The 136152-nt window shown below is 42.1% G+C and overlaps 1 protein-coding gene across 1 annotated transcript; it reads left to right on the top strand.

The window, feature by feature from the left end:
* The first annotated feature begins 14777 nt into the window (after positions 1-14777).
* LOC137334254 (RING1 and YY1-binding protein-like) lies at positions 14778-105827 on the top strand. Its single transcript, XM_067998905.1, has 5 exons — positions 14778-14926; positions 15339-15473; positions 83652-83816; positions 85369-85464; positions 101856-105827. The coding sequence occupies exons 1-5, from the start codon at positions 14901-14903 to the stop codon at positions 102106-102108; spliced, it is 675 nt and encodes a 224-aa protein (XP_067855006.1). The 5' UTR covers positions 14778-14900; the 3' UTR covers positions 102109-105827.
* The last annotated feature ends 30325 nt before the right edge of the window (positions 105828-136152 follow it).

Here is a 136152-nt window from a genome sequence, read left to right as displayed (position 1 = left end):
TTGAAGCCACCCTTTGTCTATTCACTGGTATGGGTCTACCCTCTTGACCAGTAATTGATGCACTGTCGGTGGATGTAAAGTGTACATGGTTAAGTTTTACTGTTCCCACACATTATTTTAAGTCCACGCACAGGCATGCATAGGACACAGTGGCAGGTGCTCAATGTGTGTGGCCAGTATAACCTGGCCAGTGTGATATAAGCTGACATTTATGGTGCTTCGCTCATACCATCAGGTCAGTATGACAATGGCATTGGTCCTGTTGCTACAGAACAAACTCGGATCTAATTAAAGGGAGACTTTAGGCTGCAAAACATCTGTTTCATGTACTAAAAACTCTCTCAGTATTCAGTTCCTGGTATTAATTCATTTTTATCATTTACATCTACACAGGAATAACAAGATTAAAAGTGAATGTTTTGCACTTTTGGAAAGTGACCATTTGTTGCTGTGGAAAGAGCATTAAAAGCCATTTGTCACCAATCTGTGATGTCACGGAAATCAAGAAGTCTGTGTGTTGAGTTCATTTGGTTCCTTTATTGACATTTATAGTTTCCCTCTGTATTGCAACAGTCTGTAAAAAAGTGTGGCATCATAACCTTCTGCCAACGGCTACTCAAGATATCTCTGGTGCAGTAAATGGCTGCTTTCAATGATTAGAAAAGATTCACAAGCTTGGTGTCAGCAGACAAAATTCTGAATTTGGAATAGTAAGAACTGCAGTGGAAGAGTATTCTGTGTATTAAATAAAACATTTTTAAAGCTTAAAACAGAATCTGGACAGAGAAGCTCATCTCATTGTGTAGATGGGGTCTTAGTGCATACTACACTCTACAGTAAACCTTTGCAGTTACATTTTAGTATGGTACACTAGGCTGAGTGAGTGAGTCTTTGAGAGAGCTTAACTGAAATTCTCAATTAATCCACATTACAAGATGACATTGCAAACACAATGCAATGCTCAGCCCAATGATAGAAATTCTTTATTGGGAACAATTAATGATATTTCCTGCTGCTGGAGACTGTGAATTAAATAGAAGTGGCAAGTATATGGGCAGAATAAAATTATGTCTCTTGAAGGGTTCTATGTTTCATAACCTACTGAAGATTATAAAGATCCATAGAACCATTATTGGAAACCTGGATTTAATCCAAGGTCTACCTACTGTAAACCAAGGCTGCTAAAGACATCCAGTCATAGTCTCAGGCCAATGCACCATTTCCCTTTATTACATTGGTCTGTGAATATGGTAAATGCTACATGTGAAGAGGCCTTTTCAAAGGTCTTATGACTATACTGAGCTATGTGCTGAGCTTGGCTTTCTTCTTGTGGAGCTATTACCATTAAGAACTACATTGAATTATTAGGACTGGTGACCCAAGAGGGATGTGCAGTTGTCAGAAGTAATGAAATGTGGAAAATTAGCTATTTTTACAAAGAGTGTAACCCTTGAGTGCAACATTTCCCTTCCAGCAACTTCTTGCTGTAAGGCATTTGGAAAAATATTTTAATTTAGATTGACATTTTTCTGCCTTGCACATTGTTCCCCAATGATGTGTTCTAGGTCACTATAAAAAAAATTGAATGCAAATTTTAATTTTCCATGTCAGCCAGCTGTGACTTTCCCAGTTATTGTGAATGAAACTAGAGACATCCCCCTTTCAGCATAATTTTGCAAAGATGCAGAAGTTTGAGATTTGTTTGGAAACAGCACTTCTGTAGATTTCAAAAACATATACAAATTATTTGGGTATGAGAAAGGAACTTAGTGTCTTTGTCACTTCTTATATTGACATAAATAGAGCATATACATGTTTTATAAAGATCTTCAGCAATATTTGATCTTATTACAGGTGTCAGCCTTGGCTCACTGGTCGCACCCTCGCCTCTGAGCCTGAAAGTTCTGGGTTGAAGTCCTACTTGCAGCACTCAGGCACTGACCCATGAAAGCCAAGTTCCAGATTAAACCACTAAACTTTAAGTTAATTTTCTGATATATCCATTGCAATTTCAGGCAAATGAATTCAAGGTTAGAAAGGCAATAGTTGGCCTAGTGGGCAAAGGAACCTCCCAGTGCAGATCATAAGATCCCAGGTTTGCTGATCTCAGCTGCAGCAGCAGTTAGGGGGCTACAATTGGAAGAGGGAGGAACCAATCAGGCAGTGTTCCCACCCCTAATCACTATTCATTAACCCCTGCTGGAAGGTGCCCATCTGTGCGTGTTGGGGGTGAGAACAGGATGTGGGTTACTTGTGATGTTCATCATTAAACAACCTGCTGGCATTCACACATTAAGAATGGCTGTTTGGGGGAGATATTGGAGGACTGTTAGTGCCTATGGAACTGTACCCTAATGTGAGTTGCAGATGAAAAAAGGGGTAAAAATTGAGGATGGGGAGGATAATATTTACAAAGTTATCAATTGTCTAACCATCCATAGTTGACATACTCAAATTCTGTTCTTGATCCTCAATCACCCTGCATATCATCAATTGACATCTAATTGTTTATTTCAAATATAAACAAATGGGAAATTATTACAGATGTGCACGGAGAGACTGAGCTTTCTCATATAAACTGAAAAAGTTGTAATGTTCCATAGTAATATTGAGGATATTGATAATCAAAATGCAACCACTTCTTTTTCAATTATGATTTCTTCATTGCAAAGCTTTTAAAAAAGAAATTGCTGAATTTTTCGAGGTAGGCTAATGGGGCTTTTGCATTATATAGTTTCCAGTGTTCAAGTTTAGGGAGAGTGACCTCGTGCTCCTTTTTAACTCTGGTGCTGGTCACATTAAGCCAAGTTGTGTCATGGGAGAGACAATTTTGTCGGTGTGTAAATGAGGGGATTTGTTCCCTACTCTTAATTTACTGAAACCATCTCTTTTAATTTGAAGGTATATTCATAAACCCACATTTTTTGTGGGGTTGGCAATTTTGTTGGTTCCCCTAGCATGAGGGGTTCATGTTGCAGCTAATGGAAGTGAATCCCGCACTTCTATAGTGCAAAAGCACCTTGGGTCTCTGCAATATCTACTAAAGGTGTGCTCTGTCGTGTTTGTGGTGGTATATGGATATGATGAGTTTTAAATTCCATGGGGGTTCTGACAATCATCTGCTGTAACTTTGGCAGGAGATTGTCGGAACCCCTTCGAAAAATGCGGAGACCGGGTTGTGCTGGGTCTTCGCAGTCTTTGGGAGTTTCCTGCCTGTCCTGTAACGAGCAGAACCTCCATCTGCTCCTTGCAGGGCAAATGCTCAACGAGGAGTTCCTGCTTCTAAGCCTGGAAGAGTTACCAGGTGTTTGTGGTGGCTGGTATGTCGGATGAGCGGAGCCATACCGGCCTCTATAAGTAGGGTCGAGGCTAGACTCCTGAGAGTTTAAACATTTTTATAAACAAGATTATTCCGGATCAGCACGCTTGCTCAGGATATGACGGATAGGTTTGGGGGAGGAGGAGCCTCGGTAACTCCCCCTCCTATACTTTGAATTGGTGTATTTCGAAGTCATGGGCAGGTGCCAGAGATGCGCCTGACCCCTGCTTTTCGACTGACCCTACAAACTCTAGTGGGGTTAAGTGCTGGAGGGCGCCATCCGACATGATCCTGATATAACTGCTGGGATCAATATAATCATGCTTAAGGCAATAGCTATTAAGAGGATTACATCTGGAGTATTTATCTGCAATTCATACGCAATTGCTAATGTGCAATTTACTGCTTTTTTATATTAATTTACCACCTGCAGCAAGTTAGTCATTGTGTAATTATGCACATTAAATGGCTCTATCGGGCAATTAACCTTTGATAATGAGTCTGACCTTATTTCTACTGGTCATAGCAGAAAGAAAAGGGCGATGTGACCGTTCCAATGCCGACCTCATTGAAGTGGAGATGCCGGTGATGGACTGGGGTTGACAATTGTAAACAATTTTACAACACCAAGACCTCATTGAAAGCTAACTCAGCACCTGATCAGGGATCAAACGTGAAACCTCCGGTAGGTTCTGCTTCTGAGTCACTTGCTGCATGCTCCATAGCTTTGCCCTGCGAAGGGGGCAACCCTTCGGGCCCGGGGGGGGGACAACAGATAGGTGAGGAAGAGAAAAGGCCACCAATCCTGTCGGTTGCCAGAGCTTTATGGCAGCAAATCATCCCCGCCCCGCCCCCTGCACCAACAGTCTCTCCCACCACCAGACACGATCCTTACACCGTTTAGATGAACAGCTTCAACTGCAACACTTATACGGGTATTACTTCACCAGGTATGGTCAAACGAACACCAATCCAAAGAAACAGTACCTGCTAAAACACTGAGGCTGGTAGTACACTGCCATAGGCTGAGCCATCTAAGTCAGCATCAGTGCCCACCGGCAAGCTAGTTCCCCCTGCGCATTTGTGCTCAGTGTACCCCAGTGCTGATCCCTATAACTGATCCTCTAAACTACATGGGTTGCTGAATTCTGAGCTGATGCCTGCAAGGGTAAGGTCAAGTGATGGTGTGTTTTCAGGATGGCTGTTCTCTTTGCCACCTGCAACTGAACTTGTTGCTTGTTATGGACCAGGAAAGAGAAGATAGAGACAAGAGTTAGCAGAGACAAGGGTTAGCAAAGACAAATGAGTGGCAGCTCAAAGCAGCACCATGTTGTCACGCTGAGTTTGTGAGCGAGAGAGTTGAGTGATATGAGAAAAGGAGAGTAAGATAGCTTGTTGCGATGTTCCTGACATGTCCTCTACCCATTAGTTGCAGTGCAGCCTCTTCCAATAGGCACAGGACTTGTAAGGGTGGCAATATTAGTCCTGTCCACGTTTGCTCTTATTGTGCTGCAAAATGAAAGGGAGTGTGTTAGTGTGTGGCCTGATGAAAGGTTGTGAAGATGTGCGTTTCAGGGTAGAATAGTGTCGATTATGAGTGAATGATTCCACAGATGTGCAGAAGTGAGGGAAGTGATTGTGAAGACAGTAGCAGGTGCAGAGTGTGCAAGTAACAGCAGAAGGATGTTCACTGATTGCAGGAGAAGGGAGGGAAGGCTTGTGAGTTCTGGGGCTACAGGTGGTGTAGGGCTAAGCAGAGAGTAAGAGAAATGTGAGTCGGAGAGATGATTCAGCTCTGGCCAGATCATTGAATTTCTTGCAGCATTGCAGCCAGGTCCTGAACACAGTGCTCCTCACATTAACCTGCTCTGCCACCTCTGACCACTACTGCTGGGCTATTTGCCTTGGCACTCTTCTCCTGGCGACTGGAAAGAGAAGCTCACTCCTCCAGGTCACCACCTCCACAAGGACCTCCAGAGAAGTGTCTGAAAGTCGGAGTGCCCTTGTAGAACTTTTTCTAGCTGCCATCTTCACTTTACAGCAATGACTGAAAGCAATGTTTCAAACAACCAAATTGCACCTCCTTTAAGAGGTGCAGGCAACCTTTAAATGGCATCACTGCTGCCCAATTTCCTGCCCCCCCAAAAAAATTGGTGACCTGCCAATAAACAGTGAGAGTAGCACTAGCACCTTGCCAATCATAACCAAAACCAATTTGGCTCGTGCCTCTCGCTGACTCATTAAATACACATAATGGTCGCTACATCCGTTTTCAGTGCAAATTGACTATTTCCCCAATTCTCTACTTTGATTCCAGGAAAACTTTCTCATACTCACAAGTGTGTAATTTTATTTGGAGGTGGTGTGTGAGGTGGACTGTATCCTATTTCTGTAAATATGCTATATGTAAAATGTGTTACAGACAGGAGTTGTTAGCTCCATGTTGAAAGTGGGAAAACTTCCTCCTTTGGGACAACTGGCATTGTCACCATCTGTTACAACTTCCATCTTTGATGCTTGCTCCCCATTACTTCTCAATTACACATTTCTATGTAACTTTTCCACACATAGCTGTCTGTCTCAGTCATTGATTACATATCACTATCATTCATTTACTGCCAGTCTCTCTGACTGGGTTTCTCCCACTGCATCTGACTTTGTGTGTGTGTATCTCTTTTTTTCTCATTCTGTCAGTGTGTCTCCTCCAGTCTTGCAGCCTCTATTTCTCATTCATATAATTTTGCACGTCCCTTCACTGTTGTCATCTCCTTGGTCTCCTCCACCTTCCTCATCTACATGCTACCTCTCAGTGACATCATCTGCAAGCACGGGGTGAACTTTCATACGTATGTCGATGATACCCAACTTTGCTTTCCACCCTTTCTAACTTCCTCCAGCTCAACATCGAAGCCATTGTCTTTGGGTCTAGCTGCAAACTCTGCTGCTTTGTCACTGATTCCATTTCCCTCCCTGGCCACTTTCAGCTTTAATCAGACTGTTTGTAACCTTAACATTCTATTTGATCCTGAACTGAGCTTCAAATGCTCTATCCTTTTGATCATCAAGCCTACTTACCTCGGCCTCTGCAATGTTGCCTATATCTACTCCTACCTCAGCCCCCCTACCATTGAAATCTTTATACATGCCTTTATCACCTCCAGCCTTGATTACTCAAACGCCCTCCTTGCTGGCCTCCCATCCTTCACCCTCCATAAACTTCAACTTGTCCAAAATTCAGTCCTCATCAAGTTCCGCTTGCTTGTCACCTCAGCTACCCATCCCACACTGCATTACATTTAAAATCCACATGGTGGTCTTTAAATCCTTCCATAACTTCCCCCTCACCCTTTTTCTGCAAACTCTCTCAGCCCGAAATTCCCCCCTGAACACTCCATTTCTCTGATTCCTTCCTCCCTTTGTGGCAGAGCCTTTAGCCACTGAACCCAACGAGCTGGAGTTCCCTCCCGAAAGCTCTTTCTCTCTCCACGTCTGACTCTCCTTTTAAAAACCTTCTGAACAAAAAAGCTATCTCTTTGACCAAGCTTTTTGGTCATCCATCTTAATATCTTCATTTCTGGAACCTGAACTGAGCACCGCTGAGCAGGTTATTGGTGAGTTGGCATTGTTTGATGGCACTATCGATGACTTCTCCCATCACTTTGCTATTGATTTTAGAAGGGGACATACCAGGGCAATTTTCCACATTGTCAGATAGATGCCTGTGTCATACCTGCACTGGAATAGTTTAGCTGGTGTTGAGGATTGGGATATTCATGGAGCTTCCTCCTTCAGTTAGTTAGCTGATTTGTCCATCATCATTCTCAGGTGCATCTGCTAGGGCTACAGAGCTTTGCTCTGATCCATTGGTTGTGAGTCTGCTGCTTTTGGTAGTTAGCATGCAGGTAACCCCATGTTGCAGCTTCACTAAGTTAGTACCTCATTCTAAGGTATGCCTGGTGCTGCTCATGTTACACCCTTTTACACTTCCCATTGAACCAGGGCTGATCTCCCAGCTTGATGGTTCTCTGAGGTATGTCTCTGGTTCATTGTATCTGTGTGTATCCCTCTATGTAATATTATATCCATAGAAAAGGCCTGGTGAAGATTCACTAGAATTATACTGGGAATGAGAGGTTATAGTTAGAGAACAATTGGTGTTTTCTTCACTGGGAATAGAAAGTTAAAAGGAATCAAACAGAAGTTTTCAAAATTATGAAAGTGTTGTGAAGGTAAACAAAGAAAGATGGTTTCCACTGGTGGCAAATCAGTAACAAAGGTAGTAGACTTAGAACTGTTTTTAGAAGAAGGATGGGGGGGTTAGAAGAAATATTTTCACGCAGAGGCTTAGTGGAACATGGAATGATTTTCCACAAGTGGCTATTGAGGTGAGACTACAACATACTTTAAATGAGAACTGGATAAGTGTTTGAAAAGGAAGAATATAAAAGGATGCAGAGAAATTGGATTATGGCAGTTAACTTCAGTTGAAGAGCAGCACCAGCACAGATACGATGGGCTGAAAGGCCTCATAGGGCTCTAAGTTCTATGATTATATAGTTTCTTGTTCTATGTTTGACTGTCAAGTTGTCAGATAGTTAGATATCCACAGAAACAGTCAATTTGTGGGTGTCTATTTTCTGGTTGTGTGCAGATGTCTGTCTCTGGTTACCTTTCTGTGTTTATGATTCTCGCTTTCTCTGTGGCACAGTGATTGTCTTTCTTTGGTTCCTTGACTGTGTTTGTCTCTGTGGTTGTCTGACTCTCTTTTTCTGCCTGACTCTCTCTGGTTGCATTTCTCTGTGTTTATCTCTCTCTGGTTCTTTGTCTGGTTGTCTCTCAGATCATCTCTCAGATTATCTGCCTCTCTCTCCCTCTCTAGTGTTGTCACTCCCTGGTTATCTCTCTCTCTTTCTGGGGTTTCACACACTCTGGTTTTATCTCTCTCTGGTTCTCACCCTCTTTGGGTTTTCTGTGTCTATCTTCCTACCTGGTTCGTTCTTACACTCTCTCTCTCGCTCGGAGGTTGACTTTCTCTCGCATACATGCTCTGGGTTGGTTGTATGTGTGTTTGTCTGCCAAACACTCATGCTCTGGGTGTTTCTTTCTCAACAATAACAGCAACAAATTGCATTTATATCGTGCCTTTAATGAGGATAAATATCCCAAGGTGCTTCACAAGAGATGTAATTAAAAAACTACTCTGGGTTTCTCCCTCTCATTCTGGAGTTGTCTCTCTCTATGGCTTTCTCTTTTGGATTGTGTGTGTACCTTTCCCAGGTTGTTTCTCTTTGTTTTTTGTCTCCTTCTGAGGTTGTCTCTCTCACATTATCTTTCTTTCTCTGGGCTTGTTTTTCTCTCTCACTTGCTGTTTCTCTCTACCTCACTCTTGAGGGTTTGATTTATTTTTATTTTTCTGTCTTTCTGGTTCTCTCGGGTTGACTATCTCTCCAGCTGAGCTTCTCTTTCTCTGGTCTTGACTATGTCTGGTTGTCTCTCTTTGCACTTGTCTTTCTCCAGTTGTATGTGTCTGTCTGCCTGCCTTCCTGCCTGCCCCTCTCTCTGCCTGGGCTTGTGTCCCTCTGGTTGTGTGCATGTTTCTTTCTCTGTCTGGGCTGTGTGTGTCTAATCTTTGTCTCTGTGTGTCTCTCTCTGGGCTTGTCTCACTGGTTCTCTCTTGGGCTAGACTACCTCTGGTTGTATTTGTCTGTCTGTCTCTCTTCTGGTTGTGTCTGTATCCTTCAATTATCTCCCTGGTTGTGTATATCTCTCTCAAAGCCTGTCTCCCTTTGCTTTAGTCTCTCTCCAAGCTTGTCTTTCTCTGGTTGTGTCTGTCTCTCTGAAAGCTTGTCTCCCATGGCTGTGCCTGTGTCTATCTGTCTGTCACCCTTTGGTTGTGTGTCTGCCTCCAAGCTTGTCTCCCGCTGGTTATGTCTGTCCCTCCAGTTGCGTCTGTCTGCCTCTGGTTGTGTCTGCCTCTCAGCCTGTCCTCCCTCTGGTTGTGTCTGCCTCTCAGCCTGTCCCCCCTCTGGTTGTGTCTGCCTCTCAGCCTGTCCCCCCTCTGGTTGTGTCTGCCTCTCAGCCTGTCCCCCCACCCCCCCAAACCGGGTTGTGTCTGCCTGTCTCTCCCCCCCCCCCCCCCCCCCCCAAACCGGGTTGTGTCTGCCTGCCCTCTTCCCCCCCACACCGACCGGGTTGTGTCTGCCTGCCCTCTGCCCCCCCCCACCCCCCCACCCCCACCCCCACCCCCACCGGGTTGTGTCTGCCTGCCCTCCGCCCCCCCCCCCCACCGGGTTGTGTCTGCCTGCCCTCTCTCCCCCACCCCCCACTGGGTTGTGTCTGCCTGCCCTCTCCCCACCCCCCCCACCCACCCACCGACCGGGTTGTGTCTGCCTGCCCTCTCCCCCCCCCCCCCCCCACCCACCGGGTTGTGTCTGCCTGCCCTCTCTCCCCAACCCCCACTGGGTTGTGTCTGCCTGCCCTCTCCCCACCCCCCCCACCCACCCACCGACCGGGTTGTGTCTGCCTGCCCTCTCCCCCCCCACCCACCGGGTTGTGTCTGCCTGTCCTCCCCCCCCCCCCCCCCCCCCCCGGGTTGTGTCAGCCTGCCCCCCCCCGGGTTGTGTCAGCCTGCCCCCCCCCCGGGTTGTGTCAGCCTGCCCCCCCCCGGGTTGTGTCAGCCTGCCCCCCCCCGGGTTGTGTCAGCCTGCCCCCCCCCGGGTTGTGTCAGCCTGCCCCCCCCCGGGTTGTGTCAGCCTGCCCCCCCACCCCCCGGTCGTGTCTGCCCCCCCCGGTCGTGTCTGCCCCCCCCCCCCCCCCCCCGCCCGGTCGTGTCTCCCCCGGTCGTGTCTGCCCCCCCCCCCCCCCCGCCCGGTCGTGTCTTCCCCCCCCCCCCCCCCCCCCCCCGGTCGTGTCTCCCCCCCCCCCCCGGTCGTGTCTCCTCCCCCCCCCCCCCCCCCCCCCCCCAGGTCGTGTCTCCCCCCCGCCCCCCCCCCCCCCCCGGTCGTGTCCCCCCCCCCCCCCCCCCCCCCCCCGGTCGTGTCTCCCCCCCCCCCCCCCCCCCGTCGTGTCTTTCCCCCCCCCCCCGGTCGTGTCCCCCCCCCCCCCCGCCCCCCTGGTCGTGTCTCCCCCCCCCCCCCCCCCCCCGGTCGTGTCTCCCCCCCCCCCCCCCCCCCCCCCGGTCGTGTCCCCCCCCCCCCCCCCCCCCCCCCCCCCGGTCGTGTCTCCTCCCCCCCCCCCCCCCGGTCGTGTCTCCTCCCCCCCCCCCCCTGTGTCGCCGTCCCCCCTCCTCCCCTGTGTCCCGTCCCCCCTCCCCCGTGGTCCCCCCCCCTCCTCTCCTCCCCTCCCCCTCCTCCCCTCCCCCTCCTCTCCTCCCCTCCCCCCCCCCCCCCCCCTCCCCCCCCCCCCTCCTCCCCTCCCCCTCCTCGCCCTCTCAGCCTGTGTCCCCCCGGGTTGTGTCTGCCTCTCAGCCTGTCCCCCCCCCCCCCCCCCCCCGGGTTGTGTCTGTCTCTCAGCCTGTCCCCCCACCGGGTTGTGTCTGTCTCTCAGCCTGTTCCCCCCCCCCGGGTTGTGTCTGTCTCTCAGCCTGTCCCCCCACCGGGTTGTGTCTGTCTCTCAGCCTGTTCCCCCCCCCCCCCCCCCCCCGGGTTGTGTCTGTCTCTCAGCCTGTTCCCCCCCCCGGGTTGTGTCTGTCTCTCAGCCTGTTCCCCCCCCCCCCCCCCGGGTTGTGTCTGCCTCTCAGCCTGTCCCCCCCCGGGTTGTGTCTGTCTCTCAGCCTGTGTCCCCCCCCCCCCGGGTTGTGTCTGTCTCTCAGCCTGTCTCCCCCCCCCCCCCCCCCCGGGTTGTGTCTGCCTCACAGCCTGTTCCCCCCCCCCCCACCCCCCGGGTTGTGTCTGCCTCTCAGCCTGTCCCCCCCCAGGTTGTGTCTGTCTCTCAGCCTGTCCCCCCCCAGGTTGTGTCTGTCTCTCAGCCTGTCTCCCCCCCCCCCCGGGTTGTGTCTGCCTCTCAGCCTGTCCCCCCCCCCGGGTTGTGTCTGTCTCTCAGCATGTCGTCCCCCCCCCCCCGGGTTGTGTCTGCCTCTCAGCCTGTCCCCCCCCGGGTTGTGTCTGCCTCTCAGCCTGTTCCCCCCCCCCCCCCCCCCGGGTTGTGTCTGTCTCTCAGCCTGTCCCCCCCCGGGTTGTGTCTGTCTCTCAGCCTGTCCCCCCACCCCCCCGGGTTGTGTCTGTCTCTCAGCCTGTCCCCCCACCCCCCCGGGTTGTGTCTGTCTCTCAGCCTGTTTCCCCCCCCCCCCCCCCCCGGGTTGTGTCTGTCTCTCAGCCTGTTCCCCCCACCCCCCCCCCCCGGGTTGTGTCTGCCTCTCAGCCTGTCCCCCCCCCCCCCCCCCCCCCCGGGTTGTGTCTGTCTCTCAGCCTGTCCCCCCCCCCCGGGTTGTGTCTGTCTCTCAGCCTGTTCCCCCCCCCCCCCCCGGGTTGTGTCTGTCTCTCAGCCTGTTCCCCCCCCCCCCCCCGGTTGTGTCTGTCTCTCAGCCTGTTCCCCCCCCCCCCCCCCCGGGTTGTGTCTGTCTCTCAGCCTGTTCCCCCCCCCCCCCCCCGGGTTGTGTCTGTCTCTCAGCCTGTTCCCCCCCCCCCCCCCCGGGTTGTGTCCGTCTCTCAGCCTGTTCCCCCCCCCCCGGGTTGTGTCTGTCTCTCAGCCTGTTCCCCCCCCCCGGGTTGTGTCTGTCTCTCAGCCTGTTCCCCCCCCCCCCCCCCGGGTTGTGTCTGTCCCTCAGCCTGTCCCCCCCCCCCGGGTTGTGTCTGTCTCTCAGCCTGTTCCCCCCCCCGGGTTGTGTCTGTCTCTCAGCCTGTCCCCCCCCGGGTTGTGTCTGCCTCCCCCCCCCCCCGGGTTGTGTCTGCCTCCCCCCCCCCCCCGGGTTGTGTCTGCCTCCCCCCCCCCCGGGTTGTGTCTGCCTCCCCCCCCCCCCGGGTTGTGTCTGCCTCCCCCCCCCCCCCCCCCCCCGGGTTGTGTCTGCCTCTCCCCCCCCCCCCCCCCCCCCGGGTTGTGTCTGCCTCTCTCCCCCCCCCCCCCCCCCCCCGGGTTGTGTCTGCCTCTCAGCCTGTCCCCCCCCGGGTTGTGTCTGCCTCTCAGCCTGTCCCCCCCCGGGTTGTGTCTGCCTCTCAGCCTGTCCCCCCCCGGGTTGTGTCTGCCTCTCAGCCTGTCCCCCCCCCGGGTTGTGTCTGCCTCTCAGCCTGTTCCCCCCCCCCCCCCCCCCGGGTTGTGTCTGTCTCTCAGCCTGTCCCCCCCCGGGTTGTGTCTGTCTCTCAGCCTGTCCCCCCACCCCCCCGGGTTGTGTCTGTCTCTCAGCCTGTCCCCCCACCCCCCCGGGTTGTGTCTGTCTCTCAGCCTGTTCCCCCCCCCCCCCCCCCCCCCCCGGGTTGTGTCTGCCTCTCAGCCTGTTCCCCCCCCCCCCCCCCCCCCCCGGGTTGTGTCTGCCTCTCAGCCTGTCCCCCCCCCCCCCCCGGGTTGTGTCTGTCTCTCAGCCTGTCCCCCCCCCCCCCCGGGTTGTGTCTGTCTCTCAGCCTGTCCCCCCCCCCCCCCCCCCCCCCGGGTTGTGTCTGTCTCTCAGCCTGTCCCCCCCCCCGGGTTGTGTCTGTCTCTCAGCCTGTTCCCCCCCCCCCCCGGGTTGTGTCTGTCTCTCAGCCTGTTCCCCCCCCCCCCCCCCCCCCGGGTTGTGTCTGTCTCTCAGCCTGTTCCCCCCCCCCCGGGTTGTGTCTGTCTCTCAGCCTGTTCCCCCCCCCCCCCGGGTTGTGTCTGTCTCTCAGCCTGTTCCCCCCCCCGGGTTGTGTCTGTCTCTCAGCCTGTCCCCCCCCGGGTTGTGTCTGCCTCTCAGCCTGTTCCCCCCCCCACCCCCCGGGTTGTGTCTGCCTCTCAGCCTGTCCCCCCCCGGGTTGTGTCTGTCTCTCAGCCTGTCCCCCCCCGGGTTGTGTCTGTCTCTCAGCCTGTCCCCCCCCGGGTTGTGTCTGTCTCTCAGCCTGTCCCCCCCCCGGGTTGTGTCTGTCTCTCAGCCTGTCCCCCCACCCCCCCGGGTTGTGTCTGTCTCTCAGCCCGTCCCCCCACACCCCCCGGGTTGTGTCTGTCTCTCAGCCTGTTCCCCCCCCCCCCCCCCCGGGTTGTGTCTGCCTCTCAGCCTGTTCCCCCCCCCCGGGTTGTGTCTGCCTCTCAGCCTGTTCCCCCCCCCCCCCCCCCGGGTTGTGTCTGCCTCTCAGCCTGTTCCCCCCCCCCCCCCCCCCGGGTTGTGTCTGCCTCTCAGCCTGTCCCCCCCCCCGGGTTGTGTCTGTCTCTCAGCCTGTCCCCCCCCCCCCCCGGGTTGTGTCTGCCTCTCAGCCTGTTCCCCCCCCCCCCCCCCGGGTTGTGTCTGCCTCTCAGCCTGTTCCCCCCGGGTTGTGTCTGCCTCTCAGCCTGTCCCCCCCCCCGGGTTGTGTCTGTCTCTCAGCCTGTCTCCTCCCCCCCCCCCCAGGTTGTGTCTGTCTCTCAGCCTGTCCCCCCCCCCCCCCCCGGGTTGTGTCTGTCTCTCAGCCTGTCTCCCCCCCCCCCCCCCCCGGGTTGTGTCTGTCTCTCAGCCTGTTCCCCCCCCCCCCCCCCCCCGAGTTGTGTCTGTCTCTCAGCCTGTCCCCCCACCCCCCCGGGTTGTGTCTGCCTCTCAGCCTGTCTCCCCCCCCCCCCCCCGGGTTGTGTCTGTCTCTCAGCCCGTCCCCCCCCCCCCCCCCCCCGGTTGTGTCTGCCTCTCAGCCCGTCCCCCCCCCCCCCCCGGGTTGTGTCTACCTCCTAGCCTGTCCCCCCCCGGGTTGTGTCTGTCTCTCAGCCTGTCTCCCCCCCCCGGGTTGTGTCTGTCTCTCAGCCTGTCCCCCCCGGGTTGTGTCTGTCTCTCAGCCTGTCCCCCCCCCCCGGGTTGTGTCTGTCTCTCAGCCTGTCCCCACCCCCCCGGGTTGTGTCTGTCTCTCAGCCTGTTCCCCCACCCCCCCGGGTTGTGTCTGTCTCTCAGCCTGTTCCCCCACCCCCCCCGGTTGTGTCTGTCTCTCAGCCTGTCCCCCCCCCCCCCCGGTTGTGTCTGTCTCTCAGCCTGTCCCCCCCCCCCGGGTTGTGTCTGCCTCTCAGCCTGTCCCCCCCCCCCCCCGGGTTGTGTCTGCCTCTCAGCCTGTCCCCCCCCCCCCCGGGTTGTGTCTGCCTCTCAGCCTGTCCCCCCCCCGGGTTGTGTCTGCCTCTCAGCCTGTCTCTCCCCCCCCCCCCCGGGTTGTGTCTGTCTCTCAGCCTGTCCTGTCCCCCCCCCCCCCGGGTTGTGTCTGTCCCACAGCCTGTCCCCCTCTAGTTCCTTGTCTGCCTGTCTGTATCTGTGGTTCTCCCTGTCTGGCCGGGTAATTTAAAATTCCTGTTCCGTTGATTGGCGGTTGGTGGGTCACGTGGCGCGCTCTCGCTCTCCGTGCGGAGGCTGGCGCTCGTGCCACAGACGGACCCGGCTGCACTTTACTCGGTTCCGCTCCGCTCCGTCCCGTCACTCGCTGCTTCGGGCTCAATTCCCATCTCCCCTCATTCTCAACCGACTCCTTGCGGCATGGGGGACAAGAAGAGCCCTAACAGGTAACGCACGCCGTCTGGCCGCGACGCGCGCCGCTCGAGCTCGAGCTCCGGCTCGGCGGGTGAGGAGGGAAGACCTTTAAATGGTGGTGATGGTGGTGTCTGTGGGGTTTTTTTTAAAAAAAAATGTGTTCGCCCGGTTTGCCCAAGTGGCCGTCTGTATCTCTCTCCTGTGCCAGGGCGAGCCGTGCAGCTATGGCGGACGGCGCTATGTACCCACAGGGAGGGAGGAGAGGAGAGGAGAGAGCCGCGGTGGGTGAAAGAAAAGACGGGAAAAAAAAAACAGGCGATGTTTTTTCTTACCGCGGTGACGGGAGCTGAGCGGCGCTGGTGTGTCCGGGGGCCGGCAATGTCGGAGTGTCTGTGAGTGTGTGTGTGTATAATGTTTTCCTCCTTCCCTTTGTTTTTATTGCAGTTTTTCAAGGCCAAAGAGGCAAGCCAAACCTGGCTCGGAGGACGGGTTCTGGGACTGTAGTGTCTGCACCTTTAGGAACAGTGCGGAAGCTTTCAAATGCAGCATTTGCGATGTACGGAAAGGGACGTCCACTCGGTGAGCGACGGGTTCTTCTCTCGATTTTTTTTCTTGTTGCCCTTTTTGATTTGTGTGTGTCGGGGGTGGAAGCGGGGGGGAGAGAAGAGATGTGTGCCTGGAAATAATTAAATACTGGTTGAATCCAAACTTGTTGATTTTGATACCGTGGATGTATTTACATGCAGACAATTCGATTGCTTTTTTTTTTGCTTTGTAATGGAATGGTTACATTGTGGTGCCCCCCCCCCCCGGTGTGTGTGTTGTGTATATTTGCTGGACGATCAGTGTTTATTTTAAATGCTAGGATTTGGGCTGCCATGACATTCTGTTCTAAATGGCAGGCGACTGGAGATGGGCATGATCTAGGGTGAGGGGGAGGTAACATAGAAGGGTGTGTGTGTGGGGGGGTGGAATGTGTTTAACTCTTTAGCCCCATACAGATAGCTGTTATCACCCACTTGGTTTATGAGAAATTTCACGTCGAGGTGAGTGCGCGTTTGTCCTTGGGCAGGTTTAAAATTGAATATGCCATTGCAGATGGTGTGCAGAGGTTGGTGTTTTTGTTAATGCATTTTTTTTTGCATAGCGACACACAGTGCATGGAGAAGTAATGTGAGGATTTATTTCTCTTTGTGTATCTTTCCAGTTTGATCGTACGTGACTCTTAGCTTAAAGTAAATCATTTACCAATGGTTTGAGTAAATCCACTTTCTTTAGTGGTTGACACTGCACGTCTGCAGTTAGTGATGAGTACGTGGAAGGGTTTCAGGAACTGCTTTTATAAACTTCGATGATTGTCGTCATTTATGAAAATATTTTTTCTTTTTTTTTTAAATGACGGCATTTCTGTACTTGCTTCCAGCTGTGAGTAATAATGGACTTTCTACAGAAATCCCTTTGTGGGTTGTTTATTGTGATGTGGCCGAGTTCTGACTATTTATCTGACGCAGCGATTGAAACTCATTGTGGGGAAACACTTTCAGAAAGTTATGTCTGTTTTCTGCGGAAACAACTGATGCATGATTTTAAAAAAATAGCCAGAATGTTGAGAACCGTAAGATTTCAGCATGTCACCCCAATCGCAAGCAAATACGTTTTCCTGTCCCTTTAAATTGTTCTGACGTGTTGGACGACTTGCTTTACAACGTCGGACAGTTTGGTCAACCTACGCCTTAATTTTTTAAAGACGTTTTTGTTTGCTAGAATTTATTGCTAGTTTTCTAAGTGTTGAATATCGAGGCAAAAGTCTTTGATGGGGGATGGGGTGGGGCAGCGCTTCCAGATTCAGTCAATCAACCGGCGTAACTTCTATCCCATGGGGCTAAGAGGATGAAGCATGTTATGTGTAGAGGCGTCACGGTGGAATACATCTTTCAGTTCATTCAGTGGCGCGATACTACACTGGTCACTGATTTAACTAGCTATTTCCCGGAATTAAATGAACATACGTAATGTTAGCGAAGGGCAGCATTGTTACTGCTGTTATGTCCACAGCATTATCGATTTGTGGGATTGAGTCCTGCTTTATAAACCGTTGTAACAGTTGCATTCCCAATCCCTTTGAGACCAAAACACCATTTAAGACAACTGCAAATTTGAAACACGCCGATTCGTTTTTTTAAATTGGGGAACACCATTGTCGTGAATTTGCATTTCTTTGTATCTTTATATCTTTTCATTGAATGCACCTTATGCAAGTTATTTGATTTAAAATCTACTACAAGCTTGGGCCAAAAATGACTGTGCAAATAGAATATATAGAATTTTTTTTTTGCTTGAACCATACCTTGTGTATGATGGGAATGAACAAGGTGCATTTCCATTTTGGAGTTCTTTGGTTGAATCAGTTACAGAAGCCACTTTGAAGTTGGTGGAAAATCCAAATGTTGAATGTGTTTTCAAAATGACAAACTATACCAAATTTACTACCATGTCACTGGGGCATGCAATGTAGGTTTGCTGTTCTTTGTTTTGCAGTTTTGGAATTTTGATTGCAGACAAAACTAACAAGCACTTTGTATCAGTTTTCACAGTGGAGGAAGAGGACAAAATATCAACAGCACAAGGGAACTTAAAAATAAGTAATGTGGAGTAGCTGAGTGAAATTAATATGTTTTAACAAATAGTAACTCAGAAATAAATGGGATTTAAGATCGACCAATTTCCAGGACCTGATGGTTTCCACCCCAGAGTATTAAAAGAAATAGATGAGGAAATTGCAGAAGCATTAGTTATAATTTTCCAAAACTCTCTAGATTCAGGAATTGTGCCTTGTGGATTGGAAAATTGCAAATGTCACTCCATTATTTAGGGGTATCAGTTGTGGGGAAATTTCTGGAATCTAATTTTGGAGACAGTGAATGGGCACTTGAACAAGTCGGAGCTGATCAGAGAGTCAGCAATATTCAATCTCAATATTCACTATCAGGAAGATTAAAGCCATTGTTTTCGGCCCTTGCCATAAACTCTGTTCCCTTACCGGTGACTCCGTCCCCTTCCCCATAGACACCATCCTCCCTCCTTGGCCACTCGCTCAGGCTGAACCAGACCATACAACATCTTGGTGTTCCGTTCAACCCACAGCTGAGCTTCAAAGCCCACAGCCTATCTCCCAAGACCATTTACTTCCACCTCAGCTCCGTTGAAACCCTCATCAATGTTTTCAGTCACCTGGACTCTCTCCGAAGTCTGTCTTACTGGCTTTCCATTTGCTACCCGACCTAAACTCCAAATTCTCTAAATCTTAGGTGCCTTGGCATGTTTCCAAGGTTAAATGAGCTATATAAATGTAAGTTCAATCTCCAGCCTGTGATTTCGGCTGAAGGTGCGACAGTTGGCCTTGGTGCCCTTGAGTTGAAGAGGGGGAAATCAGTCAGAAATTTCTGTTCTTACTCCTTATTCGGCGATCCCCTGTTAAAAAGCATGAGCATTGGATAAGAATGAGATTGGGTTTAGCAGCGATTCCCTCCTATCCCCTGGATTGGATATCCTGTCAAGATTCACTGAGCTCACATGGATAGACACACCACTGGGTGACTTATCAGAAGGATGTGGCACTTATGCATTTGTACTCCAATGTGTTCAGGAGAGGAGTGGAGAAATTTGATTTGCTCCTTTTGTAGAATAGTGACTATAACAAGCACTTTGTAATGCAAAGTTTTGCAGTTTTAATGGAGAAGGTTGTGAGGGACATTGTGGCTAAATGTCAGGGTTTACACCACCTCTAGTTTGATATCCATATGTTCAAAATTAATACTGAAGAGGATGAAGAGACATTACCTCTTGAATGCTAATAATTCAGGATAGCATTGTTTGGTGTTTTTTTATAGAAATTAGTTGTTGAGCTTTTTTATTTTGGGTAAAGGCTGGAAAGTGAAGTGTGGCTCAGAGGGGTGGTTTGTTTCTGCCCTTTTTTGTTTATAATTTTGGACTTAAAAACTGACTAGATCAACACAATTGCCCAGAATCGTTGGAGTTGCTGGCACAATTGTTTAATAAGCTGTTCGATATACTGGCTTGCATACTGTGATGTGTGCTCAGTTTGTTTACACAGTGTACATATCTTTGAATTTAGTGCAAATGTTGGTTTATGTTATGTTTGGAACCATTTAAAGTTATTAAACTTCATTTTTCTGTAAATTGTTATATAATTAAAATACTTTGGGATTTACAGGGAATATAGCAATACATTGTCCCCTTTTTTCTGTTTTCTTTTTTTCTTTTGCTCTTTTTTTCTGGCGTGGGATATTATTTGCAGTGTTAAGAGCGTCTGTACTGCTTTTCTGAAAATGTTTAAATGAGTCACTGAAATTCTTTTTTCGCTGTCATTGTTGAAAATGTGATCGGGTAACAGAGAAAGTTGAGGCTACCAACTTCACTGCAAAACTAGAATAGTGTGGTTGATGTGTCAAACTGAGATTTCAGATATCTGCCTTGAGTACACATGCACACCTTTTCAATACATTAACCCTCTAGGGAAATTTTATCTTTTAACAAGTTTTTGTACCATGTGACTACAAATTTTACTACTTTTGGATGGCACAACAATGAAACCAAACCGTGTTCTGCACTTAGAAGACTTGTGAAAACATGCGAGCGAAGACACATTAGTTTGTACCTTCATAAGTGCATTTAATTAAAACAAAAGCATGATGATCAGGAAAAACTTGTATTCTCTGATACCTGCTGTATAAATCTTTTGAATTCTCAAAACTGTATGCATTGAATGGCCTACTGAATGTAGAATAACAATTTCTTGCATGAGGAACATTCAGTACACATTTTGAGGGAACACCATTGCATACCATTCAAGGAAAATGTTTCCCTGTAGAGTCAAGTGAGCTCACTTTCTCCTGTATCTTCCATATGCTATATTGCTTCTACCCAAAGTTCTTTACTCCTTTCTGAACTGTTGCATCTTAATCTGCATTTCATTCCTATTCTGAAACCTTTTTCTTCGATTAAAATTTAAAAATTTTTTTTGCTGTATTATGTTTCTCTTCCTCTAACCTTTACTATCCTTCAGTTGATAATTAAATCTATTTTGGAGTTAAATGTGCACCTGGTTGTAGATCAAATAATGGGACCATTGGGATTAGTTTAAGCAAATTATCAGCTAACTTTAGTATGCAAGAGAACATTGAGGAAAAAATTGGAAATTTGAAGTAACAAAATGTTGGAAATGAACAGATCTGTCAGCATCTGAAAAGAGCAAGGATGGGTTGATTTTTTTTTGCATGTATTCCCTTCATTTAAAGGAGATGAGCTGAAACTTGCTGGAAAAATAATGTCGCGTTAACAACACACGCCCGTGATGCATCGTGAATTGCAGATCTCCAGAACTTGCCGGTCGATTGATGCCGCTGCGCTGTTTGCTTCGCACAAACGGCATCTCGCCTTTAGCCTCGTTTTAAGAACTTTTTGGATTTACGCATTAATTGTCCATTTAAACTCGCCGTAGAAAGTTGGAACTGCTGATTAAGAGCGTGAGTAAGTACCCTTTTAACAATGCAGTGCCAATGAACTTCTTCAGCCCAGAAAGGTAACAGTTTAAACTGTTCGATCTCATTCCTGCATATAGCAAATTCTTCTTAGAGATTAAAACAATTTCAGTTTAAATTTTTTTGTGTCTCAATCCAATCTTTCTCTCTCTATCTCTGTACCTGATGTGAATCTAAATTGCCCTCCTTCTCCATTGTTTCTCTCTCAATCCTTAAATCTCATTGGGTAAGGAGATAGGCTATTGGTCCAGCCTTTCACTAAGATCGCCGATGCCCATTGCCCTTGCTGCGCCATTATCAGCTTGCACTTTCAGCAAGTTATGGCGCAAAGCATCTTCTGCCCTGAAGGGTGCAGGAAGAAAATCTGTCTAACAGCGTATGCTGCGTACTCCATCAAGATTTGGCCCTGCATTAGCTGGCTTGAACTTTATTACAGTGATATGATATTGTTCTGATCTTGTAAAAACCACAAGAGTGAAGCTTGGGCAGTTAACATGGTCATTGAACCCTGTGATCATTGGAACTTGCACTCCTAACTTCTTATAACTTCCATAGCTGTCTAAATTTTGTGGTTGAACGTTGCCATTTGAGTATGTATTTTCTATATTTTCATATTGGGGGACGAGAATAGCATACTATTTATTTACAAGAATATTTCCTACTCAAGTTTGACATGATCTATGTAACGGGTTGTATTTTTCCTACCACCATACTGAAATTACTATGAGGCTGCAATATTGCTGTAGTTACCAATCTTGTAACTTATTTTCTTCATGTCTGCCAACTGTCAGCATTTTACAAGAAAAATCTGCTTTTTTTTCATGGGATTGCAGGTTGATGTGAACAGATCAGTCAGCAGGCACAACTGGTGGCTTAGAATTTAATTTTTTCTCCCACTATTGGTTGTGGAGAAAATTGAGGTAGAAAAGTTTGAATCGAGCTGATTTTTTTTGAGTTGCAGTTACAGGTGCTTTTGTTTAGTGCTTGTCTTTGAAGGGGTTGTGTAAATAAAAAGTTGCTGTAACTTAGCTTTTCAATTTTTAAATTGTGCACATGCGGTTGAGGGTCCTTTGTTCCTGTGGAGTAACTGCGTGTCATCTCTTTAGTGTACTAATGAAGAGGGACATCAACAATCAATATTTGACCTCAGACTGGAGGCAGTGGGGTGCAAATGATAGCACAAGATTCAACCTCCTATCCTTGTTCATGGAAACCACCTTTTTGTGTACTTCTTGCTTTTTTTTTTAGTGATTGTAGTGCGTAATTATTTTGTCCAGCAGAAGAAAATAAATCTTTCTGATCACTTCAAAAAACAACCTCGGATAGAAATAAATTTCTGTTGGCGGTGACAGCTGGCAGACACTTAATGTTTTTTTTTGGGCATGTCTCTGTGCATTATTTTAATAGGTTTTAAACTAGTTATTTTAAACTTGCGAAGTTTTATTGAAATCCATATAATTTGTACTCGATTACCTCTAACCCTTCCAGGAGAAAACCTAGTTGTCGCCTCAAAAACAGCATTATAGAAGGCTGGAAAATGCACAAAGTCAGGTGTCAAAAATCTAAATCTACAGAGAAGACACGTTCACAGATCTATAGAAAATAAATCTGACTTTCAGCACTCGTTCTAGTAACTTCAGGCAGCTTTCCTGGGACTGTGTCTGCTTTTGTTGTTTTTGTAGATTGCCATTTGTATTTTGCACCTCTTTGCACATAAAAGGCTTATTATATTAGCTGTGCAGACCTGGAGTGCATTTACTCTACACCTGTAGTTTTGGTCTCAAGCAAAATGACTTTGCACTGATGCCACAGGTCTAGTGTAAATGCAGCCTGATAGTGGAGTCCAGCAGAGTGAGATTCCCTGGATTTCATTAAGCTGTAATGCTAAATGTTGAGATTTTCATACAATACTTGTATGAAAGTGCATCACAACATTGAAGGGTATCGGCTTAGATGATATTCCAATTTCCTACATTGTTACCAATGCATTAAGGAGCCTAATGACAAACTTATAAGGTGTTAATTGCAGAGATGAGTGCTTTCTATAGAATAAAATGGGAGGTTAGCAGTAGTATTAAAATGGCGGGTTTTCAAGAATAGGCTTTGATTGAAACATGTTATTCATAAATTTCAAGTTCCAGTTTTGGCAGAACGATAAAGTTGTGAAAAGGTGATACCTACAGGTTTGTTCTTTAGTCTACCCTCCCCCCCCCCCCCCCCCCGCCCCCCCCCCCCCCAACACACCCCAACTTGAGTGTACCAATGGAGGAAAGAGCACAACAATGGTGTACGAATGGGAATGTTGTGCTAGTTTAGACAAAAAATGTATTAACAAAATTATTATAGCTCTCTTGTGAAGAAATGATTTTGCAAACTAAATTTAGAAATGTGCAAAATGTTTTAGTCTTGTAAGTTTTATATACAAACATTGTGAGAAAATTATTGTGGCTATGGTACTTTTATTTACGAGGGATAATTTTAAAGAAGCTAAGAGGCAATTTGTTTTCTATTTTCAGTTGTTTATTCTTGAAAATCATGACCTCCTTATCGAGTTAGTTTTGTTGTATATAAGCTGTGATACTTCCCTGTCTCAGATAATAAAATTCCAGTATTTTAAGTGGTACAGAAGTCGGAGCTGACACTTCCACCATGATGTCTCTGCTGGTAAACTGAGCATATAAGATAATTCACACATAATGTACAGTTGGATGGTTAGGATGATGTTGTAAATGTCACTTGATGTTGATGGGCTGCTCAAATTTCATTGCAGTCGCTTGACATGATCCCAACCCCTCTTAATTTTGTCACATGTTTCAGATTTTATTTAAAACAAGATAATTTGCATTGGATGTCATATTTGGATTAATGCGGAATGTTCAAATGCAATTGCATTAGGTCTCTTGCATAAATCTGGAGGTTTATTTAGAATGCCAGTAACTCTTCTGCTCATCTAAGAGGGCTGAGTGACCATTGTTGCGGTGGATCAAGAAAGAGAAAGAACTTGGATTTATATTGCATCCTTCATGACCTCAGGACGTCCCAAAGTGTTTTGTGGCTAATGAAGTAGTTTTTGAAGTGTAGTCTCTGTTGTAATGTAGGTAAACATGGCTGCCAATTTGTATTTGGAACGGTTTCACAAACATCAATGTGATAAATGATCAGATCATCTGTTTAAGTGATGTTGGTTGTGGGATAAATGTTGGCCAGGTCACTGGCCAGTGACCCACACTGCCACCTGTCAGTGTAGGTCACCTTTTCTATCCATTCTGGGGTTAGTTTGGTGCTTGTGAGATTGAAATGATTGGCTGGCTCAATGATCTGACTTAGTCATCATTTCTTGGCCAAGCAACTGTGCCCTTAAATTGTTTGCTCGATCTTCCAGAAAATAATCTTTTAACATTAACTCATGCACTTCATAAGGCTTTACATTTGCTCACTCCAAATGCAATTTCCGCACGTTTTTCATTTTCTATTGACAGTTCTCTAACTACGATCCTGACATTTCTGTAACATTTTAAATGTATGCTTATCCATTTCTGGTATGAATTCAAAAGCAACGTGAATCGCTCGTTGGACTGCATCATGATCCACACTGTCCATCGAATGTGATGACACCAGCCTTTCTCTTTACGCTTCTTCTCTGCCCCTCCCCCCTCCCCCCCCCCCCCCCCCCCCCACAAAATAAAACACGTGTCTTATAATTAGAACCCCATAAGAAATTGTTTGTTATCCCCTTCCTTAAAATCTAGAATAGCATTCGCTTTAAGCTATTTTTAATTAATTTATGGCCTGCATTAACTGGGCACTCACTTCGGTCTCGGTCACTAAATGTCTCTGTACCAGTTCAACTGCATGCTGGTGCTGCTGCTTCTTTTTCTCTGCTTCATGTCTGCACTGCTTAGTCTCATGTTTGTGGTATGCCTCCTTGTACTGTTGCTCCTTTTCTTTAGATTTGTCTCTACCATTCCTTTCTGGCCTCCAAGAACTTTTAATTGGCACTCATGAGCCTCCTGTTTGTGCTCCAGTGCCAAGTATTCATGCTGGCACTTTTTTGCTGCTCGACAAGATGATTTCTAACTTGATATTTTGTGCTCACATTAAGTGTTGTTTGCTTCTAGCTTTCTTTAAGTCTTTATAGTCTTCAAATGATATTTATCCCACTTCAGCTATCGTCAGTTGTAAGGGTTTGGAGAGTCCCCCAACACTTGTTAACGGCAAAAGTAAATTTCCATAAGCAGACTGACTCTTGCACAAGTAACATCTTTTGCCATTGTACAGGTGTATGTGCTAGTTGGGCCAGGTTTAACAATTAACCCTGAATTCTTGTTCATAGTTCATTGTAAATAATGTCTGATGCCTGTCACATTCTGTTGTCTCTCTTGAAAGGTGGAAAATACTACACTGACAGATCAAATGCATTTCGGCTAAAACTAATTAGATTATTTGTAGATTAAAGCGTACATAGAAGCCAATTACATAAGATACTGAATCAGCATGATAATTTGCATCAATCCACGAAGGATAAAAACTCCACTTCGGCATATGCTTCGTTAGTATGGCTGTTGGTGAAACTTTCAGCCGCAGTACAAATTTCAGTTGATCTGAAGAGCTAAGTATTATGCTGATTTGCTGTCTTGCTATTTTTCTTCTGTGCATTTGACCTTTTTTAAAAAGTAATGGTTTTAGCCTCTCTGCATTGGTTTGATGGCATGCATTGGTGAAGTTCTTAAGTTAGTTTTTCATTCAGTATTTCTTGGCATTGTCACACTTCAGCTTGTATTCTAGGTAAAAATTCTGTTTGGTCAATGTTTTACTTGACATTCCACCATCTAAACCTAGGTATTGTTTCTTGACTTTTCCATGCCTGTAAAGTAATTCCTTATTCTAAATTTCATTGTCCACATTTACAATGGAAATTGCTTGTATAACTTATTAAGCTGTAACTACACCCTCCTGACAATGATGGGAGTTCTGACAAAAGGCAGTTTTGATTGTAAATGTGGACATTGGAATTTATAATGAAAATAAGGGCCGAATGTATGTATTTAAAATGTGACTGAATTAAGCATCTGTGGCCTGGTCCAATTATCCCTTGGCCTTGACTCCCCATGAACTAAACCATGGGAGATTATCCAAGTATTTGTAATGTATATGTTAAACTATGTTCACAAATTGACTGGTCATAATGTTACTCCACTCTTATTCACATCTGATTGTATTCTGGGTCAGTTATATTTGCTGTACTAAAATTTTCAATTTATTGGGTTATTGTGCAACAATGCAATGATATATGACCATGCAATTCAGAAATCAAAGTGGCTTGTAGTTACACTATGGCTAGACTTTGTCATATATTAACTGAAATTTAAATAAAGTTTAAAATATGAAAGAAGGAGCTGATATTGTGAAAAGAGAAATAAATACTCTCAAACAATTTTTGTTTTTCTCCAAATTAAATTGCAAGTCACATTGGGCTGGAGTAGTTTGTTTTGTGATCTGAGTGACGCCCCAACCCCCTCTGTTTTATCCCAGTAGTTAATTCCTGTAGTGGAGTATAGTTCTGCAGACCTGTTGGCAGTCCTTCAGTACCATACTCAAATAGCCCTTCACGTGTCAGCCTTGGAAATGTTAGCTGGCTAACTGACTGTGGAACACACTACAACTGAATCTGCCGATCCTCTCGCATATTTTCTAGCAAGGGTGCTGGATAGTGGTGAGTGGGAATCCTGGGTTTTTTCACTTCTTTTGCTCTTTTCTTCCTTCTCAAAAAAATAAAATAAAATGCATAAGGCTGCTGAGGCTGTTGGAGCACCCCAGCTGCTATTACGGCTTAGATGGCTCACTCTACACACACCGGGAATTGATCCGTGGATATGCCTGGTTGCTATGGCTTAGCATCCCATTGAGTAGTGCATTTACCCATTGAGTCACTGAAGTGTGACTGACTCTTATTTTCTACCCTCGCTTCCTGTAAGGAATAACTATCCTCAGCTTGACATTTTTCTGTGGTGGCAGGTTTGAGTTTGGAAACTTGTAATATTGGCTGCAGTTTGGAATTGTTGACTTATTACATGTGGAGTAGTACATCAAAGCTCTACTGGGCAATTGCATATAAAATTACTACTTACAATTGGTGCTGGCTGGATGTTGCTTTAAGATTTGTGGGGGGTGGTAATCGATTGAGTGAAGTTATGGTATATGAATGAAATACAGTCCAATTGCCTTGGGGCTAGTGCATGTGACACATTGGGACAGACTTTGCTGTGAGCGGCAAACAAACAGCATCAACCGTTCATTAAACTTGCACTTGCCCATAGACTTTCAATGGGGTTTAGCCTCACAGTTTATTTTCACAGCAAAATCCGGCCCAATGAATTTGATGTGGTTGCAGAATGCAAGTATAATGGAGAGGAATGGCAGTAGCAGTGATGGGGATTATTCTGCACCTGATCTCTGTTGTTACTCTTGGACTTTTTGTTCTTGCAGTGAAATTGCCTTTGGGGTTTGAATGAATCAGTAACTGCATCCAAGAATTTATCATTGTTCCCACACAAATGCTATAGCCCAATCTCTATACTAACATTAATTAATTTCTTGCTTGAGTGAGCATAAGGAAAATTAATGTACTAGTTTCCCAAAGTTTTACAGATTCTATTGTATAAGATGAAGTGCAGTTGAATTCTAATCAATGTATGCCTAGTATGCCAACTTTTATTCTTGGCTCTCTTTTTAAAAAAAAAAGCAAGATTGTGATCTTTGCACCTTTTCCCGTTTAATCACTCAACCTATATGAGTCTAAATTGGAATGCTGCATTCTACAAAACTAATCTTTTACAGCAAGCTGTTAATGAAAGAAGACAGGTACTGGATTGACAGGATTCTGTATATCAATAAACGTACATGTGAATAATTGGGATATTTTAAGCTTCTCAAAACTCTTGAACAAATGAAGTGATTTTATTTAGTAGTTGTGTGCAGAGGTTTCCCACCCCCAAAAATAAAGGCTTTTTTTGAAGGGGAGAGAGAGATGAGACAGTGTTTCGTAATGACAGATCGTTTACTTTTTGATTCTTCGAAAATGGGTATATGCTCCCTCTGTACAATCTTTTCCTGGAGAGGGCTAGGCAAACATCTAATGTTAGTGAGAGCCATAGCCCAGATCTTCCCCAATTATAACCAGTCATGCGCAATTGTATTTCATTTCCTTTTAAATAACACTGATTTTAAAAACTAATTTCATGTAGTGTCAGTATCCCAATTTAAACTTGGGAAAATATTCCTTGTTCCATTTCTTTTCCTTCACCACCCCCACCCCCTGCAAACTACATATTACAGTGTGGCAATCTTGCTAGAATAAGTACATTTTCAAAGTTATTACATTGCACTCTGCTCATGGATAACACTTGTAGATTTTAAATGGAAAGGGCTAGTGGAGCATGGGCTCAGTACATATTTCAAAACTGGGTCCTTGGACTCTTGAGGGTTCATAAGGCCATCAGATTTCTATACTTAACTATATTTGAGTTACTAGCACATTATTTTTGTTGCTGCACACTAGTATCACTGCAATGACATCCCTCTTTTCATTTGGATAGCTCACACTGTCTTCTGTAAGTTAGAATGCCGATCTTTGGGATTGTGTGAATATTTGCAGGGGTACTTATACCTGTTTGAAAAACATTGATCTAATTGGCTTTTGTCATTTATTGGTGTTTTTGCCACCAAAATACAGGACATTTGTGAGTTATGTGCACTATGATGATGTAACATCATTGCTTCGAGTCTGGAGCGCTGATTTGAACTTGGCATGGAAGAGGTGGTATAAATAAGGTGGGAGAACTCTGCTATGCTTCATGTGACGTTTATAGTTCAGAACTGCTTTTGAAAGTGACTTTGTAAATTGTAGCTTTGCTCTCCTGCTGGCAAAAGGGTTGGGCTGTTTGACTAGCGGGAAGGATAGTGACCAAAAATGGCAGTTCTCAGCTTGCCTCCAGCCTTGACTTTTTGATCTATTTCACAATTAAAATGGCCTTTGGAACTTTAAATGGTGCCACTTTTCTTCTACCAGAAGGAAACTGATGCAGTGTTGCTGGACATGCATGGAACAATATATGCAGTTAATTTTAAAAAAAACTTCAAGTGCTTTTTAAAAAAAACATTTCAGAATAGTACAATACAGCTTTGGTAGGAGTGGAAGAGTTGAAATGTGCAATTTTTTGGGTCCTTACAACTTGATGCCACACTTTTTGGTAGGAAAGCAGAGACTAAGTTATATCTGGCCACTGCCTGTTGCAAAGACACCAAAACATTGTGTTATGTTTAGGTTTATTAGAATCCTATAATGACAAATAGCCTAATTGTTTCTTTTGGCTTTTGGTTGCTCCTGAAAATGTTTAACTAAGTTGAACAGGTTGCATTGCAAGCAAAGCATTGACCGTTTTAATGTAGGTGATGGACTTTGAGAGAATAATGGCATTTGAGACCCACTTTTCATGGGTTTTGTGAGCAGTTGTGTGGCTTCCACTTAAAATTAAACCAGTGCAGCCAGATTATCCCCCCTCCCCCCCCCCGCCCCTGCTCAGATATGGGAACTGCAGACTTCTGGCTTTTAAAGAGCCTCAATTTTGAGCTGCAAGAGCAGCTGAAGTAAACACTGCAGAGCATGGAGGTTGCAGGTTTCTATTTGAGCATCATTGCCTCCATGGTGCCTTATGAAAATACAAGTGTTTTAATTCTCTAGTCCATTAGAGTTTAGTTTGGTCTTTCTTTGACTAGGAGATTGATCAATTCCAAATAAGATTCTCTTGTTTCAATCCGTGCCCCATTGTACTCTCTTCAGTGAGTTAACTCCACTTCTCAAGCCATTCTTGTTTTGAGATTCCGAAGACAAGGGAGAAGAGAATGTTTTTATTTTCACTCGTTTATACTGCAGACCAAGTTAGAATGAGTTTTAGAATTTGGAGGCATCATCGGTTGGGAAAGCTTATGGTGCACAATTGGAAAGATGATGAACATAGTCAGTACCCAAATGGGGATTCCCTTCAGTGGTATCTCCAATTCTTCTGCCTTTCTCTCCTGGTGCTGAGTGGTACCCATAGAGCCAGCATGCTCTCTTTACACACAAGGGACCATTTTTATGAGGTTAGACAGTGGAATCTGGCAAGTTATTTGACTGACAGAGGGTTTTCATTTGAGTCTGATCTGGTCTTTGTTCAATGTTGGATTGTTCTTTTCATGTAGCAGGGATATGTACTAACGAGATTCACTTGGTGTGATATAATGTTATCTTAGGGGTTTTAAACTCTTAATTATTTTTCAAAGATAAATTGACAGATTTACTGTGGTTTGCTGGGGCCTGACCTTCATTTGACCCTAAACCAGGACTAATCTGCCTGAGCAAACAGGGTATGCCTGTAATGGGTGAACACATTGGCCCTTGAAATAACTCTTTTCAAGGTTTCCTACGTATGCTTTGACAAGTTAAAAATTGCTCTGAAGACCTTAAGTTGCTTTACAATAAGTGTTTTGCCATTTGTGAAATAAAACTCTGCAGACCTGACTTGTTTGGACTTGCTTTGGTCACTTAATTGGAAGCGCTGAAACATTTTCATGGATGTACAGTTTTGCAGCTGAGATAAGAGAGCTGAATTTAGCAACATGAATGTGCGGAGCTGGCACATGGATATTGCTGTCCTCTGATCTGAATTAAGCGAGTGCCAAATGGATTCCTAAATGCATGGTTTGGGGAAATGAAGTAGAAGAAATACAGCTAGAAGTGAAGTGGCAGTCAGATGCCATGAAATAGCACCTTTCACATCAGAACATCTCAAGGTGCTTTTCACAGTGGTTTGCTGTTTGATCCGACACAGGTATTGCACAACCAATGGTAGCATCAAAATAAAAAGGTAAAACTGCAAATGTTGGAAATCTAAAATAAATACAGCAGATCACAACTCATGAAGAGTACGCACCTGAAACATCATAACTTGTCTTCTCTTTACAGATGTTGACCCGTGTATTTCCAACATTCTCCAGTTTAACAAAGTAAACCTGCCAGATTTGCTAAGGCTAGCTGGTGGGCAGACCCCTTTGGCACTCTGGTGGGAGACTGGGACCTTTTTTTCTTAGCACTTCTGTTGTAGGCTCATTGTGCTGTACTAGTGTAGGGTGTTTCCGATCATGTGAGGGTCGTTCAGCCTTGGTCACAACCAAACTCACTTATTTACGGTCGAAGGTCTGGGCTTACCCGTATGAATCACACTGAAGGATGATGAATAATGCACCTGACACAGGTTTCAGATTTTTGAATAGTAAAGGTATGTTTAATATGCACAGCAAATCTCGATTATGGCAAAACCGATGCTAACGTTCCGATGTGACTACGAACAAATAGATTACTTCCCCTTGAACTTCTTGCACCAAGCCCCTCCGTGTTCCCTTACGCACGGCTGTTAACTTCTAACACTACACTTCTAAGGTTTGGTCGGGACACGCTGAGGTAACTTTCCACACGACTGTGAGTTGAGTATTCTGCAGGCTGCGGTTGAAATGCTCAGCCTGCTGACTTTGGCTGCTGGGTCGTGACTTCTATGATCGAAGTCCTTGGGGCCGTACCCGTTCCTTGGGGCATGTGACTCCCTTTGGTCCTGGTTGTAGAAAGAGCGGCCTGCTCTGCTCTTATGTTGTAGAGCTGTGTGGCTGGTGTCCCTTTGACATCCACTGTTCCCTTACTGTTCGACTTCCTCCTGTTCGAACCCTCACTGTTCGACCCCTCCTTCCTGAGGCTGCAACAGTTGGACTTTTTTTTCTGATGTGGAGATGCCGGTGATGGACTGGGGTTGACAATTGTAAACAATTTTACAACACCAAGTTATAGTCCAGCAATTTTATTTTAAATTCACAAGCTTTCGGAGGCTACCTCCTTCCTCAGATGAACGATGTGGAAACTTTTTTTTCTGGTTGATCTCGTCAGATGGTGCAAAATGCTATGATTGGTCCCTGGAGAGAAAGCTTTGTTTGAATGTATTATTCCCGCCTCTCTCCTAGCTGGTGTTGGAGGACAATGGGAACTGTTGACTATATGAGGTGTGAACTGTTCTCAGATGGGTTCTGTTGTCCCGACCGATTGACTTAATTATATCAACCGGCGGGGGTTGGGGGGGGGATTTCATTGTCTCCTTAGCCAACTCGGAGCTGGTGATGATGTGAGGCACTGTCTCAGTTGGGTGGGGTGGGCTTTAGTTCAAAAGCTTATCTGGGAACTGTGTTTTAAACAGGGTCCTTTTCGCAGCCATTTTCCCAAAACTGGGGTTTTCTCCTGGCGAATAAAATCTTGGATTAAAATGATAATCTTACACTAGGTAGGATGCTGCAGGCCTTCATATTTGCGAACAGCGCATTATGTACTGGGGAAACAACTTTGTAAGAATTTGGACTATAAATAAAAACATGGTTTAAAAATTGAATATTTGTGGCATAAGAGGTTAGCACACTAGGACTATTGCCGAGTGTTCTATGTAACAAGTCACGTTCTGCAGCACAGAATACTGCTTTCAATGAATCCCTGCCTACAATGCACATATTTGCTCTAGATTGTGTGTAATGTAACAAGGCAAATAAGGCATACAGAGGACAAACAAATCATTCCGGTTACAATTAAACTAGCACCTTTTGGGATGCCGGTCGTCTTTTCCTTCCCTCCCCGACCCCTTACTGAGCACAAATGTTGGCTATGGGTTGAAATGACAAGACCTATGATTTTCACATTTATCATGGAACACGCCAGCAGCAGTGATGGTGCTTTGATCCACTTTTTTTGCAGTCAGAGCATTCAAACAGGAGAGATGGCAGTAGCAGCTATTCGCTTTGGGACAAGATGAATTTGGGTATTCTGTCGGGAAGGCTTTAGAATTGGGGGCTCATTTGGGGAAAGGTTAGTGTTGGCAAATTGTAGTTAACGTAGAAAAATTCCGTGTAGAGGGAACGCTGGCATGTAACATTCAGCATGATGCAATCATGTTCATATGAAAGGTTGACTCTTAACAAATCCTGCTGCAGTTATCATCTTTTTACATTTATTGGTTGCCTCAGAGATATAGCTGGTTGGGGAATAAGACATTTTTTCTTACCATACTTGGTTGGACAGCTCCCTGTAATTGAATCTTGAGCCATCTGTTTATGGAATGCTAGGCTGTATTATACGTCCTTTGCCCCTGCAGTGTATATGCTCAGATTGTGGGTGGACAGGACTGTTCGTTTGATTCTCAGGTGTGATTCTGTCTTCGCTGATAATTTGAGGGTTGGTCAAGAATAAAGGGGATCTTTACATTCATGTGTTTCTTTTGCCTGGTTAATGCGTATTTAACAATATTTAACTGCTCCGATACCTGCATGAATGAGATTACTTGGTGCCATCCCTGCGCCATCTAAGTGGATGTAGTTAACTTCAACTATGCATTTGGTTCATTTGTTTCGAGAAGTCACTTTTTCATAGATGCTCTGGTGAATTTCACAAGAAGCTATCACTTGCATTGGCATCCTTTTTAGGAACATAGGAGTAGGCTATTCAACCCCTTGAGCTAGCTCCGCCAATCAATTAGATCGCGCCTGATTTACCTATCTTAGCACCATATCCCTTAATAGTCTTAGCTAACACTAATCTATCGATCTCAGTGTTGAAAGCTCCAATTGTCCCAGCACCCACAGCCTTTGGTGGGGGAGAGAATTCCAGATTTTTAGATGTGATAAGTGCATAACTGCTACAGTGATAACTTCAGACTCTTGGCATGATGCCACCATGTTTCTTCTGTATCCTGTAATACCAGTCTCATAACTTGCATGTGATTACAGAATTTTTCCTCCAGTGTGACTGCGCTATTATTGTATGCTTATTTCACTTGGTAACATTCTTGTCTTGAGTCAGAAGTTATAGGTTTAAACCAGGACTTGAGAATATAAATTTAGGTTGACACTCCCATTGTTAGAAGTACCATCTTTCAGATGAGACGTGAAACTAAGGTCCAATTGCCTGATCCAGTGGTTCAGGTGAACTTTGATAATTTCATGGTACTATTTGAAAAATGGTGAGTTTTCCTAATGTCTTTACTAATGTTGCTGCTTCAGCCAACACCACTAAAAGTAGATGAATTTGTCATTCATCTCATTGCTGTTTGTGGGACATTGCTGTGCTCAAAAATGGCTGCTGTGTTATGAATTTGAACATAATTTATTGCATGTGAAGTGCTTTGGGACATTTCAGACCTGGCATTCTTTGTTCTGAATTGGTATAAACGGAACAGACTTCTTCCAGCACCTCCCATGGATAAACAATGTCAACCTTATTGTTATTTGGGTGGTTCAAGAGCCCCCTGATACATGCTCAGGATTTTCCTTAAAAATGGAACATAATTTCCCAAAGTTGATAGTCCTACCTCCCTGCATTAATAAAGCACCAATCTCTCAAGATTCATTATCTCAATAACCGGATTCATTGGGTAGGAGTATATACATGATTCCCTTCATTGCCACACAGAATAATGAGCTTCTTTGCTAGTAACTGATCCAGCAGAATTTCATTATCCAGATAGCTGCATCCTGGTCCTCTGGCATAGGGTTGCTAAGATACCACAAGCATCTGGTATGTTACATTCAGGAAGAAATCATATTCTTTTGATTTTGGAGAAATATCTCTCTGTTCTCCATTCCTGGCGTGCTGGTTCCAGTGACTTGCTTAGTGCTCATTGAGCAATTGAATCACTTTTATTCTGAGCATCAGTATGGTGGTCTTTCAATTTCTCTGGATTGTCTGTTTTTGTTAAAGAACAGGCTCCTAATTCACATCCTTGTGGTTTTGGATTGGCTTGGAGAAACTAATATTTTCCATTGTCACCTCTTATTTGGTGCTCGCAGTCTGCTATGCTTCCCTTCCCTTTATCGTTTTTCCTTGACATTGTTTTCCCTTGAAAATTCACATGAATTTGGATTTCCCTGACTTTTCTGCCCTTTTGTAGAAAACACTGGATCATATTTTTCTGCTGCTTAGGGGATCAGTGGATGGCCTGCTTCCCGGAGACTGCCTATACTGCTAATTTCCTGGTAACAAAGAGGTATAGAATGACAGTTTGGTTTTTTTTCTTCTCCTTATAGAAAGACCTTAATTTCAGTTTGGCATTTCCCTCAACACACTGCCATCCTACTTTTTCTCTAGTGGATTTCTATTATGTTAGCATAGCTAGTCTATTATTCCTAGCTTGTTAGCTGCTGTTATCTATGCAAGTTGTACCATGGGATTATCTGCTTGGTTTCTGTTTTAGTATGCTGCATGTGACCATTTTTTTCCAGATCTTATAAACCAAATGAATATTGTTTAAATCAAGACATAGATCATTTAAATACCAAATTTGAAATTCTTTGACTTAGAGGTGTCCTGTACCCCTTTTGGTGGTTTTAATATGTATAATTCTGACCTGTAGCTATTACCAAGCTCTTTATAGTATTGGCTCATGATTAGGCAGAAGTTCAAAAATTGCTGTGTGGGGAAGTATTTTGTGCTTTCTGCAGTAGGTTGACAATAGTGGGACTGGTTGGTATAGGCGTTATAGAACAAGACTTGTGCTGACTGACAGTGGCTTCACTTGAGATTGGAGCTAATCAAGTATCAACCCTGGACAACCATTTGGAGGTTTCCTGTTGCCACAAGTAGGAACAGGACTGCTTTGGAGTATTTATGCTGAACCATAGCAATTTCTCCCTCCTCTCAGTTTTTTCTTTCCTCGTTAAGTTTAAAAGGGTTACCTTTTTAAAAAAAAATTGCACTTGAGCAGTCAAAGGTTTACATTGATGGAGGAATAGAGTAGCAGTGTCCTTTTACTTCTTACACCTGATTCTCAATCTATTCCAGATTAATGTGATGGATGCAGTCATATACCAGTGTTTATCTACGTGGCAATTCCTATACTGCTTAACCATGGTATATGGATTCTACCATACTGCTGCTTTACAGATTGCCTTGAAGACCACCTTAGAACTAAACCATGTGTCGCTATAGAGCTCACAGAATCAGTTTTTCTGAGATTTACTTTAGGTGGGAGGTCTCAAAGATGGATAAGTCAATTTTTTATATCTCTGGCATTAAACTTTGTCAAGCCAAGGCTTCATTCATCTGTTACAGCAAAACTGTTAATTTATTTCACATGAAAGCATTATACACAAACTGAACTTCCATTACATCGGAAAGTGTTCCTTCGATGTTGGAAGTGCAGCCAGTATTCTGCACGACTTCCTATTGTCACTGCATTAACCCTTCCCTTGGTTGGGTGAGTTATTGGATGATTTGTGGAACTGTCTTCCAGTATGACTCATGACCTTCAGGAGTGATGGACTGTCAATGGAAATCCTGTCTTTTATTTCAGGTCAAAAGTGTTTAATGCCACACTTTTTTGTCAACTATATGAGTTCATTGAATTTTTACTTCACTGGTATGATTTTCTGCCTGTGCAGTGCACTGCATCAACATCTTGGGTTGCTTCCTGTAAATTGGTTTACTGTCATTTTTACAGTCCTGAGAAATCAATTGAAAAGTATTTGTTTGCAAGGAGGAGAGAGGCAAACCCCATCCAAATTTAACTTCTATAAAAATTTAATTTTTAACTTGGCAAATGTTTTTGTTAAGTATACAGTACTTGAAAGCAACTTCAGCCAGCTACAGTATTGTAGCTAACATTTTCAATGTGCTCAAGTCCTCAGTTTAAAATGCATATCGCTCCCGTCCACCTATTTTCTGTAATCTCGCAGGAAGGTTTATTGTTGACTTATCTATCTTTGAGACCTCCCACCTAAAGTAAATTATTATAGCAAGTCTCAAAAGTTGATTCTGTGAGCCCTATAGCGACACATGGTTTAGTTTTAAGGTGGTCTTCAAGGCAATCTGTAAAGCAGCAGTATGGTGGAATCCATATACCATGGTTAAGCAGTATAGGAACTGCAGTTTGTTGTGGTTATGTTGGCCTCTGCAGAATGCGTCAATATATAAGGAGCAAATGGAAGAGCAATATGAGGGCCTCATTCTAACAAGAATCTATAATGGCCATGTATTACTGCTCACATGCATTCTGTAATTTAGTGCTGTATCGTGTTTGTCCTGATGACAAAGTAACAAATTTAGCATTGGAAATCTGAATTTCGACATCTTTCAAATCTTGCTGGTAAGCTACATATTTCGTCAATCTGAAAGATAAAAGCACTGTCTTGAACAATTTGAAAAAAATGAAAAACTAATAGTTGGAAGGTTTGCACCAAGTTTTGAACTTGGGGATCTTTCATGTCAATTTGCTTGACCTAAAAAGTCAAGTTTGAGATTTAAAATAGCAGCTGTGGGACATTGGTACTTAACAAAAATGCAACCTTGCTGAATGTTCTCTTTGAAATTCAGTGGACTCAGATTTGCAAAAAGCTAAATTTGGTGAGAGTGGCCATTTAATCTATCCTCCTTGATGTGAAGATTAATTATATGGAGCCCAATTCAGGGTCACGTACTTATTTCAAGTGAAATATGCATCTTATGAGGAGTCAACTAACTTTCTATTTGCTTTTTATTAATCCTAGTTTTCTCTCATTCACTCATGAAAACACTGGCTTATAATTCCATGGGCAACAGTTGTCCCTAATTATCATTCATGTGGAAGCCTGGACCATAAATGTTGATTGAATACAGAATACAAAGCTGACTACAAGAATCTCTAGACAATCTGCTGTGGCACGTGGATAGTTGTTTCCTGCAGTCTGATCAACTGTTACATTTCTGTATACAGTTCTTGAGGGTTTCCTTTTCTGATGTGACAATTAGGAACATAGGACTAGAAGTAGGCCATTCAGCCCCTCGAGCCTGTTTTGCCCTTCAGTTAGAACATGGTTGATCTCTATCTTATCTCCATCTACCCGCCTTGGTTCCGTAATCATGAATAAATACCCTTGCCTAACAAAAATCTATTAATCTCAGTTTTGAAATTTACAGTTGACTTAGCCACAGCAGCTTTTTGGGGAGAATGTTGCAGATTTCCACTACCCTTTGTGTGAAGAAGTACTTCTTGACATCATCCCTGAATGGCCTGGCTCTAATTTTAAGGTTATTCTGGACTCCCCACGAGAGGAAACAGTTTCTACATACCCTATCATCTCCTTTGACCGTCTTATTCACCTCAATTGGATCACCCCTTAATCTTTTATATTCAAGGCAACACAAGTTTAGTCTATGCAACCTGTCGTTATAATTTAACCCCTTTTATCCCCGATATCATTCTGGTGAATCTGCACTGCACCTCCCTGCAAGGCCAATATATCCTTCCTGAGGTGCGGTGCCCAGGACTGAACGTAGTACTCTAAATGGCTTCTAACCAGAGCTCTGTACAGCTGTAACATTACATCCACCCCTTTGTATTCCAGCCCTCATGAGATAAAGGCCAACATTTGATTAGCCTTTTAAATTATTTTTTGTACCTGTCCACTAGCTTTTAGTGATTTCTGTTCTTGGAAGTAGAAAGTAACTTCCAAGTACTTTGGACCCCTAAATCTTTCTGCTTATCCACAGTTCCTACCTTCTCACCATTTAAAAAAAAAAACTCTGATCTATCTTTCTTTGGTCAAGTTGATGACCTCATACTTTCCCCACATTGAATTCCATCTGCCACAGTTTTGCCCACTCACATAATCTATCAATGCCCCTTTCTGTTCCCATCTACGCTATTGTGCCACCTAACTTAGTTTCATCAGCAAACTTAGATATATGGCTCTCTATTTCTTCATCCAAGCCATTTACAAATAAAGTGAAAAGCTGTGGCCTCAGTACAGATCCCTGGGGGACCCAAGAGTCACATCCTGCTCATTTGAGTACATATCCATTATCCCTACTCTGTCTCCGACCTCGTAACTAATTCCCTATCCAAGCTAATAGGTTGCCTCCAATTCTTTGCGTGCTCGTTTTTGTTAAGTCTGTTATGTGGAACCTTGTCGAATGCCTTCTGGAAGTCCATATAAATAACATCCATAGACACTCCGTTATCTACCATGTTTGTTAGCTCAAAAAAAAATTCAACTCGATTCGTTAGACATGACGTACCCGTTACAAATCCACCATGTCAAATCAGTTTGACATAACTGGCCACTCCTTGTGTTTCAAGTGAGCAGTCAGTCCTTGTTGGTGCCTCTTGTGCTTTGTTTCAAACGTTCGCTCATTCATTCTTGGAAGTTTTAAATGGCCAACAATACGACATCGTTGCGCATATGCAGCAAAGGGCATTTGGGTAAAACTGAGACATCTTCTCGGAGCGTGCACTGCACAAACCTGCTGGAAACACTGTGCACCTCTTCCATTTCAACACTTCTGTCTGCCAAATAATGTTACAATCAAAGATGATCCATACGAAGATCAATCTTAAAATATATTACTTTAAACATGGAAAAGGCAAAGAGCCCACTTCCATCATTGCATAAGTTCAATATTGATGTTTAGATTTTTAAAAAATAAGTACACAACTATATGTATAGACATACAGTACATTTAACTTGTAGCCAATTACATGTCATGTGACCCCCAAGAATAAGTGTCTCCCTAAACCTACTGAGATTTCTTAGGCAAAAGCTGGCAAGATGAGAAATAAAGGGTGGTATCAAAGTTAATATCTTGTCCTTAGCCAGATCAAGCCTCCCTCCTTTGTATCTGGAATTTGTCAACTTCTTAATCGACAATCCTGGCCAACATTCCTCCTTCTGTCAATGCCACCAAAAACAAATCAACTGGTCATTCATCTCATTTTCTGTTTGTGGGACTTGTCTGGATATTATGCTTGCCCTTTTCACTAGGTGTCCAGAGATATCCTGCATCAAGGAAAAGGGATGGGTGTACCAGGATGTAAATAACACGCATGTGCCAAAAGAGATCAAAAATCTAAATTTCTTTGTGGGGGGAAGTGGGAATGCAACCAGTCCCCTCCCCCCAGGGAAATGAATCAGAGATCACTTCACCCATCAAAAATTTCAAAATCCACCATCACAAAAATCGTACTTTTGAGTACTTCGATTTCCCCCCCGCGCGCCCCCCCCCCCCCCAAAAAAAAATATAACTGGAATATTGGGCATCGCTGCAGCTAAGCCCCAATAAGTTTATGTTCCTTTGCACTCCAATTGTAACTACTTTCTGTATATCATGTTCAAGTTTTCACAGAAAAATTGAGTTGCATGATATGATCCTGAAAAACACATTGGATTTCGGAATTTCTATATAATAAAAAGGAATCTAACTTATTCAGTTGCTTTGAAGCAGTGGCTTTGGGTCAGAGGCCTTTATTCAGGGCTGTTTTTCAGCTTGCTTTTGTTTTGGGCTGTTAATTTTTTTTTTCAAACTGTGGCAGTTTTTCTGAGTTTTGTTGACAAGGTATGGTTTGAAGTAAACTAGTCTCTTCAACAGAACAGCCTAGCATGAGACTTCAGTGTTGCAAATCCCTTGGTGATGGCGACATTTTATTTTCATCTGGGAAATCTCTGTTGCGTATCTTTTGGCAACAACATCTTCAAAGACTAAGTTTTTGTGATTTGTATGCAACATGCCAGTGAAATAGCAACAATCATCTGCTCACTACCGGTAAATTTATATTTAGAATACTAGCCATTCCACTCATTGGTAGCACGTCGATGTGTTTTTATAGCTTTCTAGAGTGCTATTAAAAGACTAAGTTGTGTGTGAAGGGAATTAATCCATCTTTTCCTTTTGTCATTAATCAGCTGTGGTAGGGAAGGCAGATCTGCTTCCTCACCTTTTCGAATACCAGGATAACCTGGCTTCTGAGAGATGCAAAACATTGGCTTGGCCTGAGTTTTACTCCTGTACGAATCCTAAAATGCCAGACTGGTTATCCTTTTTATGGACAATCCTTCCTTCAATCACTGTTGCAGCATTTTAATAGTGGATTCCAGTCTGATCTGCTATAATGTGCTCAGTATACATTGCAATGTTTGAAGCAATCCAGGTTTCACCTGTTAGTGGCAGCTTGATTTTCTTGGTAAAGTTAGTTATTGTATTCGCTTTGCAAAGCATCTTGAAGGGTTTGCTTAGAACTGTATTCATGGTTTGCAATTGGTTGGTCATCCACCCTGGTATTTTAGCCAAATCAGTGTTGCATTGATCAATGAATCTCTTAATGGTTAGCTAAATGACCACGGACAGCGTTATAGCATGTTTGTGTAACAAGGCACTTAGCTTTTGTTTCCACAGAGTTGTTATCCAGTTCCCTCTAATTTGGGACCTTTCCCAGGGCTGCATATGTATGCAAGGTGAAATTTAATTCTTTTTTTTTATTCGTTCACGGGATGTGGGCGTTGCTGGCGAGGCCAGCATTTATTGCCCATCCCTAATTGCCCTCGAGAAGGTGGTGGTGAGCCGCCTTCTTGAACCGCTGCAGTCGGTGTGGTGACGGTTCTCCCACAGTGCTGTTAGGAAGGGAGTTCCAGGATTTTGACCCAGCGACAATGAAGGAACGGCGATATATTTCCAAGTCGGGATGGTGTGTGACTTGGAGGGGAACGTGCAGGTGGTGTTGTTCCCACGCGCCTGCTGCTCTTGTCCTTCTAGGTGGTAGAGGTCGCAAGTTTGGGAGGTGCTGTCGAAGAAGCCTTGGCGAGTTGCTGCAGCGCATCCTGTGGATGGTGCACATTGCAGCCACAGTGCGCCGGTGGTGAAGGGAGTGAATGTTTAGGGTGGTGGATGGGGTGCCAATCAAGCGGGCTGCTTTATCTTGGATGGTGTCGAGCTTCTTGAGTGTTGTTGGAGCTGCACTCATCCAGGCAAGTGGAGAGTATTCCATCACACTCCTGACTTGTGCCTTGTAGATGGTGGAAAGGCTTTGGGGAGTCAGGAGGTGAGTCACTCGCCGCAGAATACCCAGCCTCTGACCTGCTCTCGTAGCCACAGTATTTATATGGCTGGTCCAGTTAAGTTTCTGGTCAATGGTGACCCCCAGGATGTTGATGGTGGGGGATTCGGCGATGGTAATGCCATTGAATGTCAAGGGGAGGTGGTTAGACTCTCTCTTGTTGGAGATGGTCATCGCCTGGCACTTATCTGGCGCGAATGTTACTTGCCACTTATCAGCCCAAGCCTGGATGTTGTCCAGGTCTTGCTGCATGCGGGCTCGGACTGCTTCATTATCTGAGGGGTTGCGAATGGAACTGAACACTGTGCAGTCATCAGCGAACATCCCCATTTCTGACCTTATGATGGAGGGAAGGTCATTGATGAAGCAGCTGAAGATGGTTGGACCTAGGACACTGCCCTGAGGAACTCCTGCAGCAATGCCCTGGGGCTGAGATGATTGGCCTCCAACAACCACTACCATCTTCCTTTATGCTAGGTATGACTCCAGCCACTGGAGAGTTTTCCCCCTGATTCCCATTGACTTCAATTTTACTAGGGCTCCTTGGTGCCACACTCGGTCAAATGCTGCCTTGATGTCAAGGGCAGTCACTCTCACCTCACCTTTGGAATTCAGCTCTTTTGTCCATGTTTGGACCAAGGCTGAAATGAGGTCTGGAGCCGAGTGGTCCTGGCGGAACCCAAACTGAGCATCGGTGAGCAGGTTATTGGTGAGTAAGTGCCGCTTGATAGCACTGTCGACAACACCTTCCATCACTTTGCTGATGATTGAGAGTAGACTGATGGGGTGGTAATTGGCCGGATTCGATTTGTCCTGCTTTTTGTGGACAGGACATACCTGGGCAATTTTCCACATTGTCGGGTAGATGCCAGTGTTGTAGCTGTACTGGAACAGCTTGGCTAGAGGCACAGCTAGTTCTGGAGCACAAGTCTTCAGCACTACAGCTGGGATGTTGTCGGGGCCCATAGCCTTTGCTGTATCCAGTGCACTCAGCCGTTTCTTGATATCACGTGGAGTGAATCGAATTGGCCGAAGACTGGCTTCCGTGATGGTGGGGATATCGGGAGGAGGCTGAGATGGATCATCCACTCGGCACCTCTGGCTGAAGATGGTTGCAAACACTTCTGCCTTGTCTTCAGGCTTTGCACTCACGTGCTGGACTCTGCCATCATTGCAGAGCCTCCTCCTCCCCCCATTAGTTGTTTAATTGTCCACCACCATTCACGACTGGATGTGGCAGGACTGCAGAGCTTTGATCTGATCCGTTGGTTGTGGAATCGCTTAGCTTTGTCTGTAGCATGTTGTTTTAGTATTGAACCAGAGAAGATTTTGTTTCCTGCAGTTTGCTTAGATTTCCCCTGGATAACTGTGATTGTCTACATGTAATCATTTTTTTCCACTTCCTAAACTACCTCCTCGTGCTCAATTTCTGGGTGAACCCCCATGTGCACATCTTAAGTGTTTTCTATTGCAAAGAAGTGGCAGGCAGTTTATCCTTGTTTTTCAGCCAGTTCCCACAGAAGTCAATGAGAGGACAGGACTGGTTCTGTGCAAATGTTAGCCACTTTTTTTTTTCTCCTTTCATCTGCTTCCAGGGAAGGAAAAAAGTCCCTAGTATAAATTGAGAAGCTTTCTGTGCTGGGAGAAACATGGAAGTTAGATTCATGTGCAAATTCTTCCAACTTACTTTGCATGTTAAATATGAACATAAAGGCAGTTTTATATTTCATTGTGCTGCCAAGTCGTGTTCTTTGGATTTTAAACATCTGATTGAAGTATGGTGTTGCTTTTGTAAAAGGAATAAACTGTAGTTAACACCGTAATGTGATTTCAATGGTAGCCACTGGATTGTTCGTCTTGCAGCCATTAAATTAATTGCATCTTAATCACAATTGATAAATGGCTAACTACTGACTTTTATAGCAATAGTTTGCCTTTTTTGATTAAAATTGTTGTCCAGATTTATTATACTGCAGTGCAGCTTGTTTGGGTGTGCGGGGGTCCAGTGACCATACTATGTGTTGTGTACTTTTTAAATTTACCAAGAGCACTGTACTTGTCAGTTGTACCCCTTTTACTTGGGGAGCACTGCTGCTGATGGCAGTGTTGTGCAGTAAATAGTAATATTGCTATCTGCAGGGATGCCAATAAACACCTTTTTAACCCCTTGAGACAGCAGTGTCCCGGCTGCAAATATAAATGCTGCCACTGGAAGGAGGGGGCAGCACCTCTTGCCTGGCTACAGGTGGCCTGACCCATTGTGGTTTCTTATTTACTGCCCTGCAAGTACCTTTCCGAGCCACTGGAAAAGATCCAATGGCTTGAAAACCAGTCATAAGTTAAGACTTTAAAATAACTAATTTTTTGCTCTGGTGCTGTGGAATTATCTCAAAATATAAAACAAATGAATTATACAGCACAGGCACCCTTTGGTCATGCTGCAAAATTGGCCAATGATATTGAATTGATTGGGAGTATTTATTGGAGGGGGATTCACATGATATTGTGGATAACGACAGATTTTGAGTGTTTTTGTAGTGGTGGCTGAGGCGAGCCTAGTTTTTTTTTATATCTGAGAAATGCTGCTCAGCCGTGTTTGATGTATTCTATTAATTGCAGTAAACGTGAGTTGGCAAAGTGACAGAATGGTGCCCTAGATACACATTTTCCAACTCTTTGGCAGCAGGGTGTACCTTTTTTATTTGACTTGTTATATTTCTTGCAGTATTTGCATTGTAGATAAAATGTTAGATGCATGCAATTAAGTGTTCGTTGTATTCTGTGCTCTGTTGGACTTCAAATGAACTTTTCGTATTACATGTCCAATTATTCTATATTCAAGCTTGATCATTTTTAAAAAAACTATGCAGTGTTGTTTAGGATATTCTTTCATCAACTATTTGGATATATTGGCAGCTAGAGTTTGGTGATGTCGACACCTAAAATTGTAATAAAAGATGCATGTTCCAGATCAAATCACCAAACCTCAATATATAAACCACCTGTTTTCCCTTCCCTCATGGCCTCCAGTGTTTAAAGATTATTACAACATACTACAGTATGAAGGGACAAAAGGGTCCCTCACTTCAGTAATGTCTTCCAAAATGTTTTGTGCAATGGCAAGTATCTCTTGTACAGGCTAAATCAGCAACATTCTATGCATCATAATTAAGACAGGTAGTGTTTTAGTGCAAATGGTACTTGCTGAAGCCCCCATCTCAATGTTCCCTCTAATTTTTTTGTGTCATATGCGGAATGAATTTGGGTTTGTGCACCAGTATAAAAGCTGTGTGCACCACCGTAAAAAAAAACACAACTTTGAATAGAACATCTTTTTAGGAAACATTATTCAGGGTATATAACAAACCAAGCAGATGTACAAAATAGAATCGTAGAAAGTTACGGCACAGAAGGAAGCCATTCGGCCCATCGTGTCCCTGCTAACCGAAAAAGAGCTATCCAGCTTAATCCCACTTTCCAGCACTCTGTCTGTAGCCCTGTGGGTTATGGCACTTCAGGTGCACATCCAAGTACTTTTTAAATGAGTTGAGGGTTTCTGCCTCTACCACCCTTTCAGGCAGAGAGTTCCAGACCCCCACCACTCTCTGGGTGAAAATATTTCTCCTCAGCTTCCGTCTAATCCTTCTACCAAATACTTTGTATCTATGCCCCCTGATCACTGACTCCTCTGCTAAGAGAAATAGATCCTCCCTATCCACTCCCGTAATAATTTTATATACCTCAATTAAATCTCCCCTCAGCCTCCTTTGTTCCAAATAAAACAACCCCAGCCTATCCGATCTTTTCTCCTAGCTAAAATTCTCCAGCCCTTGCAACATCCTCGTAAATCTCCTCTGTATCCTCTCTAGTGCAATCACATCTTTCCTGTCATGTGGTGACCAGAACTGTACGCAGTACTCAAGCTGTGGCCCAACCAATGTTTTATACAGTTCTAGCATAACCTCTGTGCTTTTATATTCTATGCTTCGGCTAAAATAATGGATAATTGTAACTAGGCAAGCTGTCAAGGATTTTTAATTAAACAAAACTGGTTATAGAAATTTCAGAAGTAAACACTGCCACCAGAGGAATGGGAACATCCTGATTGAGACCCAGAGTCTGTAGATGACAGGTCAGATGGTGGAGAAGAGGGTAACTGTCTCGGTTTGGATGTTTTTCTCTTCTGTCTCTCCCTCTCTACCAGTGTTTACTTCTCTACCACTTGACAGATGAGATTTGATCTGCATAAGCATATCAAGGTGATTTTCTTTCTAACTGTTTCGTGATTTTGTTTTAATATTATTCATAAAGCTGAAGCCATGCTCACAGTCAGCACTTGAAACTTGAAACTTGAAACATGAAATTATCCACTCCTTCCAGCTGCGACTCATCGGGACCACGAGTTGAATAAAGCAATATCAAGCCCTTCCGAACAGTAGTGGACTTTATGTTTATTAAAAAAACAGAAAAGCTGCTCATTTAGATTGGAGAGGCTTCAGGTAAACTGTGCATTAGGACCTGAGGTTTAAGATGTCTGCAAAAGTCAGAAAAGATGTATTGAGAGCAATAATAGAACACACAGGCGCTGGGACAGCGCGGACCGAATGATGAAGTGCGCGGTACACAGACTGTTGCGCAGCTGCGCACGTGCACAGCTGAGAGGGAATAGTGCCCCATATGTAAGTAACCATCCCTTTGAACTCAAATTTAAAAAAATTTGATTGAGTTAATTTTTCATGCTATTTCCATCTGAATTATTACTGGACACAAGTACAGTAATTGCATTACAATTTTAGAACATTTTTTGTAGGTATTATCAACTGACCACCATGTGGAGTACTGACTGCCACGACACTGGTGGCAAAAATTGAAATCCTGAATGAATCAGCCATAATCTCATTGAATGACGGAGCAGGCTCGAGGGGCTGAATGGCCTACTCTTGTTCCAATGTTCCTAATCCGCCCCAATAACTTCACATTACATCTTCAGGGCGATGAGAGTTTGTCACCCATGATTCAAATACTAATAAGCTGCTGAGGCTCACTTAGTGTGATATTCATGCCCATACTGCCCTGTAATAACTTCTGGTATTTTTAAAAGAATCCATAAGTTTCACTATTCTGTGTGGTGGCTTGTACTTATCCCATTTTTAAAAATATTCCAAAAATATATGGAAATGGTTTCTCTGTATGCTTGCAACAAGTTGTCTCTTTCCAGTTGTAAAGCTTTTCCTGTGTTTGTTTGTGCCTGTGGTATATGAAACGCTATCTGTGGTATACAAAATTATTCAAGTTAGTTTAGAGATTGTTGCCTAGGTTTTCTTTTCATGATGCTAATGATAGCCCATCCTTTTAATGGGTTACAGTTGGCATTATGATGGTAAAACCCAGCCTTGTGTCTTCATTTGGACCTCCAGGCTTTTGAACAGTGTGATACTTACAAAGCCTATTCTATAAACACATTTTATATCATTTGATTTTCTTTGGTTGGATTCCCATGGAGTCTAAGTATTTTGCATCAGATTTGGAATTTTAAAAGTTACAGCTGTGGTAGTTAATGGAAAGATAGAGCAGGCACAGTGAGCCAACTGGCCTACTTTTGATCCTGTTTTCCTTGAATTGCAGTGAGGGCCTGTCAGTGTGTTCAATACAAATTTTGGCATTGCTGTCATATAGTACTTCTTGAAAGTACCATCCACAAAGGAGTAGATGGAGTAATTCCATTTGAGATCCAAGGAGATAATGAGGCCAAGATGTTGACAGATAAAGGATAAAAAGTTTGTTACCGTTGGTTGCACTCGAGATATGCAGAATCTTGCCATTGAGTTGCCCCATCTTCTAAGTTATGTGCATGCTTCTTTTGGGGGAAGTTCTTGCATTGAGGCTTTGCAGTAATGTAGCTTACATGTTACATATCTTGATGTTTGTGACATCTGGTTCGAATGACCTCTGCCTCATTCAAGTTGGGCATTCCTAGACTGCGAGTGTTGGAAGGATATTTGTGTGCATGTCGGTGGGAGGGAGATAGAATTCCAATGTCACTCAAGGTAATAAACGTAAGACATAACGTGATCACTTGACCGATGTGCCTAACTGATTATGAAAGTGGGGGGAAAGATGATGATGATTGATAGGTGCTGAAGTCATCTCAAGGGGCTCGAATACAAAGGGGTGGAAGTTATGCCACGGTTGTATAAAGCTCTGGTTAGACCACATCTGGAGTACCACATGGCAGGAAGATATATTGACCTTGGAGGGGATGCAGCACAGATTCACCAGAATGATACCGGGGCTAAAAGGGTTAAATTATGATGGCAGGTTGCATAGACTCGGCTTGTAGCTCTTTGAATGTAGAAAATTAAGGGATGACCTCATTGAAGTGTTAAAGATGATTAAAGGATTTGATAGGGTAGAGACAGAGAGAGAGAAACTATTTCCTCTAGTGGGGGAGTCCAGAACAAGGGAACATAACCTTAAAATTAGGGACAGGCTGTTCAGGGGTGATGTCAGGAAGCACGTCACACAAAACGTAGTGGAAATCTGAAACACTGTCCCCAAAAACTATATTGAGACTCGGTCAATTGAAAATTTCAAAACTGAGATTGATAGATTTTTGTTAGGTGAGGGTATTACGGGAAATGGAACCAAGGTGGGTAAATCGACTTTAGATACAGACTAGCCATGATTTAATTGAATGGCGGAACAGGCTTGAGGGGCTGAATGGCCTACTCTTGTTCCTGTGCCTGTGCATTTAATTGGCTTAGTTTTGAATCCTACAAAGCCTTTGCAAAAAATAAGTTTCCACATTTTTGTAAAATTGTGAATTTACAACAAAATACAGCTGCAATTTTTTGCCTTTTTTTTGTTTTAATCTGGTGGATGAAGGAAAAAGTAGACATACAAAGGTCCCTGTTAAATTGTGATTACTGCACTGGAATAAATTAAATGTAATTAACTTTTCTACATTCGCCATCTAAAGAAATCTGTGATGGATGATTGCAGGATTGCACCTAGCAACTGATAATTTTGCCTAATGTCTTACAAAACTTGAGATTCTTGAATGTTCATCCAAATAATGTCTGCAAATCTGACTTGCGTAGTGCCAAAAATTTTCTTCTAAAGAGTGGAGGAATCTCTTCTAAGCTTATCAAAGGATCGTTTGGCTCATCATGCAAGAACTTGCTTGTTTAACTAATGTGCTGTTAGACATTTCTGTACCAGTTTTGTTTTTCTTTTGATTGCTACAGTTGTACACCTATATTGTTTGCCAGTACCTACAACTCCACTGGTTATCTTATGGGATGACCTTGCATTAATCAAAATTTTAGTCCTTCTAGGGATGTCTTAATTTATTCCAAAAAAAATGAGATTCCGACAAAAGAATTTAAATACAACTATCTTGTGCAATAACAATAGAGGCTGATCTTTTGCATTCTAAGAGTAGCGTGAGAAACAAACATTGGAATATTAAATGAGTGACCAGGAGTTAGTTTTTTTTATATAACTGATCTCTGCTAGTACCCAATGACAATAGAATTTTTATACATGCAATATTAGCATACATGTGTTCCCAAAAATAAATTGTGCTCGTGAAGTCTTGTACGTGACAGTGTTTTGGGGTTTTTGCTCAATTTTTTTTGGGAGAGGGGCTTGGTGTAGAGGAGGTGTAGTCAATTACTTGAGCCTTCTGTGATTGATGTTTGGCTCGTTGAATGCTTTGTTTGGCTTCAACCCAATACAAGAGATGCAGAACAAAATCAAGGATGTGATCAGCTGAAATAAATCTTGATAGCCTTCCTCCTCTTCTAACCCAGCTATCCAATATATTTAGAATTGTAGTCGTTGTAAATATTAATTATAGCCTGAATGTGCCACCACATTCAGTAGGGGACTAGCTGTATGCACTGTCAATAAACTTGTCTGGAGCGAGCCGAACGGTCAGACAAGAAGTACTGCTACCATCACACAGTGCACCACTGGCCTTGGTTGCAGAAAACAAGCCAAATAGTTTAGAGTGAAAGAATCGCTAAGGTTTATGCAACCTAGCTGTTGGTGGTAACTGTCAGAGGGGTGGAGAGAGTAAAATCCAGATTTCTGGTGAATGAATGGAAATATTTGGGCTAGATTATAACATTTCTTGCACAGTAAATTTAAATTAGTTTTAGTCAAACGACCAGAGAGCGCACTGGCATATTATATTTAAACTAGTGTTTTTTTTTGGTTTTCAGCTTTGGAAGTTTGACCATAGTTGGTATAAAACAGAAGAAATGGGAGCAGGAGTAGGCCATCCGGCCCCTCGAGCCTGCTCCGCCATTCAATAAGATCAATCTTCTACCTCAACGCCGTTTTCCTGCATCATCCCCATATCTCTTGATGCCTTTAATATCCAGAAATCTATCGATGTCTGTTTCGAATGTACTCCACAGCGCTCTGGGGTAGAGAATTCCAAAGATTCACCACCCTCTGAGTGAAGAAATTTCTCCTCATCTCAGTCCTAAATGGCCTACCCCTTATTCTGAGACTGTGACCCCTGGTTCCAGATTCCCCAGCCAGGGGAAACATCCTCCTTGCATCTACCCTGTTGAGCCCTGTAAGAATTTTGTATGTTTCAATGAGATCACCTCTCATTCTTTTAAACTCAAGAGAATACAGGCCTAGTCTACTCGATCTCTCTTCATACGACAGTCCTGTCATCCCAGGAATCGGTCTGGTGAACTTTCGTTGCACTCCCTCTATGGCAAGTATATCCTTTCTTAGGTAAGGAGACCAAAATTGTACACCATAACAAAACATAACTAAATAGCCCTTATTGGTCTGTGCTCTAAGACTTTGTTTGGAATTTATTAACAGCAATTGCAGTATATCAGAAAATGTGCTTTTAATCTCAGAAAAACAGGTCATTTTGCTTAAATACTCCAAATCCATGATATATATGATTTAGACCATCTCCAACAAGGAAGAGTCTAATTGCCTCCCCTTGACATTCAACGGCATTACCATCGCCGAGTCCCCCACAATCAACATCCTGGGGGTCACCATTGACCAGAAACTCAACTGGACCAGCCACGTAAATACCGTGGCTACAAGAGCAGGTCAGAGGCTGGGTATTCTACGGCGAGTGACTCACCTCCTGACTCCCCAAAGCCTTTCCACCGTCTACAAGGCACAAGTCAGGAGTGTGATGGAATACTCTCCCCTTGCTTGGATGAGTGCAGCTCCAACAACGCTCAAGAAGCTCGACACCATCCAGGACAAAGCAGCCCGCTTGATTGGCACTCCATCCACCACCCTAAACATTCACTCCCTTCACCACCGACGCACTGTGGCTGCAGTGTGTACCATCCACAGGACGCACTGCAGCAACTTGCCAAGGCTTCTTCGACAGCACCTCCCAAACCCGTGACCTCTACCACCTAGAAGGACAAGGGCAGCAGGCACATGGGAACAACACCACCTGCACGTTCCCCTCCAAGTCACACACCATCCTGACTTGGAAATATATCGCTGTTCCTTCATTGCTGGGTCAAAATCTTAGAACTCCCTTACTGTGGGAGAACCTTCACCACACGGACTGCAGCTGTTCAAGAAGGCGATTCACCACCACCTTCTCGAGGGAAATTAGGAATGGGCAATAAATGCTGGCCTCGCCAGCGACGCCCATATCCCATGAACGAATTAAAAAAAAAATCTTGACTATCCTAGAACAAAACATTAATCCCAATAATGTAGGGCCCAAATAACTGTAGATATGGAGGGCTTAGTCTTTAGGGCTCTGTATCTTGAAGGGTTGGAGTTCTTTCTACTTTTTTTGCTTTATTTTGATAATTTGAAAAATACTCGTCCAGTGCCTTTATTAATGTGTGTTTTGTCTTACTGGTATACCGTAAACATTGATTCAAGGATGAATTTTGTATCACTGATGGAAAGTGGCTTCATCAATCAGCTTGGTTTCCCACAGCTTTTTTTGGAGAAATATAATGTTTAAATAGTTAGCCTGCCTAACTCTTTGTAGATATGCAGTACTCTTTGCTTTCACTTCAGAAATATTGCAAAATTCTTAAACTTTTTTATCTACTTAAACAAAAGAAAAAATTGAAGAGAAACTGTCCATGATAAATTTCCTGTTGTCTTCCTGGTAAGATGAAATTTGCAGAATATGTAAGTTCTTTTGTATTGTGGATGTCGTCGAAATGCATGAGTCTGAATTATATGATTTGTTACGGAAGTTACTGTAAAGTGCCAGTATACCTGTCATAGGAATTACAGTTTCCAAGAGCGGAGAGTGATGGATTTGTCACCTGTTTAATTTAAATGTCAGAAAAATGATAAGGTGCCATAGAATATGATTTAAATCTGAGTGAACTGACCTGTTGTCAACAACATGAGTGGGATATAAATCCTATCCCATAGCTAATGTGTGTTTATTCTACATAACAGGTAATTAGAAGTGAACAATTGTATTTTTCACCAGTATGAAGAGAATTTCTCCCCTTGGCCATACTGCTCCATTTTTTAAAACTGTAATCCCTAATAAGGTGTCACTGGTTAACTATCGGCTGTTGGAAACCAAGCTGATTGGTGAAATAACTTTCCGTCAGTGATACTAAGACCAATCATATCATTCCCTTCTTTGCTGCTACCATAAGTGTTGTCTATTTCGGTACAGATGAAGATTTGAATATTTCATGTATGCCTTAGTGTTGCACCGTTTGGACTCTGGGAGGGGGAGGAAGGAGTGAAACTTGCAATTTTTAAAATAAGCCATATTAATAGCCGGATTATGGATTGGTTTCTGTGATCTGTGAAATCGAGTCATGTGGAGCATCGTGTGTGTTATTTTCTAGCAGAGGCAGTTGTATTGGTGAAGAATACACATTGTCAAGTATCTGTAAAATAACTCCACAACTTTTTGTGTTTTTAAATTGCAATTGTACATTTTATGGTTGAGGGTCAGGATCCAGGCTGTGTCTTTTATAACTGAAGTCTTCACCGGTTCAGAACATAAACTGTCCACCCTGCTACAAGTTTTGTTAGAATTTGTTCTGACTGAATTGATGGTCTTTATGGTCTGTCCCAACTATATGGGAAGGTGCATGGTCTTAAACACTAAAAATCCAATTACAACTTTTCTCTAGCTGAGGCGGTGCCGCTATCTGTGCAATGTGGAGGGAGCTGAAACACGTGTAGAACTGCTTCACATTCTGCAATATACACATGGAATAACATTTTCTGCATGTTGCACTTTACAGGGTTAGGGTATTGCTGTGGAATCAACCCATCTGCAGTCAAATCACTTCATTGTAACCTCACTCATCCAGCTGCTGCTGTTTCACAGTTAAAAAAATTGTTATTGTTCCTTCACTGACCTGGCAATCTTGGCCTGCAATTGACAGATGCTGTCTTTACACAAAGGTTAAATAAACGAATAAGAATGTAAGGTTACCTGCTGTAGGTATGGTTTTCCTTCTTTTATATGAAAGAATTTCTACCTTCAAATGCAGAGCTAGCTCCTCAGTTCTTACCTGACTTAGAGTTGTGCTCTGGTTTCAGTACTGTCTTGTCTGCTCCAAGAAAGAAGGACACAGATCATAATGAGTGATGTTATAGTAGAGTCAGGAAGATCAACTCGCCATAATTGCCTGAATTTCTTGATGTATATATTTTCCCCGAATATTGAGGACCATGCCCGTTTTTGGATTTGGGCTCACTTTTCCTAGCTCCTTTTAGTCCATGCAATGTATATTTACATCTCCAGCACCAATAAAATAGTCTGACAAATTGATTGTTAGAGCTGTTTATAATATTGTAGAGAATATTGGGCAGGATGATTTTGATGTAGTGCTTTTTAAAGTAGGAAAATAGCATTTATGCTCCACACGAGCCACCTTTTTATTCCTTTCTTCCTCCTGTGTGTCTCAAGCTTCCTTTTTAAATGCACCTAAGCTGTTTGACTCAACTATTCCTTGTGGTAGCACGGTCCATGTTCTTGCACTCTTTGGGTGAAGAGGTTTCTCCTGAATTACTTATTGGATTTATTAGTGACCAACTTATATTTATGACCTCTAGTTTTGGACTCCCTCACAAGTGGAAACATTTTCTCCACATCTACCGTATCAAACTTCCATTTTCTTCAAGACCTCTATCGAGCGACCCCTCAGCCATCTCTTTTCTAGAGAAAAGAGCCCCAGCCTGTTCAGCCCTTCCTGATAAGTATATCCTCTCAGTTCAGATATCATCCTTGTGAATTCTTTTTGTACCTTCTCCAATGCCTCTATATCCCTTTTATAGTATGGAGACGAGAACTGCACATCACCCCAAGTGTGGTCTAACTAAGGTTTTATACAAGTTTAGTATAACTTCTCTGCTTTTCAATTCTATCCCTCCAGAAATGAATGTCAGTGCTTGGTTTGCCTTTTTTATGGCCTTATTAACCTGCGTTACTCCTTTTAGTAATGTGAATCTGTACCCCGAGATACTTTGCTCCTCTACCTCATTCAGACTCTTATTATCCAAGCAGCATGTGGCCTCCTTATTCTTCCTACTAAAATGCATTACCTCTCACTTATCTATATTGAAATTCATTTGCCAATTACATGCCCAATCAGCAAATTTATTAATGTCATCATGCATTTTGATGATTTCTTCCTTTTGTATTAACCACACCCCCCAATTTGGTATCGTACTTCTGATTCCCGAGTCCAAATCGTTAATGTAAATTGTGAACAACAATGGTCCCAGCACCGATCCCTGTGGAACACCACCATTTGCCAATCTGAGTAGCTACCCTTAACCCCTACTCTCTCTTCTGTTTTCACATAGAATCACACAAGACGTGCAACACAGAAACAGGTCATTTGGCTCAACACGTCGATGCCGGTATTTATGCTCCATGTGAGCCTCCTCCCACCCCTCTTTATCTAACGTGTTCTGCGTACACCATAGATTTTTTTGCTGTGAGAATGGCATAAGAGTCGCAGGTGCAATTGCTGGTTCCAAAGAGGAATTGGATATAATGGTCTCATTCATTGAGCACAGCAGGAGGCCGAACCATCTGGAACGCTTTCTGATTCCATGTCGTGAAACAATTGGAGTCAGTCCTTGACATACAGGGCTGCCGGGGGTGGTGGGGCTGAAGGGGGTGTGGTCAGATGTCAAACTCTTGGTTTTTCTCTTACTGCAGACAGACTGTTGTTTTAGCAAGTTTGGGTGTGGAATAACGAGAGAGGCAGGGAGGTGTCTGATTTTGTAAAGTTGGTGCCAGCTGGTTTTGCAGCACCGACTTAGAAAGTGAAGGTCGGCCCATGTCAAGTAAAGTACGTAATTCAGTGTTTATCACAACAGCCCACACTTGGAGGCCAGAAACTCTGCCAACTGATGCCGGGACAAAAATCAGCCTCTCGTTTAAGGCCAAATACGGATCTATGCCCCTTCCCTTTCCAGGTGCCTGTTGGAAGCTGTACTTTGCTGATGCGGTGCACCCCCTCCCCTTCTGTGCGTTACACCAGGGGTTTGGACAACCTACAATTAAACAATCACTGGAACGTTTTGGGAAGTGAGAGGTTCAGGGTCTATCTCAGGAAGGGTTCAGTGCTTCTCCCTCGTTCATTTTCAGACCGAAAGAAGGGTTCTGCCCAAAACATAGTCCTGTCTTTTCTCTCTCCAGATGAAAATAATCTCCAAACCTCTCCTTCCATTCTTTTGGAAATGTCTGCTGTCCGGTTACTTGGTTGTATGTCTATGGTACTTTCTGTCTATAAGTGGTTCAGAACACATCTCCATGTACTGTTCTGTTGGCCATTTCCTGCACTAATGGAAAATCTGAGCACCCACAATCCCCTGCGCTCCAGAAACTGCTCCATCCGCTGCACTAAGGGTTCCAGCAGAAGCGCACTTGTGCCTTGGATGGAGGGGGTGAATTGTCGCGGTGCTTCGTGCGAGCGCTTGGTTGCGGCAGTTTGTGGAGAGTTTGGGTCAAAGCGAGGCGGCGGGAGAAGCCAATGCCGTTTTGTAGCCAGCTTGCTATCTATATTCTGCTACCTGTTCCCTGACTCCGCATGCTGTGACCTTAGTTATGAGTCTACAGTGAAGACCTTTTGAAAACCCAAATATAATACATTTATTGCATTACCCTTGTCTACTCTTTCTGTTACTACTTCAGAGTAAAGCTCCCTCTACACTGTCCCATCAAACACTCCCAGGACTTGCCTAAATATCTCTGCAATCTCTCCACTCATGCATTTCCTCCTAAATGCTACACCACTCCGATTTTGATTCTCTGTGCATCGCCTTTTTCTTTTGCCCCATTAATGGCAGAGTTTGCAGTTGCTTTGGTTCTGCGCTTTGGATGAAATCCAAGGCTTCATATGTAGTTTCTTATTGTCTGGGGAATATCATGTTTGCATCAATGGGTAGCACAGTAACTGTGGGAGTTTGAGAAAAAATAACTAATCCATTTCACCGACACAGAAACCCAGTACTGTTGCACAGGACGACTTGAGTGATGGACAACAGTCAGACATCTCCAGGAGTTGGTAGAGAAGCATGTCTGATGACGAAATCTTGTGTTTATCACCGGCCTGGTTCTGTTTGAGTTCATTGTAGACCTAGCGAAGATTGTTGGCTGCTTTTCCCCTTCTCAAATAAAGGAAAAATTTGAAAAGGAAATATGAAGTTGCATACACTGCAGATGAAAAAATAATTAAATTTAAACTTGAGGATGGGTGGAAGGATGGTAAGAATAGCCAAGGTCAGAGATAACAAATGTTATGAGTGCTGTCTTTAAAATTCAGATCCTTGAATAGAAAGTGTGCCTGGTTAGGTTTGAAGTAGTGTCTGTGAGACAAACGTGTCATACTTCAAATCAAAACCTCTTTTTAATAGCTTTATTACATGTTGGAGGTCACACTTATTTGTTGATCTTAGCGCAAGTACATGTTGATAACGATCAGTTTGTTGAATCTGGCAGCTTATCACCTTGTTAGATAGGCGACGGATTCTGGGAAACCAGCTGTGTATCTTTGAATCCTGCAGATGAGTGACAGTTGTATTTGTATCTTCTGATCCTATTCAGGCCGGTAGACAAAATCTCATGTTAAGATAGGTTACAGGTGCAAGCCTGGACTTAATGCTACTAAGAGAGATATAGAAGTGTTAATCTTTTTGTATGTGGGGCAGTCTAAGTGGTTATTCTGTAGTGGAGGACATCAACTTGTATTTCTGTAGCACCTTTTAAAAGTAAGGAATGTGCCATGGCACTTCACAAATAGGGATAAGGAAAACAGACACCGTGAAAGGAGGACAGAGATTAAGAGGTTGACTAAAGGTTTTTAAAGTTGGAAATGTGAACGGAGTTCCAAAGAGCAGGACCAAAGCAACTGAAAGCTCTGCTATTAAAGGGGCAAAAGGAAAATGCGATGCACAGAGGATCAAAATCGGAAGAATGTAGCATTTTGGAGGAAATGCATGAGTGGAGGAGATTGCAGAGATATTAAGGCGAGTCCATACAGTTTTTTTTCCACCTTTTTTGTGAGGACAAGGATTTGGAATTTAATATGCTGGACCAGGGGCCATTGTAGTAGGTCAGTAAGGGGATGCGGTGGCAAAGTTCGGACAAGTTAGAGTATATGGAAAGTGGAAGATGTGGAGGCTAGTACGGAAAGTGAACCTGGAGGCGACACAGGCATATGAAAGGGTATCAGTGACTGAGGGGCTGAGCTAGGGGTGGAGGCAAGTAATGTTGCAGAGATGGAAGTAAGCAGTTTTGGTGATGGATGGGATGTAGGGTTTAAAGCTCAGCTCAGAGTCAAGCATGAGGTGCCAACCTGGTGAAGCAACGACACAGGACGACGTGCATGCTAAACGATGGAAGCAACATGCTATGGACAGAGCTAAGCGATTGTACAACAAACTGATCAGATTAAAGCTCTGCAGTCCTGCCATGTCAAGTCGTGAATGGTGGTGGACAATTAAACAACTAATGGGAGGAGGAGGCTCAGTGAACATCCCCATCCTCAATGATGGCAGAGTCCAGCACGTGAGTGCAAATCCTGAAGACAAGGCAGAAGTGTTTGCAACCATCTTCAGCCAGAGGTGCCGAGTGGACGATCCATCTCTGCCTCCTCCAGATATCCCCACTATCACGAGCGAGTCTTCAGCCAATTCGATTCACTCCACGTGATATCAAGAATTGGCTGAGTGCACTGGATACAGCAAAGGCTATGGGCTCCGACAACATCCCGGCTGTAGTGCCAAAGTCTTGTGCTCCAGAACTTGTCGTGCCTCTAGCCAAGCTATTCCAGTGCAGCTACAATGCTGGCATCTACCCGACAATGTGGAAAATTGCCCAGGTATGTCCTGTCCACATAAAGCAGGACAAATCCAATGCAACCAATTACCACCCCATCAGTCTACACTCAAATCATCAGCAAAGTGATGGAAGGTGTCGGCCGGCGACAGTGTTATCAAGCGACATTCACCATCCAATAACCTGCTCACCGATGCTCGGTTTGGGTTCTGCCAGGACCACTCAGCTCCAGACCTCATTACAGCCTTGGTCCAAACATGGACAAAAGAGCTGAATTCCAGAGGTGAGGTGAGAGTGACTGCCCTTGACATCAAGGCAACATTTGACCGAGTGTGGCACTAAGCAGCCCTAGTAAAATTGAAGTCAATGGGAATCGGGGAAAACTCTCCAGTGGCTGGCGTCATACCTAGCACAAAGGAAGATGGTAGTGGTTGTTGGAGGCCAATCATCTCAGCCCCAGGACATTGCTGCAGGAGTTCCTCAGGGCATTGTCCTTGGCCCAACAATCTTCAGCTGCTTCATCAATGACCTTCCCTCCATCATAAGGTCAGAAATGGGGATGTTCGCTGATGATTGCACAGTATTCAGTTCCATTTGCAACCCCTCAGATAATGAAGCAGTCCGTGCCCGCATGCAGCAAGACCTGGACAACATCCAGGCTTGGGCTGATAAGTGGCAAGTAACATTCGCGCCAGACAAGTGCCAGGCAATGACCATCTTCAACAAGAGAGTCTAACCCCCTCCCCATGACATTCAACAGCATTACCGTCACCAAATCCCCCACCATCAACATCCTGGGGGTCACCAGAAACTTAACTGGACCAGCCACATAAATACTGTGGCGAAGAGCAGGTCAGAGGCTGGGTATTCTGTGGCGAGTGACTCACCACCTGACTCCCCAAAGCCTTTCCACCAGCTACAAGGCACAAGGGACTACATTAAAAAGCAGAACCACAAAGGTAGTAATCTCTGGATTATTTATTACCTGAGCCACGAGCAAATTGGCATAGGGTCAATCGGATGAGGGAGATGAATGCGTGGCTCAAAGATTGGTGTGGGAGATGTGTTGGAGCACTGGCACCAGTACTAGGGAAAGAGAGAGCTGTTCCGTTGGGACGGACTACACCTGAACCATGCTGGGACAAGAGTTCTAGCAATTCAAATAATTAGGGAGGTAGATAGGGCTTTAAACTAAATAAGGCGGGGGGGGGGGGGTGCGGGTAGGGCCCCGCTGGAGAAAAATCTAGAATGCTAAAGAGAAAAGACAAAGAGGCAGTGCAGGAAAGTGATTGGGGTAAGGATAACAGATTGTGTCAGGAAGGGACAGAGCGTACAAACAAACGACAACAAATAGGGTCCGGGTAAGAAGAAATGGTAATAAGACAAATGGAGCCAAAATACAAAAAAATGTTAAGATGTCTAAACTTGTTAAAAAGACAAATCTAAAGGCACTGTATCTGAATGCACAAAGCATTCGTAATAAGGTAGATGAATTAACAGCGCAAATTAAACGGATATGATATAATAGCAATTACAGAGACATGGCTGCAGGGTGACCAAGGCTGGGAGCTGAATATTCAAGGGTATTCGATATTAAGGAAGGACAGGCAAAAAGGAAAAGGAGGTGGGGTGGCGTTGTTAGTAAAGGATGAAATCAGAGCAATAGTGAGAAAGGATATTGGCTCAGAAAATCAAGATGTAGAATCAGTCTGGATGGAGTTAAGCAGCACCAAGGGGAAGGAAACACTGGTGGGAGTTGTACATAGGCCTCCAAACAGTAGTGGTAATGTAGGGGATGGGATAAAACAGGAAATTAGAGATGCATGTACAAGGGTATCACAGTAATCATGGGTGACTTTAATCTACATATTGACTGGCCAAACCAAATTAGCAATAATACTGTGGAGGATGAATTCCTGGAGTGTGTACAAGATGTTTTTTAGACCAGCACGTTGGGAGCCAACCAGGGAACGAGCTATCCTAGATTGGGTATTGTGTAATGAGAAGGGGTTAATTAATAACATTCTTCTGTGGGGTCCTTTTAGGGGAGAATGACCATAACATGATAGAATTCTTCATTAAGATGGAAAGTGAAGTAGTCCAATCCAAAGCTAGGGTCCTAAATCTAAACAAAGGAAACTACAAAGGTATGAGGAGTGAGATAGATTGGGAAGCTTCATTAAAAGGCATGACTGTGGATAGGCAATGGCTAACATTTTAGGAACGAGTGCATGAATTGGCACTAAAACACAAAAGGAAATGTGGCCCATCCATGGCTAACAAAAGAAATTAAGGATAGTATTAGATCCAAAGAGGAGTCCTATAAAGTTGCCAGAAAAAGTAGCAAGCCTGAGGATTGGGAGCAGTTTAGAATTCAGCAAAAAAGGGCCAAGAGATTGATTAAGAGGGGGAAAAATAGAGTATGAGAGTAAACTTGCAAGAAACATAAAAGTGGACTGTAAAAGCTTCTACAAGTATGTAAAAAGAAAAAGATTAGGTCCCTTAGTCAGAAATGGGAGAATTTATAATGGGGATGAAGGAAATGGCAGAGAAATTGAACAAATACTTTGGTTCTGCCTTCACGGAAGAGGACACAAATAACTTCCCAGAAATGCTAGGGAACCAAGGGACTAGTGAGAAGGAGGAATTAAAGGAAATTAGTATCAGTGAAAAAAAAATAGTGCTGGAGAAATTCAAGGGACTGAAAGCCGATAAATCCTCAGGGCCTGATAATCTGCACCCCAGAGGATTAAAAGATGTAGCCATGGAAATAGTGGATGCATCAGTTGTCATTTTCCAAAATTCTATAGATTATGGAACAGTTCCTGCAGGTTGGAGGGTGGCAAATGTAACCCCACTATTTAAAAAAGGAGGGAGAGAGAAAACAGGGAACTGCAGACTGGTTAGCCTATCATCAATAGTAGAGAAAATGCTAGAGTCTATTATAAAGGATGTGGTAATAGGACACTTAGAAAATATCAATGGGATCGGTCAAAGTCAACATGAAAGGGAAATCTTGTTTGACAAACCTACTGGAGTTTTTTGAGGCTGTAACTGGTAGAATAGATAAAGGAGAACCAGTAGATGTGGTTTATTTGGATTTTCAGAAGACCTTTTGATAAAGTCCCACATAAGAGGTTAGTGTGCAAAATTAAAGCACGTGGGATTGGTGGTAATATACTGGCATGGATTGAAAATTGGTTAACATACAGGAAACAGAGAGTACGAGTAAATGGGTCGTTTTCGGTGTGGCAGGCAGCGACTAGTCGGGTACTGCAGGGATCAGTGCTTCGGCCCCAGCTATTCACAATGTATATCAATGATTTGGATGAGGGAACCAAATGTAATATTTCTAGGTTTGCTGACGACACAAAACTAGGTGGGATCATGAGTTGTGAGGAGGATGCAAAGATGCTTCAAGGCGATTTAGACAAGTTGAGCGAGTGGGCAAATACATGGCAGATGCAGCATAATGTGGATAAATGTGAAGTTATAGATTGGGAAATAGATAGCTAGATTGGGAAATGTTGACGTAAAAAGGGATCCGGGTGTCCATGTACACCAGTCACTGAAAGCAAACATGCAGGTGCAGCAAGCAGTTAGGAAGGCAAATGGTATGTTGGCCTTCATTGCAAGAGGATTTGAGTACAGGAGCAAGGATGTCTTGCTGCAGTTATACAGGGCCTTGGTGCGACCACACCTGGAGTATTGTGTGCAGTTTTGGTCTCCTTACCAAAGAAAGGATATACTTGCCATAGAGGGAGTGCAGCGAAGGTTCACCAGACTGATCCCTGGGATGGCAGGACTGTCATATGAGGAGAGATTGGCTCAACTCGGCCTGTATTCACTCGAGTTTAGAAGAATGAGAGGGGATCTCATTGAAACATAAAATTCTGACAGGGCTAGACAGACTGGATGCGGGAAGGATGTTTCCCCTGGCTGGTGTGGCCAGAATGAGGGGTCACAGTCTCAGGATACAGCGTAGGACATTTAGGACGGAGATGAGGAGAAATTTCTTCACTCAGAGGGTGGTGAACCTGTGGAACACTCTACCACAGAAGGCTGTGGAGGCCAAATCACTGATTATATTTAAGAAGGAGCTCGATAGATTTCTAGACACAAAAGGCATCAAGGGGTATGGGGAGAGAGCGGTAATATGGTATTGAGATAAAGGATCATCCGTTATCATATTGAATCCCGGAGCAGCCTCGAAGGCCGAATGGCCTACTCCTGCTCCTATTTTCTATGTTTCTAAGTCAGGAGTGTGATGGAATACTCTCCACTTGCCTGGATGAGTGCAGCTCCAACAACACTCGAAGCTCGACACCATCCAGGACAGAGCAGCCCGCTTGATTGGCACCCCATCCACCACCCTAAATATTCACTCCCTTCACCACCGACGCATCGTGGCTGCAGTGTGTACCATCTACAGGATGCAGTGCAGCAACTTGCCAAGGCTTCTTCGACAGCACCTCCAAACCCGTGACCTCTACCACCTAGAAGGACGGGGCAGCAGGCACATGGAAACAACACCACCTGCACGTTCCCCTCCAAGTCACACACCATCCCAACTTGGAAATATATTGCTGTTCCTTCATCATGGCTGGGTCAAATTCCTGGAACTCCCTACCTAACAGCACTGTGGGAGAACCTTCACCACATGGACTGCAGTGGTTCAAGAAGGCAGCTCACCACCTTCTCAAGGGCAATTAGAGATGGGCAATAAATTCTGGCCTTGTCAGCGACGCCCAGATCCCATGAACGAATAAAAAGAAACACTGTGATTAAGAATGGTCTGATTCAGCCCAAATGAGTGGCCAGAAAGAAGGATTGCATCAGTGGCAAGGGACTGTAAATGGTACCTTTTGTTCCTTCTGATGTTAAGCTGGAGGAAGTTGACTTATGAGACTTGATACCGGACAGACCACCTGACAGAAGGGAGACACAGTCAGAGCCGTGCCGTGTTGAGGGGTAGGGGGAAAGTAAGCTGGGTATTATAAACTTGGGTTGTAGTTTATAGTCTAACTCACATAGTCTGACTGTGTTTAATGTTTCACTATCCAAGCTGGGAACATGAGAAGGCTCATGTCAATTCATTGAGCTAATTATACTGCTGATTTCTGCTCGACCCCTACATTGCCCAACAGAGTATGTATGAAGTTACAATCTGTTTTAAGGATGGGAGAGCTTGCTTACAGGAGTGGCCCATGGCATAAAGCACAGATCACAAAAGGTCGACTTTAGGATACTCATATTCAGCATCCGATAGTGACTGTTTCTGAAAATCTGGCTGTACCGCACTTGTGTTTTGCTTTTGCCAGATTAAAATGGGTTGCTGTAGTATTTACAAGTTTTCTTGTTTGTGCAAATGATGAAGGATTAGAAAAGATACCTAACATTTGAAGGTCTTAGGCTTTTTTTTTGGCTTAATGCTGAGACATTGAAATGGATGGAAGCTTTAATCTTGTGTTTGTAGCAATGGAACTTTATTGAAGATTTCAGAACTTCATTTGTTTCAGGCTTATTGATGCATCCTGAATTTAACACCAGTGACTTAGAGATCTTTTAAACTAAATTCTTGAAAAAAACGTATGGTTATACGTATTTTGCTGCTGTTGTTGTCGAAATATGGTGCTGATATTTCGGCCAAGATTCTCTCCTTGTCCTTTCTTAAAGACTGTGACTCCCACTGAGCTAGTTGCACAAGTACCAGCAAACTTCTGGTGATCAACAGACTGAAACAAATGCATCTATCAACTGCACTTTGCTGTCTGACCACTGCTAAGAAAAGTGATCGTTTAAACAAACAGTCTTTGGAAAGCTTTCTTATTACTCTGGAATCCGTTGAGTGATCAATGTGGACAGGTCCCAATTTGAGCACTGTAAGTGGCTAATTATGCCAGGTGACTTGCTGGCAAGATCATCTGTGCTACACAGCTGATGTGATCCCCACGTACCTGCCTCTGGGTCATTTAGAAGGCTGTAAAACATGTTTGACGAATTAGTCTTCATTTGGATAACTGCAAATTTACTGGTGTGGATCTCAGACGAGCTGCTGGCTAGATTGCTGGAAGTGAGTGCCCACTAATAACATTTATCTTTCATTGGGAGTAGGGGGTGCATGGCAACTTGAACCAAGGGACGCAACTTGTATATTCTAAAATGTCTGTTTTGGGTCTGTGCTGGATCTGGGCATGTGTTGAAGTCATGAACTGCCACATCAGCTGGTAGATCAGCTGTGCAGCAGATAAGCAAGAATTGCAAGAGAACAGAAGCTAAATAGCACCAAATTATTTGCTGACCAGCTGTTTCGAGACATGCAAAGGGGTATGATTTTTTTTTTGGTGACTGAACACAACGGTTAGTTATGAACCTGTACTGATTGGTACATTTGGTAGGAAAAGCAATGACAACTTGCAATTTGGTTTTGGAAATCATAATTTGAGCACTCTTATCTGCAGAATCACTAAAGTGGGTTCTACTGCATTGATTGCCCATTTGATACTGATAGATATTTAAACTTCTCAATAGTGTGGAATTCTGTGATCCAGGTTGATTTTCCTATATCAGTTACAAGGTGTAAATCTTGTATTTTACAATGGTTATTAATTTAGTTGACACAACGCCATTGGAAAAAATTGTGGATAAACTATTGAGAACCACTTGAATGCGCTACTGTAAGATTTCATATCGAACATTGTTTCAAAAATGTATTCAGGCAAAGAAAACTGGTTTGATGTTTCAATCAGGAATCCATCAAAGGTATGCTGTTGCTCCACACTTTTCCAATGCAGTCATTGTTGGTTGTGCTTCTTAAATAAATTGCCATGGGTTTTGTAGTAGACATTCTTAAATGTTCAGGTCTGTCCTTTGGAGATGAAGTTGCTATCCTGGGAAACTCTCAAGATAGAAACAAATGCATGAAGAGTATTCAGTCTAGAGGCCAAGAAATTGAACTTAAACTGAAGCTGCGAATGCTTCAAGATTGTTACAATACTGTTCGCAAGAATGTAGTTAATAAACATTCATATTTATCAGTCTGTAATATATGGGTAGATGCTCAGTAACACAAGAATACCCAATGGACTCCTTGTGCATACGCTTGTTTCACAATTTTTCTGATGATCTCTGAAGAAAAATGTCATCTATCATATTCTTGATTCACTTTGTCTCTGAATTGATCAGTTGTGTAAAAACAGACACAGAAATTCTTTGCATCTCTGATGTGGCTGGCAGACAAATGGATGTTATATGGAAAAGATTTGTCTTCAATTGTACTGCATGCTGCTGGTAAAGATTAACTAGGTGATGGAGCAACAAGTGCAGATTTGGCTGCATTGTCTGGCCACTGCCTGAGGCTGAACCAGCCGTTCGCAACCTTGGCGACCTATCTGATCCCGAGATGAGCTTCTGACCACATATCCGCTCCATCACCAAGACCGCCGACTTCCACCTCCGTAACATCACCCGTCTCAGCCCTGCCTTAGCTCATCTGCTACGGAAACCCTCATCCATGCCTTTATTACCCCCCAACTTTACTCTTCCAGGGCTCTGCCGGCCGGCCTTCCATCTTCCACCTTCTGTAAACTTGAGCTCATCCAAAACTCTGCTGCTCGTAACCTAACTCACCCCATGTGCTCGCTGACCTACATGGGCTCCCTGTCGGGAATGCCTCAATTTTAAAATTCTCATCCTTGTTTTCAAATCGCTCCATGGCCTCACCCCTCCCTATCTCTGTGACTTCCTACAACCCTCCAAGATCTCTGCCTTCCTCCAATTCTGGCCTCGCGTATCCCCGATTTTCATCATTCCACCATTGGTGGCTGTGCCTTCAGTTGCCTAGGCCCGAAGCTCTGGAATTTCTTCCCGAAACCCCTCTGCCTTGCTAACTCTCCTTCTTTAAGACCCTCCTTAAAACCTACCTCTTTGACTAAGGTTTTGGTTACCTGTCCCAGTATCTTATATGGCTCGGTGTCGCATTTTGTTTGATAAGCCTCTTGGGACGTTTTACTACGTTAAAGGCGCTTTTTCAATGCAAGTTGTTGCTGCATTGCAGCTAGTCAGACTGGTGTTATTGACTACTGTAAGATACAGAAGGTTTTTAAAGAAAATGGTGAAGGTATTTTCAAGCAAGAATGATCTATAAACAGGTGCTAAGTTTACAATTGATTTGATATTTTCTCAGTAACACTGGAGAATAGTTTTTGCTTTTTGTTAGAGCTCTGTCCAGGAAAATTCCTTTTGTTTAGTTATATTAAGTAATGTCCAGCTTGAGATAGCTACTTCAAAAATGTGGTGTGGTGATGAACCACTTCTTGGGTGCAGTTCTGAATCAGATAAATAGACTACACAATCGAACGTTCCCAACAAAATTTGATGGATTTGCTTAAGGTTCAAGACCTATTTACAGGATACACAACTAGTATTTAGACTGCAATTGTATTGTGCCTACTGGTCTTAGTCTGATGTTTGTGGAATGCATTGCTCAGTAGGCGCAGCAGTGTGCATTGTTACTGGTTGCATCGTCAGTTTCTAAGGAAGTCTGTATGTGAGATTGGGAGCGTGGGCAGAGTCTGTTTCCTGGAGGAGTGAATTTTTACTGTTAGTGGGCAGGAATATCAGCCTTTCAAAGTGTTGAGGTCAGTCTTGAAGTGCGCCAGACTACTAAAGGGCTGCTCCTGTATGATGCCCTTGGGAGGTTGACTTCCAAGTTATACTGCCACTTTCAGATAGAGGCATGCCTGAAGCAGTGCTGATTTGATGTGAAAGTGAGAGTATAACTATACCCTTTAAGCACATGGACATTTGTAATTGTGATGAACTTGAAGCACTTCAAAGAAACACCTTGTATTAACATTCAACTTAAATTTGTATTTATCAAATATTATTGCCCCTAATTGTCATGCAATATTTTGCATCTGGAGTACTTTGGTATCATTTAGCAGACTTGCTGTTAGGCTGGAATCTGGAAGCAGAACACCTGGAGTTTGTTTCTACAAACTTGTAGCTTGTCTTGGACATGTAACTCTTCGTTTTGCACTATGCAATCTCCATACTCCATAGGCGTATAACCTAACTTGATAGGTTCCAGGGAAACCTTTTTATTGAACACACGTAATGTTGTCAGATAGACAGTGCTGCATGTTGTCTACTCCTGCATCTTTTAAAGCTTTAGGACCTGTGCCATTGCATCAGCCAGTTTTACCCCAGCTAAAAAAAAATTATCCTGCCTCAAAGTTTTTGTCATCAAAAGTTTGGGATGGTTTGCTTTAGGGAAGGCTTTAACACATTTCAAATAAATGGTTAAGGTCTCCATTGAAATAGTGACCAGAAGAATATTATCCAAATGTGTTAAAATGTTCAGCTGCTACTATTGTTAACTATAATTTTCTAACCTATAGAAAACAATAAAGTTGGCAAAATGAACACTCACATTAACTTAAAAGGGCTAAAGTAAAACTGGAATTATATTCGGCACAGAGCATGTTTTCCTCGCCAGCTAATACTAATCCATGTTATTCATCACCTGCATCAGAAACAATGTAAGTATCTCTGTAATTAGGTCAGCATGTCTGTAAAAGCATATGCCAAAAACTTTAAATACTGTGTAAAAGGCAGTAGTCCATTCATGATTGGTGTTCACAGTTGTTGTAGAAAATGCTTGTCACTGAAACATGGTACTGCCAAATTTGCCTCAAGTTTACAGAAGCACTGTAAGGAGCAACATAAATGTTTCACACTGTTCAGAACAAAATGATAAATATTATAAGCCGAAGAAATGCAACCACACCAAGTTGGGCACTGCTGAATATACATTGGAACCTGTCCAGAGTAGATAGTTCATGCACGTGGTCTCCTACTTGGAAAGCCCTTTTCTGCCCCTCTCTGCCAAGGGTTCATTGGCACCAACCAGCACAGAGAAAATTCTGGCACTGGTAACTGTCACCAAATTCAGTGATTGAGAGAAGATTGCTACCAATCCATTCAAAGACTTATTCTGTCTGGTTGCACTGGACTTGCTTCAACTGAGAGATCCTGGCACCTTCAGGGCAATTTTTAGTAGCAGTCTTGGTGCTGGTCGACGTCCTCGAGTTGCACTTCTTGAAGATAGTCAGAACAAAGCATAAATATGCTTCAAAGGAATACTGGGACAACTCACAAACCATGACACCAAAGTATATCAAAATAATCCTGCATTGGAACTCTCCCGCTCCCCATCTCTATTTGCATAGGCGTGATTCCCATTCACATTCTTAAGTGGGAGCTGCTCCATCTCGGAAGCAAGACTTAAGCAAATGGTAACTATCATCTTATTCGTGAATATTAAGTCAGGGACCTTCAGAGCACTTGGGACCAATTTGACTTCCTGAACAAGACTGCCAATGATTTGAATCATGATTTTGGATATAACTGGCAGATGAGAGCCCAATATCCATTGGAGATTCGAACACCTGCTTTAAAATCTTTATCTTCATTGCAGTACTGCGGGAGTGCTGTGCTGTTGGAGGTGCTGTCCTTTGAATGACATATTGCAAGTGGACGTAAAAGATCCCAGGGCACTATTGGAAGAAGAGCAATGGTGCTATCCCAGTGTCCTGGCCAATGTTTAGTCAGATTATCTGGTTCATTTATTTCATTTTGGCTTGTGGGATCTTGCTGTGTGCAAATTGAGTGCCGTGGTTCCGACATTACAACAGTGGTTACATTACAAAAGTGCTTCGGGATGTCTTCCTTTCCACTACTCTTTTTTTTCTCGTTTTTGTTGTTTCCTTTTTGTCCCTTCCCTCATTCCTGATCTTTTCTTTCTTTCTTCCTGTCACTCGGCGTGTGCCTGGCCCCCACCCCCCGGCTGGGTCTGTCACCATTCCCCCCCGCCCCCCCCAGTGCGCTCTTGGTGTCCACCCCCCGCCCCAGGCGTGGGCTGTGCCGTGCCCCCACCCCCACCTCAGCGCACATGCGTGGGCTCTGCCCCTCCCCTGCACAACCTGCCCCCCTTTTCCCCCCTGTCTCTCCCTCTCTTTCCACCCTCCCCCTGCCCTGCCTCTCCCTCTCTCTCTCTCTCCCCTCCAGCCCTGGCTCCTTCTCTTTTTTTTCTCTCCACACACACACACACACACACACACACACACACACACACACACACACACCGGCTCCTTCTCTAACGGCATGCTGCAATGATTCAGGGATTGTTTAGTTAGCAGCCAAAGGAAGACTGGTACGAGAAGTGGAGCAAAAAAAACAAATATTACAGAAATACAGAACATTAAAATACGTACATTGCTCTATGAAAACTCTACTCCAAAAACCTGCCGACTACACCAATATTTTTAAATTCAAAATTTTTCCAAAAGGGACTGTACCAGATCCTCCCCTTTTTCCCTCTCCCTTCTCCCTCCCCCCCCCCCCCCCCCAATCTCCACAATTAAGTCAAGTACTTTGTGTTTATAGCCTTAGTGAAATTTATAAATCAGTCACTAGAGTGTAAGAGATTATCATACATTTGGTGGGGCCTCGCCCCAAATAAGTTGAGAACTGTTGTAGCAGTATTAAGAATGCTGGTCAATAATGTTTTTTTTTTGGTAAAAATTTCCAATGGACCCAGCATGATTGAACCTTGCCACTCCCTCTGTGGGAGACAAAACATAGTCTCTGGTTGATACTTTCCCCAGTGATAATACATTTGAGATTGGGAAAACTCTTGAGAATTGCAAGCACTAAAACTATTTGCTCAAAGCACTTTTGGGCAGGAAGTGGTGAAATGGATTGTGAAAAGCCATATTAATGGAATCAAAATGAAAACCCCAATCAATTCAGATTTTTATTTTCTTTAGAAAACCTCGATTACTGTGCAATGTTGGGTTCCATACTATAGGAAGGATATTGAGGCTTTAGAGAGGGTACAATACAGACTCTCGGGGTTGCTGCCTGATATGGGGAAATACAAATACAAAGACAGACTTGCAAATTGGGGCTTTTACATTGGAAGATAGGTAAGATAGAAGCCCATGAAATCGAGGGAAAAGTACGGACTTGGTTAGGAAGTTGGCTGAGCGAAAGGCGACAGAGTAGGGATAATGGGTAGGTACTCACATTGGCAGGATGTGACTAGTGGAGTCCTGCAGGGATCTGTCTTGGGGCCTTAATTATTCACTATTTATTAACGACTTAGATGAAGGCATAGAAAGTCTCATATCTAAGTTTGCCGATGACACAAAGATTGGTGGCATTGTAAGCAGTGTAGATGAAAACACAAAATTACAAAGCGATATTGATAGATTAGGTGAATGGACAAAACTGTGGCAAATTGAATTCAATGTAGACAAATGTGAGGTCATCCACTTTGAATCAAAAAAGGATCGAATAGGTAAATGGTAAAAAGTTAAAAACTGTGGATGTCCAAAGGGACTTAGGGGTTCAGGTGCATCGATCATTGAAGTGTCATGAACAGGTGCAGAAAATAATCAGTAAGGCTAATGGAATGCTGGCCTTTATATCTAGAGGATTAGAGTACAAGTGGGCAGAAGTTATGCTGCAGCTATACAAAACCCTGGTTGGACCGCACCTGGAGTGCTGTGAGCAGTTCTGGGCACCGCACCTTCGGAAGGACATATTGGCCTTGGAGGGAGTGCAGCGTAGGTTTACTAGAATGATACCCGGACTTCAAGGGTTAAGTTACGAGGAGAGATTACACAAATTGAGGTTGTATTCTCCGGAGTTTCGAAGGTTAAGGGGTGATCTGATCGAAGTTTATAAGATATTAAGGGGAACATATAGGGTGGATAGAGAGAAACTATTTCCGCTGGTTGGGAATTTTAGGAGTAGGGGGCACAGTCTAAAAATTAGAGCCAGACCTTTCAGGAGCGAGATTAGAAAACATTTCTACACACAAAGGGTGGTAGAAGTTTGGAACTCTCTTCTGCAAACGGCAATTGATACTTGCTCAATTGCTAAATTTAAATCTGAGATAGATAGCTTTTTGGCAACCGAAGGCATTAAGGGATATGGGCCAAAGGCAGGTATATGGAGTTAGATCACAGATCAGCCATGATCTTATCAAATGGCGGAGCAGGCACAAGGGGCTGAATGGCCTACTCCTGTTCCTATGAACAGTGCAGAATATGGGGCAATATAATAGAAGTGTTGAAAATTATGAAAGGAATGGGACAGGGTCGATAGAAGTGTACAGTTTCCTGTAGTCGAATGATCTAGAATGAAGGGCCATAAATGCAAGATTAAACATAAGTGATTTAGAACAGAGTAAGAGAAACTTTACACAGATTTGTAAGGTTGTGGAATTCACTTCCAGGGTTAGTGTATGAGGCAGAAACTATGTCGATACTCAAGATTAGATTGGATATGTGGATGAAGGAAAAGTGATAAAATGATACGAGAACAGGGTGTGTAAATATGATTGGGATGATTTGTTCATGCGGAGGATCAATATTGACTTTGATCAGTTGGGTAAAATGGCCTGTCCCTGTGTTCTAATTTCTGTGTATTATAGATAAATACGCAGTTTAATTTTGCTAATGGTATTTCCTCCTCCTTTCCGGAAAATGGTGACTGCTGCTAGGGAGCAGCTCCACAGCCAACTTGGCAGTCTGGTGCTTCGTCCAAATGGTCATCGTTCTCATCAGAATATGGCTCGTGATTGTGTGCTATTCAGTCGCGCGACCGTACTACCAAGTTTGATGCTGTTGTCACCAAATGCTCATGTGCATGTTCCCAGCAGGGATTAATGTATTCCATTCAGAAAAGGAGTAGAGCGCAGTGGATGCAGCTGCACAAATGGTCTAAATTTTAGAGAGCAAGATATCCATGAGCTCTTTGCACTTGATGTTCAATTTAAGAGTGGTTGCGGCGGGGGAAAAAGGTTTGAGGAGATGTCTTGGGTGGTTTGGGTAGCTGTCTTTTGGGCATTAGACAGGGGTTCACTGGATTGTATCAATATTTGCAGGGGTTCCCCCACGCAGACACTTTTGAAACCAACTGTTGAATCTAGTAAGTGTTTCATTTTTCAGCAATAATATCTTTGATCACACAAATCACTTTCTCTTCTCTTCCCACACGTGGCATAGAACTGAAATGTCAACCTTGTGAAGCCTCTCAGAAAATAAAGCATTTACATGGAATGTTCATGTGGAATGTTTTGGTTTGTTTCTGTGCCCATCAAGTTGAAAGATGACAGTGCTGAGGCTTGCAACATCTTCTCAGTTACACCATATGTGTGAATGTTTAATGCCAATATTGCATGCTAAAATTGGGATGAAATACATTGAACAGTTGACTCTAGAATGCCTTACCAAATGTGTCTTGAAGGGAAATGGAAGGGTATAAAATGAACACTTTACCACAATTGTTTTTCGATTCATTTTTATTTAATGTATTTGTCAGGAGGTGGTCTGTGAATGCCACCATTTAATTTGGTGATATCTTTTGGGGAAGCTGTTTGTTCCAACAATTTTAGTGCTAACAATTCAGTTGTTGAAATGTTTTTAAAAGAAAAAAGACACAATACAATTTTATTGTGTTGCAGGAAAGCCCCTAAAATAATCAATATGATGTCACTTAATTGGTGGGACCTGCACCTTCAATAAAAAAAATGAAATATTCAGTCTACATAAGGGAACACTTGTAGTGGAAAGTGCTTGTTTTGTACACTTTCATTCCTCAATAACTCTCACTTCCAAAGTGCACATGCACTATTATGTATTTTGCATTTCCCACGTTTCCTTTTATGGTTCCTCTAAAATTGTTTTGAGGTAAGTGTTAAATTAAGTTATTTTGGGCAATGGTCCTACGCTCACTGCAAGTGGAGTGAGCCTGTCCAATTCGATTTTACATAAACCTTCACAACCAACTGAGAAAGGTGACATTCATCCTGTTTGTGGGCTGGGCCCCAGAGGTGAAATGTCTTCTAATCTCTCTAGATTCTTTTGTATTGATATTTGGGAACTTATTGATTATAAATCTTTAAATTGCTTTGTGCTACTTGAATTGGACCTTGTGTGTGATTCGATCGTCTTAGAACTTGGGACTATTATTGTTATAGTAGTTTTAAGTTCCATTGCAAATTAACTTTCAGATACCAGTCGTGTCAGTTTCAGTGTGTACATAAATTGGATTCCTTGTAGAAAGTGGGTGTGTTTGTATTTGGGAGAGGGCAAGCTAATCATTCCTGTCATGGCAAAACAGTTGCTAAGTACAGAGCATGAACTCATTAAACTTGGCCATTAAATGTTAATAAAGTTAATTATAGTTAAAATGCTATTGATTTTTCCAATAAAAATTGGTTGATTATCTTAATAAGGAATGCCAGACTCTCACTTGATGTAATGAGGATTGTACAGCACCGCTGAAATCAAAAATAAATGTTAACATTCAAATGGCCTGGGGAAATTAAGTTTGGTGAATATTTCCAGATTTAGTACTTGTAGTATATTATCTTTCTATGGATCTGTTTATCTTGTAGACACCGTAGCAGGATAGAGCCTGCCTACTTCAGTCTATTTGGCATTCCTCCATTCTTTTTGAGCAGACTATAATTGAGGGATTTTGATTCTTTTGTCAAGTTATTGTAGTTAGTATTTGGATTTAGATCCTTAACTGTAACTGAGATTTTAATTAGACTGACCTTGTATATGCTATTAAAACAGTAATATCTCTTCAGTTATATAGAATTCCCTTCTAAATCGTTAAATTATTCTGATAGATAATTGTGATTTGTCCACTGTATAGATTAATTTTTCTGTAAAACTTTCATGGAACATTAAGTACTGAATATTTTTTGCTCAAACTTGTTTTCAATCAAATGAGGTCTACATTCCAACTAGAAGTATATTGTATAAATGACTAGGGTGTGAAATCTGCTTATGTATCCCAGACTGTTAAAGTGATTGCAAATGAAGTGTTCTTTGGGCTAATTGAACATTTCATTACATGGAATAAAAAAATCAAATCCTGTAAATTACAAAATATTGTACAATGCATGCTATCTGAATCATGACAGTTTTTTTTTAAAGAATTGTTAAAATTTTCAATTGTTACCCAAAACAATGGCATTAGTTAAATTGGTGGTTGGATATCTCTCTGATCTGCTATTTATGCTTGAGTAAAGAGCTATATTTTACATTATTAAGATGTTTGAACTTAGCAGTTGGTGCTGTGAACAATGGAGAGTATGGGACGACGAGATCTGGCTATCAGGCCAAGCAGTCCAGCATCAAGGTTTATGCTGCTCAGTCTAAAACGAAGTTCATTAAATCTTTTCAGTGAGAAATCTCAAGAAAAATCAATATCTTGCAGAGCGTAGTTTCAAACTTTTTACTCTATCAAGGGCCTGCATTAGTGTTGAGAATTGTAGGTGCAAATGCTCTTCTCTCAGAAGACTCTAGTTTTAATTCCTATTTGGTGTTGATTAGATAATCTCAGCTGATGTGGTAGTGGGCATCTTGCAATTGAGTTCAACATCCCTAAGGTTGTGGTGCTGAAATACTCAACAAGGTATTTTCGCTTCTCCTCCCATTCACTTCCTTGAGCTGGAAGTGCACATGTGAATGTCAAGTGAAGGTAGGGCCTTTCACCATTGTAATGGGCAGTGATTTTTGTTTGAGATAGGTTTTACCTGCTTTTAATTGCTTTTGGCTCTATAGTGTTGAGATCTCGTTTTAAAATCAGCATTGAATCTTATGAATACTTAAGTGAGTAATGGCTACAATATGTTTGTTATTCAGCAGCATTATGTAAATTTTTGAAATTAAGCTGACTTCCCCCAGCAGAATGTCCAGTTGTGGCTTCTCTTGATCTTTTATGTCGTGAAGTTGCATCTTTTTAAGAAGCATAGCTCACAGATCCAGGTTACAAAGAAAATTGACAGCACCAAGCAAAACCTGTTGGTTCAGAAGACTGGGACAGAGGTGTTTTTGCTGACTGATACAGCCTGCTGAATCTGTAATTCCAAAATTACTCCATTTCAGCACCCCCTCTGTCATCCTTGCTAGTGCTGTTTGACTTCAAGCAAAGCAAGTGACCAAACCAGCAAATTATTTCCTCTGGTTTCAATAGACTCATGACTGGCAGTACATAGTTTGGTACTGATTGAAATTTGGCTTGCTCTAGATTTATTCCCAGAGTCAATAGTGGATCATCAAGTGTCAGTATCTCAGATGGTTCTTGGAACAGAAGTTGTTGCTTGAAGATATTTCCCTTTAAACACACCTAAAGATGGCTCTGAAACCATATCCTTATTTACAAAATTTCTTTCCAAAAAGATATTGGGAGAGTCAGTTGCAGGTAGTCGGACCTCTTTGAAACTCCTCAGACTTTTCAAAGGAGGGATATATCTTTAGAGATGATTAGGACCGATGCATAGTGTTTGTCCTTACTCTCCCACTCTCTAACCTCTTCCTTTGTTACTAGGCTCACTTCCTGACCTCTTCCTATGTTACATTGATGCCTCTGGTGCTGCTTCCTGCACATATTCTTGAATTGAAGTTACAATGCTTCCATTTTTGACTCTTCCCTTTCTTTCCTGCATTTCGCTTTCTATCTCTGGGAATGGACTTTCCAGGATATCTATATTTAAAATGTTGCGTGGTAACAACATACAAAAGGTATTGTACCTGTAGGTGGCCCTGTGAGCATAATGTTACGAGACATTTGGATGCATTGTTATTGCGCGCATAACTCACTAACACCCAAAATTCATTTAATCCATGTATTTGCTTTGTGCCCCAAATGCATGTGTCTCTGGGTGCGAATACGTGGGGAAACTCCAGAGTTAGAAGCCCACTTTGGAATCATGCAACAGAAAAAAAATTGAGTTTTAAAAGAAGGGACACAACTTATTAAAATGATGCAAAATGTATGAATTGTGAAAATGATTAGAAAATTGAAGTGAATGAAGAAACTGAAAGTGGCCTTCTAAAAGTCAATCCCACGATCCCCTGATCAAAATGGGAAAATGACCCCCCCCCCACTCAGCTAAGATAACATTTGCATTCTCACATCCCCCCCCCCCCACCGAGACAGACGTGCCCTTTTACTCTCGTCCTCACCTCGCCTGCCCTCCTGCCTCGTCTCATCTCAAAAATATGGATTTTCAAACTATATATTTTGTATCTAGAGTAGTTTTTGATATATAGATTTGGATAGATCCCATTCTAGTATGAGATTTATTCTGCCATTGAGTGTTGATAATATGAATTTTTTGCGCAATCAGTCCTGTGCTTACTATGCGTGAATTGGCTGGCTGCTGACAAAACACTCCATTTGAAAGGTAGTTCATTGTGAAGCACCTTTGGGCTCCTTAAGGACATGAAAGATACTTTACAAATGGAATTTTTTTTCATTCATGATAATGATTCTCGGATTCAATCAAATTGTCTTGCGTGGAAGTTATGTTGGAAATGGCAACTCTTAAGCAGAGATTTGCATCCAGCAGTTGTATATCATCTGCTTGATATGCCTGTTCATAGATGTATGTTTAGTACTCACTTCTAGTGTAATATTCGCTTCTCGTGTAATATTCACTACTTGTGTAAAGGAACAAAACTTAAAATGACAGTGCAGCGGCAGTCGTTTTGTAAAAGTAACTTTTAATGGTTCCTTTGCAAACAGAGGAGCATGTAATCCTTTATAGAAAGAAAACTTGCATTTATATAACACTTTTCATGGTCTCAGGATGTCCCAAAGCTAATGAGGTACTTTTGCAGTGTACTCACTGTTGTAATGTAGGGAAATGCTGCAGCCAATTTGCACACACCAAGGTCCCACAAACAGTAATGAGAGTAATGACCAGCCTTTTTTTTAAGTGATGTTGGTTGAGGGATAAATATTGGCCAGGACACCAGGAGAACTCCTTTGATCTTCAAATCATACCGTGAGATCTTTCAAGCCCCATCTGAGGTATCATAACGGTAGTGATTGAATTTCAAAGTAATTCACATTATGCATTTTTGGGATGGTGGAGGGGACCTCTGATTAATGTGTCATTCGAAAGACGGCACCTCTGACAGTACAGCACTCACTCGAGTACAGTACTTGAGTGTCAACCTAGATTTTGTTCTTGAATGGGACTTGAGTCCACAACCTTCTGATTTACAGATGAGAGCATTAACACTGAGCCAAGGCTAACCTGTTTTTGTAATAAAATGCTTTTGTAAAGCTTTCAGACAGCTCTCAGACTGTCGTAAAGAGAGAGCAGACTATTGACGGTAGTTGAGGTGATAGCAATTTATTAAAAATAATCCAGACTTGCATCGTTTTGCTGCTGGCCCGACTTGCTGCTCTTTCCCTCTGCTGCTGCCGCTGCTCGTTGCTACTACTGATCACCTTAATAGGCAGAAGGGGTCTTGGTTTATCATCTCATTCAAAAGACATCACCTATGACAATGCAGCAGTCCCTCAGTACTGTGCTGAATATTAGCTTAGATTAAGTGCTCAAGTTCTGGAGTGGAGCTTGAATCTCTTGCTGCCAAATGGAACTGTATTTCTGTCTCTTCAGTTTTGGCTTTCTAAATTAAGAGCTGGTGGATTGGAAAAGGGTTGATGTATTAGAAAAGACCATTCTGTCATTGGCAGGTTTCATAACAGCAATAACTGCACTTCAAAGTAATTCATGTGCGTTTTTGGGATGTGTTTGAGAAATGTGATAAGGCACTATATAAATGCAAGTCTTTCAGCATTTACTGTTTGAGCAAACATGTTGAACAAATTGAGAGAACAAAACTAAAATGTTAATCAGTTCTTTAACATTTTAAATTTAAAAGGAATCTTGGTGAGATGCTATATGAATTGAATAAAACTCAAACATTTATCCTTCTGGTAGGTGAATTACTACAGACTGTATTTGAGACTTTTATTTGTCCAAAATTATAAAAATTATAACTACTTAGCTTCATAAAATAGATCTGATGTGATTTTAAAATGTACATTTCTGGAAAAAAAGCAAAAATGTGTTTTAAAAAAATCTAAGAATTTAGAGTATTATGGCTGAGACTCGAATAATGTGAGCGACTCCAGAATCAGAACTTCTCATGGCAAACCACTTTCAAAGGAAAAGAAAATCAAAAGATAAAATTGTGGTATTTTTTTCAAATTTGTTAAATATTTATTAAAATAGTCACATTTCCTGTGAAGTAAAGGTGCAACTTGCCTTTCAGCAAGTCCCCATTTCTAATATGGAGATCACTTCAGACTTTTCAATTCAATTTGGTTTGCAATCTCCTCAGTATTTATGTTGATTAATATGTCCTATTAGAGAGACAGATATATCCAGTTATGAGTTTTTTTTATTGTTGTATGATTTTCTTTAAAAGTTGATTCCCTCATAATGAAATTCATTGCTTCCTTGAAACACTAATAGTTGCTACAGACATTGTAGTTAGGCTGAAACCCCACTGTCCGGTATCAAAAACAGGCTATTACACAGCTGGGAAGCCACAGTTCCCACTGTGTCCGTTTAAGTGACAAAAAAAAAATTCTTTTTAATTGCCTGTCCATTGAGAAGAAAATAATTTGATCATAGAAGAAGAGTTTGCTAGGAAGAGACTATGAAATGCATTTTTAAAAAATGTTACTTCAACCCCATATGAACTGGACCTAGTTAACTTCAAATATTGTGGTCATTCATCACCTTGCTGTATCTGTTTGCTTTAAATCTTTTCATATGTAAATAAACTTAGTTAAGTAGTTTTGAGCCTGAATGCATCGATGTGACTTTATTTTCTGCCATTAGAAAGATGATAGAATGTGGGTATCTCACATATTGTCCAATAAGCAATATACTGCAATTTGGGGTTAATTATTAAACCCTGGACACACTAACACCTGTCTGTCTGCACACTGATTGCCTTGGCAACGGGCAGTTGAAAAAACTGTCTGTTATCACCAAGCATTGTTCTGTGAATTATAAATGCGACTTCATTTCGAGGACTTCATTTCCACATCGTTCACCTGAGGAAGGAGGTAGCCTCCGAAAGCTTGTGAATTTAAAATAAAATTGCTGGACTATAACTTGGTGTTGTAAAATTGTTTACAAGCATAAATAAAGACACAGGTTTTGAATTATAAGGCACTTTGGTTATGGAAACTGCTGTTCATGAAATACAACAACATTCATTTGTATAGCGCGCTTACCGTAGTAAAACGCCCCAAGGTGTTTCACAGGACCAAAATTGACACTGAGCCAAAGAAGGAGACGTTCGGGCTGATGAACAAAAGGTAGGTTTTAAGGAGCGTTTAAAGGTTTTAAAGGACGAGAGATTAAAAGAGGCGGTTCGAGAGCTTCGGGCCTATGCAGCTGAAGGCAGGGCGAAGGAATTGGGGGATGCACAAGAGGCCAGAATTGGAGGAACGCTGTCAGACTGGAGGAGGTTACAGAGATAATGAGGAGGGAGGCCACGGAGGGGCTTGAACACGAGATTTGAAATGAGAACTATTATTCGGAAAGAGCTCGAACTATAACGGTGTGCTCATTTCAACGGATGTCTGAGATGAGCAATTTAACTATACAGACATTGGACTTTAGAATCCAATTACAAAGATGGCCTGATAAATTTAAGGAGATTGGTTATATTTTCAGGTGTCCAGTATTGTACCTGGAAACAAAAAATACAGGAGTAGAAACGGATACAACTGCTATTTGTATGGAACCCGTGGCCATAGGCATATCTTATTGTATGCTTGAGCTGACTCTTGTAATACTATAATTGGCTTAGAGTACTCCATTCTTTCTGATCATTCCATTACTAGGGATACTTTCTAAAAGTTGGTATAAATTTTAGTGCATAGCAGGAGGATCAGCTAAGATTCAATTACATAAAACATGGCAATCACAAGCTCATGAACTGTGAATATCTTTAGACAAGCATTTCTAGCTTCGATGAACTTGATTTAAGTTTTATTTCCTGGTTTAATTTCAAAAGTTTAGTACTTAAGTTTTGACTTTGTTCATAACTATTCAACCTAGCAGAAATTTTCCACGGTTGAGTAATGTTTAAATGTAACTTGTTAATAGGACCCTTTTTAGAAAAGTCTTGAGTAGTTTAACAGAGATTTTATTGGAAAATTGATAAAACCATTCTTCAGTTTAGAAATGGTGTAGATGACCAAATTTGTTGTGGGAAACCAATGATTTTCTAAAATTGCATTTTTTGGTCTGCAGTCAATTTTCTACGGTAACTCCTTATGTGTCCCTTTATTAGAGAACTTGTGCCTGTTCGATTACAGTGAGTCATTTTTAAGTACTTGCATCCTGTATCAAGTGGAACAGAACTGATGAGAATTGTAAAGAAAGTGAGCATTGATTATGAAGGCGTGGTACACGTCAGTGCTCGGTCTAGTGCACTTTTGATTTCGTAACATGAATGCCTTTCTCAACCCATATCAGGAGGTGTTGAATCTTCTGATCATTTTCTTTTGCTCTCCATGTATTGTTGATGTTTGGCACAGCTGCAGGGATGCAGAATACACTGCATAATTGGATTAAGAGAAGTGAATGACAGAGCTAATTTTATTCTGTGCTTTACAGATTATTTTATTAAGACGACATCAGTAATGACATTAAAGCTGAGAGTCAGATGCTTTTGAAAGCTGCCAATCAATATAATCCAAACACAAGGTGATGGTTTTGAAATAGCATTGTAGCTTGCTGTGAAGACTCAAGCTTGTGTAGTGAGTACAAGGAAGCAGTTTCTTTTTGGTTGAATCTCTTGATTTCATAATTCTAAAATTTTAAAGTTATCTTTCTTGTCCCTCTTCCTCTGCTTTAGTCAGAATAATGCTGAAATGCAGTGTAGTAGATGGCAACAGCTATCTACTGCCTTGCCTAATTGCTCATTTTTTGGGTGTAAACCTGGATAATGTGCACCAGTTTGCTGATTTGTAATGTACTTGAAGTATTTTTTTAATTGTACACCCAAATTTTTCAATCAAAGTGGAGTAGTGTAGGAGGGAAGATTAGATATTGGGTAGATAAATACACATTTTGTTGATGGAGGATGCAATAGTAATGGTTACATGATGCCAAGCTTAAGGTTAAACGTCTGTAGGAGCAAGCGAAAACTGAGAAAGGTGTGACGAAATTAAGCACCCTTTGTATGATGGATGATTTATTGATTCCTTGCTGGTCACAAGGTTAACAGTAAAAGCTGAGAGTTGAATCATCAATCTGCAGGCGAATGTACATTATGGTGGGGTCTGCAGAAAGCATTAATGTTTCTTGTTGCTGTGGGACTGAGGGTGGTCAGATATGCTAACGTCTGAGTGCAGAGTCTTACCTCTACACTCTCAAGCAGTGTTTCAGATAGCTGATTTGACATGGGGTAATTTTCTGCAGTCACAAATTGAATAAGATGTTTGGATCAGATCAATGGGTCGAACCATTGCATTCAATTCAAATGTTCTGTGATTGGCATCCTGATGATCTTTTTTCCAGACATTGCATTTGACAGCTATAACTGTTTTCAAGATATGAGTCGGGCAGGACCATGGTTCCTTAGTCATTTTGAGGGGCAGCTTTTCAGCCAGAACCTACAGGTTGTAGGTTTATATTGCAGCAGCATATATTACATCCATTGAGCGAGAGTACACTGATAAAAGTTCTCTCCTGTGGGTCTTGCTACGTTTATCTAAATATTAGGCAGGTAAAGGAACATTCTGGTTCATAGGGGTTGTGTGGTCCATGCAAAAACCCAAAAATGTAACTGGGTAAGAAGTTTTGAGTCCTAGATGAGTTTGACAAGGAACCCAACCGTTGCTTGATGATTTTAATTTTGAGATTATGTTAAGCAATCTTTGCTTTAAATTTTATAATTGCAAATGCAACTTCTGTTTTAAAATCTGTAGGAAAAAAAACTCATTCTGGAAAACATTAAATGGTCATAAAATGATTATGAAGTGAACAGCTCACTACTTGGTAAGGATGTGCGGTCAGATTTTTTCAGGGCTTCCTTTTTAAAGGCCCTAAAATTTGTGTGATCACAAAGCCAAGGACTGATCCTGATGAGTTAGGCCAGCGTATAAGTCACCCATGACCATTGATGTACACTTATTTTCTGGCTATCTGTCTTTCCCCTTCCATTAAAAGCACAGATCCAAACCCACCATTTATTTTGGCTGTCGCTGCTTTCTTTGGCACTTTTAGACCAGTGTATCGGTTCATTCTTTTGCAGGCAGACATGATCTGTGCAACAAAGTGGAGGGCTAGATATTGCACCCTGGACTCAGTGCATCCAATTGAAGGCGTGACTCTTGAAAGATCAGCTCGACCAAGCGGGGCTCCTGCTTTCATATTTGAAATACCCATAGTACCCAGGAAAGCTGCATCTTAAAGGCTTAGGATATCAATGGAAGAGATTCACTTGTTTTGATGCCACAACTATAATCTGTTGAGATGTGGCATTACAGCTATCCTCTGTCTTCAAACATTACCAGATTGTGGACTTTCACCTTGTTCACAAAGGGATGGTTTTGCAGCCATCTTATTTTACAACCAGCCTTTAGCAGAATATCTGATTAATGAATACTCTGTGCTATCAATATTAATGAAAAGGGTCTTTAAAAGCAAGGTATTTATTTGACCCCCGGGGATTGAATTTAGTTTGGAGTAAACTAAAATTATTTGAATCCATGCGTTTGTGGTGACAAGATTCTTACACTTCAGACAACTACTTTGTTTTGCACGTAGATATTGAATATACTTCCTGTGTGATACTCTTGACTCCCATCACCTCACTGCCTCCATCATCATCAGTGCCAAACCAGTAAACAACTTTAATTTTCTAGTGTTGTATAATTCACAATGTGCTCTCCAGTCTGTAATAGTAATGTTGGGTGTTAAAAGTATAAATGGACTCGGCAGGCAAATTTCACGTGCCCATCCTGAGCTTTACTAAAATCCCAGTGACAGTGCTGTTAAATTTGACCTTTTGTTCTGTGTTCTTGTAATTTGAAGTCTCAGCTATCTCTCCTTCAAGGGACTGGTTCAGAAGAAGGCCTTGTATGCAAGTGGTGATTAAGATCACTTGATCAAAATGGTTACACAGAATACAAATGTGTTAAAAGGGATTGCTTCGCTGTGAATGAAGGCAAATCCTAACTTATGTGAAGCTCGAATACAAAGGATTACTTTTGTCACCTCCAGACTTGATACTCCAAAGTTTTCCTGGCTGGCCTTCCATCTGCCACTTTTTGTAAACTTTAGCTCATCCAAATCTCTTCTGCCCATATCGTGACCTCCTTGCCTGCCGATCCTGACACCTGACTTCCCGGTTGCCCAACGCCTCAAATTTAAAATTTCCTCTCTGTAATATTCTCCAGCCCCACTCGCATCAAAATCATCTTCTGACTCCAGTCTCTAGTGTGTTCTCCCCTCTCCTCATCCCATCATTGGCAGCAGTGTCTTCAGACATTTAGGCCCGACACTCTGGAATTTCCTCCATAAATCCTACCACCACTCTCTCCTCCTTTTTAAGAACAGCCTTAAAACCTATCTCTTTGACCAAGGTATTGGTCACTGCCCCAATCTTCTTTTTCTTTGGCTCAGCATCTGTTTTTCTTTATAGCTCTGTGAAGCAACTTTAGGATGTTTTTCCTATAGATAAAACTGCATAAATGCAAGTAGTACTGTGGTAGTATAGATATGGAGCATTATTTCACAAATAAAATTTGAGTGTTTTTGTAGCACAATGACTCGAAGAACTTCTCTTGGGCAAGTAAGTTTTTGTCCCAGCATACTTTTGCTGACAGGTGACTGGATGATGATCTGAAAATTAAGAGTCAAAATTGTGTTTGGGATCTTAGATGTATTCGCAAAATAACGTCTTTAGCCATAGTTTAATTACTTCCTGTTTTACACTCTTAAGTTACCGCGTTGTGTGTATGTGTACTTGTATTTGTAGGAGTGCATACACACAGTAGTGGGATCATGCACGCACACAGTAAAGGTAATGTATTGCTTTTTTAATTGCAGAAAACCAAGAATAAACTCACAGCTAGTTGCACAACAAGTTGCACAGCAGTATGCAACACCTCCACCTCCAAAAAAAGAGAAGAAGGAAAAAGTTGAAAAAGATAAGCCTGACAAAGAAAAAGTAAGCTCAAATGCAAGCAAAAAGAACAGCAACAAAAAGATAAAGTAAGTGGAATTTTTGAAACTGTTGCTTGTGTAGGTTCTGACATTTTTCAGCATTGAACTTTGCTTTTTTTATATTCGTTCATGGGACGTGGGTGTCGCTGGCAAGGCCGGCATTTATTGCCCACCCCTAATTGCCCTTGAGAAGGTGATGAGCTGCCTTCTTGAACCACTGCAGTCCATATGGTGAAGGTTCTCCCACAATGCTGTTAGGTAGGGAGTGCCAGGATTTTGACCCAGCGACTATGAAGGAGCGGCGATATATTTCCAAGCCTGGCTTCCTGGCAATTTAGTAGCAGGTGAACTGAACTTTTTATTCACAATTTAGATTTGGAGATTTTTTTTTAGTAACACTAATAGACTCACAATAGGTTATGATTTCAGTACAGTTTTAAGTACGCCACCTATACTTAGTGCTAATTTAGTGGCACTGTATAATAAATGAAGTGGTGCAGCTCTCTCCAGAACTACTGGAACTTGCTTAAATACATGGTTTTTACCATTGCCTCCAGTGACAAAAGTACTTGTGATGAATATAAGCTCTGCTCCCAAAAGGAGAAAGTGCCATCTTGTCTGGCCATAGAAGAACTAAGCACTTCGCCCACTATACGCAGGCCAGTGATGGAGCTCTGTTTGCGGACTGCAATGACTGCTAGTCTCTAAGAGTAGATTCAGTGGCCAAAAAGCAAAATTGCAAATTGCAATTTTTGAACAAGTGTCTGTATGTCTGTAATCTTGTAATTATTTGAGCTCCAGTCCTATATAAAAGGACTGAATTCCACAATACTGAGCCACTGGCTATTTGGCAGAACCATCTTTTAAAGTGGTTCTATAATATCTGATGAGCTTGCAGCATTGCTTCTGTGCCCCCAGAGGCACAAGACCAATCTCTGGATTAGCTTTTCCTGTTTGCTTCTGGATGCAAAATGCTGCCAATGGCAAAGTGAATGGCTGCAGCTGGTGGCACTTGTTAGGTCTATCATTTCATTCTAGCCAGTGGCAGGCAGAGCTCACAGTATGCCTTCAGATTGACAACGATGTGATACCGCCCTCCCCTGACAGTGGAGAAGTTCTGTGACCAGAATGATGGTTACAAACATGACTTTGTAGTAACTGTGCATGCATACGTCTTAGACAATTTTAGTATTACCTCACTATAAACAGTGCAAATTCAACAACAAAGGAATCTCACACATTGGAATTCTATTGGAATCAACTTTGTAATTAAATAAGGAATAAAAAGGCCCTAAGAAAATCAAATCTTAAAAAAAATTCTGATTGGCTTCAGCAGTTTTTGGTATGAATTTAGTCTTAGAGTGCTAATCGTACTAATTGATTGAACTTATTACCTTGTAGAGTATATGTTTACAGTTTAAGGCTTCAATTATATAATAACTGAAATCACATTTTAGACAGATTTGCTGTTCCTGTTTAGTAAGTCAGAAAATGTTTCTAGATTTTGTTAATCTGACGACAAAATTTCTGTGGTAGAATAGTATAGGTATACTATATATGGTGGAATTCACCGAAGACAGTAGTGTGGCTTTATTTTCAGGCCGAAGATGGAACTTGAAAAGGGACCTCCTAGTGAAATCAACAGTATACAGTCTGGAAAAGCTGCAATAAAAACTGACAGCTTACACGCTTCAAGGTAAGTTGTTCTGTTGCCTGTTTTTAAAAAAAAATTAGTTGCAGCATTACATAAAATATTTTGTTTCTTGACCTTGTTGTAAGCCAGTATTCTTAAACAACATAAATAACTGCATATTTAGTGTGACTTAAGGTTTGCATAATGGATTTGAAGAGGATGGAACACAAACCTTATGTAATGACAGGCTGATGAATTGAATATCTTTTGAGCACTTTGTCAGTGGAAAGAAAAAAACCGACAACCAATCCTGCTCACTTAAGTATGCCTCTTTTTGGCTAATTATGTGCTGTTTTTGATGCAAGTATTGGCAATGTCAACATCGCAGTACATCCATCCTTTCTACCATAAAAGAGAAGGAAAGTTATGGGGGTAGGAAGTACTTGTTTTTCAAATATTGCCCCATTGTCTATATTGAAGAAAGTAACAAATATTTTCATGGCCTTTTTTTGCCATTTTGGGCCTTCTTCCCTCCAGGGACACTCCACTGATGTCGCTGACGGGAAGAAGCCACAAGTGCCATGGGGCAGCTCTATTCATTCGAATAGGGGTCGAAATTTTGGACTAGGCTGGGAGCTGGTGCAAAGCTGCCAGAACCCAGGAAAACGCGTTACCAGCAAAGTATGCAGCAAACCCAGCTTGTAGCATGTTTTGACGGAGCCAGGTGACTTATTAAAGTAAATAATTTTCATAACTTACTTGTTTTATATAGACATGAGGATGTACTTTGGTATAGACTTTTTTCTCTCTCACACACACACACACACACACACACACACACACACACACACACACACACACACACTCTCTCTCCAGAATTAACGTTCCTTTTAAGCAGGATGTCTTTGTGATATGGGAGCTGGGGAAGAGTAAATGATTTGTGAAACTTTTAACATCCCATTTGATCTCTTTAGGTTGGACCGATTTGGTAGATCATGGTGCCTTTTGTGATAGATGATTATTCTAAAAGTGTGTCCCTATTGTGTGTTCGCTGCTATAAATCTGAATGTTGAAATATGTGGTTTGAATTGTAATTTTATACACCTTGACAGCTAAACTTATTTTCCAGCATTGATATTCATAATTTTGCACTTGCTTCCCAGTTGATTTGTAAAGGATGTAAAGCTCAATAACACTATGTGCAGCATACAGTGCATTTGATAATTTCTCCTTGCCATCAGAGCTTTAACATATAGAGTAAAAGTTGGATGGGAAGTATTGACCATTCGGAGTCTGACAAGGAACAAGAATACAGCAAAAAAGTTGAACATAGTGTTAAAAGTCTGGGATTGTAACGCAACCAGTGAGGTACACCTGTGATTTTTCTGAATGAGGTTACTATTGGGTTGAAATACAGGCAATTTCGTGCAGTCGATAGGTGGGTAAATTCACCCACCCATTCACTGCATGATGTGTCATTAAGCTATACAGACTAGTGAAGTCTGAGGTTTGACCCCTGTTTTGCATTGGCTTCCATCCATTGCCTGGAAAGAGGGCAAATCAGCTGGCATTCCTGATCTCTTGTTAATGGGAGTAATTTTAACTTTGGGTGATGGTGTAAAACAGGTAATATTGAATTAGCCACCCATTATACAGCGCACCTGATTGCTTCAATGGAAAGGAAAAATGGGCAACCAATTCGATATTGCCCATTTTACACCATCGCTCATAGTTAAAATCACTCAATGACTCCTGGACGTGTGGATAGGTGAGAACACAGGTGGCTGGGTTCTTCTCAAAATAGAATTGGGCAATGTATCAGTGGGCTGCCAGTAACTATGGAACTGTACCCCAGGGTGAGTCCTTCTCTGCAGTAGAGGAAGGGTTATGGGAGAAGAAAATGGGAACAAAAAAATTCAGCAGCTGATTTGCATTGAAACTACATTTTTCCAAATATTTCATCTCTAAATAAATTTGCTGAATTACAAGCAGTTGTATTTAATTTTTCATGGATTCTTAAAATAGCTTTAATGATTAATTTCTCAATTTTTTTTGGCAGTTTCCATTCCTTTTTGTTTGATTCGCTGCCACGTTGACTTTACTGTGTCCTGGTGTGTGTGTAGTATGTATGTATGTTCGTTCTCTCTCCCTGGTGTTCTGTACTAAGTCCCAGAAAAGGTAAAAATGTTTAATTTCATTTCCTGTTGTAGCTTACTTCTGGGTAAAATGTAGGCTGGAAGCCACATTGCCAATAAACTCAACCAATTACAGTTCAATTCACATTGGAAATACCAGTTAAATAAACCTATCCTTCTGCTCCATTTCAAAAATTCAGTCTGTAGGGTTTGCTGATACCCTTTTCCTCTTGAGATATTCCCGGGCATTACTTTACAGGAAGTTCAATAAGTCACTTGGTTTGGGGGTCGAATGCTGTTTAAAAGCTCCAACTGATAAATTGATGTAAAGTAGCATTTCTTAATTTTAATATTTACTTATATTAAACTGTTTTTGGTTACCTTTATCATGATTTTGATGCTTAAAATATATCAGAATTTTACAGAATGTTTTTGACTATTTCTAGAACTTATAATGGCAAATATTAATATAGTTTGAGATTTTTATTGGACAGAATTGCTGTCAACTGATTTGATTTACCTCAATTTGGTGATGTTTATTCTCAGATGTGGATCTAATTATAACCTTTTCATTACCTGCTGTTCTTTTGGTTGGTTGTTTCCCCTGTAATTTATTACAAATCTAGGAAATCAAAATTATATCTTGACTAATGAAAATTGAGTTTTTGTCCATGGTGTATTGCTTTTCTTTACAGTATTTCCACTATTCACTTTTGAAAATAATTCAGCTCGAGGATTGCACATTTGATTTTGCTAAGGAATTCTCTCCTTGAGGCAAACGTCCTGATTTGTGTGATGAAACAGTGTTCCTAAGTATGCTAATGATTCATTATAAACTTGTTTACCTGCTTGATTTATTCTAAGAAAATAAAATAATTGTTCAGTAGATGACAAAAAGCATCAGTCCACCCAAGTGATAGAATGTTTGAACTTGATCCTGTGAAGGAACGAAGCTATTAAATTCAAATCTGCAGGACCACCAGAAGGTACTGGTACAGGCCAGCAACCATCCTCTGTGGTTTAAATCCCGTGGGTGGTTAAAGCTTTGTGCAAAATACATATTTGATGTCCTTTGTTCCTGATTAAACGTCAAAGGGGATGGAAAGTAGTTCTTGTACCACTGAAATGCAAGCTGTGTGAAGGTGGCACATAGAGACGTAGTGGATAGATGAACTCCATGTAAAAGTTTTATGTTACAGACGCTGGACCAGGTTTAGGATCGAGAGTTGGCAAAATATTGTCTCGTTAATTTTGTACATCTGAAGAGGTGTAAGATAAATATTTTATAATCAAGTGAAATCTGCTGTTGTGACTTTATGTGGCTATGCAACCTTTATTTTTAATAAACATGATTTGCAGTTTATGACCAAATAGGTTTGATAGTTTTTATTTTTCTGCTATTTGAAGAGGAGGAAAACTGGAAAGAGCCCGTGTCAATTTCAGAAAGTAATTGCAGGAACAAGGAATTCTGTTCAATCCCTGGGCAATGCTTTGCTAGATCTATTGTGTGTATAAAGTCACACTCTGATTTGTATTGACTAAGAGTGCTTAAATTCACAAGAGTGGTGTTTACTAAGCATGAGAAACACCTGAAAACTTAAAAATGTACCATAAGCAGAAGTGATGGATTCCATTTGTACACAGTATTCTTTGCATAGAGAGAAAAGAAGAAATAACTTGCATTTATATCACCCTTTCATGGCCTCAGACCAAAGTGCTTCCTAGCCAACTGAGCACTTTTGAAGCATCGTGGGGCTTGAACCTTTTGACTCGGGCGAAGGTGTTACCAATGAGCCAAACATGACATCCAATCATGTTCGCTAACAAAGCAAGAGAATAATCCTAATGAGAACTGTGTGCTTGGTGAGATTGTGGAGGTTTACAACAGGCCTTACTTGCCCCAATTACACAACAGTTGCTAATTTAGTTTTGTATGTAATTTGTAGTTCTAAATTAAAATGCATTGGGTAAATGATGCAAGTTGTTATTTTGCTATTGGTTGAAGGGCTGAAGTGAGAGAGAGAGGGGGGGAAGGAAACCTCAAGTGACTTTACCTGAGTGATCTAATTCCAGTTGCTTTTTCAAGTATGTGAATGCTTAAAAAAAAGAAAAGGCCTTTTACCAAATTAAAACTAAAAGTGGGTGGTAACAGAATATTGAAATGTGAATCTAATTTTAAAAAATAAATGTGACTAGCAGGGCAAGGCTGCTGTTTTAGCAGTTGTGAGAGACTCATTTTGGACAAAAGTTTCCATCTCACTGGAGATGTGTTAGTGGAGTTTTAAATTATATCCTTACTCAAATGCACTGCGAGTTGAGGAGCTGGAGTCCGAGCTGCAAACTTTGCAATACATAAGGGAGGGAGAAAGTTACCTAGACACTTTGTTCCAGGAGGCAGTCACACCCGTTAGACTAAATACTTTAGATTTGGCCTGTGGTCAGGGACAGAAGAGTGGGACTGCGAGTGAGGCAGGTACAGGGATCCAGGAGGTAGCATTGCAGGAGCCTCAGCCTTTGCACTTGTCCAACAGTTACAAGGTTCTCGCAAGCTGTGTTGGCGAGAGCAAGGACTGCATGAGCCAACTGACCATGGCACCGTGGTACAGGAAGCCATTCAAGTCGGGAGAGTAAAAATGAAGGTGGTAGTAGGCAACAGTATAGTTAGGAGGATAGATACTGTTCTCTGCAGCCAAGAGCATGAGTCCCGAAGGTTGTGTTGCCTACCCGGTGCCAGGATTAAGGACATCTCCTCTCGGCTGGAGAGGAACTTGGGATGGGAAGGGGAGGATCTAGTTGTCGAGGTCCACGTAGGTACCAATGACATAGGTAAGACTAAGAGGTTCTGCTGAGAGAGTATGAGCAGCTAGGGACTAAATTAAAAAGCAGAACCACAAAGGTAATAATCTCTGGATTATTACCTGAACCACAAGCAAATTGATTTGGGTAAATAAGATCAGAGAGATGAATGCTTGGCTCAAAGATCGGTGTGGGAGAAGTGGGTTTCGATTCATGAGGCTTTGGCATCAGTACTGGGGAAAGAGAGAGAGAGCTGTTCTGTCAGGACAGGCTTCACCTGAACCATGCTGGGACCAGTGTTCTGGCGAATCAAATAACTAGGGCTGTAAACTAAATGGGGTGGGTGGAGGGTTCACGGGGGAAATTTAGAATGTTGAAGAGAAATGACAAGGAAGTAGTACAGAGAAGAGATAGGGGTAATGATAATCAGAGTGTGACAGGAAGGGACAGAGCGAACAAACATAAGAGTGCACCAGCAAATGGGGTCAGAGTAGGAAAAATGGTAAAAGGACAAAATTAAAGGTTCTTTATCTGAATGCGCGCAGCATTCGTAATAAGATAGATGAATTGACGTCACAAATAGAAACAAATGGGTATGATCTCGTTGCCATTACAGAGACGTGGCTGCAAGGTGACCATGGTTGGGAACTGAATATTCAGGGCTATCTGACATTTCAGAAGGATAGGAAGAAAGGAAAAGGTGGTGGGGTAGCTCTGTTAATAAAGGATGAAATTAGTACAATGGTGAGAAATGATCTTGGCTCAGAAGATCAAGATGTGGAGTCAATTTGGGTGAGGGTAAGAAATCACTGGTGGGTGTAGCCTGTAGTTACACTGTAAGGCAAAATATAAATCAAGAAATAATGGGGGGGTTGTAAAAAAGGTAATGCAACAATCATGGGCGATTTTAACTTTCATGTAGATTGGACAAATCAAATTGGCAAAAGTAGCCCTGAGGATGAGTTCATAGAGTGTATTCGGGACTGTTTCTTAGAACAATATGTTGTGGAACCAATCAGGGAACAGGTCATTTTAGATCTGGTAATGGGTAATGACACAGCATTAATGACCTCAAAGTAAAGGATCCCTTAGGAAACATCATAATATGATCGAATTTCACATCCAGTTTGAGAGTGAGGATCTTGGATCTGAAACTACTGTACTAAACCTAAATAAGGGTAATTACAATGGCATGAGGACAGAGTTGGCTAAAGTGGACTGGGAAAACAGATTAGAAAGTATGATGGTGGATAAGCAGTGGCAGACATTTAAAAAGATATTTTATGACTCTCAACAAAAATATATCCCAGTAAGGAGGAAAGAATCCACGAGAAGGGTGTACCAGCCATGGCTAACTAAGGAAATTAAGGATGGTATCAAGTTAAAAGAAAAAGCATACAACATGGCAAAAATTAGTGGTAAGCCCGAAGATTGGGAAAACTTTAGAAACCAGCAAAGGAGGACTAAAAAAATAGAGGGAGAAAATGGATTGAGAATAAACGAGCAAGAAATATAAAAACTGACAGTAAGAGCTTTTACAAGTATATAAAAAGGAAGAGAGTAGCTAAAATAAGTATAGGTCCCTGTAGAGGAAATAATAATGGAAAACAAGGAAATAGCAGAGGCATTGAACAGATATTTTGTATCTGTCTTCACAATAGAAGACACTAAAAGCATACCAATAATAGATAATCAAGGGGCAAAGGGGAGGGAGGAACTAAAAACAATCACTCACTAGAGAAAAAGTACTAGGCAAACTAATGGGCCTGCAGGCTGACAAGTTCCCTGGACCCGATAGCTTACGTCCAAGGGTCTTAAAGGAAGTGGCTACAGAGATGGCGGATGCATTGGTTGTAATCTTCCAAAATTCACTAGATTCTGGAAAAGTACCAGCAGATTGGAAAACCGCAAATGTAACGCCCCTATTCAAGAAAGGAGGGAGACAGAAAGCAGGTAACTATAGACCAGTTAGCCTAACATCTGTCATTGGGAAAATGTTAGAATCGATTATTAAGGAAGTAGTAGCAGAACATTTAGAGACTCAAAATAAAATCAAGGAGAGTCAACATGGTTTTATGAAAGGGAAATCATGTCTGACAAATTTATTAGAGTTCTTTGAGGAAGAAATGGGCAGGGTGGATTAAGGGGAACCAGTAGATTTGTTACGGTGCTACATAAAAGGTTACTGCACAAGGTAAGAGCTCATGGCGTTGGGGGTAATATTAGCATGGATAGATGATTGGCTAACTAACAGAAAACAGAGTCGGAATGAAGGGGTCATTTTCAGGATAGCAATCTGTAACTAGTGGGGTGCTGCAGGGATCAGTGCTGGGGCCTCAACTATTTACAGTCTATATCAATGACTTGGATGAAGGAAGCGAGTGTGCTGTGGCCAAATTTGCTGATGATACAAAGATAGTTGGAAAAGTAAGTTATGAGGAGGACACGGTGTCCGCAAAGGGATATAGATAGGTTAAGCGAGCGGGCAAAAATTTGGCAGCTGGAGCATCATGTGGGAAAATGTGAAGTCATCCACTTTGGTAACAAGAGTAAGAAAGCAAAATATATAAATGGAGAAAGACTACAGAATGCTGCGGTACAGAAGGATTTGGGTGTCCTGGTGTATGAAACACACAACGTTAGCATATAGGTGCAGCAGGTAAGTGGGAAGGCAAATGGAATATTGGCCTTTATTTCAAGGGGGTGGAGTATAAAAATTGGGAAGTCTTGCTACAACTGTACAGGGTGCTGGTGAGACATACCTAGAGTACTGTGTACAGTTTTGGTCCCCTTATTTAAGGAAGGATATACTTGCATTGGAGGTGGTTCAGAGAAGGTTCACTAGGTTGATTCCAGGTATGGAAGGGGTTTCTTATGAGGAAGGATTGAGCAGGTTGGGCCTATACTTACTGGAGTTTAGAAGAATGAGAGGAGATCTTATTGAAACATACAAGATTCTGAGGGGGCTTGACAGGGTAAATGCTGAGGTGTTTCCCCTCATAGGAGAATCTAGAACTAGGGGGCATAGTCTCAGAATAAGGGGTCACCCATTTAAGACGAAGATGAGGAGAAATTTCTTCTGAGGGTTGTGAACCTTTGGAATTCTGTGCCCCAAAGAGCGGTGGAGGCTGAGTCATTGAATATATTCAAGGCTGAGTTAGACAAATTTTTGATCAGCAAGGGAGTCAAAGGGTATGGGGAACAAGCGGGAAAGTGGAGTTGAGGCCAGAATCAGATCAGCCATGATCTCCTTGAATGGTGGAGCAGGCTTGAAGGGCCAAATGGCCTACTCCTGCTCCTATCTCTAATGTTCTTATGAGTGGGTGTTTTTTTATGTTGTTTTCCCCACCTGCAACTTCCAATTTCTAAATATTCTAATTGAAATTTTTCATTTAGAGTTTGCAATTTGTGCTGCAGTTACCATTGTTAGTTGAAGTGCAACAGCGTGTCAAATTTCAGAAATCACTATGGCAGTATGCTCACTTTGGCCTCCTTTGCAACTCCTCCCGCTTCGCCCCACCTTTGCCGGTTGTGCCGTCAGCTGTCTAGGCTCCAAACTCTGGAATTCTCTCCCTCCCTGTCCTAGGTGAACCATAGAAGTTTACACCACAGAGAGGCCATTCGCCCATTGTATCTATGCCAACTCTTTGCTAGAAGCAAATCAAAACTAATCCCAGTGCTCTTCTTCTCTCCTTTATAGCCTTGTATCTTCATCTGCTTCAAATATTTATCTGCTCTTCCCTTTGAAGGTGCAATGTTTCTGCCTCAACCACTCCCTGGGGCAAAGCATTCCATGCTGTTAACTTGGCAGAAATTTCTACTAACCTTTGGTGCCATTTTTAAATTAATGACTTGGTTTATCCTTCACCTCCTTGAATAGAGGTGACATATCAGCTATCTTCTACAGTTTTAAGCAAAATCATGACTTCTCCTCTAAATCATTATTGGAGTAATTGCTACTGTTTAGTACAGCTAGGGTGTCAAATTGAGAGATTTGCCAGCTCTTGCTATATTCAGCTACAAGTGATCATGCATCTTCCACCACCAAAACAGACTAACTAGCTACATCTCATTTGCTGTTTGCCATTGTATTTAGGTAACATTGAATATTAAAATTATATGGGGAACTAGATTGCACTTAAATATTTTTCTCCACATCTAAGTATGCATCGGATAGGCAAAAACTACAAACAAACTCGAGATGAGTACTATCAATATATGAAGGTGGTTTACATCTTTGATTCCATTGGTATGGAGTGTAATTCATCATATTTTGCATTGGAACTTTCACTCTAAGAAGTAACAAAACTCAATTTTACTTATTGCTTGTTTCTAGTTGCAACTGAACAATTGAATGTTTAATAGGTAATACAGATTGAGTGAAAATATTAGGGTGAAGGATGAAAAGAGGGAGATTCTCCTCCCAGAAAGCATAATTAGTTGCTTCTGTAGCTTAATTCCCTCCCTATTTTTGGAATTCTTTTTGTTGCCCTCAACCCCAAGCAATCCCCTGCTTATACTGTTGATGGGCAAGCGACCTACTGTGTACTCTAGCTGCTCACAAGTGAATGTGTGAGAACCATCGCAGGTGACCTAATCAACAAAGCACCTAGCTTCCACTCAAACCACTTGATTCCTTCATTCACCCCAAATGCCTCCATCTTCATTTCTCTGACCTGACATATTAGAACACTATCTTCCTGTGTTTCTCTATCTGACTTAATTTTGCATTATTACCATCTGGTGTCATTGGAATCCAGTGTCACCAAAAGGTGGAATTCTGAAGCGTAGCTAATCAAATTATAAACCAATTAAAAATGACTGACTCTTTAAGGGAACAATACATAGAATGTACAGCACAGAAACAGGCCATTTGGCCCAACAGGTCCATGCCAGTATTTATGCTCCACATGAGCCTCCTCCCTCCTTACTTCATCTAACCTTATCAGCATATCCTTCAATTCCTTTCTCCCTCATGTGTTTATCTAGCTTCCCCTTAAATGCATCTTTGCTAGTTGCCTCAACTACCCCTTGTGGTAGCAAGTTCCATATTCTAACTACTCTTTGGGTAAAGAAGTTTCTCCTGAATTTATTAGTGACTATCTTATATTTATGGCCCCTGCAAGTGGAAACATCTTCTCTATGATCTACCATATCAAACCCTTTCATAATCTTAAAGACCTCTATCAGGTCACCCCTCAGTCTTTCTAGAGATAAGAGCCCCAGCCTGCTCAATCTTTCCTGATAGGTATAACCTTTCAGTTCTGGTATCATCCTAGTAAATCTTTTTTTCACCTTCTCCAGTGCCTCTATATCCTTTTTATAATATGGAGACAAGAACTGTTCACAGCACTCCAAGTGTGGTCTCACCAAGATCCTATACAAGTTTAATATAACTTCTCTGCTTTTCAATTCTATCCCTCTCAAAATTAACCCAAGTGCTTGGTTTGCTTTTTTTTTATGGCCTTTTTAACCTGTCACTACTTTTAGTGATTTGTATATCTGTACCCCCAGATCCCTCTGCTCCTTAATCCCTTTTAGACTTATTATCTAAGCAGTATGTGACCCCTTTATTCATCCTACCAAAATGTAATACCTCACATTTAACTTTATTGAAATTCATTTGCCAATTATACGCCCATTCTGCAAGTATATCAATGTCTTTCTATATTTTGTCACCGTTCCCCTCGGTATTAACTATACCCCCCTCAATTTGGTGTCCTCTGCAAATTTTGAAACCAATTCCAAATTGTTTATTTAAATAGTGAGCAACAGTGGTCCCAGAACCCATCCTTGTGGAACGCCACTTCCCACCTTTTGCCAGTCTGAGTAACTACCTTTAACCCCTACTCTTTTCTGTTTTGTAGCCAGCTTGCTATCCATTCTGCTACTTGTTCCCTGGCTCCATGTGCTCTGATCGTAGTCATGAGTCTACAATGCATAAGAACGTAAGAGCATAAGAAATAGGAGCAGGAGTAGGCCATCAGGCCCCTCGAGCCTGCTCTGCCATTCAACAAGATCATGGCTGATCTTCTACCTCAACGTCATTTTCCTGCACCATCCCCATATCCCTTGATGCCTTTAATATCTAGAAATCTATCGATTCTATTTTGAATGTACTCAATGTACTGAAGCAGTACCTTTATTGAAGCCCTTTTTAAAAATCCAAATATATTAGATCTGCTGCATTACTCTTGTCTACCCTTTCTGTTACTTCTTCAAAGAATTCAATAAGGTTGGTCAAGCATGACCTTCCCTTTTTGAAATCCATGCTGACTTCTTTATTATATTTTTGGTTGCTAGATGTTTTTCTGCTACATCTTTGAGTAAGGATTCCATTATCTTTCCTACCACCATCATTAAGCTAACTGGTCTATAGTTCCCTGGACTGGTTTTATCTCCCTTTTTAAATATAGGAATCACATTAGCTGTCCGCCAGTCCTCTGGCACTATTCCCTTTTCGAATAAATTTTTATGTATATGTCATAGTGCCTCCGCTATCTCTTCCCTAACTTTTAATATTCGTGGATGCAATCCATCCGGACCAAGGGTTTTATCCCCTCTAATTTTGATTAGTTTATGAATTTATCCCCCCTTTCTATCTTAAATGTCACGTTAGTCTCCCTGGTAAATACTGAGGCAAAGTAATTATTTAATATTTTTGCCATTTTGTTGTCATTACCTGTGAGTTTCATGTGTATCGCTTAGTGGCCCTATCCCTATCCTGATTTTTCTTTTGTTATTTGTGTCTGTAGAATACTTTACTATTTCTTTTTATATTCCTTGATAATTTAATTTCATAGTTCCGCTTTGCCTTCCGAATTGATTTTTTAACTTCTTTCCTAACCTTTTCATATTCCCTTGTCATCCTCTCCTTTTGTAATCTATATACTTAATGTGTGCCATTTTTCTTTAGTTTCAGTTTTGCCCTTATTTCTTTATTCATCCATGGTGTATCATTACTGGTTAGTTTGTTCTTGCTTTTTAGTGGGCTATATTTCTCAAGGACTCTCTTGATCACTGTTTTAAATGTTTCCCACTGCTGTTCTATTTCTTTATCATTAAATTTTTCCAGTTTATTTTCCTAGTTCCATTCTCATCCCCTGAAAATCAGCTTTTTTCCCCCAATTTATTACTTTGTCTTACTTATGTCCTTCTCAATCATCATCTTAAAACTTATTATGTTATGATCGCTGTTGCCTAGATGTTCTGCCATGCTGGCTTCTCATCTGTTCTGATTCATTTCCCATTAGTAGATCCAGCAGTGCTTCCTCTCTTCTTGAGCTTTTTACATACTGGGTAAGAAAGGAGTTCTGCACACATTGTAAAAACTCCATTCCCTGAACCCCTTCACCTACCTCTTCTTGCCAGTTAATTTGGGGATAGTTTAAATCTCTCATGATTATTATTCTATGTCCTTTACTTATTTCACATTTTTTCTTACATATTTCTTCCTCCACCTCATTTCCACTATTAGGTGGTCTGCAGTATACCCCTATTAGAGTGGTCGATCCCTTCTTATCTTTCAATCCATTTGGATTCTGTTTCTATCCTTCTGTTAGTTATGTCCCTTTTTTCTATTGCCATTATGTTATCTCTAATTAGTACAGCTGCCCCACCCCCCTTCCTTCCCTATCCTTTCTGATTATGTTATTGCCTACAATATTTAGTTGCCAGTCCTGTTCTTTATGTAGCCATGTTTCAGTTATTCTAACTACATCTGGTTCTTCACTACGGATTATTGTTTCCTGTTCCCCCGTTTTATTTTGGATGCTGTAGAGGCAGTTTAATTCTTAGTTGTTTTATTTTTAAGCCTTTTTGTACTTCTGTCTTATAACAGTGTTTGTTCCTTGACCATTTGTTATCTTTATTCCTTACCCGGGTCTGACTTTTACACTCATCTCCTGTTTCTTTTATCTTTAAGCTTTTGTTACTGCTACCAGATCCCTTGCCCCATCTTGCTGGTTTAAACCTTATGCACCATCCTATTTATCCCTTTTGTCAGGACTCTGGTCCCATTCTGGTTCAGGTGGAGCCCTTCCTATTAAGTTTTTTTTTGTCAAGTTGTAAAATCAACACACTGAAAGCAAGGAATGCTTGGACAAACATTTTGTTTGAATTATTCATGCATTTTGGAAAGTTATTTTCTTTCATTTTTGTGCCATGCAGTAGAGATGTATCGTAGAAACTTTCTTTGCTAGAACAAGGAGCCCTACGATCCGTTTCTACTTCTAGTTATAAGTATTCTCCAGGGTATTTTACCACTAGGATACCTCCAATTGTTTGTGTATTTAAGCAGTTATTTGTCATAGCATTTTTGCCACAAGCACCCCCCCCCCCCCCCCCAAAGCTAGGTAGTTGTACGCTTTGTACTTGAGCTGTCATAATAGGGTAGAAGCTGATCATGGTATGCATTGGGCTGTGTAAGATGTGTTAGCTTGGCATACTTCCTTTTTTGTCAGAAGATTGTTGCTTCAAAGCCTGTTGCATTATGTTGTGTTACTGAGGGGTGTGCTATACTGGCATTTCCTTCTCTTGGAAGAGATGTTAAACTGAAGCCCTGTCTGTCTGGGTGAATGTAAAAAATTCCATACCACTTGTTTTTGGAGAACAGGGTGTTCTGCTGTGTTCTGATCAACATTTAACTTTCACAGATCAACTGGTAACCTGTCATTTGCTGTTTGAGATCTTCCTGTGTGTATATTAACTACACTTCAAAAAAAAAAGTAACATTTTGGCTGTGAAGCATTTTGGAATATCCTGGGGATGTGAAAGATGCTATACAAATGAAAGTTCTTTATTTGTGTTACCTGATGTCTGAGTTGAATTCACAAGCTATTTGCCTCTTGCTTTTTTTAAAAAGTTAAATTTGTGGCAATATATCAAAGGGTGTTCAGATGATTCATTCATATCATGCCCTTATTTAAGTTTTCATGGTAAGAAAAAAAAAATAGTAGGAGCAGATTTTTCCTTTTTTTTCCCCCCCTACACACACTGCACAGCATGGAGAGAAGTTAAAACAATTAGTGGTCAGGTCCTTTATATCTGGTTGCTGGAAAGCGTGCAAGCGGTCCAGAGTGACGACCTCCCGTTTTTTCTTCACTTCGCAAATGAACCAAAATTCCACTTGTTACCTCCCTCTGAAGGCCTGGTTGCAGGTAGAGATATTTCACATTGTTGAGATCCCTTGTCATTTTATTGAGCACATTTTATTTTCAGTTTTTCACTAGTTCACAAATAGAACTATTAATGTTTTATGGTCTGTTAAAGAATAGGTGCCATTGATGCTCTTTTAAAAAAAAATATATGTATATCCTCATTGATTTTTGCACAGCCAAATTCATGGAATTGTGATTTAAAATTTGTAATTTGAACAATTCAACCTTGCCTGGTGTCAGCAAAAGCTAGACTTCTGAAGTGTTGATCATTAAGTTCTATATGATTGAAAGTGACTTGTTTTTAGGGGATAACACTTGAAAGTAAGCTCTCAACTTTCTAAAAATAACACAAACTTAACTGAACAAGGGATTTTCAGACAGACCTTTTGTTTCAAGCGTGTGTGTGTCTTAGAAAGTTGGGGGAATGCTCATGGCTGAAGAACGATGCCATTAATTGTTTAAATATATAAATCGTGAAAGAAATCACAGTGGCATAATACCTTGGTGAACACGCTTGTGTGCACTAATGCCTGGTTTAAAAAGTAGGTGTGGAAAGAGTTCACAAGGCTGTCCTCTAATTCGTGGATACATTAACTTACTTTAGTGTTAGTGACTCAGTTGGTCGCACACTTGAGTCCTGAGTCAGAATTTCGTGGTTTCGAGTCCAACTATAGGGCATTGACATAATCTAGCCTGATTCTTCAGTGCAGTGAGTGCTGCATTGTTAGAAGTCCCGACATTGGGATGAGACCTTAAACTGAGACCTAGATGCAACACATGCACTTTCACCTCCTCCCTTCCCACTGTCCAGGGCCCCAAACATACCTTCCAGGTGAAACGACGAATACAGTATACCAAGTTGGAAGAAGTACAAGTACTACTTCCAACTTGGTATGTTGTATTCGCTGCTCACAATGCGGTCTCCTGTACATTGGAGAGACCAAACAAAGATTGGGTGATTGCTTTGCTGAGCATCTCCTGTTTAGTCCGCAAGAGTGACCCTGAGTTTCCGGTCGCTTGCCACTTTAATTCTCAATCCCACTCCCACTCTGACCTCGCTGTCCTCAGCGTCTGACACTGTTCCTCGAGCTTGCATTGAGCTTCATTGGAACAGCGTCTCATCTCTCATTTAGGCACTTTACAGTGTTCCGGCCTCGCATTGATTTCAACAACTTCAGATCCTAACCACTGTTCCCATTTACTTGGACAGTAGGTGCTAGTAATGGTTCTGCTGTAACCACTTACATCTCCTCTGGACCCATCTTTTGTTTCTTTACTTGTCCCATTACCATCCCCTTTTGCCTTTTTCCATTTAATCACTCTTGCCCTCCAATTTATCACCAACCTTCCCCTTTTGTTCTTTCCTCCTCCCCCCGACCCCGCCTTTCCCTGGATCTGCACTTGCTTAAAAACTGTTAAATCTCTGACTTCGAGTTCTGCTAAAAGGTCATCAACCTGAAACGTTAACTCTGTTTCTCTCTCCACAGATGCTGCCTGACCTGCTGAGTGTTTCCAGCATTTTCTGTTTTTATTTCAGATTTCCAACATCAGCACTATTTTGCTTTTGCCCCGTCTGCCTCTTCAGGTAAAAGTGAAGGATCCCATGGCACTTTTTTTGAAGAAGAGTTTCGAGTGTGCCCAACATTCATACCTCAACCAAAATCACAAAAATAGATTCTCTGCACTTTGTGGATCCCACAAATAAGTTGACTGCCATGTTTGCCTACAAAATGAGTAATTACACTTAAAAGTAATTCTTTGCCTAAAGCACTGAAACGTCCTGGGGACATGAAAGGCACTGTATAAATTCAAGTTCATTCTCACCTGTACCTTTCAGATACTATCAATATTTTCATTGTAGCCGGAATGCTAACTCTTCTGTGTTAACATATACAATCAAACTTCAGTATTCAAGCTGCATTACTTAATGAGTTTCTCGGGGTTTTATGAGGAATTCACCCTGTTGAGTTTTTTGGTTTTCCAGTAATAAAGAAGTTTCAGCCAAGAATAGTGTTTTACAACTGGAGGGTTGTGTCATGACAGTTTTTTGCAATGGCATTCCATTGTAGCCTATTCTGAAATGCTTAGTGTTAATTTCTTGCAGATTTTGCACAAAAATAGTGATTTAGTGAAAATAGGCTGACATTGTTTCCTTCATTTTTTTGAATGGAATTGTGAAAAGAAAGGCAATGTTTCATGTGTAGAATGATAAATGCCTTTGACGAGCTTTGAGATGGAATTCTGAACATCGGTTAAGCCACAGGTTTCACAATGTTTAATGTTAGATTATTGATGTATCTTGTGCAACTAAATTGATTTTGAAATGATTCTTATGCTATATTTACTTGAGTTGTTTTTGTTGCAGGCCCAAGCTGAAAAATGTGGACAGAAGTACCGCACAGCAGCTTGCAGTGACAGTGGGTAATGTCACAGTAATAATAACAGACTTTAAAGAAAAAATACGATCCTCTTCCACATCATCATCAACAGTCACATCTAGCGCTGGCTCTGAGCAACAGAACCAAAGTAGCTCTGGATCAGAGAGCACAGACAAGGGTTCATCACGTTCCTCTACGCCAAAAGGTGAAATGTCAGCAGTAAATGATGAATCATTCTGAGCTTTGCCAGGCTCCAGTCCTGCACATGCAATGTGAAAAGTATGAATGAATACTTTTGACATTTTTTATGTATTCCCTTGGTTTTATATTTTCCTAACAATCATTTATAATGGATGTGCTCCTGAATCTACTTTTTTATAAATCTGCTGTGCACAATTTCCATGTACATTATGTATTTTGTTACATTTGACTTTTATTTATTACATTTGCAAATTCCACCCTCTTCAACATATCCTTTTTGTAAGTTTTGTTGCCAGCAACTATGCTGATTATTAGCGATCTTAGAGATGTTAAATGTCTTTAACTGGGTTAAAAAGAATAAAAGGTTGTTAGAAACCAACACATAGAAACACTGGTGCTTAATACACTGTGAAGTAAATGCAGCATTCAACAGATAAGATTAGGACAGTGCATTCCAGCAGAGGAGATCAAGTTCTGCAAACTATTGCGATGAAAGCTGTCTTGTCCTCAGGACTGTGAATTCTTCAGAAGCAGAAAAGGCTGAGGAGAAGTACACTTGAGGCAACTGAACAATAGCTGGATTAGTTCAGTGTTTATTAAGCAATAGATGTGGGTTCCTTCTTACACTTACCTGAAAGCTGCGTCATTGTGCTGTAAATGTAATTACACTTAATACTGTCGTTCCCAGCCGCTCAGCTAATCTAAAGACGCAGTGCCTCATAACTGGCAGCGTGATTTAACTTGTTTCATATTGACGTATGAACTAAAGCAGCTTACCTATGGGGAAGAAAAATATTTCACAGTCTAGGCTCAATGGCAATCAAATGAAGAACCCTCATGCACATGCTGCTTTTTGTTATTGGTGTTTGATTTTTACCAAGGAAGTAGATATCAGCAGTGCATATATGTATAGAAGCAGCATTGATTATTACTGGAAAACACGTTTAGTTTCTGGAGAAGGGATCATTTTGAAAACTGTATTTTCACCTGCAAATAAACTGCTTTAGTTCATATTTCTATAAGAAAAACATGTGATTGGTCATTGCAACTTTAAACGTTTAGTATCCACCTTCAGTTTTTGCACTTGCCAGCGATGTTTGTTTGTATTTTACTTGACTACTCCTCCTACATCTGTACAGTTAAAGCCAAATCCTCACTAAATCAGATAAACAGTAGTGGGAGAAAAAGTAGAAGCTTTGATTCAGGAACTTTTATTATTCAGAAAGTTATGCTGAATCTCTTGCCATTCCATAAATACAAGTAATGTGTTTTTGTTACAGATGTAAATAACAGGAAATCTCTAACCATGTCCGTAAGCAAAATTATAGCTTCGTATTCCTTGTGAATCTAGACGGTTCATGGCCATGTTGGGTATAGAAAGTCACTGCATAGTGGAGAATTTAGATGGAGAATAACTCAGCAGACTGCTATTTACAGTCTTCATGGTTGGTTCTTTTTTGTACATTCCCCCTTTGTCACTTTTTATACTCTGCTTTGATGGTGCTTCACTTTTCAAGTCAGTTTTTAAAAAAAATCTTGTACCATATTTGGGTTTGAAATACCCTTTCTCTTGGCGCTCTCTTCCCTGCCCCGAGCTGTAAAAGGCACGTGCTTCACTTTTATCAAACTGCCAGCTTTAGTAATGGAAGTCAAGTTCCCTTCTTGGAGATATGCTATGCTGTGACATTTGCTGAGGAAAAACAATCACTTCCTGGTTATAAAATAAACTATTTAGGTCTTGTATGATAGCACAAGGTGTGTGACCAGTTTAGTTGAGAAATATCTAAAGCATGCTTCTACAGAGGCCTTATACCTGACAATCACCTGCCATCAATACATACAATTGGAGAGGTTACCTACTAAGTATTATGGAATATTGCTTCCACATCAATCTTAAAGCCACATCAATCTTAAATTGGCACTACCAATTGAGTTTCATGGAGGGAAATTATTCTAAATTTCAACTAACAAATATAAACCACTTATTTAATACTATGGTGGCATTTGTTTTTGGGACTTGGAATAACTTTAGTAAATGATACAAAGTGCATTAAATAATTTAATGGATTTGAAATCTTCATGTTTTGATGTATTAAAATTACATTAAATCATCAAATGTTTTTAAACTTTAGTCTGACATTGTCGCCATAACAGGAAGGGGTTCCTATTGGTTTTTAATATATTAACTCCCAAGTGTCAGGGGTGGGGATTGGGGGGAGGGGGGGGGGGGACAGGGAAGTATGTCTATTGCAAAATGCAAGCCCAATGTAACAATCAATTATTCCCTTATAATAAAACTTGTATAAGTCTATATTGTAATTTATCTTTGTATAGAATGCACTTAGATTTTGCAAACCTTTTCTGATTTTTCTTGTAAATTGTATCTGGAATTTAATACTTCTCTGCAGTGTTAACACTTAAATTGCTTGAAATAAAGTTTATTCGAACTCAGTTTAGAATGTTTAACATGCTTCACTTAATATTTTGATCTAAGAAGGTGGTAAACTTGTACTTTAAGTAAGAATGAATTTTATTTAAAATGTGATTGCCTTCACATAGGCATATGAACACTAGCTGTACAGATAATTTAACAGATCAGAGTGGAACATAAAGTTAAATACATACCACACTGATGCTGGAACAGGCATAAACTGAATGCAATTTTCACGTAATGTAATGGACCCGTAGTCTATTGGAGAACTATTTTCATTTGATTAGGTGCTGTCCTTTAAGGTAATAGCCAGCTTCCTATGTGCTGCTTAGCCTAGTTTTTTTTTTACTTAGGACCTGACAGCTTTTCTGCAGTGCCTCCTTAACTGAAACTACACAGCCAAATAGGCATGGTGTTGATGACTTGGAGACAAGTCACTATTTTAATGTTATATTCTGTAGACTGAATTGGTGCACAGACTTTTTTTAAACGGTCTTTAAAGCAACAGTAATTCTGCAAGTTGAAATTGGTAAAGTGTTTAAACATAATGAGCCACTTTCAAAGTTAATACAACTTGTATAAAACATTTCTAACTATTTCTGGAAACTCATATTATTGGAAAGAGTGGCACTTCATCTGCCTTACCAAAAATATTTCAGTCTACTTTTATAAACTATTGTAACTTAAATTATTGAAAAAATGTAATGTTTGCTGGAAATATTAAAAAAATGCTTGTAAGTAACTTGAAATGGTTCAAGAGCCAACATTTAGAGAATGACAACGAGCTGAACAGTTTTTAAATGCGCAAGCAGTTCTGTTCTTGTGTATGACTTGTAACCTTTATTTACTGTGTAAAGATGGTTACATTGTTGTTATTTCTTTAGCTTTGTTCATTGGAGACCCATATAGAATGCTTGTTTAAAGTGGCATAACATAATCTTGTGAATTTTGTTATTGTATTATACAAGGTATATTTTCATTTGCCCTGAAAGATGTCCTGTATAATGCTTTGGAAGTTTTTTGCTCTGTAAATTCAATAGGGCTGAGAGCGTGCTAGATTTGTTTTCTTTAATCTTCATGCTGGTGTGTTCATGGTGGTTTTGTGAGCTGGTAAAATGATTTCCAGGTCTTAAATGTTTTGGGGACTTTATAATCTACACTGCTTTTTGTCTAGCAAATAAAAGATGTTAATATATTCCTGTTACTGGCATGTGCACGAATATGTTATTAGAAGCCACTTTATTATTTCCTTCTTAACTGCTTCAAATAGAAATGTCTATTTATGAATTCTGCTTGTAGTTTTTCACAAATAAAATAGTTAAATTTATTTAATCGTAGTTTCTTTTTTTTTTAAAATAGTCCAATCCATTGTTAAAATGAGACATTGTAATATAATTAAACCCAACAAATAGCACTGAAATAAGGTCACCTTAATTGTTAGTGCACTTTAATTTCATGTGGACTGGTATCAGGTATACTATTTCCAGTTCTGCAGGCTGTCAGAAAATCCATAGTTGTATGTTGGCACCACAATGTCTATAGAGTGGCCACTTCTTCCACAGTACCACTTCACATACACATTGACGCAGTTGTCCATTTTCTCACCACTTGCTTCAGACTATAATTAAAATCCAGTCATCTTCTGTGTCTGTGCTTATATGCTTTTGGAAGTGCAACAGAAGCTGATCTTGCTGTAGCTGGAAAGTTTCTTGCATACCTGACCCTCTGACAAACAAGAATCCCCACATCTGAAGAAATTGAGTGAAGCGCTGTGATCACCACAGAAGGAAAATTACTCGCAGTCATTTGTGTATATTTGTGTGAAATAGAGGTGTGATAGATTGATAGTTCTTATGGTTAATATCTAATCTGCTTCTCAAGGCAACACATTGCATATCATAGTAGGTACAGCACAGGGGAAGGCCATTTGGTCAGTCATGTCTGTGCCAGCTTTTTGAAAGAGCTATCCAATTCGTCCCATTCCTCTGCTCTTTCCCCATGGCCCTGTAACTTTTCCCTTCAAGTATTTATCTAATTCCCTTTTGAAAGTTACTATTGAATCTGCTTCCACCATCCTTTCAAACAGTGCATTCCAGATCATTACAACTCATTGCGTAAAAAAGTGTTTCCTCATGCTGCTTCTGGCTCTTTTGCCGATCACCTTAAATCTCTGTTCTCTGGTTACTGACCCTCCTGCCACTGGAAACAGATTCTCCTTATTTACTCTATCAAAACTGTTCATTATTTTGAACACCCCTATCAAATCTCCCCTTAACCTTCTCTGCTCTAAGGAGACAACCCCAACTCCTCCAGTCTCTCCACATAACTCAAGTCCCTTATCTCTGGCACCATTTTAGTAAATTTCTTCTGCATTCTCTAAGTCCTTGACATCCTTCCTAAAGTGTGGTGCTAGAATTGAACACAGTACTCCAGCTGGGACCTAACCAATGTATTATAAAGGTTTAGCATAACTTCCTTGCTTTTGTACTCTATGCCTTTATACATGAAGCCCAGAATCCCATATGCATTTTTATCAGCCTTCTCAACTTGTCCTGCCACCTTCAAAGATTTGTGTGTGCGCATCCCCAGGTGTCTCTGTTCCTGTGCCCCCATTAAAATTGTACCATTTAGTTTATATTGCCTCTCCTCATTCTGCCTACCAAAATGCACCACTTCACACTTCTGTGTTAAATTTCATCTGCCATTTGTCTGCCCATTTCACCAGTCTATGTCTTCCTGAAGTCTGTTACTATCCTCCACATTGTTTACTACATTTCCGAGTTTCATGTCATCTGTAAACTTTGAAATTATACCTTCTATACCCAAGTCCAGGTCATTAATATATATCAAAAAGAGCGGTGGTGCTAATACTGACCCTTGGGGACTACCACTGTATACTTCCGTCTAGTCTGAAAAACAACCATTCACCACTACTCTCTGCTTTCAGTCCCCAAGCCATGAGCTTTAATTTTGCTAACAATTCTATTATGTAGTACTTTATCAAATGCCTTTTGAAAGTCCATATACACAACCTTCATCAACCCTCTCCACTACTTCATCAAAGAACTCGATCAAGTTAGTCAAACATTTTCCTTTAACAAATCTGTGCTGACTTTCGTTTAATAGCCTATACTTTTCCAAGTGCCGTTTAATTTTGTCCTGGACTATTGTCTCTATACGTTTCCCCACCACCGACGTTAGGTTGACTGGCCTGTAATTGCTGGGTTTATCCCTCTCCCCTTTTTTGTCAAGGGTGTAACATTATTCTAAACGTATGTGTTTATAGCATTGAACATAATTTTGCAGGACAAAAAGAACAACCCAGGATTTGGTTTCAAATTAACGAGTTACAAATATGTTTCTGTACTGTTTCTTCTCCGGTATTCTGTAAAATAGCTCAGTGATAATCTTTTTAAACTTCGTGGGACAATCCAATGCTGTTCTCAATTGGTTAAGCTGTTACATTTGCATATCCTAAAAGATTATTTCCATTGATTTTTATTCTGAATGTACTCTAATTTCATAGAAAATAAAACTTTTTATATGGATATGAGTTCTAATTTTCCTCAAGTTATGATCTGGAAATGACATTATCTCACACAAACTTTTTCTGAAACCTGCAGTATAGTATTTAAGCACTTTTTCTATAAGTTTCATACTTGGGAATTCAGTCATTCAGTCATAATTGCATTTATATTGCATCTTTCCTGTCAATGCCTAAAAGCATTTGACGCTGAATTATTTTTTCAATTGCAGAGACTGTTTGCCTATGTAACAATCTACAGATCAGTCCACGTTTTATTGCCTTTTATCACTTAAGAATTCCCATTTAGTATTTTACTGGAAAAAATGCACCAGTAATTTTATTGAGTTTTCCAGTATCTAGTAAGCATTGTGAATTCATGTGTAAGTTTTAAATCTGAAGCACACTGGCTTTTTATTGCTCTTTACATATAAATGAAGGAAGTTTGCCCAGTTCATATAAACAAACAAACCAGTGAAAAAGGTTTGACTTTCACAGTTCGATTAACTTAAGAAAGCACAAAGATTGTCACATATCCCTTTAAAGCTTGTAGCGATTTCATAGAGGATTAAACATAGTCTTTCATGTAACACAATATCAGTAAAATGTGAATACGAGTAGGCTCCTGTACTGTTTATGTGGATGTTTTCCAGATTACTGTGTGGCTTGTCTTTTATATGTTAAACCTAAGAAACTCTTTGATTTATGAGTACTGATCAACAAAATGTATTAACATGTAGCCTAATAGCTAATTCAAAAGTGAGGAGGAAATCCATTGTTGGAAAGCTGAAGTTGTATTAACTCATTAAGTTTCAGAGTTTGTATTGACTCTAGATTTCAAGAAACCAACATGGAAAGTAAAATTTATTTACCTTTCTGAAAGATAAATAGAATAAAGATTGGACAATTTAAATCTTAGAAGAATGCACAGACCCATATTCAGTGTCTGAAGTTGATATATTTGAATAGAAAAGACAGATTTTTTCCTTGTGGCTCAACTTTTGTGTTCAGTGAACAGATTAAGCTGCAGGGTATTGAAGCTTGTCAAAGCCCAGCTGCTCAGTACATAGCCTGCCAGATGATGTGTTTAAACGTAGATTTTTATTGCTAAGTATGCTTGGCTTGTAGCACAGAGGCATATGCTTTACTTGTGTCACTTTTAAAGAAGTGTTGCTGTGCCTGCCAGCATGCACATTTGGGAATAAACTGGGCACTGATCATTTAGCCTGTCAAGTGCTCGAGAGACTTCATATGAGGGATGAAATGCAGGTTGGCAAAGATTACTACGCACGGGGCTTTGTGACCCTCTGTCCCACTGAAATGGTTGACTTTATAATCATGTTCTCCAAAGATTAATAAACTATTTGGTCGATAGACTTTCTGCTTGTGCAAGCAACTTAGGCAGCTGGATCCTTTGAAGCAGCAGAGTTATGTTGTTTCATGAGCAGCAACCCTGGTTTTGGCAGGATATACAATCTAGTATGAACGTATAAAGTAGGCAACTTGAGAAGTTATGAGCTGGTGGAAATTGTCACTAGGATGGTGCACAATATTTTTTCCTGACAGCTGGGTTGAAAGATTTCATGAACAATTTGTATTTAATGCACTATTATACTGTACTATAACCCTGACATGGTAAAACTGGTTCTATTCAGTATCTTAAATTTATTTGATAAAACTTGAGTATTGTAAATTAAATTGCACTTCCGTCACCCGTTCCCCCGATACCCTCCCATGCAAACTCAGGAAATGCAACAGCTGCCCTTTTACCTCCTCCCTTCCCACCGTCCAGGGCCCCAAACACTCCTTCCAGTGATTTGCTTATACTTCTTCTAACTTAGTATACTGTATTCGTTGCTCACGATGCAGTCTCCGCTACATTGGGGCGACCAAAGATCGGGTGATTATTTTGCTGAATACCTCTGTTCTGTCCGCAAACATGACCTTGAGCTTCCGGTTGCTTGCCGCTTTAATTCTCCATCCCATTCCCACTCCCACTGACCTGTCTGTCCTCTGCCTCCTACACTGTTACAATGAAGCTCAATGCAAGCTCAAGGAACAGCACCTCATCTTTCATTTAGGTACTTTACAGTGTTCCGGCCTCAATATTGAGTTCAACAGCTTCAGATCCTAACCACTGCTCCATTTACTCAGACAACAGGTGTTGGTAATGGTTCTGCTGTAACCATTTACTGCACCTCTGGACCTACCTTTTGTTTCTTTATTGTCCCATTAACATCCCGTTTTACTTTGCACCATAATCCCTTTTATCATTTAATCACTCCTGTCCTCCACCCTATTACAGACCTTTCCCTTTGTTCCTTCTTCCCTCTCCCTTTTCATTGACTCTGTGCTTGCTTATACACTGGGTCACGTCTATTTCCACCACTGGTGGAAATAAGGTAATTCATAATTTTCACCAACAGGAAGTGGGAGGACAATACTCACCCAATCCTTTGGAATGTATAATTTGATCCAGCCTGCTACAGAGTAATTCAATTTCTTAGGAATGTGTAATTTGATCCAGTCATTATCAGGCAGACTACAGAGTTCAGACAAGCAGAGTGCTAACACTGCCGAGTTCAGAGAACGCACGGCACTGACACTACCCAGTTCATAGCTCGCAGAGCGCTAACACTCCCGAGTTCAGATAGGAAGGGGTGAGGCCGTGGAGGGATTTCAACATGAGGAAGAGAATTTTAAAATCAAGGTGTTGGTGGACTAGGAGCCAATGTAGGTCAGTAAGCATAGGGATGATGGATGAATGCGACTTACTGCGAGTTAGACATGCAGCAGAGTTTTGGATGAGCTCAAGTTTATTGAGGGTGGAAGATGGGAGGCTGGTCAGGAGAGCATTGGAATAGTTGAGTCAGGAGGTAACAAAGGCATGGATGAGGTTTTCAGCAGCAGATGAGCTGAGGCAGGGGTGAAGACGGGCAACGTTATGGAGGTGGAAGTAGGCAGTCTTGGTGATGGAGCGGACCTGTGGTCGGAAGCTCAGCCCAGGGTCAAATAGAATGCCGAGGTTGCGAGTGGTCTGTTTCAGCCTGAGACAATGGCCAGGGAGGGGGTTGGAATTAGTAGTGAAAGAACGGAGTTTGTGGCGGGGACTGAAGACAATGTCTTTGGTCTTCCCAATGTTTAACTGGAGGAATTTGCAGTTCATCCAAGACTGGATATTGAACAAGCAGTCTGACAACACAGACAGTGGAGTGGTCGAGAGAGCTGGTGGTGAAATCACAAGATAACTATGGAGGGGCAAGGTCATTTGGCTCGCCTTGAATTAAGTGTTGATCCCTCTTTGTGTGAAGAATTCTTGATATTCTTACATTTGAATCGATGTCGATTTCTCCTATAATTGCGATCCTCCATGTGGCTTTTCTCTCCACTGGCCACAGCACATCAGTAGCTCCCTTGTGCCTCAGCGACCAGCACTGCTCAAGGGAGTCAAGGTGTGCTCTAAGCAGCAGGCTGTTCACAACTTCGTCTCGCAAAAAAACCTGGACTTTCCTTATGAAAACCATTCACTCTTGGGTGGTGGTCTGGCAAGTGAAGCGGGGTAGGGCACTTCAACCAAAACTCCACACCAGAGTTGGCCACCTCAATTTCTGCCATGATTTTTCTCCCATGCCCCCTCTGTGGCCCTGATCGTTCCGTTGGCAACGCATCCATCGGAATCAAATGAACAAGGGGTGGAATGGCTAAATGCAAGCACACGGGTGTGATTCTGGAACACAGAATTGACCAGGAGTCACGTCTATTATGTTGAAACTCATTTCTGAGGAGTCAAGACTACTTTGTGAGACTGCCATCTATGCAAGTAGTAACTTGCCAGTAAAGTGACAACAGCTCTTATACCCTCCTCCCAATGTTTGGCTGGCGGCTACATTGATCTCCTGGACAGCTAGTCACCAGGGTTTTCCTCACTTTATATCCTATCTCCCTCATTGCATTACAGATGCGGTTTCTGGACTCCTCCAATTGTCTGGTCATCAGCACCATGAGAGAAGAGATTGTCTCCACTGCCTGCAGGCGAGACCAATGCTCCTGAATCATTGATATTTAACAACCTAGACCCCTGAGAACTTGGTCTTGGAATCCTCAGCTGAGGGCCCTTGCATATGTCACCTCTGGGGAGAGACAAATGTCTCCTCAAATTTGCCGACCAACTCCTGCTCACTGCTGTTCTGGGATCCACTCATGAATATCTGTCCTTTGTCAGTAATACCACCTCCCTGAATAGGTGTATCTGAGCTATTGCTTGAATAAACAAGATGCTCTGACAGGATGGGTGGATTAAGTGTAGGAAGGGTCCTTCTGGAGGCACCGGGCTGCTCAGATGCTTCTTTAAGCATTCAGCACCTTTTGAGGGATACAAAGGATAACCAACTGACCGATGCATCATAAGGTTGTGTCGCTCTTTGGTATCGCAGTGTTTCCCTGCACCTCGTCCTGAGCTGACTGCTGCCGTTGTAAGGGCTTTACAGTGATTCTCACTGAATTTTACCCCTTGCCCACCTGAAGGTGGGTGGTAATTGTTGAAGTGTCATTTGCCAAGAGAACTCAGCGAGGAGGCACAAAACTTGTACCTGTGGCCAGGTAGAGGAGTAGCACAATAGCTACTTCCCTGGTTTAGGGCTGACCAAACAAAGAAGCAGGTGAATTAAGTAACTATGAGAACTGGCCAATCTGACAAGCCAGGTTCCACTCTTTAGAGGGCTGCATGTCGTGCCAGTTGACATGAACCTGGAGTCACGCATGGCAGCTATCAGCATGATCTGTAAAAACTCCCACGAAACGCCCCTGCCTGCTGTAGGAATGAGGCCTCCACATTGAGCAGCCTCCCACCTCACTTTGACTCTGGAAACACTCCATGCCAGGCCAACCCAGCAATTGATTTGTAGACTCCTTCAAATACATGAGCCCATGAACAGGCACTGCAAGATCATGTGGCGTGCTGTAGCTGTTTCTCTGAGGCTGAATTTGACAAATCCACAGCATTGACTATTTTACACAATTTGAGCTGCAAGGTTGGTTTTGTGAGGTGCATTTCATTCAACAAGAACAGGTGAGGGTGACCTAATTGGAAGTAACATCACTAACAGAGCAGTAGCTTTTTAGCATGTGCTGAGAGTGATGTCATCGAAAGCCCGGCCCATGCGCAGGAGGATGATGTCACGTGTCGATCGAAAATGGGAAATACCCACACTGTCACGAATCACTCCGTCAAACTACTCCCCCACCTTCCCCCCCCACCTCCCCCCCTAACTCCCCTCTACTCCCCCACTCCCAACTACTCCCCCACCCCTCTACTCCCCCCACCCTCTACTGCCCCACCCACCCCCACCCCTCAACTCCCCCCTCCCTCAACTCCCCCCTCCCTCAACTCCCCCCTCCCTCAACTCACCCCCTTCAACTCCCCCCATCCCCCCTTCCTCAACTCCCCCCATCCCCCCTTCCTCAACTCCCCCCATCCCCCCCTTCCTCAACTCCCCCCATCCCCCCCTTCCTCAACTCCCTTCCTCAACTCCCCCCATCCCCCCCTTCCTCAACTCCCCCCATCCCCCCCTTCCTCAACTCCCCCCATCCCCCCTTCCTCAACTCCCCCCATCCCCCCTTCCTCAACTCCCCCCATCCCCCCCTTCCTCAACTCCCCCATCCCCCCCTTCCTCAACTCCCCCCATCCCCCCTTCCTCAACTCCCCCCATCCCCCCTTCCTCAACTCCCCCCATCCCCCCCTTCCTCAACTCCCCCATCCCCCCTTCCTCAATTCCCCCCATCCACCCTCCCTCAACTCCCCCCATCCCCCATCAACTCCCCCCATCAACTCCCCCATCAACTCCCCCATCCCCCCCATCAACTCCCCCCATCACACCCTCCCATCACCCCATCCATCAACTCCCCATCCCCCTTCCTCAACTCCCCCCATCCCCCCTTCCTCAACTCCCCTCATCCCCCCTTCCTCAACTCCCCCCATCCCCCCTTCCTCAACTCCCCCCATCCCCCCTTCCTCAACTCCCCCCATCCCCCCTTCCTCAACTCCCCCCATCCCCCCTTCCTCAACTCCCCCCATCCCCCCTTCCTCAACTCCCCCCATCCCCCCTTCCTCAACTCCCCCCATCCCCCCCTTCCTCAACTCCCCCCATCCCCCCTTCCTCAACTCCCCCCATCCCCCCCTTCCTCAACTCCCCCCATCCCCCCCTTCCTCAACTCCCCCCATCCCCCCCTTCCTCAACTCCCCCCATCCCCCTTCCTCAACTCCCCCCATCCCCCTTCCTCAACTCCCCCCATCCCCCCTCCCTCAATTCCCTCAATTCCCCCCATCCACCCTCCCTCAACTCCCCCCATCCACCCTCCCTCAACTCCCCCCATCCCCCCATCAACTCCCCCCATCCCCCCATCAACTCCCCCCATCACCCCCTCCCATCCCCCCATCCTCAACGCCCTCAACTCCCCCCATCCCCCCTTCCTCAACTCCCCCCTTCCTCAACTCCCCCCTCTTTTTTTCAAGCATCATTGCTGACGCTTTTATTCATTGTCAACAAATCAACAACAGAAGATAATGAAGTCTTCAAAACATGCAGGGCAGTCAGTCTGCTAATCTTGAGGAGATAGCAGGATGTTTCATGCAGTAGTTGACTCTAATATTCGGTTGGTCCAAATGTGGTTTATTTTCCATTTTGCAATGTCTGAAAGAGTTTTAACGGCCTCTTCTTCCTCGGCGTCCACGACGCCTCCTCCTTCTCCTTCTTCTACCACCACGTCTTCTGCCTCTTCCATAACTTCTCCTAGAGCGGCTTCTTGCCATATTGGTACTTTGGCTTCCCTCTGACTACTTCCTCAACTCCACCCCCCCCTTCCTCCCCCCCCTTCCTCCCCCCCCATCCCCCTTCCTCCCCCCCATCCCCCTTCCTCCCCCCCATCCCCCTTCCTCCCCCCCATCCCCCCTTCCTCAACTCCCATCCCCCTTCCTCAACTCCCCCATCCCCCCTCCCCCATCCCCCCCATCCCCCCTCCCCCCTCATCCTCCACAACTCCCCCCATCCTCAACTCCCCCCCCATCCTCAACTCCCCCATCCCCCCATCCTCAACTCCCCCATCCCCCCCATCCTCAACTCCCCCATCCTCAACTCCCCCATCCTCAACTCCCCCATCCCCCCCATCCTCAACTCCCCCATCCCCCCCATCCTCAACTCCCCCATCCCCCCCATCCTCAACTCCCCCATCCCCCCCATCCTCAACTCCCCCATCCCCCCCATCCTCAACTCCCCCATCCCCCCCATCCTCAACTCCCCCATCCCCCCCATCCTCAACTCCCCCTCCCCCCTCCCCCTCTCCCCTCCCCCCAACCATTGTTAGTAGAGGTCGTCAAGGACTGATATAATAGGCAAGAGGGAAAAACTGCTGCATAATTGACGTGATGGCACTTGAACTTGGGCATCAGGCTGTATTAGTTGCATCTGAGTAGTAAAACTTGATAATAGCGTTTGAAGATGTAAGTGATCCAATAATTGAAATCCAAAATTGTGCAGTGCTCCTAGAAACTATACAATGCAAAATAATAGTTGCCTGGTAATCTATTGCAAGGCTATAACATTCTCTAATTTCAGGTGACTGCAAGCAAACGCCCTTCAATTATACTGCAGCCTCCGAAGAAAACACACTGATGTCTAAAGCATTTGATCATTAAGAAATAAATTATAAATGCTAAGGCAAGATGGGATCTGGTTGTAAGTATGGAATATGATACATAGAGGGAGGAAAATCTAGAAGCTGGAGATATTTGTGCCTTTAAAGTAAATGCTTTGAATTTTAAATAACCTCAAATTTAAAAAAAAATTAGAGTGAGTTCCGAATTTAAGGTGTACTGTGATGTAAGACTGAGCTATATGAAACGCTGTATTTCGTACTTGGGACTTTTGAAACTGAACGCTTCTATAATTAGAAACACCAAGCCAATGCTTCCTTTTGGCATTTTTTTTGTGGCAACTCGAATTACACTCATCCTTACAATTAATGAAAACCTATACATGTTGAACTGCATTTCGAACAATAGCTTGCATTTATAGATAGTCTTTAGCATAGAGTGTCTTCAGCATAGTAAAAGCCCCAAAGCACTTCACTGAGTAGAAAAGTTAATAGACATAACTTAAAGTATGGTCAAAGAGAGTGATTTTAAGACAGTGGAGTAGCTGTTGGGGGAAGAAGCCAGGAAGGAAAGAAAGACTGAAATAGCTGGGTGGTAGGGTTTGGCAAGGTCATGGAAGGATTTGTAGATGAGAATTTTGAATTCAATGTATTGAGGGACAGGGAGCCAATGGAGCTTGGCAAGGATAGGGGTGATAGGTTGGTAGGACTTAGTGTGGGCCAAGATAAGGATGACTGAGTATACGTACAGTGGGGTTTGGGAATCGGATGAGGTTGGAGAAATTGGCCTAGAATTTTCACTATGCTCCCTCCTTCCTTCTGATTTTTCAGCAGATCTAGCATTGGATGGAGACGGAAAGCAACTCGGACATGCTCACTGCTGGCGGGTGCGTGATAAAGATATGCAAATGAGAAAAATGCAGCCTCTGCCATGCTTCCTGCTATTTGCACTCTTTGAATGTTGGATGCTGGAGTTGCTTGTTGGGTCCTGGCTTACAGCATTCAATGGTTGGTGGAGGGGGCCCTGGGACAAAGCTTGAAGTGGGACCCATGCAAGCACCATGAACACAGCTATGCACTGGCCCCATTGGTGAAATTAAATACTTTTTCAAAAGAAGAAAAAAATCTCAACAGGTAGCTTGCTGCTCACCCCTTTCTCCTGCTGTGGCAGGCCCCCTGAGGCCTACTGCAGTAAGTCTCTACCCCAGACCAGAGCAACTCCCCACCTTCTATATGTAAATGATATTAGGGGAAGAAATGTAGCCGGGGTGTGGGGGGGAGTGACGGCAAGGCATATGGGGAGTAGATGGAAGTCCCAACCCACTTAAGATGTGCCTCATTGAGGTGAGGGAGAAAGCCCAGGCATTGAGTCTGCAGGTAATGAAAATGTGGATAAAGTTTTCAGGAGTTTTGAGGATGAGGTACAATGCTTCCTGCACTTTGTCTTTTTAAGTTTTCAGTTTCTGTTATAAAATAAGAGTTTGCTGGTGAAATTGGTCTTGAACACCAGTGCTAAATGGACAGTAGTGAATTGGCAACCTGTTTTACACCCTGCTCAATTTTTATTTTCCATAAGAAAATTGAGCGGGTGTAAAACGGGCTACCGATTTGCTATCGTCCTTTTTGCGTTACTGCCTGAGGCCAGTTTCATCCCCTATTTGCTTTTGGTATGAACTGAAATTAGAAAGCAGCATCCATACATCCATTACATGCTGAATGTAGTGTAATTTTTTATGAATTTAGGGAAAGGAATTTTTTGGAGGTCTGATATTTTGCAATGTTAGCACTTTGATTTAAGAAACCATAGCAAAAGCACTTTGTATAGAAAAGTTAGGTTAATTTCTGATCACTCTATGGAGTTAATAGAAATGCAGCAATGAGAGTGATTGAGAACTTGATCGAGGAGAATGCGCTACACAAACGTGATGCATGCAATGATTCAGCCATGATTCAGCCTACTGCACATTTGGCAAATAAAGAATTTCAGGTGCAAAACATTTATTGTAGCATGAACACAAATGCGTCCTTGGGCAAAATTTGCTTAGCAAACTATACATATGTGACAGTCAAAGATTCTTGTTAATCAGTCTATCTACATTTTTGTACGTTTTGAAAAGTAGATGTCCAGTTGTGAGTTTAGACTTCAAGTTGTGTTCATTTTATGTATAATCTGTTAATTTGTGTAACTCTTATTTCTTTCATAAAATTATATATTTTTCCCAAATTTAACTCAAAAATCCATACAATGTAAACTAAATGAGGATTTGTTCCCTAGACATTACAGCTTACATTTTTTCTACATCTCTCCATTCCATACGTATCAGTTAGAATGTCCGTGAGTGTAGTTAATGGATAATATGATATTCCTACAGCTGTCTATAGAACTACAGCATTAAAAAAAATGGATCCAGATTGGGATTTCTGAAAAATAACCCTGTTTTAGATTCAGGTTCGATGGTGTGTGCTTGGTCTAATTTACATGATGTAAACTATTGCTGCATGATGCATATAAGAACATAAGAAATAGTAGCAGGAGTAGGCCATATGGCCCCTTGAGCCTGCTCCGCTATTCAATAATGACTGATCTCTTACCTCAACATCATTTTCCTGCCCTATCCCCATATCCCTTGATTCCCTGAGTGTCTAAAAATCTATCGATCTCAGTTTTGAATATACTCAATGACTGAGCATCCACAGCCCTCTGGGATAAAGAATTCCAAAGATTCACAACCCTCTGATTGAAGAAATTTTTCCTCATCTCAGTCATAATTGACCGACCCCTTATCTTGAGACTATGCCCCCTAGTTCTAGACTCTCCAGCCAGGGGAAACAGCCTCTCAGCATCTACTCTGTCAAGCCCTCTAAGAATTTCAATGAGATCACCCCTCATTCTTCTAAACGCCAGAGAATATAGGCCCATTTTACTCAATCTTTCCTCATAGGACAACCCTCTCATCCCAGGAATCAAACTAGTGAACCTTTGTTGCACAATGATTAAATCTTATAGATGATTCTTGCAGGTGTGTTTTTTTTTGAATTCATGCAATTCTTTAAACAGTATTAAGTTATAAATTCTGTTTATAAGGAAAAAGTGCAGTATTTGAAGTGGCCTCCATCAGTTAACATTTAAAATTCTGATGGGTCCCTAATTATAACCCATTATTCATTATTCTGTCTAAATTAAGTTCAATTAAATACTTTCTTTTCAATTAGTCTGATTGTTTTTGGTTATTTGACAGTGTGCATGGTAAAATGTAATGGTGATATATTAACGCTACATTAATGAGTTCATTTAGATTATTTAAATTACTCAATTTGCCATTTGGATTTAGAGTAAGCAGCTCTATGATGTTTCTAGGGAGGGGAAAAACAAAGATTGCTTTTCTGAAACGTAGGTACATTTAAGGTACTTGAATGCCTTCGGACAAATATAGTGTTGCAAATGTACACAAGACAGTACACCTTCTAATATATTTCAGAGCTTTATGATTGCTTAAAATATGATTTTATATTGGGAGAGTTATGCAAAATTAATTTTCTGTCAGGAAATTATACAATAAATGTGTCTGTATTTATATTATACTTTTCCAGAGATTATGCTAGGTGAGTTATATGTCTATTGAGATTCTCTTTGCACAATTGTAACTGTGATCACAACAAATATCTCCATTTTATAATCCAAATTTCACTTCAGTTTTCAGCTGTAAAGAAACCGAAGGATTTAATTGAATAATGTGAAATACCCTCAGAGTTCACCAAAAATATACCCTGTTCATGTGATCCTGATGATAACCAGGTTTGTTTGTTTGTTTTACAAGAGTGCAATTGTTGCCTGACATTCAGTAGTTTTAATTGTGATTTTTTGATGTTTTACAAATTAAACTTCTTTAACGTATTGACCCTTGACACTGCCAACTATTCAACTGATAGCTCTGCGCTTATATTGAAGAATATTGTTTATCTGGTGGTTAATGCATGTTCAGTGCTTGGCTCATAATGCTAGTATGACCACATATGCAGTTGTAATTCACCTGAAGTGGAAGTAATCAAACATCAATTGAAATATCATGAAAGAGCAACTTGAGCAGACTATGTTCTGCTCAATTTAACAGTGGACTGATTTTTAAAAAAAAGAATATCTTGGGTTTTAACAGTGTGGTTATAGAAGCATGGTGCACTGAAAAGCAACAGAAAGCCCTGCAGTTTTCATGCCACAATGGAGTTATATTATCAGACCCGGTTAGCATGGTAAGCTTCAGACAAAATAGCCCGGTTTAAAAAAAATAGCAGATGTAGAACAAAAAGAAATAAACATTTAGATTGAGAGCGGCACATGGTACCACAGATAGTGAAAGAGTTTTCATCCTGCACTCTGCCAAGTACCCAATGTCTGTCTCATCACTGTGGGGAAGTGCCAAGTCAAGGCCAGATGCCGTCCTACAGAAGGGAGAATATTAGAGAGAGCATATTAATAAGCCACACTTCTATCTCATGGTGGTTGACCCAGTGCAGTATGGCAGAGGGCCCTGGGACTGCATTGCCTACCTGCCTGGAAAGAATCTAATAAGGTAATAGATGTTTTAAAAACTTAAATAAGGAAAATAAAATGATGGTGGCAGAATTTAGGTGATAATGGTAAAAGAATTGGATGTGCACAGCATCTACGCTTCCAGATAAGAAACCTGAAAGGAAAATTGATGTCACGTTTTGATTATGTGTGAAAATTATTCAGATGATGTAATCTAAAATCTAATGGCCTGCTTTGTTATAATTATTTGAAGTTACCACAGCTAATTGTGACAAATCATTGACTTGCTGTGTTGACTTAACTAATCTTAGTGACAACAGCAGTCAGGCACTGGAATTAGGTACCCTGCCCATAGGGGTGGGGGGGAAATCACTCTAAAGTAATGATCACTTCTAGTCAAAAGTACACTTTGGTGGACTTTGGGTGAGGACAGTATCGGGCTTCCCTTTGTTGCCTCTCTCGGTCATTGGTCTTGGTCACGCAAGTTTGCAGATGATACAAAAATTGGCCGGGTGGTTGATAGTGAGGAGGAAAGCTGTAGACTACAGGAAGATATCAATGGACTGGTCAGGTGGGAAGAAAAGTGGCAAATGGAATTCAATCCGGAGAAGTGTGAGGTAATTCATTTGGGGAGGGCAAACAAGACAAGGGAGCACACAATTAATGGGGAGGATACTGAAAGATGTAGAGGAAGTGAGGGACCTTGGAGTGCATGTCCACAGATCCCTGAAGGTGGTTAAGAAGGCATTTGGAATACTTTCCTTAATTAGCCGAGGCATAGAATATAAGAGCAGGGAGGTTATGCTAGAACTGTATAAAACACTGGTTAGGACACAGCTTGAGTACTGTGTACAGTTCTGGTCACCACATTACAGGAAGGATGTAATTGCTGGAGAGAGGGTACAGAGGAGATTTACAAGGATGTTGCCAGGACAGGAGAATTTTAGTTATGAGGAAAGATTGGATAGGCTGGGGTTGTTCTCTTTGGAGCAGAGGAGGTTGAGGGGTGATTTAATTGAGGTGTACAAAATTATGCGGGGCCTAGATAGATTGGATAGGAAGGACCTATTTCCCTTCGCAGAGAGGTTAATAAACAGGGGGCATAGATTTAAAGTGATTGGTAGAAGGATTAGAGGGGAGCTGAGGAAATTTTTTTCATCCAGAGGGTGGTGGGGTCTGGAACTCACTGCCTGAAAGGGTGGTAGAGGCAGAAACCCTCAACTCATTTGAAAAGTACCTGGATGTGCACCTGAAGTGCCGTGACCTACAAGGCTATAGACCAAGTGCTGGAAAGTGGGATTCGGCTGGGTGGCTCATTTTCGGCTAGCATGGACACGATGGGCCGAACGGCCTCCTTCTGTGCCGTAAATTTTCTATGATTCTACATGAAAGAATGAGCGTATGGTGTGGTACTGGCTTATAACTCAGTGTGACTCAATTCTTAGAAAGGAAGAGAGAAAAATGCAGGGGAAAGCAAGTTTTAAAAGATTGACTGTGCTGAAGAAATGTTTTGATATTTTAACATTTTTATACTGAAACTAGAGTACACAAAATGTTATGTTTGCATGGAAATTGTTGTAAAATTACATGCATTAGAGAGAGTTCATTTCAGAAAAAAAGGACATAGTTGCTTTAGAGGCGGTTTAGAGAAGGTTCACTCGACTGATTCTTGGGATAAGGGGTTTATCTTATGAGGAAAGATTGGACAAGTTGGGCCTGTATACATTGGAGTTTAGAAGAATGAGAGGTGATCTTATTGAAACGTATAAGATCCTGAGGGGACTAGAAGGGGTAGATGCTGAGAGGATGTTTCCCCTTGTGGGAGAGACTAGAACTAGGGGCCACAGTTTAAAAATAAGGGGTCTCCCATTTAAGGCGGAGATGAGGAGAAATTTTTTCTCTCAGAGGGTCGTGAGTCTGTGGAACTCCCTTCCCCAGAGAGTGGTGGAGGCAGGGTCATTGAATATTTTTAAGGCTGAGTTAGATAGATTCCTGATTAACGAGGGAGTCAAAGGTTATAGTAGGTAGAGGGAAAGTAGGGTTGAGGTCACAATCAGATCAGCCACGATCTTATCAAATGGCATAGCAGGCTCAAGGGGCCGAACGGCCTACTCCTGCTCTTAATTCGTATGTTCGTATGTAAATAAAAGTAGAATCATGGAAATAATAGCACAGAAAGAGGCCAATTAGTCCATCAGACCTGTGCCAATGCTGACTCTTAACTGGAGCTATCTATTACTAAAACAAAAGCAAAATACGGCAGATACTGGAAATCTGAAATAAAAACAGAAAATGCTGGAAATACTTAACAGGTCAGGCAGCATCTGTGGAGAGAGAAACAGAATTAACGTTTCGGGTCGATGAACTGGAAGAAGTAATTTCCCTGCCCTTTTCCTGTGTTCTTTTATACTCCTTTACAAATACTTATCCAATTCTCTTCTAAGTGATGATTCAGTCTCTACCTTGTGGTAAAACATTCCAAGCTCCAATGTGAAAAGAAATGTTCTAAACACCCGCTTCGTTCATCTGGGAATAATCCTATCTTTGTGCACCCTTTTTACTGATTAGCTAACTTTCACTATTTGCCCTTTCAAAACCTCACTTTTCTCTGTTGCAGTGAAAAAAGCCCCAATTTTCAAGCTTTTCTTCATAACTATAACCTCTTATTTCTCTTATATAATGAACTTTGCCTTCAGTTCTGGCATGTTATTCATAATTCTTCTGGTGTTCATGTGTGTACATTTTACTGTCTGTTTCTTGGGGTATCTGGTTCTTGTACATTTGAGTGTCAATAAATGATAGTTAATTACTTTCCACTCTGTGATCAGCCCCTTCCAGCATCCATTTTCCTCCCCATGTTCCGTTCCCCTTTCCACCTATCTTGTTTATATTATTCTCGACTTTTGAGGTAATCCGAGCAATTGTGACTTTTAAGTGCCCTGTATTGTTTCTTCCTGTATTGCTTATCCCTATATGAACTACTGCCACCATTATTTCACTTCCTGCCCCCTTCAGTAGCCCAGTCATCCCTTTTAAATTCTTTTTAGGTTACCTGACCTGTGCTTTTACTTCATACTGTTTGGTGGGTTCTGGGGAGTGGAGCTCTCTCACAATGCATTTTTAAATGATACAGAACTGTCAACTCAGGAATAGCTGCCAGAGACCAAGCAGGGCATTTATTCCAACTTTGGTAGACTGTCCTATTGTTCACTGTCAGTGCTTTATCAGTGTTGTCAGTAGGTGAAAAGTCCCCGCAGATAAGGCATACAGTTTCCTTTATTTCTTCTTTCAGTTCTATGCTAGATTCTTCTGGGCTGCATTTTACCTTCAGTGCTCTTAATTCCTTAATATTTTCCTCCTATGTATAATTACTAATCCAACAAGATTTTCTAACAAGACATTTCTATATTAGTAAATGCTCAGACCAGAGGGCTGCAGAGTGCCCAGGAGAGAAATGAAATACAGTTCCTGAAGCTTGCATTGACTTCAGTAACATCTCCATTTTCTTTATAGCTAGGAAAGCTGGATACATGGAATGGGTGGTGGGCTGATGTTTCAGATATAGACAAAGGCAACTTGCATTTATATAGCGCCTTTAACATAGTAAAATGTCCCAAGGCGCTTCACAGGAGCATTATCAAAATTTTTTTTATCACCAAGCCACATAAGGAGATTTTCGGACAGGTGACCAAAAGCTTGGTCAAAGGGGTAGGTTTTGAGGAGCGTCTTAAAGAGGGAGCGAAAGGTAGAGAGGCAACAAGGTTCAAGGAGGGAATTCCAGAGCTTAGGGCTTAGGCAGCTGGAGGCATGGCCGCCAATGGTGGAGCGATTAAAATTGGGGATGTGCAAGAGGCAAGAATTTGCGGAGCGCAGAGGTCCCAGAGGGCTGGAGGAGGTTACAGAGATAGGGAGGGGCAAGGCCATGGAGGGAATTGAAAACAAGGATGAGAATTTTAAACTCGATGCATTCCTGGACCGGGAGCCAATGTAGGTCAGTGAGCACCAGGGGTGATGAGTGAACGGGACTTGGTGCGAGTTAGGAAATGGGCAGCAGAATTTTGGATGAGCTCAAGTTTATGGAGGGTGGCAGGCCAGGAAAGCTTTGGGATAGTCAAGTCTAGAGGTAAAAAAGACATGGATGAGAGTTTCAGCAGCAGATGAGCTGAGGCAGGGGCGGAGATGGGCGATGTTACAGAGGTGGAAGTAGGCGGTCTTGGTGATGGAACGGCTGTGTGGTCAGAATCTCGTCTCAGGGTCAAATAGGATGCCAAAGTTGCGAATGGTCTCGTTCAGCCTCAGACAGTAAACCCTCCAAGAATAAACTGCTAGCATGGGGGGGGGGGGGGGGGGGGCGGGGCTGCTTTTTTGGGGGACTGGCAGACCCACTGTGTTTTGCCAGCCTTTTGAATTAACCAAAAAATTAAAATATCAACGTTACTAAGGTGCAAAAAAATAAATTATCCAGTAATGTTAGCCTGCCTTTTCTCAATACTGACTGACCTGTGTATGTCCAGGGCATTCTGGAGGGGGAAGGTGAACAGCCAGTAGTCGTCCATATCGGTATCAACGACATAGGTAAAAAAAGGGATGAGGTACTGCAAGGTGAATTTAAGGAGTTAGGAGATAAATTAAAAAGCAGGACCTCAAAGGTAGTGATCTCATGATTACTACCAGTGCCACATGCTAGTGAGTATAGGAACAGGAGAATAGACCAGATGAATGCCTGGCTGCAGGGTTGGTGTAGGAGGGAGGGATTTAGATTCCTGGACATTGGGGCCGGTTCTGGGGAAGGTGGGACCTGCACAAGCGGGACGGGTTACACCCGAGCAGGACCGGGACCAATGTCCTCACAGGGGTGTTTGCTCGTGCTGTTGGGGAAGGTTTAAACTAAAATGGCAGGGGGATGGGATCCTGAGCAGGGAGACAGGGGAGGGGGAAACAAGGATAGAAACAAAAGACAGAAAGGGAAGAAGCAATAGTGGAAGGCAGAGAAAACAAGGGCGAAAAACAAATAGGGCCATAGTGCAAAATAAAATTAAGATGACTAGCAATCTTAAAAAGACAAGTCTAAAGGCATTGTGTCTTAATGCGGGGAGCATTCACAATAAGGTAGATGAATTAACAGCACAAATAGATATTAACGGTTATGATATAGTTGCGATTATTGAGACATGGCTGCAGGGTGACCAAGGATGGGAACTGAACATCCAGGGGTATTCAATATTTAGGAAGGACAGGCAAAAAGGGAAAGGAGGTGTGGTAGCATTGTTAGTAAAGGAGGAAATCAATGCAATAGTGAGGAAGGATATTGGCTCGGAGAATCATGATGTGGAATCTGTATGGGTGGAGCTAAGAAACACCAAGGGGCAGAAAACGTTGGTGGGGGTTGTCTATAGGCCCCCAAACAGTAGTGGAGAAGTGGGGTGGACATTAAACAGGAAATTAGAGACGCATGCAAGAAGGGTACAACTATAATCATGGGTGACTTTAATTTACATATAGATTGGTCAAACCAAATTAGCAATAATATTGTGGGGGAGGAATTCCTGGAGTGTGTACGTGATGGTTTTCTAGACCAATACGTTGAGGAACCATCTAGAGAACAGGTGATCCTAGACTGGGTATCATTCAATGAGAAAGGATTAATTAACAATCTTATTGTGCAGGGTCCCTTAGGGAAGAGCGACCATAACATGATAGAATTCCTCATTAAGATGGAGAGTGAAGTAGTTGAATCCGAAACTAGGGTCCTGAATCTAAATAAAGGAAATTACGAAAGTATGAGGTGCGAGTTGACTGATAGATTGGGGAACTTTATTAAAAGGGATGACGGTGGATAGGCAATGGCTAATATTTAAAGAACGTGTGCAGGAATTACAACAATTATTCATTCCTGTCTGGCGCAAAAATAAAACAGGAAAGGTGGCTCAACCGTGGTTTACAAAAGAAATTAGGGGTAGTATTAGTTCCAAAGAGGAGACATATAAAATTGCCAGACAAAGCGGCAAGCCTGAGGATTGGGAGCAGTTTAGAATTCAGCAAAGGAGGACAAAGAGATTGTTTAAGAGGGGGAAAATAGAGTATGAGAGTAAACCAGCAGGGAACATAAAAACTGACTGTAAAAGCTTCTATAAATATGTCAAGAGAAAAAGATTAGTGAAGACAAACGTAGGTCCCTTACAGTCAGAAATGGGGAAAATTATAATGGGGAACAAAGAAATGGCAGAACAATTAAACATATACATTGGTTTTGTCTTCACAAAGGAGGACACAAATAACCTGCCAGAAATGTTAGGGAACCAAGGGTCTAGTGAAAGGGAGGAACTGAAGGAAACCAGTATTAGTAAAAAAAAATAGTGCTAGGGAAATTAATGGGGCTAAAGGCTGACAAATCCCCAGGGCCTGATAATCTACATCCCAGAGTACTAAAGGAAGTGGCCCTGGAAATAGTGGATGCATTGGTGATCATCTTCCAAAATTCTATAGACTCTGGAACAGTTCCTACAGATTGGAGGGTGGCAAATATAATCCCACTATTTAAAAAAGGAGGGAGAGAAAAAACAGGGAATTACAGACCAGTAAGCCTAACATCAGTAGTGGGGAAAATGCTAGAGTCTATTATAAAAGATGTGATAACTGAACACTTGGAAGGCATTAATGGGATTGGACAAAGTCAGCATGGGTTTATGAAAGGGAAATCATGCTCAACAAATCTACTGGAGTTTTTTGAGGATGTAACTAGTAGAATAGATAGGGGAGAACCAGTGGATGTGGTGTATTTGGATTTTCAGAGGGCCTTATTTTGATAAGGTCCCACACAAGAGGTTAGTGTGCAAAATTAAAGCACATGGGATTGGGGGAAATATATTGGCATGGATTGAGAATTGGTTGACAGACAGGAAACAGAGAGTAGGAATAAACGGGTCTTTTTCCGGGTGGCAGACAGTGACAAGTGGGGCCCTAGCTATTCACAATATATATCAATGATTTGGATGAGGGAACTAAATGTAACATTTCCAAGTTTGCAGACGACACAAAGCTGGGGTGGAATGTGAACTGTGAGGAGAATGCAAAGTGGCTCCAATGTGATTTAGACAAGTTGGGTGAGTGGGCAAGAACATGGCAGATGCAGTATAACGTGGATAAATGTGAGGTTATCCACTTTGGTTGTAAATACAAAAAGGCAGATTATTATCTGAATGGTGATAGATTGGGAAAAGGGGAGGTGCAACGAGACCTGGTTGTCCTTGCACACCAGTCGCTGAAAGCGAGCATTCAGGTGCAGCAAGCAGTTAGGAAGGCGAATGGTATGTTGGCCTTCGTTGCAAGAGGATTTGAGTACAGAAGCAGGGATGTCTTACTGCAGTTGTACGGGCCTTGGTGAGACCACATCTGGAGTATTGTGCGCAATTTTGGTCTCCTTATCTGAGGGAGGATATCCTTGCTATGGAGCGAGTGCAACAAAGGTTTACCAGACTGATTCCTGGGATGGCAGGACTGACGTATGAGGAGAGATTGGGTCGACTAGGCCTATATTCACTAGAGTTTAGAAGAATGAGAGGTGATCTCATCGAAACATATAAAATTCTGACAGACTAGATGCAGGGAGGATGTTCCCGATGGCTGGGGAGTCCAGAACCAGGGGTCACAGTCTCAGGATACGGGGTACGCCATTTAGAACCGAGATGAGGAGAAATTTCTTCGCTCAGAGGGTGGTGAACTTGTGGAATTCTCTACCACAGAAGACAGTGGAGGCCAAGTCATTAAATATATTCAAGAAGGAGATAGATATATTTCTTAATGCTAAAGGGATCAAGAGATATGGGGAAAAAGTGGAATCAGGGTACTGAGTTAGACGATCAGCCATGATCATTTTGAATGGCGGAGCAGGCCCAAAGGGCCGAATGACCTACTCTTGCTCCTATTTTCTATGTTTCTATGTTCGCCATTTTCTGTTTTTTTATTTCATCCCATGTATAATTTGCCTTATCATGGATGCTACCAACATGATCTCCGGAGGGAAGTAAATAACGATAGGCAAAACTTGCAAGGTAAACCATCTGAAATTTCTCCCTAACTCCAAAGACAATTCAACAAATCTCCAGGATAGCGATCTAACTTTACGTTCCATACTATTCAATTTTCAGTTTCACAGTTGACATTCTGTATCCTTCTAACAAACACATGCACCATTGCATTCCTTTTTGAGAATTTGAGCATACAGTTAGTTGTTTTTTATGAATGCCATAGAGAAATCAAGTTAGCACCAACTTTATTCCTGCACATGGAAAAAAATGTACAATTATTTATATTCAATATGCGAGTTATAATTGAGCATTATATTTAATGGTTGTTATATTCAGGGAATAAAAAAAACACAGTGGCTATAAATGCCAAAGTGCCATTAAGTAAAAGATATTTGAAAGTACGTTGGATTCAATACTCTTTCAGGAAAGAAAAAAAACAACTGCCTTTAGTCATAGCATCAAACTTTGGTGAAGAACAAAGCTTTATTTTGTTCAGAATTTATCCTTTTCTTCAAACTTTCTTTTCTGGTAATCATTGAGTAGCATGCCAACTGTTTGAATGGCTGGTGCTGAAAGGTTCATGGTTTTCTTTTCAGTTCCTGCCTTTTGTCTGTTGTGATTCTCAATAAATGCTGACAGATGCCAGAGTGGAGATTTTATTACAGTCCCTTCTATTATAATGAACTCTCAACCATCTAAAGTCAGATCTATTTTCTGTAGCTTTCCAGCAGGTTGTATTTGGCAATCTGCAGTTAATTGACTTGGAAATGATTTTCATATGTTTTTTATAATTACAGGAATGCTTAAATACTCTCCTAGAAAGTTATAAAACTGACATTGCTTGCGTACAGTGAAATATGGTTTGTCAAATGCATAGGCTAAACAAAAAATTGGTGAATTGTAGTGAGTTCACTTAATTGTCCAAGACTTCTGTCTATCATTAAGTACATTCTACATCAGAGATTACATTGTTTAAGGCCTAATAACTCTTGTGGTAGAATGCTGAACACTCATCCAAGGGACCAGGGGTTAAATCTCAGCTTTGACTGACTGGTTAATATCAACCACTCGCAATAATTGAATTTTGTCCGGTCTCACCCAAATACTAGATGGATTACTTCATGATGGCTGAATGTTGCATTCTAATGACTCGGATCATTCAGTTTGGTTCTGTGTCAGCTGATGGGTAGTATGGCGATAGAACAGTGATTGATGGGAAGGTAAAGATAAGAGGAAAGAAAATTTTAAAATTATAAAGAGAAATTCCAATGCATCTACACAGTTCAATATATTTATACCTTTTGTAATTTCACCTTGGCCTGCAGTATTATTTCACATACGTCAGTTCACACATAGTTTAATTCACACAGCTCTGTTTAAGACTCAGTGGACGAATGCACTGTGTGGTGTGCCACTAAGCCAGACAAAGCAAGATTTCCCTAATCTTAACTGGAGCAGTGGCAATTAGAGCATTGTAATTCGCCTCCGTGTCTCCAGGTTAGGGAGGAGAAAAGAAATCAATCACCCTAGATCAGTTCTGGAAAGTGCAAGTTTGGACATTAGATGAGAGGACTGGGGTCAGTAGTGGTTACACTCAAATTAGCCTGCCAACATTTGCTGTTTAAGCTCCCGCTTGAAGACTGGACACTTGGGTAAGGCCTGTGGGCACACAGAGCCAATACTATAAGCATGAGTCACTGATTTTTGAAGAGAGAGGTATAACTTTGGGAAAAGAGAAAGGAAATAGTGTTTTTTAGTTTGTTAACGATATCAGAATGCTTAAATTATTCTAAGAACAGTCTGATCTTGGCGAAGTATCAGAACTAGAAATATTTGTACATTGAGAGATTGTTCAGCTGAACTTTGTCGCAAAAACTTACAAATTACTTCATTGGATGGAACAGTTTTGCAACCAAAGCTCAACTGAGAGGGGAATAAAATCTAAGATATAATTTGGTTGGAGCATTAATTAACAGAATGCAGATATTTATTCAGTGTATGTGTTGGGGTCTTAAGAAACTTAAAACATTTTACAAAGCTTTTCTACATCCGCAGAGATTGCGTAAAATGATTCAAAAACAAAGTTGTCAAACTCTTTATAGTTCTTGCATGGAAAGCTGTACATGATCTACCTCCCCCTCATTCCTCCATGGCTAATGAGAAATTTTAGAAAACATTGTTAGAATAAACCTGATTTCTTTACAGATGCATGAGGAAAGGAAACATTTAATTGGGCTTAGGAGGAGTCTCGAACAGCACTGCAAATAAGAAGGAGGAAAGACCCAATGGATCAGATGACAGCTACCTTGAAAAAAAAAACAAAAAGTGCACTTCAAAGGAAGTATCTAAGCTCACAAATAAAAGGAAAATATAAGACTTGCATTTATATAGCGCCTTTCACGTCCCAAAGGAGCTATTACAGCCAAAGAAGTACTTTTGAAGTGTAGTCACTGTTGTAAAGTAAGGAAAGGTGGTAGGTAATTTGCGCAGAGCAAGAGCCCCACAAACAGCAATGAGATAATTGACCAGATAATCTGTTCTGATGATATTGCTTGAGAGATAAATATTGGCCAGGACAGCGGGGAGAACTTCCCTGCTCTTTGAATAATGCTATGGGATCTTTTATGCCCACCTGAGAGGGCAGAAGAAGCCTCGGTTTAACGTCTCATCCCGGTGATTCCCTGCCTGCCTTTTGCTTTTGTCTTTCTGGAATGACTTTGTTTAGAATGTGAGATATTATACTTATAACAGTCTGTATAGTAAAGGATTCCTACTTGTTCCTACTGCTTCTATGTTTGTTATGTTATTATCTGGTGGCATACTTTAAATTCATATTTTTTAAATAGTCACCAAAATAATTGCTGAGGGGAAAATCTTTACATTTTTGTGCATAAAATCCTACTTGTTTCCCCACTAACAGGATTCTTCCTTTGGCTCCTGTAAAAGGACAGGTATGAGAGATAGTAAAAAAACATTTTTCATGTTAAAACTGAAGGATATTTGAAAGGGTGTGAAGAGCAATATGCATGGATACCTGAATAGGGTGCATGATGAATACACATATGCTAATTGTCATTGAGTTGCTACATGATCAGCAGATTGCTGAACTTGAGAAACACCCAGGTACATTGTGCAGAGCACAGGCCAGGGGGAAATATCCAGACCAGACATTACGAAGCACGGCCGTTCCTGGACTGGAAGGTGAGAAAGGAAAGAGCTGCGAAAAGGTGATGGGTAGAAGAAAGAGAGCCAGAAGGAGTAGACACGCGGTCAAGGTAGGAGCCATTTGGGGCTGAAACTACTCTTTCCCCAGTCTGGAATGGGAGGAATTGATTATCAGTCAAAAAGGCCCTTTCTGAAGGAAATTAGAAAGTTAGTGGCGACTGCAAAGAGGCTATGTGAATCACAGTCCTGCAAGTATTGTACAACTTGGGGAGCCAATGAGCATAAGAAGATACTGATGTGAGTAGTGGGAGACTCGTTGATTAGAGGGTTAGACAAGTATGTTTGTGGCTGAGACAAAAATGGTATATTTCCTCCCTAGTGATTGGGTGAAGAACATAAAGGAACATGTAGACAGAATTTTAGGAGGGTTCAGTGAGCAGGCTGTGGTCGTAGTTCATGTGGGAAGGAGCAACCTTGGTAGAACTGAGGAAAGATTCTTGCTCAGGAAATATGAAGAGCTGGGAAGAAGGCTAAAAATCGAGATGCTAAGGCTAGTATTCTCTGGAATACTACCTGTACTGTGCTAAGCCAGGCATAGAGAGATTAGGCAACTAAACATGTCATTAAAAGAGTGATGTTGGCGGGAAAGTTTCAGGTTTGTGTAATTAGTTGGGCCAGTTTCGGAATTGGAGGCAGCTGTACAGGAAAGATGGACTCAACCTGGAATTAACTGGTGCCAAATGTCCTGGCACTAAAATAGATTGAGCCATGGTGTGAGTTTATGTTAGTGAGCTCGGAGAGGTGGCATGGAAACATTTACCTTAGAGCAGATGGGGAGGGATGAAGAATAAGTATTAGGGTTAGGGAAATAATAGGGAAAAATTAGAATGGTTGGAGGTACTGAGGAATAACAGTTGAACGAGTTTAAAGTATGTATGAAGCAATAGGAATAAAATTGTGCAACTCACAGCACTAATTATTTTGAGGAGGTACAATGTCATAGCTTTGATAGAAACCTGCATCAGGAATTTCTTCGGGGGTTCTCCCAATTGGCTGCATAACTTTGGCAGAAGGTTAGCAGAAACCTTGGCTTCTATCTGGGGATTCCGCTGAAGTTATGTCGGCCGATCGGGAGAACCCGGGAGGAAATTTCAGTGTCGGTTTTTGCTGGGACAGGAAAGTTAAAGAAGGAGTGGGGCCACTAAAGGATGATGAAGGCAATTTTATAGTAGAGAATAAAGAAATAGCAGAGATAGCTATTACTGCTACTTATAGAGCAGGGTGAAGGAAAGACTGCAGGGATACCAGAGAAGGAGGAAGAGGGGATGGAGGAACCATTAATGAATATAAATATTAAAAAGGAAACTGTGTCAGAAAGGGGACTTAAAGTTGTAACAGGCCCAAATGGTCTACATTTCAAACTATTGTAGGAGGTCCAGGCATTCTTGGATGAATCACAATTTCCTCAGGCTAAGCATTGAGAAGACCTAAGCCATTGTCTTCAGCCCCTGCCACAAACTCCATAACCTTACCACCGCCACCATCCCCTCCCTCACAACTATCTTGGAATGAATCAGACTGTTTGTAACCTTGGTGTCCTACTCAACCCTGAGCTGTGATTCTGACGCCATATCCTCTCCACCTGAAAGGTCACCTACTTCCACACCTGTAACATCACCTGCCTCCACCCCTACATCAGCCCATCTATTACTGAAACCCTCATCCATGTCTTTGTCACTTCCAAATTTGACAATTCAACACTCTCCTCCTCCACCCTCCATAAACTTCAGCTCATCTAAAACTTTGCTGCCCTATCCTATTCTATCCTACTGCAAATCCCGCTCACCCATGATCCCAGTTCTTGCTGACCTACATTGGCTACCAATCCCCCAATGCCTCAAATTTAAAATTCACATCCGCGTGTTATCTCTATAACCTCTTTCAGTGCTACCCACCCACCAGCCCCACCCCGAGCTCTCCATTCCTCTGACACTGGCCTCCCTTACATCCCCCTCCCTTTGCTCCTCATTGGCAGCCATACCTTCATCCGTGTAGGCCCATAATCTGGAATACTTTCCCTCTCTACCTGACTCTTCTCCTTTAAGATCCTCCTTAAGACCCACCTCTTTGACCAGATTTTTGCTCATCCCTCCTAATTTCTGCTTATTTGGCTTGGTGTCTGTTTTTTCCTTATGCCTCTGTGAAGCACCTTTGGACATTTTCAATGTTAAAGGCACTATAATAAATTGCAAGTTGTTGTTGTGATGGAATAGCAGATATATTAATCATAATATTCCAAAATTCTTTGAAAACAGGAATTGAATCAAAGGACTGGAGGATGATGAATTTTATACTCCTAATCAAAAAAGGGAAAGTGATAAACCAGGTAATTACAGACCAATTAGCCTCACGTTGGTAATAAGAAAATGGGATGACATTAGTGAACACTTAGATAAAGACTAAATGGAGACAGTTAACACAGATTTATAAAGAGCAGGTCATGCTTGACTAATTGAATTCTTAGAAGAAATTATTGAACCTATAGACAAAAGGAAGGCAGTGGATGTAGTATATTTGGACTTTAAAAGGCATTTGATAAAGTGGCACATAAGCATTTTATGAAGATTAAGGCCTCTAGTATTAAAGGCAAAATATAACTAGCGGTGCACCTGGGGGTCAGTGTTAAGACCTCTCGTTCTCCATATGTATAAATAATTTGAAATTGGGCATAGGGGACTAATCAAAAATTTCGATAGTACCAAATTCAAGGACATGCCAAACTGTGAGGAAGATGCACATAGACAAGTTAGAGGGTATAGTTAGTGGACTGGGCAAATATGTGATAAATGCAACTCAATGTAGATAAATGTGAAGTAGCATATTTTGGGAGTGCTAGTTTTTGGGGTTTTTAAATGGGATGCCTTACTTGGGTTCAGTATCACAAACCACCCCCATAAGAGAGGACCTGGAGTGTGCCTTTACTTGTCCAATAACTAGATAAATGTCATGATGCGGAGATGCCGGTGATGGACTGGGGTGGACAAATGTAAGGAATCTTACAACACCAGGTTATAGTCCAACAATTTTATTTTAAAATCACAAGCTTTCGGAGATTATCCCCTCATTCACCTGACGAAGGGGATAATCTCCGAAAGCTTGTGATTTTAAAATAAAATTGTTGGACTATAACCTGGTGTTGTAAGATTCCTTAGATAAATGTCGCAAGCCTAATGATCAAGTAGAGTGCCCTTGTCACTGTGTTCTCAGCTTACTGGATATACGATGTGGTCTCCTCAACTTCAGAAAGGCAGAAGATTAAATACTCAGACTGTGGCTTGGCTAATAAACTACTGGTTAGATTTATTGAACAATAAACAGATAAATGAACAGTATCAAATATAGCAGTACATTTACAGTAATTATAGACTTTACTATTCTTGGAACATCAAAAACAACAAAGGCACTTCTCCTGTGCTAACACTCAACACAAGATTGACCCTTGTAAACCAATTCCTTATGTGGCCGTTAGTTACCATGGAGTCTCTGGTCTGCCCTATTGCTGTTGGCTGGGTGAAGGCTGCCAAATATAAATCCACAACCAGCAGCTGCTGGCTACAGAAATGTCTGTCAAATGGACTACAAATGAACACAGTCCTATCCTCCTTACAGACCTGACTCGAGTCGTCCCTAGACTATCCGGCCAGAGGGAATCAAAACAATGTTTGCCCACACAAATGCTGCTACCACTTACAGTAGAGTTCAAAGACAACCAGCAGCTCCTGCCTACAGAGTTGTCTGTCAAATGGACCACAAAGAATCATAGGCCTACCCCTCTTATAGACCTGATTCAAGTCTGTGGTGCCATGCTGACTAAATTATAGAGTTATAATTAAGCACATGGATGTCAGGAAATGGTTTTTAAGAATAATGTCTTTGAAGTGACCTTTTGCATACCCGACTGTAACATGTGTTCTCTGCAGTTTGAGGAAGCAGCTAGCAGTACCTAATGTTTAAAGTGACTGCCAGACTCTTATGCAAAGATAAAATGTGTAGACCTTTCTTATTATTAGAAATGTGACCAATATCCTAAACAATAAATTCACAGGGTGTGCTACATTGTCAGATATGCTGTCCTTTGACTGAAACGTTAAGCTGAGACCCCTGTCTGCCTATTCAGGATATTAATCTTTCAGGGAATCAATTTTCCTGGCATTTTGCACTTCCCCATTGGGAGGTAGAGTTGTCAATGATGCTCTTCTATCCTTCCAAGAAGCTAATTACAGAGTAACATTGTAAAGATCTGGGAGTAGGTTGTCTACCTGTACTCAGTCAGAGAATAATGTATGACGTTGAGAAAATTACCGTAACATTTGAGAATTTTAAAATACTAACAGCACTGCTAGCCGGATGGAGATCACTTAAAGAACTTTCATAAAGCTGACCTTTGGAGACTCGTCGGTGCAGACAGTTAGAATACATTCCTTTCATCTCCTGGACATGGATTCAAATTTTGCCTGGATGGATAAGGTGAAAGCCTCCTTTTTCTGTTTGTAAAAAGGGTCATCTGATATCAGTTGGGCAGTCTCAATCTGGTTCATAGAATTTACCACACTGAACCAGGCTGTTCAGCACAACCAGTCTAAGTTGGCGTTTATTCTCCACATTAATTCCACGTACCTGTCCTGTTTCCATTTCCCTATATCCCCTTTTCCTTCAACCATCTATTGAGCCTATTCTTAAATATTGACATGGTCTCTGTTTA

This window comes from Heptranchias perlo, chromosome 17, assembly GCF_035084215.1.
Source record: "Heptranchias perlo isolate sHepPer1 chromosome 17, sHepPer1.hap1, whole genome shotgun sequence".
In the NCBI taxonomy this organism is placed as follows: Eukaryota; Metazoa; Chordata; class Chondrichthyes; order Hexanchiformes; family Hexanchidae; genus Heptranchias; species Heptranchias perlo.
This window is presented reverse-complemented; position numbering and strand designations above follow the sequence as displayed.

Coding starts and splice junctions, on each gene's coding strand:
- LOC137334254 (XM_067998905.1), top strand. CDS start 14,901: ATGGGGGACAAGAAGAGCCCTAACAG. Junction 15,474..83,651: donor CGGAAAGGGACGTCCACTCG/GTGAGCGACGGG, acceptor TTTTAATTGCAG/AAAACCAAGAATAAACTCAC. Junction 85,465..101,855: donor GACAGCTTACACGCTTCAAG/GTAAGTTGTTCT, acceptor TTTTTGTTGCAG/GCCCAAGCTGAAAAATGTGG.